The sequence below is a fragment of the Mesoplodon densirostris genome, chromosome 5 (genome assembly GCF_025265405.1).
Source record: "Mesoplodon densirostris isolate mMesDen1 chromosome 5, mMesDen1 primary haplotype, whole genome shotgun sequence".
In the NCBI taxonomy this organism is placed as follows: domain Eukaryota; kingdom Metazoa; phylum Chordata; class Mammalia; order Artiodactyla; family Ziphiidae; genus Mesoplodon; species Mesoplodon densirostris.
Window position 1 is genome coordinate 29,660,721 of NC_082665.1, and position 144,179 is coordinate 29,804,899.

Consider the following 144,179-nt stretch of genomic DNA (forward strand, 5'->3'; position numbering starts at 1 on the left):
CAGTTGGGGCGACATGTGACCTCATAGATCTCATCCTGATTGGGCAGAAAAACATCATCACTAACCACTTCAGCAAATATTGCTTAGTGCAGACTGGAGAGGCTGTGCTCACTGATCTTTTGTGGGCCTGAGGTATAGATGTAGATATCATCTTTGTTAAAAAGAGGTTTTTCTGAGCTTTCTGAAGTTAAATGTTATTTCTATAGAGATTTATATATTAGTGCTCATTTTTCACCAACATCACACCTATGCTATCAATTTACTTTTCTTGACGGTAAGTAAATTAATGAGAGACAAACTCAATTCTGATTTAACTAGCTTTGCTGGGATGTACAGAAATAGAAAACAGTGGTAGGATATGGACACTCTAAAGCTCCTGAGCTTTCAACACAGACCAGAGTGGCTGCAGTTGGTGTGCCATCGGTTCTTTAGGATGGTATTATAGGAGCCATCTCTACTCCTCCAGGCTTCCTCCCCTTCCTAGAGAGGGAAGACTGGGAACCAAACAGCCAAGTCATCCTCCGGGAATAGCTACTGAAATCACATCTGCCACAGGCCACATCCACCCTAAGGGAGAATACACCCAGCTCTTAAATATATTTAAATTGAGATGAAGCTGAACAACCAGTGTCACATCTATCTTTTCATTTTGTTCACCATCCTGATAAATGGGCCTATTTTCATTTCTCTAAGTGCCTGACATCAAGAGTGCTTCCTTACCATTGAAGCATGCAAGTGGGCTAAGAAGGACTGAACAGCTCTCTGTTAAGTCATTGAAACGAGGTCAAAAATTGTCGAAACCCTCCAGCAACTGGTCCATAGTAGAATATTGGCCCAAGTTGGTCAAAGAAGAAAATATCTGGCGAGAAAAAAATTAGGGTAAAATTGAAAGTGTTGAATTGCAGTGCTAATGAGACACCCAGGTGGGTATGCTCTGTAGACACAGGAGAAAAAGGTCTGGGGATGCCACTTTGGAAGTTCTGGCAAGAGGGAGAGGTCTTACTCTCTAATCACCCATCAGTTATTATTTTAGCCATACAAAGGAAAGGGTTGACTACACGTCAGTGTACAATGCCCCAGCACCTGGACGGTGCTAAAGGAACGGTAATAATTCTTAACGCTGTTTCTTTCATTAAACTGTTACCAAAAACATTATTACATCAGAATTTTATAATAATCATGTTATAATAAATTAGTTATTATCTTATTATAGCTGCATTTAATGCTAATATTTCAAAGGTGATATACTTGTTTTAACAGCAATACATATGAAACCATACCTCAGGACGTGTCATTTCAGCAAAGATTTCAAGGGTGTGTTCTGCATTCATCTTTTTGACCAACTTTAAATGTAATTTCCGTCTTGTTCTTCAACTGCCTTGTTTTTCAGTATTACAGAAACTCAATTACAAAATAAAGTAGTGAATGTGAGAATAAAAAGATGATTGTTCACAAATTCCAAGCTTCTAGCATTTGAAGTAGAATGTGTACATATATACTTAAATAGATTTTGAGAGTGGAGAATTAAAATTGGAAAGATAATTTAAATACTGAAGGAAAATAATTTAAATAATTTTTAACTCAAAGATATAACATTGGGAAAATTGGTAATTTAAAATCATACAGGATTGTAGATGATATTAACCTTTTTAAGGAAAGTTTTATATTTTCTAATAACAAAATACACCAGTGTAGATAGGTGAATTTGCCTTCTGCTTGGTTCAAATTGGTTGACTTGGTAGAGTTGATATCCAGATAATTCCTGCCTGTGATGGAAGGAGGTGCAAGAATTACTTGCAACTAAGATTTTAGTTCATGTAACAATATTTCAAGATAATTTAAAAAAATATGCCACCCTTACTTGCTAAGATATTTCTTATATATATATTCCCTATAATGTCAATCACAATGAAATAATTTGGGGCTTAGGGAAACTGTAAGGTTTAAGAGTTGAAGAAAAGGCTGAGGTGAAGTTTATGTGTTTAAATATATATTATTTCCTATTTACATAGAAAGATATTTTTCCTTTGGTATGATTCCAAATTGCAACAGTGTGAATTTAAAAAGAAAAAAAAGGTCATCTTTTTTAGTTTGAATATTCAATAACATGAAGTTATATAGGTCAAGCTACATCAAAAGGAATTTAGTTTTTCATGTTGATCAAATGGAAATAGACTAATATTTACATTTAAAACGCTATTGGGGCTTCCCTGGTGGCACAGTGGTTGAGAGTCCACCTGCCGATGCAGGGGACACGGGTTCGTGCCCCAGTCCAGGAAGATCCCACATGCCATGGAGCAGCTGGGCCCGTTAGCCATGGCCACTGAGCCTGCACGTCCAGAGCCTGTGCTCGACAACGGGAGAGGCCACAACAGTGAGAGGCCCATGTACGGCAAAAAAAAAAAACAAACAAAAAACAAAAAAACAAAAACAAAAAAACGCTACTGCATTGTATATTTACAAACAAAAGTTAAATTCAGTTACTCATTTTGTTTAAAATATTTTTATTATTTTAAATAATAAATACCTATAAAGTGCTATGCAACATGCAAAAGAAATATCAAAGAATGTCTTTTCCTATTGAATTGGGTGGTTAACCCCCAATGAAGTTGTGAGATCCTTTCAATTAGCTTTAATAAATAAATATTTTCATCACTCTAGTTTATGATGAGCTACAAAGTTAACAAACTCGTCCAAATAAATCATTAATTTTACATGTAGTCTAATTACCTTCTGCAAATAAATGATTCAGAAATAGGAAACTTGATTTGATGATAAACATTAAATATCATACATTAATGAAATATCATTCCATTTATTGTTCATTACCAAGATTTAAATGTGTTGAATACACCCTCTCAAACCCAGTTGGCAAAAGAGGTGGATAATAAATAATGACATAGCCAACTAAAGGCAGGTATTCCTATTTATACACAACATATGAAAAGGATCAAAAACTAGCCATGTGATAATCATCTTTCCTTTGGTATCACTGTGATATATCCTCATTTTATTAAATAAACGTGTATGAGAATAAGGCTCAGAGACAACATATTTAGACATAAAAAATTAAATATTAGTAATAGAGGAAACTAAACTCTGCTTATTCTGTCTTCTTAGGAGAAACATGCAACTCAAATATTTGCACTAGTTTCATTCAGAAAATTGACCACTCCACTTCTCATCTCAGCCTATTTACAGCTGAGGGTTACAGGCGACAGTCAAGCAGAGCATGGTGCCTTATCCATAAGTGTTCAGTAAGTGACTTTTGATTAATATTTTGGCGCAAGTTCATTATAATATTAAAATATTACAACTCAAAGTTCATTTCTTGTTAACAACACCACTACAAATACAAAAAGCACACTATGTTATTTTTAAGTTTTTGTCATTCAAGACAAAAATTGAATAGCAAATCAGAGGTCATATTATTATGTATTTCAAAGAAGACAAGAAAGCCATGGAATTGGTCATTTAGTGGAATACAGAGTTTTCTTCTCTTTTAAGAGAATGAAGACCAGTGTAGATACATTTCATTAGAATGTAAATACTAGTATCTTTTTTTCTTACACTTTCGGAAATTTTGGCTATATTCATTTCCTCTATTGTTTTCTGTGCTACTATCACTATCACTGGTTTGTTTTTGCCTCTTGCGTTTATTCATCTGATAAAGGTCAGAGTCACTTGGCTGTTGGTGAGCCCATTCATAAGAGCTGGGTCCAGCCTCTAGATCTGGAACACAATTCAGTGAGGAAGACACAGAAGTGCTATTAGGAAGTGGTGCTGTCATCTCATAGTAAGGAAGCTGCAGTGCTGGATTATATGCATGCCACTGCTGTGGAAAAAACCCACATACATTCATCTACCAAAACAAGCCCACAAAGTTAAAAAAAAAAAAGAGTTAACAGTTTACATTCATTACACAAATAACTACAAGCAAACCAAACCATGTGTTGGTATAAGAAGGACAGTGACTTTTCATACTAGGGATATGGTAGTTTCCTTAAATGGTTAACATAAAGATTCAAGGTAGTGTATAGCTTACTACAATACAGATTAGTGCTGTCCTATCAAAATATAATGTAAGCCATGTATGTAGTTTTAAATCTTCTAGTAGCCACAATATGAAAATAAAAATGAAACAGGTGCAATTAAATAAGGTAATTTATTTATCCCAAAATATCCAAAATATTATCATTTCAACAAGTAACCAATATAAAAATTGTTAATGAGATATTTTACTTTTTTTATACAAAGTCTTTGAAATTTGGTGTGCCTTTTATAGCATATTTAATTTGGATGGTAAATTTTCATTGAAAATACTTCATCTGAATTTAGATTACATGAAATGTAGGTGAAAAAGTAGATATACTACCCAAGTTCTTTCAAACATACTTAAAAGTTTTGCAATAACTGAATCAAGTCTGTTTTTAAATTTAAATTTTAATTAATTAAAATTAAAAAAAATTTAAAACTCAGCTCCTTATGGATGGCTGATGGCCACCATATTGTACAGCAGTTCTCAATTGTTAAGATAGATACTTCCTTGTTTTTAAACTAGTTTTTAACTCAAAGTAGATTAAATATTAATAGAGATAACATGATCTTGTGTGTGTGTGTGTGTGTGTATTTCTCATCTCATCAAAGATAAAAAAAAAAAGCCAGAAAGAAGATATTGACAATTTTAGATAAGAACTGGCAGTTTATTAATATCTCACTATAACTAAGAAAAGTTTTTTTCTAAAAGTTAAATTATCAAATTTCCTTATGTTTGCAAAGTGAAAATGTCTATTTGAAAAATCTGAAGCTCACAGGTATGTTGGATTTTCGCAAGTAATCACATTCTGTGAATCAGAATACCTGTGTTATAGTCCCACATCTTTTATTAACAAGTTGTATAATCTTGGGCTTGTTGATTAATACCTCTGAACCTCAATTTTATTATGTATAAAATGAGGAGTTAGAAGAAAAAAATTTCATAAGTTCCCCTTTAACAATATAGACCATCATTATGATTTCTACGCCAGAACCGTATTTTTGAGAGTCTTTGGAAATAATGTAGTTTACTCTATCAGTTGAGAATCTTTGCCTTTAGTTAAAAGAAGAAATTTATTTTAAAAATTATCCATGTCCAAAGGCAATATATTTGTGATTGATGATTACATTTTACCAAAATATTTCACTAAATGAAATTATTCGATTCTAAAAACATATCTTCTAAAATAGTCATTTTTTCCACTTTTTTAAATTGGAGTATAATTGCTTTACAGTGCTGTGTTAGTTTCTGCTGTACAGTGAAGTGAATCAGCTATATGTATACATGCACCCCCTCCCTCTTGGACCTTCCTTCCCCTCCATCCCACCCATCTAGGTCATCACAGAGCACCAAGCTGAGCTACCTGTGCTATACAGCAGGTTCCCACTAGCTATCTATTTTACACATGTATTTATGTCAAACCTAATCTCCCAATTGATCCCGCCCTCTCCTTCCCCCTCTGTGTCCATGTGTCCATTCTCTACGTTTGCATTTCTATTCCTGCCCTGCAAATAGATTATCTGTACCATTTTTCTAGATTCCACATATATGCGTTAATATACATTTGTTTTTCTCTTTCTGACTTACTTCACTCTGTATGACAGATTCTAGGTCCATCCACACATCTACAAATGACCCAATTTCATTTCCTTTTGTGGCTGAGTAATATTCCATTCTATATATGTGCCACATCTTCTTTATCCATACATCTGTCGATGGACATTTAGGTTGTTTCTATGTTCTGGCTATTGTAAATAGTGCTGCAATGAACCCTGGGGTACATGGGTTATGGGTATAAGCCCAGTAGTGGGATTTCTGGGTCATATGGTAGTTCTATTTTTTAGTATTTTAAGGAGTCTCCATACTGTTTTATACAGTGGCTGTATCAATTTAAATGAGAACTCTATAGTCAAATTTTACTTGTACCACAGTGTATCATCACTAGCACCTGCCCCTTTTCTGTTGACACACTGGCTGTTTGCTTATGTACTATGTGTAGGATTTCAGACGATTGTGTTAGAGCAGACTGCCATTGGGGCATAGAACTCAGGGCAGCTGCTGCCTTCATTCTAGGTTTAGATTTGAGCAGCTTAAGTTCCAAGTAGTTTTCATGTTCTTTATAGTTTGTATCATACTACATATTGAACCAAAGGCATATCAAACTTACCATCTTCGGAAAGAAAAGATATTCCTGAGGTAAAGCTGCATTATTAATTGGAGAGAACTGCATGGGAAAGGAAGTTCTGCCCATGACTTCTTCATTTCTTGGGGGACATAAAAGAAGTAACACAAAGTTAAAATTCCTATGCATACATGTCCTTTATTCTTATAATAAGACAGGTCTTCATAATTTTAAAAAAAGAGCTTCTCTAAAAGAACTGTATTAAGATAACTTTAAACACACGATCATTATAACACTGATAATGTAGTGACACAGCAGTACTGCAAGTCTTACTAATTACTACATATTGAAATCTCAATATTTAGAGTCACATTTGGCTTTCTGATAGGAAAATGTTAATCAATGTTATAGTTGTATAAAGACAAAGAACACTTAGATATGAAGAAAGCAAAGCAAGTCCTTAATAATCACCAAGGGCACATTCAATCTTCTACCAAAAAAAAAGTGAAAGGTAGAAATTTTCTCAACTTATTTTTGAAGGAATCTTCACTGTTTAACTACAAAAATTATGTTCTTTCCTAAATGGTCTGCTGATGTTAACATGAACACATAATATTTGCTTATTTCTTCCACACACTATTTAAAACAATACCAATCACTAATTTAAAGGCAGTAGTGTCCTAAAGTTTTATTTATACATGTAATATTTGCTTCTATCAAGATGTCTAATAAATTCCAATGGTACGCATACTGACTAGACTCTACAGCTAGTCATTAGTCTACTTGCTCCATAGTATTCCACAATTTTAATGCTAATACTACTAATCTTAGGACAGGGAGTTTACTGTAGGGAAGGGTGAAATTAATACAGGCAGGTGGAGGCAAAGGCAAAGGCAGGAGAACAACAGGAAGCAGTCAGATTGATAGGCATTGGTAAGTGGTGAGAGTAGTATCACAGAAGCCAGTGGAAGACACATTTCATTAAGGAAATAATTAGTGTCGGGTGTTACAGAACAGTAAACTGGGTAAGCACCAAAACTACTCAATTGTTGATCAGAAGGTTCCTGATAACCTTTAAAAGAACAACTTCCACATAACAATGGGGTTAAGGAGTGAATAGGAGGTAAGGATGCGAAAGATAATTTTTCAGTGAGAGGAAGGGGAAAATATAACAGCATGATTTGGAGGTAGAGTTCAAGGAGATTGGAACATGTGTGTGGGGTAAGTGATGGAAAAAAAAAAAGAGATAAAAAGTGCAATGAAGTTATAGAGTGGGGAAGATACAACCCAGTAACACAGGTGGTGAGATTAGCACCATTATGAAAACAGCTGTAGACTTTCTAAAACCATTATCTTTCCTATGTGAATCTCAGGGCATGCACAGTTGTCTCCACAGAGGAATCACATGTAAATTGGGAAAAGCTGTGAGTTGAACCATGTCAACTCAAAATTTATATGTTGAAGTCCTAACCCCCAATACTTCAGAATGTGACCTTATCTGGAAATAGCATTGTTGCAGATGTAATTAGCTAAGAGGAGGTCATACTGGAGTAGGATGGGCTAAACAGGTACGCTTACTTATTATAATCAAAAGGGGAAATTTGGAGACGGATGCACACAGGGAGAACACCATATGAAGATGAAGGCAGAGAGCCGGGTGATGCTTGTACAAGCCAAGGAATATCAAAGATTGCCAACAAACCGGGAGAAGCTATGAGAGAGGAACAGAACAGACTTTCTCACAGCCCTCATAAAGAAATCTAGGGGGCATCCGGAAGATGGCGGAAGAGTAAGACGCGGAGATCACCTTCCTCCCCACAGATGCATCAGAAATTCATCTACACGTGGAACAACTCCTACAGAACACATACTGAACGCTGACAGAAGACCTCAGACCCCCCAAAAGGCAAGAAACTCCCCACATACCTGGGTAGGGCAAAAGAAAAAAAGAATAAACAGAGACAAAAGGATAGGGACGGGACCTGCACCAGTGGGAGGGAGCCGTGAAGGAGGAATGGTTTCCACACACTAGGAAGCCCCTTCGTGGGTGGAGACTGCGGGTGGCGGAGGGGGAAAGCTTCAAAATAGCGGAGGAGCGCGGAGCAACAGGGGTGCAGAGGGCAAAGCGGAGAGATTCCCGCACAGAGGATCGGTGCCCTCAGGCACTCACCAGCCCGAGAGGCTTGTCTGCTCGGCCGCCGGGACGGGCGGGGCTGGGAGCTGAGGCTCGGGTATCGGGTTTCAGTCGGAGCGCAGGGAGAGGACTGGGGCTTGCGGTGGGAAGAGAGCCTGAAGGGGTTAGTGCACCACGGCTAGCCTGGAGGGAGTCCGGGAAAAGTCTGGAGCTGCCGAAGAGGCAAGAGACTTTTTCTTCCCTCTTTCTTTCCTGGTGCACGAGGAGAGGGGATTAAGAGCGCTCCTTAAAGGAGCTCCAGAGACGGGCGCGAACCGAGGCTAAAGGCGCGGACCCCGGAGACGGGCGTGGGACGCTGGGGCTGCTGCTGCCGCCGCCAAGAGGCCTGTGTGCGAGCGCAGGTCACTGTCCACGGCCCCTTTCCGGGGAGCCTGTGAAGCCCGCCACTGCCGGGGTCCCGGGATCCAGGGACGGCTTCCCTGGGAGAACGCACGGCACGCCTCGGGCTGGTGCAACGTCACGCCGGCCTCTGCCGCTGCAGGCTCGCCCCGCACTCCGTGCCCCTCCCTCCCGCCAGGCCTGAGTGAGCCAGAGTCCCCGAAGAGGCTGCTCCTTTAACCCTGTCCTGTCTGAGTGAAGAACAGACGCCCTCCGGCGACCTACACGCAGAGGCGGGGCCAAATCCAAAGCTGAGACCCAGGAGCTGTGAGAACAAAGAAGAGAAAGGGAAACCTCTCCCAGCAGCCTCAGAAGCAGCGGATTAAAGCTCCACAATCAACTTGATGTACCCTGCACCTGTGGAATACATGAATAGACAACGAATCATCCCAAATTGAGGAGGTGGACTTTGAGAACAAGATTTAAGATTTTTTCCCCTTTTCCTCTTTTTACAACGAATTATCCCAAATTGAGGAGGTGGACTTTGAGAGCAAGATTTAAGACTTTTTCCCCTTTTCCTCTTTTTACAACGAATTATCCCAAATTGAGGAGGTGGACTTTGAGAGCAAGATTTACGATTTTTTTCCCCTTGTTCTCTTTTTGTGAATGTGTATGTGTATGCTTCTGTGTGAGATTTTCTCTGTATAGCTTTGCTTCCACCATTTGTCCCAGGGTTCTATCTGTACGTTTTTTTAAAATTTCTTTTAATAATTACTTTTTTATTTTACTAACGCTACTATATTTTATCATACTTTATTCTATTTTAAATTATCTTCTCTTTTTCTCTTTTTCCTACCTCCCCTTCCTCCCTCCCCCTTTCTTTCTTTCTTTCCTTCCTCCCTCCTTCCTGTCTTTCTCTCTTTCTTTCTTTCTTTCCTTCCTCCCTCCCTCTGTTTCTCCCTTTCTTTCTTTCTTTCCTTCCTCCCTCCCTCCTTTCTTTCTTTCTTCCTTCCTTCCTTCCTTTCTTTCCATCTTTCTTTCTCTCTTTCTTTCTTCTACTAATTTTTTCTTTCTACTTTTTCTCCCTTTTGTTCTGAGCCGGGTAGATGAAAGGCTCTTGGTGCTGCAGCCAGGAGTCAGTGCTGTGCCTCTGAAGTGGGAGAGCCAACTTCACGACATGGGTCCACAAGAGACCTCCCAGCTCCACATAATATCAAGCAGCGAAAATCTCCCAGAGATCTCCATCTCAACACCAGCACCCAGCTTCACTCAACGACCAGCAAGCTACAGTGCTGGTCGTCCTATGCCAAGCAACTAGCAAGACAGGAACACAAACCCACCCGTTAGCAGAGAGGCTGCCTAAAAACATAATAAGGCCACAGGCACCCCAAAACACACTACTAGACGTGGACCTGCCCACCAGAAAGACAAGATCGAGCCTCATCCACCAGAACACAGGCACAAGTCCCCCCCACCAGGAAGCCTACACAACCCACTGAAACAACCTTAGCCATGGGAGACAGACACCAAAAACAATGGGAACTACAAATCTAAAGCCTGCAAAAAGGAGACCCCAAACACAGTAAGATAAGCAAAATGAGAAGACAGAAAAACACACAGCAGGTGAAGGAGCAAGATAAAAACCCACCAGACCTAACAAATGAAGAGGTAATAGGCATTCTACCTGAAAAACAATTCAGAATAATGATAGTAAAGATGATCCAAAATCTTGGAAATAGAATAGACAAAATGCAAGAAACAGTTAACAAGGACCTAGAAGAACTAAAGATGAATCAGGCATCGATTATAAACACAATAGATGAAATGAAAAATACTCTAGATGGGATCAATAGCGGAATAACTGAGGCAGAAGAACAGATAAGTGACATGGAAGATAAAATAGTGGAAATAACTGCTGCAGAGCAGAATAAACAAAAAAGAATGAAAAGAACAGAGGACAGTCTCAGAGACCTCTGGGACAACATTAAACGCACCAACATTCGAATTATAGGGGTTCCAGAAGAAGAAGAGAAAAAGAAAGGGACTGAGAAAATATTTGAAGAGATTATAGTTGAAAACTTCCCTAATATGGGAAAGGAAATAGTTAATCAAGTCCAGGAGGCACAGAGAGTCCCATACAGAAGAAATCCAAGGAGAAATATTCCAAGAAACATATTAATCAAACTGTCAAAAATTAAACACAAATAAATCATATTAAAAGCAGCAAGGCAAAAACAACAACTAACACACAGGGAATCTCCATCAGGTTAACAGCTGATCTCTCAGCAGAAACTCTACAAGCCAGAAGGGAGTAACAAGACATATTTAAAGTGATGAAAGAGAAAAACCTGCAACCAAGATTACTCTACCCAGCAAGGATCTCATTCAGATTTGATGGAGAAATTAAAACGTTTACAGACAAGCAAAAGCTGAGAGAGTTCAGCACCACCAAACCAGCTTTACAACAAATGCTAAAGGAACTTCTCTAGGCAAGAAACACTACAGAAGGAAAATACCTACAATAATGAACCCAAAACAATTAAGGAAATGGGAATAGGAACATACATATCAATAATTACCTTAAATGTAAATGGAATAAATGCTCCCACCAAAAGACACAGATTGGCTGAATGGATACAAAAACAAGACCCATATATATGCTGTCTACAAGAGACCCACTTCAGACCTAGAGACACATACAGATTGAAAGTAAGGGGATGGAAAAAGATATTCCATGCAAATGGAAATCAAAAGAAAGCTGGAGTAGCAATTCTTATATCAGACAAAATAGACTTTAAAATAAAGACTATTACAAGAGACAAAGAAGGACACTACATAATGATCAAGGGATCAATCCAAGAAGAAGATATAACAATTGTAAATATTTATGCACCCAACATAGGAGCACCTCAATACATAAGGCAAATACTAACAGCCATAAAAGGGGAAATCGACAGTAACACACTCATAGTAGGGGACTTTAACACCCCACTTTCACCAATGGACAGATCATCCAAAATGAAAATAAATAAGGAAACACAAGCTTTAAATGATACATTAAACAAGATGGACTTAATTGATATTTACAGGACATTCCATCCAAAAACAACAGAATACACATTTTTCTCAAGTGCTCATGGAACATTCTCCAGGATAGATCATATCTTGGGTCACAAATCAAGCCTTGGTAAATTTAAGAAAATTGAAATCATATAAAGTATCTTTTCCGACCACAATGCTATGAGACTAGATATCAATTACAGGAAAAGAGCTGTAAAACATACAAACACATGGAGGCTAAACAATACATTACTCAATAACGAAGTGATCACTGAAGAAATCAAAGAAGAAATTAAAAAATACCTAGAAACAAATGACAATGGAGACACAACGACCCAAAACCTATGGGACACAGCAAAAGCAGTTCTAAGGGGGAAGTTTATAGCAATACAATCCCACCTTAAGAAACAGGAAACAGCTCGAGTAAACAACCTGACCCTGTACCTAAAGCAATTAGAGAAAGAGGAACAAAAAACCCCCAAAGTTAGCAGAAGGAAAGAAATCATAAAGATCAGATCAGAAATAAATGAAAAAGAAATGAAGGAGATGATAGCAAAGATCAATAAAACTAAAAGCTGGTTCTTTGTGACGATAAACAAAATTGATTAACCATTAGCCAGACTCATCAAGAAAAGAAGGGAGAAGACTCAAATCAATAGAATTAGAAATGAAAAAGGAGAAGTAACAACTGACACTGCAGAAATACAAAAGATCATGAGAGATTACTACAAGCAACTCTATGCCAATAAAATGGACAACCTGGAAGAAATGGACAAATTCTTAGAAAAGCAGAACTTTCTGAGACTGAATCAGGAAGAAAATATAAACAGACGAATCACAAGCACTGAAATTGAAACTGTGATAAAAAATCTTCCAACAAACAAAAGCCCAGGACCAGATGGCTTCACAGGGAAATTCTATCAAACATTTAGAGAAGAGCTAACACCTATCCTTCTCAAACTCTTCCAAAATATAGCAGAGGGAGGAGCACTCCCAAACTCATTCTACGAGGCCACCATCACCTTGATACCAAAACCAGACAAGGATGTCACAAAGAAAGAAAACTACAGGCCAATATCACTGATGAACATAGATGCAAAAATCCTCAACAAAATACTAGCAAACAGAATCCAACAGCACATTAAAAGGATCATAAACCATGATCGGGTGGGGTTTATTCCAGGAATGCAAGGATTCTTCAATATATGCAAATCAATCAATGTGATGCACCATATTAACAAATTGAAGGAGAAAAACCATATGATCATCTCAACAGATGCAGAGAAAGCTTTCAACAAAATTCAACACCCATTTATGATAAAAACCCTGCAGAAAGTAGGCATAGAGGGAACTTTCCTCAACATAATAAAGGCCATACATGATAAACCCACAGCCAACATCGTCCTCAATGGTGAAAAACTGAAACCATTTCCACTAAGATCAGGAACAAGAAAAGGCTGCCCACTCTCACCACTCTTACTCAACATAGTTTTGGAAGTTTTAGCCACAGCAATCAGAGAAGAAAAGGAAATAAAAGGAATCCAAATTGGAAAAGAAGAAGTAAAGCTGTCACTGTTTGCAGATGACATGATACTATACATAGAGAATCCTAAAGATGCTACCAGAAAACTACTAGAGCTAATTAATGAATTCGGTAAAGTAGCAGGATACAAAGTTAATGCACAGAAATCTCTGGCATTCCTGTACACTAATGATGAAAAATCTGAAAATGAAAGCAAGAAAACACTCCCATTTACCATTGCAACAAAAAGAATAAAATATCTAGGAATAAACCTACCTAGGGAGACAAAAGACCTGTATGCAGAAAATTATAAGACACTGATGAAAGAAATTAAAGATGATACCAACAGATAGAGAGGTACCCATGTTCTTGGATTGGAAGAATCAATACTGTGAAAATGACTCTACTACCCAAAGCAATCTACAGATTCAATGCAATCCCTATCAAACTACCACTGGCATTTTTCACAGAACGAGAACAAAAAATTTCACAATTTCTTTGGAAAAACAAAAGACCCCGAATAGCCAAAGCAATCTTGAGAACGAAAAACGGAGCTGGGGGAATCAGGGTCCCTGACTTCAGGCTCTACTACAAAGCTACAGTAATCAAGACAAGTGTGGTACTGGCACAAAAACAGAAAGATAGATGAATGGAACAGGATAGAAAGCCCAGAGATAAACCCACGCCCATATGGTCACCTTATCTTTGATAAAGGATGCAGGAATGTACAGTGGAGAAAGGACAGCCTCTTCAATAAGTGGTGCTGGGAAGACTGGACAGGGACATGTAAAAGTATGAGATTAGATCATTCCCTAACACCACACACAAAAATAAGCTCAAAATGGATTAAAGACCTAAATGTAAGGCCAGACACTATCAAACTCTTAGAGGAAAACATAGGCAGAACACTCTATGACATAAATCACAGCAAGATCCTTTTGGACCCACCTCCTAGAGAAATGGAAATAAAAAGAAAGATAAACAAATGGGACCTAATGAAACTTCAAAGCTTTTGCACAGCAAAGGAAACCATAAACAAGACCAAAAGACAACCCTCAGAATGGAAGAAAATATTTGCAAATGAAGCAACTGACAAAGGATTAATCTCCAAAATTTACAAACAGCTCATGCAGCTCAATATCAAAAAAACAAACAACCCCATCCAAAAATGGGCAGAAGACCTAAAGAGACATTTCTTCAAAGAAGATATACAGACTGCCAACAAACACATGAAAGAATGCTCAACATCATTAATCATTAGAGAAATGCAAATCAAAAGTACAATGAGATATCATCTCACACCAGTCAGAATGGCCATCATCAAAAAATCTAGAAACAATAAATGCTGGAGAGGGTGTGGAGAAAAGGGAACACTCTTGCACTGCTGGTGGGAATGTGAATTGGTACAGCCACTGTGGAGAACAGTATGGAGGTTCCTTAAAAAACTACAAATAGAACTACCATATGACCCAGCAATCCCACTACTAGGCACATACCCTGAGAAAACCATAATTCAAAAAGAGACATGTACCAAAATGTTCATTGCAGCTCTATTCACAATAGCCCGGAGATGGAAACAATCTAAGTGTCCATCATTGGATGAATGGATAAAAAAGATGTGGCATATATATACAATGGAATATTACTCAGCCATAAAAAGAAACGAAATTGAGCTATTTGTAATGAGGTGGATAGACCTAGAGTCTGTCATACAGAATGAAATAAGTCAGAAAGAGAAAGACAAATACCATATGCTAACACATATATATGGAATTTAATAAAAAAAATGTCATGAAGAACCTAGGGGTAAAACAGGAATAAAGACACAGACATACTTGAGAATGGACTTGAGGATATGGCGAGGGTGAAGGGTAAGCTGTGACATGGACATGGACATATATACAGTACCAAACGTAAGGTAGATAGATAGTGGGAAGCAGCCGCATAGCACAGGGAGATCAGCTCGGTGCTTTGTGACCGCCTGGAAGGGTGGGATAGGGAGGGTGGGAGGGAGAGAGACGCAAGAGGGAAGGGATGTGGGAACAGATGTATATGTATGACTGATTCACTTTGTTATAAAGCAGAAACTAAAAAAAAAAAAAGAAATCTAGCAGACACCTTGATCTTGGACTTTGAGGCTTCAGAACTGTGAAAGAATTCATTTCTGTGTTTAAGCACTCTGTTTGCAGTACTTTTTATGGTAGCCTTAGCATGCTAATACAGGAACTATTTATTAAAAACAGAACTATTTATTGTCTAAGAGGCAATAACAAGCACAAAAACCCATTTCCAAGAAAGACTATAGGGTATAACAAGTGAACCATTTTTCTCTGCACAACACTTCTAGAACATGATAACCTTTTCCCATTCTTCCTTTATAATGCAGCACATACTAGAAGAATAAGGTACAACCAGTGAAGTGGAGTATTATGGAATATACACATATTTCTGATCTTCTACCCTAGAATTTGTGATGATTAAAAGTACATCAAACGTAAGTAGAGAATGCGAGTTACTCCCATCTTCTAGCTGTTTATCTAGTCTTTCTTCTTCTGTCCCAAACCTAGCAATAGCTTTTTTCCAAACTCCTGAGAAAAAAGAGGTATCTTTTCCCACTAGAAGAAGAGGGGAAGCTTTTATATTACATAAATGGCTCAATTCATGAGTCCATAGTTCCTCTCATATGAAGGAAGTGAATCACTACCTCTTTTTGCTAACATTCGCTGAAAGTATTTACTGGATACTTGCCATGTGCTCAGTATTTTAAATACCTTGAATTTATTATAAAATTTGATTCTCACAATAACCTTCTGAGGTACTATCCTCATTTTAGAGATGGGGTACAGTGTGATAATCTGTCCAAGGTTAATAAAGTGACAGAGGCAGGATTCAAATTCAGGCAGTCTGGTTTCAGTACCTATTTTGTCTTTATTTCACTGATAAAGAAATGTTGGGGAGAATGAAGACATGGAGCACACCGCGTTACACTTGGAGTGCAGTACTTCTCCTAAAGATAAGACTGGGAAATCGTCAGTTCTAAGAGGCCACTCTTCCATGCCTAGGAGGGCTGATATAGTTAGCAGGCATGGGAGGTTCAGCTGTTGTTAGCCTACTGGAGAATACTCAGTTCTGCTACAGAAAACAAGAAAAAAACAGGGATGGATGAAACTCACAAGAAATGCTTAGGGTAGCCTTTAAGTAAGCTACACTGATGCAGCTGATGCAGCAGAGAAACAGGGTCTATGAATATTAGTGTAGCCAGAACTCAGCTAAAACGAGTTTATGAGATAGCAATGAAACTGTGTTAGAAACAGAATAAGCAAGTGGCTTGGGAGACACAGGCAGAATTCATAATACATATTAAATATGCATAATAAATAACTTAGTATGTTTTAAGAGATGCCACAGATAGATCTGATAGAAAATATGATGGAATAAGATTGTTACTCATAGAAAGAAAGGGAAGGAAATACCTAGTCCTTATCATGGCACCTATGGGCTAACAGTTTTGCTGCTTTTCTTGTTTTTGTTCTGCCTAAGAAACTCAGATAGAACCTGTGAGCATCTAGCTCCTTCTGTAGCCAGGTGTATTTGCCCCTATGTCTTTTTTTTTTTTTTGCGGTACGCAGCCCTCTCACTGTTGTGGCCTCTCCCGTTGCGGAGCACAGGCTCTGGACGTGCAGGTTCAGCCGTCATGGCTCACGGGCCTAGCCGCTCAGCGCCATGTGGGATCTTCCTGGACCGGAGCACAAACTCGTGTCCCCTGCATTGGCAGGTGGACTCTCAACCACTGCGCCACCAGGGAAGCCCACCCCTATGTCTTTTTGAGAGAGCAAGTGAGTGAAACTAGCTCCGGGAACTTTCTATCTGAATGGAATTCGTTACTCAAACCTCAACTCTAGGGTTCATGACCACACTATCAGTGGGAAAGGTTGATGCAGCACAGAGAGAAACAGGGCATATGAATACTAGTGTAATCAGAACTCAGCTAGTATGCTCCTTTCACCCATTTATGCTAACTATCCAGTATCTTTCCTTTTGCTTTTCACTATCCAGTATCTTTCCTTTTGCTTTTGACTGCATCTTTTAAATTGTTTTACTAAATGGTGTTATTTGAGCATCTTATTTGGTTTGGGAGACTTTCTGTTCCATGACCTTTGGGATAGCTGAACTGAGAGTGTCCTTGCAGGCTACCATTGCATTGAGAAATCAGCCTACACAAAACTTGAGAATATTTTGAAAATTACCATAGAGAAGTTTTAAAAAATAGTAACATAAACAGCAGAGTGGCTTAATGTCAGAAGGCTTAATTTTAAGCCTAGCAACTATCACTTTTTCATCTTTGTGCCCTTGGCAATTAGTTAACTTTTGCATATCTATGTTTATTCAAGTATAAAATATGGATAATAGTGACTCTGTGATCCATCGCAATGAGACTCTGGATGCTTAAGTGATTTAACAGTTATGAAAAGTACACAGTAACCTATAAAGAATGCCACAAATATATATCTCTCCCACCTACTGCAGAAAATATTGACTAAACTTTAAATGAAAATATTTTCTGTCACTTTTCATGTTTTCAGGAAAAATGAATTCCTTAATATTATCCTATGCCTAAAGAGTAAGGTTTTACAGTAGTCCAGAATATATAAGAACCCTTCCTGGTGTGAGACCATATTTATTTGCTTTACCTTTGTGAAAAAAATATTTTTAATTACCTGTAGCTGTGTGAATTTATCTTGACACAGCTCTCAAAACTTTGGTTAGCTGGATCACAAGAGCGAGAGCTCCCTTTAAAAGAAACAGAATAACAGATTACTTCATGTTACAAGTTTTTGGAGTTCTCACATTAAACCATTTTAAAAAATTCCATATAAGATACATGAGTATATCTTTGATCTCCCAAGTAATATTTATAGGTTGTTTACATCACTATAAATGGCTAAATTATAACCAAGCTTTGTCCAAAGCAATGGGGGTAGAAAATAATTATGTTGACATGGGGCCATATAAGACAGGTGATGCTATTTGGTTCTACACACCTGGAAACTAAAAATGTCAAATACACACCTGGAAACTAAAAATGGCAAATAATCAGTGTTATTTGCCTCCTGCGTAGAAGGCATGAGTTTTCTAAACTGTACTGACAAAAGTGAATGCAACCTGACAGAGGATAATGAGCAGCTGGCTGGGGATGTGTCAGAACATGATATGGCCTGGCCCGTTTTACCAGTGAGTATGAGTTAACGGGACAGTACATGAGAGCATGATGCAACCAATTAATTATCTTTGCAAAAACAAAACAAAATGAAATGCAAAGTTATGCTTTTCCTTTGCAACGAGGCATTGTTTCCTTATTCTTATTTATTTTTTTTTAGTATAGCAAGAAGAATAAAAACCAAACAAACAAGAGATACATCAATAAACCTGAATCATTAGGGGAAGTAGGCAACATAAGCATTGCAAACATTGCAGCAAAAGCATAAGCATTGCCTCTATCAGTCCCTCAAACTATGAAAGGGCTAGAGCAATAGTACAGAGAACATTTTCTCTAGGCATCTAATCAAAGATGATCAGTTCTTGACATGTAGCAGGAGAAGGCGTTTGAGGCCGTTCATGTCAGGAAGCTTTCTTCCATTAAGGGTCAGCCTTTGGCCAGCTGCTTTTACAGGGACTCAGATCCAGGGTGATATGTATAGCACGGTAACACCAGGAGAAGGACTAGGCACTCACCCTATCCTCCAAATAGTAGATATTTGATACCATTGACAAGAAGATCAGCAAATAGCCTTGCTATATAGAAGCTAGAGTTGTGTGTCCCCAGTTCATTTAGATTTGTTTAATTCTTTTTTTTTTTTTTTTTTTTTTTTTTTTGCGGTATGCGGGCCTCTCACTGTTGTGGCCTCCCCCGTTGCGGAGCACAGGCTCCGGACGCGCAGGCTCCGGACGCGCAGGCTCAGTGGCCATGGCTCACGGGCCCAGCCGCTCCGCGGCATATGGGATCCTCCCAGACCGGGGCACGAACCCGTATCCCCTGCATCGGCAGGCGGACTCTCAACCACTTGCGCCACCAGGGAGGCCCTAGATTTGTTTAATTCTTAACAGCCAATAGCAACTATCATAGCTATTTGCTGGCTGACATTAAAATAGAACATTTAAAATTTTAATACAGAAAAGATGCTATAGAGTTGGCAACCTAATTGGTAATATTAACTAATTGCATAACATTATGAATGTGTTCTGAGAAATTTTAAGAGACTACAGGGGCACTCTTTTGGTCTTAGGCTATAATATAGAAAATAAAAATGTTTACACCTCTGGGAACAGCACCACCAACAAAACACACTTGGAAGATTCATCAGTGACAAAACCTACCAAATCGATACTGCACATTAATTGGTCTTCCATATAAACGAATTCCATTCAGCAAAGCTATGGCATAAGACACCGATTCTGGGTGTTTAAAGCAGACAAAACCAAAAGACTTCGGCTTTCCTTCTCTGTCTTTGCAGATAGTCACTTTGGTTAATGGCCCAGCCTGTAAGAAACTTAAAAATTATTTTCTCATAAATCTAAAGATTTTTTTTACTCTGAGAAAATCAAGTATACTCAACTTTAGACTAAAAAAAAATCTGTTAGCAATAACAGCTTTATGTAGCTCTGTTAATAATGTATTTCCCTAACAATAAATATCATACTTACACTTTCTTGGCATTTTTCTGGCTCATTAAAAAACATTTATGGTGTTAAGATCAGGAAATTTTAGGTAATAGTTCCAAATCTTAAAAGGAAAGACATGTTACCTTTATGTTAGGCCTAACAAAACAATTTAGAGTGCATTTAAATCTAAGGTTAAAATACTACTTTGTCTCCACACATATTAGCAGTGTATAACTCAAAAATAAGTGAAATGACAAACCCAATGTTCTTTGACTTATCATAAAGAAACCGGTAACATTACATCAAAGCCTAATTTCTTCTGACAAGATTAAACATTTTCACAGGAGAAACTAAATTTTTGATCTATATAGAAACTATATTTTGATCTGGTAATCCCATTTGGTAATTATTCCCAAAGGGAAAAATGTTTTAATATGTTTAACACTTTTAGGTAGGTGCATTATTTATAAGAATGAAAAATGAGGAAGGCTCTAAATCCAACAACAGGAGAATATTACTCCATGGTGTATTATTAAAATAGAATAAAATAAATTGAAAATATTCAGATTTTATTGATAATAAAACCTATAATTAGCAATACAGAGTAAAAAAGCAGAGCCAACTATTGTAAAATGTGTTAATTACAACCAAAAGAATATTACCTCTCCACCATGATAGTGATTTGAGTTAGTGCTCACCAAGACTCACAATAGCTAAGAGTTAATGGTGAACAGCTCATAGTTTTCCATTGCACTTTAATGATTGATTACTGATCTCTGTTGAGTTCGATAAGTATATTAAGAAATTGTTTTTAGTCTAAAGAAAAATGTTAATTATCGTCTTCAAAATGATGCTGTATTTTAAGATTCAATCTTTTTTTATTCTCTACTTTCCCAGAGAGTAGCTCATCCTCCCTTCTGTCTTCAAGAGCCACTGCATCAACAAACCTATTTTTCCCACTCATGCCTCATTCATGGAGACAGTCTCCTAGAGACCTCCATGTGATTGTGTTTCAAACTCAACATATTTGAAACTGAATTCATTATCTTTCCCCTTGGAATCTCCACTTCAGTATTTCTTGGTTAAAAGTACAAAGATATTGAAACTGATTTCCACTCTTCCAAGGATAAGCAGAAATTTGAAAGAAACCAGTAAAAAGGATAACTATATATAGTAATAAAATAAATCAAGTTTAATCAGTACTTTTCCACTGCTGATATTAAATATATGAAATCGCAAACGGACAGAATGTGCTTACATGCTTTGAGTTTCACAAATTCAAAACTATGCCCGTGCATTTTTAAAGATAAAGTCCAACAAGAAGGCTTGCTGGTAGCAATAATCACATCAAAACTTTTTAGTCTCTTTAAAACAGAATGAAACACATAAACAGTGTGGCCAGTTGTCAAGATCTGCTAACTTCTGTTGGGTTGAAGCCTTCCTAAAAGATATCTCACTTTAGCAAATTCTTCTAGAATACAGAAGGGCTTAGGCAAAAATACAAACGTATGCTTGGTTGTCTGAACTGTTAAAAGAGATGAATATTTTGTTTAGGGAGAAATTATAAACAATGAGATCTACCTATCTATCTTGTAGATCCACATACAACTGATATAGATCCAGTCCCTACTGACTAGAAATAATATATGTGCATGGGGGCCTTCATGCCTATCCCATTCCCCTCATCAGTCCCCTCTGTTCCTTTTTTGTTGGCTCAACATGAAAGAAGCCTCCTGGAGAAAAAGAACTGTAATTTTTCTTTCTTTCTCTCTCTCTTCCCCTCCTTCCCTCCCTTCCTCCCTCTCTCCCTACCTTCCTTCCCCCCTCCCTTTTTTTAAGTTAAAATGATAAGTTTCAAGTAATACTGGGAGAAAAAATAACCATAGGACAAGACAAGTATTAGAGTAGATTAAAAAGGATGAGTTTAAAAACGATGGCAAGTTAGAAGAATAAGAATAAAAGCCTTAAAATCAACAATATTTTTCAAATAATAAAAATGTTTTATGTCCAGGAAAGGAAACTGAGTTCCTGGAGGAAATTCTATCAAATTGGGTGTATCTGTAATTAACAGAGGGGTGCTTTAGTTCAGAGATGAAGGTAGAGCCTTTCAGAAACTACATAAAGAACGCCTTTCACCTCCAGTATTCATACTTAGCCTTTGATATTTAGTTTTGCTATTGCTCCCTTTGAACTTGCCCTTATTCTGATAGGAGGAAGTCACTCTTGATTTCTCTTGATGTTAGTACCAGTAGTATTATTGATAGTAATAGTAGTGACATTAGTAGTGGCAGCAGCAGCAAACACTTAGTAAGGGCCAGGTTCAGTTTTGTTTTATCTGGATTCGTTTATTCAATCTTCACACCACATCATATTGTGGATACTATTACTCCCATTGACATTTGAGGAAACTGGGCACTGAGCTATTCATTTACTTGGCCAAAGTCACATTGCTGACAGCAGAATTCACACTCTAAACAACTTTTCTATACTATGTATCCCTCTTTTTTGCAGATTAACTTAAATCATGGTAATTAATTTGAAATTTCTCCTTTTAGGAAGACCAAGGGCTGTCTCTTAAATTTGTATGTCCAGCACCTTCCTTACTGTTTGTCACATAATTGTGGATCATTAAATGGTTAAATGCATGGCTGAATGAAGACATCTCTTTAGCAAGTGAGACCTATGTGTATACAGTAGGTGAGTGTTTACAGGAGACAGGAGTTTTAATCCTGGAGGTACCAGGTCTGGAAAAGTTTTCATAAGATCCTCTTGGTATGAAATAAAGGGAACTGGCCAGGAAATCAATTGGTCACAGTCGTGATTTGGCTGCCCAAATCATTTCAAATCTCGTTTATCATTCTGGAGTAAAAATACTTGCCGTGTAAAAGGGCTTGGGGGGAATAAGTAATGTATATGGAAACATGTTAAAATATATTCCTCTCATTTCGCGGGATGTAAGGCGTGAGGTGCTTATTACCTGAAGCAAGACAGTGACAGGGCTGTTTTGTGTTTTGCCTGAACACACCCAAGGCCCAGGCAGCCTCTGAAAAGCCCTTACTCAGGGCTGGGGGTTGAAGGGAGCCCAGTCACTGCTCACCCCAGGACTCTGCAGTGGGGATGGGATGCGGAACGGATGGGGAAGGGGCGCACTCTGTCACTTCACTACCCAGTTGCTCACCTGGTGACAGGTGCGCCAAAGCGGAACTAAATTAAAACCAAGGCACAGGATGGGGCGGGAAGAGGGCCGGGCTCCGGATGGTTCAGGTGCGGCCCGCCCCTCTGGCTGCGCTTCCGGCTCGACGCGCCCCGCCCCTCAGCCACCCCTTCTCAGCCGACAGTACCTGAAGGAACAGCTCGTAAAGAATCTCTTCCCGCACTTGGGCCTCTAAATTTCCCACAAACACCGTCCTGTCGGCTTCCTCCTGAGCAGGGAACATGCCTTCGCCTCGGCCCAAGAACTGAGGAGGCCTCGAGACAACACCCCCTCTCCTCACCAGCGGAGCCGGCTACGGGAGTAAGCGCGCAAGGGGCGGAGCGAGGCTGCGGCGACACGCCCCCAGCACCCCGTGGTTACCGCCCAGCGCGCCTTCGCCACGCCCCGGATCCGGCTGGGACCTTGGGAGAGTGAGTGAGAATAAGTAAGATTAGTGTGCAAGGGGCGTTGACCTCTTGCTTATGGAGGTTCCTTCATTTTCCAGGGCACGACATTATGAATTGATTTTGGATTTATTCAACAAACATTTTAAATAAAATGACTACAGAGGTGATTTAAAACATACTAACTTCATTACAGAAGCTCCCAGGCTAAGGGGGAAGACTAATTTCTTTGCTTCCAAAGAGTAAATGAATAAATCATTGGGATTTGAAATTTGTATTCTTCATAAAATACTTTTTGAAAGTGAGTGCATGCATGCATGCATGCATGGATGTGGATACAGTAGAGTACTAGAATTAGTTTATTTACCTAGGAAGCGCTCCCTAGTGAAGTCTTTGAAAATGGACACAGGTTTTAAGTGGACTGCAGAAGGCATTTGAACTTGAGAAAACAGACTATACCAAGGAATACTGGAAAGAATATAGCAAGTTTTGTTACTGAAGCCAGAATTCTTGAGGATGGCTGCTGGGTGATTGTAGTAGGATCCAATGTTTGTATTTTGTATCAGGGCTGTACTTTGTAAGCTGTGGGACCAGGGTGAAGAATTAATTCTTACTTGAGCATTGAAAAAAAAATCCTAAAAACAATAAAGATAATTAAAAGAAAGGAGGAAGAAAACTTACTCAGAATCTCAGTGCTTTGATAAATTAACTGTCAACTGTTAACTTGGCTTCCTTTCTGAAATGATATGTCTACATAGGACCCTGAAATCATCCTGTAAATATGCAAGTAATCACTATTTGGCCTTTACTTAGGTGTGGTGATAATTCATTTTTAATTGAAAAGGTATTCTTTTACATGGTTACTGGATCAAAGAAATCATCTTTTCTAATGAAAAGGGACACATGTTTGGAATCCTGATTTCTAACTGAACTCTGACAATACTTCATTTTATGACTTTAAGCAAGTAATTTCACTTTTTGGAATTCAAGTTCTGTTTCTTAAGGAACAGATTGGACTAATATAATTACCTCATTTAATAGATATTTTCTGAGTGCTCATTACATGCCAGGCACTGTTTTTAATCCTTGGGAAACAAAGGTGAGTATAAAGATCTGCCCTCCTAAACCGTACAGTGTAATGGGAGAAACAGACTTCTTGAACATATAAATATAAAATCATGTGTCAGTAACTTTCACTAGTTACCTTTGGTTGATATATTATGAATCTGTAAGTCCTGTCTTCATTTATTCTTTCTTTCTTCTATCATCAATATTGTTGTAGTAGGGTAGGAGGAGGTTGAGAAAACTTGCACGTTGTAGGCATGTAACAAATATATGTTGATCAAATGAGTGGATACTTGCAGGTCTCTATTATGTGTAGACCTATCTATTTTTAAAATTCATTTACCCCATAAATTTTATCCAAACCAAGATATTTTCTCTTTAACTTCCCCTCAGACACTGCTTATCTGGGAGCTGTAACTTCAGGTTTCATTGTAAAATATGTAGTGCATATAAGTCATGATCATATTTTCTTGCTGGATTGAAATTTGCATCATTCTTTGTCTACAGTGTGCATGATTTTGGTGTTCTTATCACATCCTCTTTTCTTTTGGCAGTACATAAGTTTATGGCCCATGTACTTCTAGAGTAATTATTTAATGTTTTAAGCTCTGAAGGTCAGCTCAATGCAGTTAGCTGTTTGCTCAGAATTTGACCTCTCTCTCTCTCTCTCTCTATATATATATATATATATTTTCTAATGTAAGCTTACTGTATTTCCTAATTGAAATTGAGTGAATGCTAGTGGTAGGTAAAAAAGAATCCACTTTATTCTCAGAATTTCCTGGGCCATTAGTCACGTATAAGGTTTAATAGGTTAAATGAATGAATAAAGAATTAGCCTTTCTTCACTCATATCAGGATGTCTTATACCCCTAACTGCATGAAGACATCAAAAATGAAAATGTATGTTTGTGTGTATACATAGATAGATATAGATATAGATATATCTAGAACTCTAGAGTTCCTTTCTCCCCTTTTTTGCCCAGGTGACTTATTCTCTTTTGTAGTTCAGCTCTTTTGTCTCTTTTGTAGACAGCATTTCCTGCAAGGCTTCCCATTCTGCACTGTAGATTAGCTGGCTGTTCTACCTGTGTGGTTCCATAGTTTCCTAGATATACCTTTTTCCAGCCCTCCTCACTGTGAAGTACTATAGGATAAATATATTTTGGTACCTAGAACAATCCCTGACACCTCTGTAGATGTATCATAAATAGTTGTTGAAATAATACAGTTTGACTAAATGAATGTCTCTACTTTGTATGTCCAGCAACTAAGTTAAGCCTGGAAATTAATAGATACTTAATAAAAGTTGCATAAATGAGTGAACACATGAATGAATGAATGGAGAAACTTGGGAAATTAATGTTAAGGGAGTGTAGTGGATGCCTTTTAAAAATTGACCTCAATTTTGTCTTCATTTTTTTCTTCTTACTGTCTTTTTGTCTTTATTCTGATTTTCTTAACCATATTTGTCCCAAGTAAATATAACTTTGTGTTGCTTTACTTACATAAGATGTTTATTATAAAGACGTGTTCATAATATTTAAAGAGATAACTAAGAGAGTGAAAATCATCGAGTCTACCATGCAGATATAAACATTTTGGAGGAAAATCTTCCTAACTTTGATCTATACATATATACATGAAGCATATTTTAGGAATATAAACCTTACTATACATACTGTTTTTTAGCTTGCCTTTTATAACCCCAAAACCATGTAATGAAGGCTTTCTATACCAATAAATACTGATTTCTCTACATCATTAATTTTAATTCACAGTATGTATATAATTAGACTAATCCCCCACTGTTAGATGTTTATATTGTTTCCATTTTTTGGCTATTATAAAAATGTTGATGAACTTCCTTGCTCATATATCTTTGTGCACATATGTTAGTATTTCTGTGGGAAAGTATCTTGGATATTTAATTACGGAACCAAATGGTAAGATCATTAAGCATTTTGACACATGTTGCTAAATTATTCAACTTTTTGTGCCACAGTATATTCTGACAAAAAATGACTTCCTCATCTCAATAAATACGACTCAACTACCTACTGTAATTAGCTATAGAGTGCCTAGAAGCTTGCCTGATGCATAGGGCTCCATCAATTTTATATCTTCATCATCATCATTCTCATTTTCAGTCTTATAGTATGATTTATATTGTATGCATGTCTGCAAGATTCTTAAAATATTTTTTTATATCCAAGGAGACTAAATAGTACATATATATTGTCTTACTAAACTATAGGCCTTTTATATAATATTTCATCATTCCTCGATATTTTGCTATTTAATGCAATGGCCATGAACAATCCCAACGTTCTCAGTATTGACAGTACGTGAAAAATATGAAAATGAAATATAATTTTATATTTTGAAACTCTGCCATGTATTGTCTTAAATGCCAACTTGATATTTACAATGAGCACTTTAGAATGGCTAAGATGAAAATAATTTGCAAGATTCATATTACAGTGTCACATCAAAAGCACAGAGCAAAAGAAAAATATGTTAAATAGGAAAGACTTTTCAGTTAATTTGATTATAAACTTATTAAGAATTTCTCTTAAGATGAATGACATATTATCTTTCTTCCCACATTCTGAAAAGATGTAGTTTACTTATATCTTTGTTAGAAAAGCATACTTGTTACAGCTAAATGGTGTGGAAGGACCTAGGTTATTTGTTGGTCTCCAGTCAAATTATCGTGGTGGCACCCTTTTAAAACTGAAGTCTCACATAAAATTCCAAGAGATCAAACAGGCCAAAATAATGATGACATCTCATCAGCGGTTACATTTTTCATGATTTTTAAATGAATACCTCATTTTGTTTGTGGTTCCTCTGAAACACCTCCCCAGACCTCAGCATAGTTTCTACTGATTGATGTAAATTAAACAGGCCTGTTCTTAAAGTATCTTTGGAAATTTACAGTGATTTGAGTTTCCAAAATGCAAATTTAATTTTTGAACTTATAAGGCATGTACATAGAGAATAGCAATTCTCTATTTTCCTTGCCTAGTAAAATCCATTTCTAAGAAGGAAAATAAGGGAAAAATTAAGTAAACATGTGAAAAGAAATCCGGTAATAATTTTTAAATGTTTGTTATATTGAAAACAGAATTGTTTTTAAATTTTCAAATAGTAGATCTCAAGAGACAAGCTAGCATTTTGAATTTTAAAATAGCTGCTGAGTTTGGGTTGCAAAATGACATAAATATAAAAGGACCATATTTTATACTTGGCAGCTTGGTGGATATGGATTTTATTATTGGTTTTATGGTGTATAAAGACAACTTAGTTTGTAATCAAAATGAACATAAACCACAACTTTTTCTGACTCTTTTCATTTCTAGCATTTTCTGACATTACATTTGCTTTAGGCTTTCAAGGAACATATTCTTCCCAACCACTTCTGAAATCCTGAGGTTAAGAGGAATAAAGAAAGATATTTTTAGCTTTTTCTTTCCCTTAAATTCAACTTGGGTAGCTGAATGTTTGTGACTTATTACAGTCTTTAACTTAAAAAACCTTCTCACAAGTACAAGCTAAACTGGAGAAAACAAACTGCCTCACCTTTTCAACAAACAGGGAGGAGCAAAAGCCAGGGGTATTTTACATTAAAACCTACCAGACTGTGACAGTCCTACCAGAGAAACCTTAATGAATTTCAGAATTTCTTTTTTGGTGAACCTGAGTGCTTCTTTTACTTTTATCAGATTCCAAATGAGAGTATACGTTTTTCTCTGTTTAATGTGCTGGGCAAGATCTGGTAAGAACTAATGCTTTGATTTATCTTTAAAAATTATGTATGAAATAATCAGTATGGTCTGTATTCTGGAATAAAGAATGATATGACATTATGGTATAAAAATATACTATGATTATAGGTACTAATTATATCAAACAGATTATTATGAAGAAAGTTCATGTGTGTGTGTGCATGTATGTGTGCTTGGTAAATTGTATGTTCTGTATTTTATTTTACTTTCTAGATAATTAGTAACTAGAAAATCTTTTACAAGGAGCTATAAATAGAGAACAAATACAAATATTCAAGAGAAATTTAGAATAATTTAGTAATAGAGAAATTAATTCAGTATTTGGAAATCATGACTTAATAAACATCTTGTTTCAATTTCATTTGTTCAAATAACCCTATATTTGAGGAAAATTTTTACATGGATAAATTGTCAATTATAAAAGAAACAGTATAAACATACTCTACAACTATTTTTTTGTCCTATTACACTAAACCAAAACAAGTTTACAGTAATAAAGTAGAACTTTATTGTCCTGGTTTACTGGCTTATGGTAATAAAGTTTACTAATTTTAGTAATATCATTTACTACTTTATGGTAATAAAGAGAACTACTTGTTCTACTTTATGACAATAAGAAAAGTAGCAAATTTACAATTCACAATGAATAGTTTTTTATAGAGATTTTGCAAAAGCAGGCCATTTCCTTCATTTTAAATTTCTTTAAAAAAAATTCTTGAATGCATACTTGAATAACCTTAAAATGTCAGCTAGAAATTCAAATTATTCCTTATTTCTTTCCAATTGTATATGTGAACTAAAAGTACACTCTGGAAATGTTTCAGTTTTACATTCAAATACAGAATCTAAATGGTAATAATATACAGTTTATTATTTATATTTTACTCACTTGGAATTCTCTTGATAGGCATTTTATGTTTTTGTAATGTATGGTAGTGGTGGCTAGTTCTGGTGGCTTGTTCTCCTAGGCCAAATCACTTAACCTCCTTGAACAGCAGTTCACTCATTTTTAAATGGAAGTAAAATTTATAAGACTATCTCAGTGCGTTGTAAAGCTTGAAAGAGATAACATAAATGAGGGATTTGGTCAGTTATAAAGCAATATAAATTAGGTTAGAATAATCCACTGTGTTTTCTTCCACATGCATTTTCTCTGTAATTCTCTCAGAGTAATTTCCAGGTGTAGGACTTCACACTGTATCTACCTGTGTACAGTTATGTGAGACCTGTATGGACTATGTATATCAGAATTCCCTGAGTTACGCATTTAAAAGTGTAGGTGTACCTACCAAATCAGATTCTCTGGGGATGGCCCAGAAAACTAACAATACATTTGAATAAACTTTCCCGGTCATTTTTTACACCCATTTTTAAACCCATGCTTGGGAATTCCTGGTCTAAAGACTTATCAGTCACCTACTTTATTTTGCTTGTGTAGTCAGCTTCATTTTCAACAGCTTTCCAAACATTTGCATAGTTGAAAAAGTTACTGATTGAATATCTTGATTTTTTGTGACATGTTAAATAAATGTATGTTTTCAAAATGTGCTTTGATTGCTTCAGAATCAGAAAATTAAACGTACTGTATCACTTTCTGTCACAAGCGTTCAGGGATTTTAAACTTCTACCTACAGTTTTGTGTCTCAACTGGCTCTATGGTCATGCAAACCTTTGTCTTCAATTCAGTTAATTGTCTTATAGTCAAATCGGTCAGCCGTTTGTTATATCTGGAATCCTGCTGGCCCCAGAAAGTCTTCATTCTTCTTCTTACACATGAATAAATAATCGACTTAGTGAACTTCTGATAGAGTTTTATTTATGTTGCTCAACTGTTTGCATAATAACTTGTGCCATAAATAAGCTCATGCTTTTCAGATCTCACCCACAAATGTTCTGTTGCTTCTGTGTGACCTTCCACAGGTCATTTAATTTTATCTATTTATTTATTTATTTATTTTATTTATTTTTGGCTGCATTGGGTCTTCGTTACTGCGCGTGGGCTTTCTCTAGTTGTGGTGAGTGGGGGCTACTCTTCATTGTGGTGCATGGGCTTCTCATTGTGGTGGCTTCTCATTGCGGAGCACGGGCTCTAGGCACGCGGGCTTCAGTAGTTGTGGCTTGTGGGCTCTAGAGCACAGGCTCAGCAGTTGTGGCACACGGGCTTAGTTGCTCCACGGCATGTGGGATCTTCCCAGAGCCAGGGCTTGAACCCGTGTCCCAAGCATTATCAGGCGGATTCTTAACCACTGCGCCACCAGGGAAGCCCCATTTAATCTTTTTAAATTTCACTTTCTTCATACATAAAATGAGGGAAACGATAGCAAATATAAAACAGTACACTTCCTACGTGGAGTGATTCCAAAATAAACATAAGCAATTATTAACATTATTGATGTTATTGTTATTGCTGTTAACAAATACATTTCGTTTTCAGAAATGGAGAAAGAGAAGGAGGGAGGTTTTCATGCAGGCTTTTGGGGATAAATATGGGTTTCAGAGGATTTTCAGAGGAAGGAGGAGGGGTTAAATCTTTCCAGGATGTGTTAGGATTGGTAACTTTTTATGACTGGGTTTTGAGGTCCCTCTTTTATTCATTTGGTCAATGCTGAAAGTTGCAAGACAGACTAACTTGTCTCAGCAGCTAACCGAGTGTACAAATGGGTTGGAAATCAAAGAATATTAGAATAACACAAGTCATAGGGGACCATTTGTTTCAACTCCTTCCATTTAAAGAAACTGAGGCTCAGAAGTGAGAGGAGAAAAAAATTTGCTCAGAGTCACAAGGGAGGTTTGAGAGAAGCTAGAGTCACCTGGGTCTCAGCTGTCCACGTCCAAGGAGCTGTCCACGTCTCTGGACTCTGTCCATTTGATCGCCTTGTCCTCCTCTTCACAGCCATTGCAACTATAATGGAAATATATTTCAGAGATAGAGCTGAACAACCTAGAATCATTATTCCTAACTTCATATGTCTTTGATATTTTAAAAAATTTTACTGCTTCTATAATTTGAAACCTAAGAAGATTTTCAGAATTCTTTCTGTGTACTGCTCTGTTGAGATTACTGCTAGAGTCATCATCTTTCTACATATTTGGCAATGAAATCCAACACTGTGCCCCTGCTACTAAATTTCTAATCACAGTAGCATTACTTAATCTAGGCCCCAGAACCTCAATTTGTTCAATTTTCAAACAAAATCAGTGCTTATTTTTCTATTCTAAATATCTATATCTTTTTGCTGGTACATTACTTGTTATCAGTTTTTAATTAACTGAAGTCTATTTAAACCATATTTCCTTATAACACTAACAAAGAGTAAGTTAGATCTAGAATACTCAGAAAAGATTAAAATACAAGAGAGAGAAAACACACAGAAAAATATAGAAAAACAGATAAAAAATTACCATCATCACAAACTACAATTAAGGTATTGGTTTATTTCCTACCAGTTCTATTACAATAAATATGTTTGTACATGCACAAATGTGCATTTAGAGTGCCCTGTATATACACTAAAATTAGGACTATATGTGTGTATTTATGGACTACATAGATTTCTTAATTCCTGCATTATCATGGATACATAATTTCTTTTTATAGACTTGCATTGCCATATATTTAGTTGTTTTCCTAAATAACTACTTTTTAAAATTCTGTGATATACATTGGTGTTAATGGTCATGGGTATAATGGTAAAAATGATATGTCATTATTTGAATTAATTTTTATTAGATTTTAAGAAGATTGAACACATTTTGATACATTTATGAGCTGCTTGAATATTTAATTTTGTAAAATGTATGTTTATATTCTTCACTTGGTGTTCAATTGGGGTGTTCTTTTTCTTCATTAATAGCTCTTTATATATATAAATTCCTTTTCTACTTTACACTGAAAATATTTCCCTAAGTTTTTTTTTTTTTTTTTTGTCATTTGGCTAGTTTATAGTGTTTATGTTACAGAAGTTTTAAATTCATGTACCGTGAAATCTATTGGTCATACTTTATGGTTTCTTCCTTGGTTTTTATGCTAAAAAGTAATTCCTCAATCTGAGATCATGTACATATTAACTGTATTCTTCTTCTAGTTCACATAATTTTACTTTTACATGGAATGCTTTTTATATAGCTAGAATCAAATAATTATCACAGCCATTATTTATTTTAAAATAGGTATCCTTAGGTATCATGGATAATAGAGTGTATTTCTGGGTGTTCCATTCTTTTCCATTAATTTATCTGTCACTTCTTGATTCAGTTTCATAGGCCTCTTTTTACTTGACTCATAATATAAATATAATTTTAATCATGCCACCTTATTATCTGTAAAGTTCATTCATTTTTCTTGTGCAATTTTCCCCTTCCCCAAGACATCTCATCAATCAAGATACAAAACATTTCTTGCATCCAAAAAGGTAGCTTCTAGCAGTTAATCTGCTCCCTACCTCTGGCTCCCTACAACCCTGATCTGCTTTCTGACACTCTAGATTAGATACCCCTTTTCTAGAATTTCGTATACATGGAATTAAAAAATATGTTCTTTTTCTGTTATTTTATTATTTATTTATTTGTTTTATTTCTTTTTTTATTGGGGTATAGTTGTTTTACAATGTTGTGTTAGTTTCTACTGTACAGCGAAGTGAAGTGGAGTTCCCTGTGCTATACAGCAGGTTCTTATTAGTTATCTATTTTATACATATTAATGTATATATGTCAATCCCAATCTCCCAATTCATCCCACCCCCTGCCGCCCGCTTTCCCCCCTTGGTGTCCATTTGTTTGTTCTCTACATTTGTGTCTCTATTTCTGCCCTGAAAACTGGTTCATTTTTCTAGGTTCCACATATATGCGTTAATATACGATATTTGTTTTTCTCTTTCTGACTTACTTCACTCTGTATGACAGTCTCTAGATAAATCCACATCTCTACAAATGACCCAATTTCTTTCCTTTTTATGGCTCAGTAATATTCCATTGTATATATGTACCACAACTTCTTTATCCATTCGTCTGTCGATTTAGGTTGCTTCCATGTCTTGGCTATGGTAAATAGTGCGGCAATGAACACTGGGGTGCATGTGTCTTTTTGAATTATGGTTTTCTCTGGGAATATGCCCAGTAGTGGGATTGCTGGGTCATATGGTAATTCTATTTTTAGTTTTTTAAGGAACCTCCATGCTGTTCTCCATAGTGGCTGTATCAATTTACATTCCCACCAACAGTGCAAGAGGGAATATGTCCTTTTTTGTTTCTGGAGTCTTTTGCTCAGGGTGATGTTTTTGAGATTCATCAAAGTTGTTGCATGTGTAATCAACTTATTCCTTTTTATTGCTGGGTGGTATTACATCATGTAGATAATCCATAATTTGTTTATCTGGATTCCTCTTGATTGACATGTAGCTTTTTTCCAATTTGGGTTTTTTATGAAAAAGAACTACTATGAACTTGTTATACACGTAGTGGAAAATGTTTTCATTTCTTATGTGTAAATACCTAGAAGTGAATGTTTGGGGTCATGTAAGTGTATATTTAACATTAGAAAAAATCTACCAACTGTTTTCCAAAGTATTGTATCATTTTGTCATTTTCCTCAGCACTGTAGGATGCTTCAAGTTGCTCTATATCCTTCCAAATAGTTGGTTTTGTCAGTCTTTAAATTGTAGCCATTCTAGTGATTGTGTAGCAGTACATTGTTTTGGTATAATTTACATTTTTTTAATAACTGATGTTGACCATCATTTTTGAGCCTAGTGGCCATTAGACCATCTCTTGTGAAGTATCTTCAATTATTTTGTCATTTTTTAAAAATCACGTTTTCCTATTTTACATATATGTGTGTGTATACACACACACATACAACATAACACACATATATTCTGGATACAGGTACTTTTTCAGGTGTATATTTTGCAAGCCTGCATATTCACATTCTTAACAGTGTCCTTTTAGGAGCAGACATCCTTCACTCTGACAATTTCCAATTTATCACTTTTATGTTGTGTGCTTACTCTATTGTATCTGAAAAATCTTTGCTTACCTCAAGATTGTTAATATTTTCTCTCAGTATTTCACACACAAGGCCTGTTGCCTGCCAGAGAATGAAGCCAAATCAAAGCAAGCAGAGATGAGAGAATGAGAAGGAGAAAGAATGGGTCTAAGTTCTCTTTTACTCTAGAACTAGTTTAGCTCCATTGTAACTACGTCTGACCCTTCTGGGTTCCCCACTGAATGTCCCTGATGTTCATTAAGGTTTTTCTACTCTGGCTGGTCAGAACTTCAATGTCTCCTAGCCTGATGTGACCTTTGGAGTTGTTGAGCTTACAGCTCTTCGTGGAGTTTCACCCTCTGCAGGCATAGGTTTGTCTCCAGCAACAGATCCAAGAGGACTCCTCTGCGGGGTTTGGAGCTCTGCCTCTGCATGGCTCCCTCCTTTGTGGCACACTGTGATACAAACCCTAGTTGCTTCAACTTCTTCAAATTCCCGTCTTTCTCCTCAACTTGGCAAAACCGCCATGCTTTGTTGGGTTCAACCTTCCTTCACTGAAGTCTGGAAACTGCCTCCAGGTAGAAAGGTATTAGGTATATGGTTCAAATCATTTGTTCACCTTTTTTTAGATAGTAGAGTCCTGTGCTTCTTGTTGTCCAGTGTCTAAACTTTTTTTTTTCATATGTTTTATCGAGTGTTCTAGTTGTTTACAGAAGTAAAACATGTCTGGAATAGTATCTATAATGACAGGAATTGGATTCTGGAAGATTTTTTGTTTGTTTGTTTTGTTTTAATTGTGGGAAAACATACATTAAAAATGACCATTTTCACCGTTTTTAAGTGTACAGTTCAGTGGCATTAAGTACATTCACACTGTTGTGCAACCATCACCACCCTCCATCTCCAGAACATTTTCAGCTTCCCAAACTGCAAATCTGTACCCCTTGACCTCCCCATTTTCTATTTTTCTCCAGCCCTTGGCAACCACTGTTCTACATTATGTTTCTATAAATTTGACTTCTTTAGGTACCTCATTTAAGTGGAATCATACGGCATTTGTATTTTTGTGACTGGCATATTTCACTTAATGTAACATATTCAAAGTTATTCCACGTTGTAACATGTGTAAGAATTTCCTTCCTTTTAAAGGCTGGATAATATTCCATTGGATGTATATACCAGGTTTTGTTTATCCGTCCATCCTTTGATGGATATTTGGGTTGCTTCTACCTTTTGGCTATTGTGAATAATGTTGCTATGAACATGCGTGTATAAAAATCTCTTTGAGTCTCTGCTTTCAATTCTTTTGGATATATACCCAGAAGTGGAGTTTCTGGATTATGTAGTAATTCTATTTTTAATTGTTTGAGGCACCACCATAACATTTCCTCAGCAGCTGCAACCTTTCAGCAATGAACAAGGGTTCTATTTCTCCACATTCTTTCCAAGAGTTGTTTCCTGGGTTTTTTGTTTGTTTGTTTGTTTGTTTTTAATAGTAGCCATCCTAATAGGTTTGAAGTGAGTGTTATCTCTTTTATTCATTGTTTTTAATTGATTTTTTGTTCTGACACATTTTGATCTCCATCTCATTTCCTTTTGTGTATATTCTATAGATAATTTTGTTTGTGTTTATCATGGGGATTACATATAACATCTAAAGTTGTGACAGTTTATCTTAAATTGATACTAACTTAACTCCAATTAAGACAATAAAGACTTCAGTAAAAACTTAACTTTCACATAAAATAGTTGTTTTGCCGAAAGCCTGCTTTTGGTTTTAAGGTTCGTTGGATTCACTGGCAAAATAACCACTCGTTTCACACAAATAAACAGCTTTAGTCAACGATTTAATGAAAGGTGATTTAACTTAATTTTTTTTTTTTTTTTTTTTTTTGCGGTACACGGGCCTCTCACTGCTGTGGCCTCCCCCGTTGCGGAGCACAGGCTTCGAACGTGCAGGCTCAGCGGCCATGGCACATGGGCCCAGCCGCTCTGCGACATGTGGGATCTTCCCGAACCGGGGCACGAACCCGCGTCCCCTGCATCGGCAGGCGGACTCTCAACCACTGCGCCACCAGGGAAGCCCTCATTATTCCATTTTAAACTTAACCTATTGTTTTTCGCCTCAATATATTTTCTCTTAGTGGCCTCCTGTTTTTGAGATGTGGTTTTTCTTGCATTTTAATGAGGGTGCTAAAGAGTTTTCTGCTATTACTTCTGGATCCTGGTAATAGGCCATAGACTTTTGTGTTGACTGTTTTAAGTGATTTCTTTCCCTTATTTTAACACAGAGATTCCATTGTTTATTCCTCATTACTCATTCCAGGACCAGGTAAAATCTACCTTGGTTTGGAGTGGACCAGCAGTTTGGATGTATCAATTGCATTTAGACTTCTCAGAGTTCCAGCTTGTAGGAAGGTGGATAAACACAATTCCCTACACAATTTGTACTGTGTAGTAAGCACTGATATTGCACTGAGGTTTATTTCTCCTCTCCACTTCCTCATTCCTTTGTATTTAGAACAAATGAAGTATCAAAGTTTTTCACTTGTCCAAGTATCTCTCAGCTGTTAATCTGAGAATTGAATGCAGGTCTTGCTTCTTCTTCACTGCCTTCGTCCTTTATTTTCCTCTAAATAATTGTGACAATGTCACATATATAATTTCCAAACTAGATTGATGGCAACTAGTGCATATTATTATGGATTTACCAAATATATCTACATATAAAATATATATGTGTAGTTTTAAATATATATTTATATATGTTAAAATAAACATTTAAATGTATCAAATACCTATATATGTAGCAGCTTAAACACATCATTATTTCGGGGCATTTAAATCACTTCTATTTCTCCAGTATTAAAATAATGTATATTCATTTTTTACATGTGTTCAGACTATTTTCTTGGGATAAATTCTTAGAAGTGTAATTACTGGCATTAACATTACTAACATTTTTTTTTTTTTTTTTTTTTTTGCGGTATGCGAGCCTCTCACTGCTGCGGCCTCTCCCATTGTGGAGCACAGGCTCCGGATGGGCAGGCTCAGCGGCCATAGCCCACGGGCCCAGCCGCTCCGCGGCATATGGGATCCTCCCGGACCGGGGCACGAACCCGCATCCCCTGCATCGGCAGGCGGACTCCCAACCACTGCGCCACCAGGGAGGCCCAACATTACTAACATTTTTGTGCATTTTTTATATATATTGACAAATTGTTTTCCCAAATCTTACCAAGTTTGATTTCCAGAAGCAGTACGAGCATATGTTCTCATTAAAAATTTTTTTGAGATTATATGCTTATTTTGGAAAAAAAAATACAATTCTTATAAACTATGAAAAGAAAATAAAAAGCAGCCATGTTTCACTGCCTAGTAATGACTATTGCTGTTGGTTTGGCTTAGTTATTTCATTTTCTGCTCTACTTCTTTCTAGGATGGATGGATGGATAGATATGTAGGTATGTAGGTAGATAGACAAATAGGATGCACACATTGATGAAATTCTATATGATGATAATTAAGGTGTTTTAAATTTTTGTGTGATTATGCATAACCCTCTGATTAATGTCTTTATATTTCTTAGAGTTTTTTTTGTATTGGAGGATAGTTGATTTAATGTCTTTATATTTAATACAAATTATTTATTTCATTAATGTAAATCCTAGGAAGAAAATAAGGAAGAGTAAATATTTTTAAGATTAAATATTTTTAAGATTATGTCTGTGTAGTATACACTTAGACACATATAAAATTTCACAAGGATGTGTCAACTTATGCTCTCAGCATCCATGTATATGAATATTTGTTACAAATTTACCCTTGTAAGTATTATGTATTTAAATGATTTTTTCATTTTGTTTAATTTGATAGGAAGAAAATGATATATTTTTTGTTTTGATTTGTGTTTATTTGATTACAAGTCAGGTAAAATATATTTTTCTAATGCTTATTATCCATACGTAAATATTCTTCTGTAAATTTATTTTTTAAATTTTTTAAAATTTTTGGCTGCAATGGGTCTTCATTGCTGTGCATGGGCTTTCTCTAATTGCGGCAAGCAGGGGCTGCTCTACGTTGCGGTGCATGCCTTTCTCACTGCAGTGCCTTCTCTTGCTGTGGAGCATGGGCTCTATGCACGTGAGCTTCAGTAGTTGTGGCTCGAGGGCTCTAGAGCACAGGCTCAGTAGTTGTGGTGCACAGGCTTAGCTACTCCCTGGCATGTGGGATCTTCCCGGACCAGGGCTGGAACCCGTGTCCCCTGCATTGGCGGGTGGATTCTTAACCACTGTGCCACCAGGGAAGTCCCTGTAAAATTTCTGTTAAAGTTCGTAGTCCATTTATGGACTTTTATTGGTGTGTATAACAATTTCCTTGTTAACAATATTAACGATTTTAATCACACGGTTGCTATTTTGTACAGATAAAAATTAATTCTTAATTTTTAACTAACCACATTTATTTCTATATTTCATTGTAAATTTTGAATACATCTAGTTCAAAAAGTCTATTTAAGTAATCAGCGAATTACTTAAAACGTTGTAGTTGCTCAGAAAATTATGTGAAAATGCTAATAAAGTGAAAACCTCCCCACCCTCCAAGTTCAATTTTTTTCTTTGCAACACAAACAGGAATCGAATCAAATACTATCCCAATACTCAGCTTGACTGACTTCTTTTTTTTATTTCAGAGAATAAAGGACCATGCCTTAAATTATCTCAGCTAAATTTAAAGGATTCCTTCAGAGATCTGTTTAATCCCAAAATGGAGATATTTTTGATATTGTATACAAGGAACAACCCGAGCTGTGCTGAGTCACTGTTTGAGCAGGATAACTCACTTAATGTTAATTTCAACAAAAGAAAGAAAACAGTCTGGCTTATTCATGGATACAGACCAATGGGCTCCACTCCACCATGGCTTCAGAACTTTGTGAGAATTTTGTTGGACCAAGACGATATAAATGTAATTGTAGTAGATTGGAACCGAGGTGCTACAACTTTTCTTTACAGTAGAGCAGTTAAAAATACCAGAAAAGTTGCTGTGAGTTTGAGTAGGTACATTCAGAATCTTTTGGTAAGTCTGGAATTTTATGTGTTATATATGTTATACAATATACAGTATGTTATGTAATACTGCAAAGTGGTAATAAAATACCATTTTCCTGTAGCATTTAGAATTACTGCATTGATGTGCTAATGTACGCAGCCATCTTTTCTTTGTGTAAGGATAATTCTATACCTAGATGTGACCTTATTTTTTTAAATTATCTTAAAGACTCAATTACTGTGTTTTATCTTAAAATCTTTTAAGATTTTTGTTTTTTTAACTCTACCTATACTTCAGGATAATGTAGTGATTCTTTGTGCACAGAGGGGATAAACTATTTAATCATTAGATTTTTTAGATATATTTTCTAAGGTATGTCTAAAATGTTTCAAATTAATCAAGTGTGCATTGGTAAAAGTGAGGGGAAAACAGCTTGAAAAGTAGCATACTTTTGCCAACCGTGGAGGCAGGTGTCAGTTCCATTTAGGTTTATCCAGCATTTAGGTCCAGGGTTGGGATGAGTCAAATAAATTCAGGCCAGTTCTAGGTCATCTATAATTTGATTGATCTTTGACTGCTAAGTCAATACATTGAAGATCCACGCCTGTTCTAGAGGGAGGTGGTAGTGATGGCACTCGAGAAAAAGAAGGGTGATATATGATTTGGGGATATTCTTGAGCTTGAAATCGCCTTTGAGTTGTGTTGTGCTGAACTTCCAAGCCTCTGCTGAAATGGAGCAAACGTCATAGATCCAAGAAGCAGTTGCACATAGTGGTTAAGAGTCAGACTGGAGGGGTTCAAAGACCACCAAATCCATATCATCTGTGTGAGTTGGAGCAATTGCTTAACTATTCTGCCTCATTTCCTTGTCTAAACATTTGGGATAACAAAACTTTCTAAGAATATTTTATTTAAGTATTAAATGAAATTAATTCTTAACCAGCACTTGGCATATAATAACCATTGAATAAAATCAGCTATCATTATTATTTTTACATCCTCAAATTTGGACAAAACCAAACCATGCCTCTGGAGACAGAAGAAGTAATTGATTCACCTGTTCTTACTGATAGTCTATAAATTGCATAATTGATTTTTCCTTTTAGTGGTGGTCTTTTCTCTAATTAATAAATATATACCTCAAAGTGTGGAACATGTGAATGTTAAATAGAGAAATTTAGGAAAATTGTAGTATTAGATTTCTAACAGTGCTTTTGCTTGCAAAGTCTCTATATTAAGGAGAAGTAGCACTGAAGTTGAGAGTGATACTCCCTGGAGGTTTCAGGCATTGGTCTGAGAAATTTGAAGAAAATCATCATTCTGTGCCTGGAAAACCTGAATCTAGTTTCTCATTAGAGTAAATGTTCCACATCTTTCTGTAAGCCATTGGATGTGTCACTGTGTAGAATGGACCATGACCTGCTTCCTGAGAGTGTGGTAGAAGAAATTCTTCCTCATTTAAGCTCCTAATGCCCCCCTCCCCCTCCCCTGGGCTGAGACTCTAGAAGGTGTTCAAAACTTGGGCTTGGAAGATCAGACTCCACTACTCTCCAGCTTGTTTGGGGGAAATCACTTAAAATCTCTGAGTCTCATTTTATCATCTCCAAAGTAAGGATGATTTTTCACACAGTTCAGTCTTCCTAAAGTTTTTGACACAATCTACAGGTAAAAAAGGGAGGTAGATTAGTTTATATTTTGGAGTTGAACAGACCTGGATTTCAAGTCTTGTTCCCTTATAGTAATAAGTATATGAGACTTTGGGCAACTCATTATCAAACCATATTTATTCAGCATTTAATAGGTGCTGGTGAAAGTTTTAGGCAATAGGATAAAAATACGTAACTCATAGGACTATTGTGAATATTACATATGAGATTTAAAAAACACATACCAAGGTAGCTAGCACAAAGTAAGTTTTGTTATTATTATTACAAAATGCTTTATTAATTAAATGTATTATTTTGCATATGCTATTCTAGATAAAAATGACAATGTTTTCTAAATTTTTAAATAAAAATTTAATGGTATTAAAACTGTACAGAAAAATCATATATTTTATGGAAAAAGTTGAACAAAGATATAGTTATTTGAAATTATAAAATCCCATTCCCTGTCTCCCAGAAATGGATTAAACCAGAAAAAATAATGAATTTTAGAATATTGATGCAACAGGCATAATTTGTGATTTTCTGAAATGAAAATTGTAACATTGTATTTTGAATTGCAGAAGCATGGAGCATCTATTGATAATTTTCATTTCATAGGTGTGAGCTTAGGGGCTCATATTAGTGGGTTTGTTGGAAAGATATTTCATGGTCAAGTTGGAAGAATAACAGGTATAATATTTTTGACAAAATTAATATTTTAGTATACTTTTAAGCATCAGAAGTTATTACTTTATTTAACGTTTAACAGGGCAATATTTAAGGAAAGGAAATGATGCACAAACTTTTTTTTTCTATATTATATTCAGATGCTGGTCTTTGTTTGGTTATACTCTTGTCTTACTTATTTCTTCACCAAACTTAAATTACCCATATAGAAGTGGGAGGAAAATGATTAATTTCTGCAGTCCCATATGAATTTTAAGGACACATTATTGTAACAATCCTAAAGAAAGTTTGGCCCATTAAATGTAAAACTTTTTTCATGTATTAACTAAGAAGATAACCTATTACCATGTACTTAAATTTTAGAAACTTTAATATATTTTAATTCTTTTAACAATTTTACTTGAACACTAGAAGGGAGAATCAGGAGTTGATATCCATGCCTGAGGGATTCTGGACCCCAGCTCTCCTTGTATTTCCTTAACAAGGTTACTGCATCCACAAAGCTTAGTAACCAAATAATGCTGACATGGACGTTCAGGCTTCCCTTTAGGAATGGTGGTGATTTAAAAACTATCCTTCCCCAGTTAATTTAGCTTTTTAGAATTATTGAGATCTATTCCCATAGATGATTTATAATAATTTCAAATGTTAATACTAGAGTCTTAAGTTAACAAAGGGGGAGGGTAGAGGTGAATAACTTGTTTAGATATTTAGGATCTTTACAAACCTTAAGTATACCTTACTTACTTTGATCACTTTTAACTTGATTCTCATTATATGGATGTGAAAGTTGAGGTTAACTGAATGAATGCAGGAGCGTCAAAAAGTTAGTAACAGCTAAGCCAGGATTTATACAAAGGTCTCTAGCATCCAAAGTCCATTCTCTTTCAACCACCATACTAGCTCAATTTGATCTGCTGGTAATCCTACTTTATTTTAAGGTGTGTTAATTCACATATTAGTCTAGTTTGCATGGTTCCACATGCCAAGCAATCATCAGGGTTTAAAAAGCCAGCAAATGCAGTGGTTCTACATCAGAACAATTTATAGGAAGAGAGAAGTTTCTGCCTCATTCAGTCATGTGGGCCAAATAAACTAGGGATAACAGCAGGTACTGAGATAAAGCAATATTATATTTTACTTTTTAAGATGATTGTTGCCCTATTGCATAGATGTTCTCAAGGCGTTGCATTTCATGTCCTCCCCACCTTTTTTGACACACTGCAGTAGGTCATGAGCTTCAAATTTTTATTTAGAATTTCAAGTATACCAGAAATAATATCTATATTTTATGAAACTTTTAATATATTTTTCTTATGTGTATGCGGGAAACTTTTGTGAGAAATGAATGATAAGCTAATAATAAATATGTTTTATTCCAAGCTCAAATTGCACTTAACATTTTAGACCTATAGAGAGATCCAGGATGAGCTGCTGCAGAATGAGGCTCAAGACAGGACCAGGATAGTATTTATTATTTCCCCTCCTCAGCGGTAGTAGTAGTTACTTTCTATTAAATAGAGATTTACTATCAGTGTATTCCTAATTACTTCTTAAGTAAAAATGCTAAAAAAACTCACAGTATTTTGTCTAGGCATCTGTAGTGTGGCTTAACACTACATCATTGATGAACTCTGAAGACTGGAAAAATGATTATTCAAATAAAGAAGATACTTGCTATTCATCTAATTTCATTTATTGTTAGATTTGTTTTTGGACAGGTTTAAGCTAAAACTGTATAGGCTCATTATGTTTATAATGTAATAATAATGCAAGCATATGATCTACTGAACTCTGTAGTATGATTGATTAATAGATTAATAGCTTCTTTCTTGAATTTCAGGTCTTGACCCTGCTGGACCACAATTCTCTGGAAAACCATCAAATGGCAAATTAGATTACACTGATGCAAATATTGTGGATGTCATACACACTGATACCAATGGTAACAATGTAGGATTTATTGCTTAATTATTTGAAAATAGAAAAGGAGATGTAGACACTGGGGAAGAGGAAAACTTAATAAGAGAGAGTAGTGGATGAAGTGGTGAGACTGTAATTATATAGTGATTATATTTCCCACAAGCAACATTTCTTGGAGTTAGTGATAACCTGTGGTGTCCAATGGAACTCTTTGCCTTCAGTTTTCCTCCTTCAGGTTTCAAGAACTGTCATGTCATCCTAAAAAAACTGAAATTTGATAAAAAAAAATACTTCATCCTTTTCATGCTATTAACAATTTTATTGATTTGATTACAAATTCCCTCATGCTTAATGTTCCTGATGCATTTAGATTACCATTCTTTCTTCTCATTTTATCACTTTGTTGTATGTCAATTCAAACTGAGCACAGATCTTCAGGCACAGAGAGAGTACTTTTCCCTAAATATTTTTAATTATTTTCCTCAAAATGTCTAACCGACTATTAATCGTTTTGGCCAGAGTGCATTGGACAGACACTTTCAGGTAATATTTTAGATGGCCCAGATCCACTTCCTGAATTGAAACTGATGGTACTAATATTTATTGAGTACTTCCTATATACGAGGCACTTCACGTTCTTTATGTGAATTAATTATGGAATTCTCCTAAGTCCCCATGAGTAAGTAAACGTTATCATCCTTTTACAAATGGAGAAGAGGCTCAGGTCAAGGTGACAAGGCCAGTAAGAGGCAGAGTCAGAATTTGAAATAGAATCTTCTGATTCCAAAATCTGCACTTCACCAGTATGCTGCTCAAATTAACTGGTAATTTACATGTGTTTGGTTGGGGTGCATGGGGAGGATATAGTGCTAAGGCAGAGACAGAAGGAAGTGACCCAAAGACTGCTCCCAATTCCCTATTTCCTCAGGTTTATTTTCTCTTTGGTCCAGGTAATTTATTTTCTCCCATATTATTCTGAATTTACCCTGTGTTGATCCATACCAATGATTTTGTGAGATATATAAATACCCTTAATGCCATAGATGACAATTTTTCAAATTCTATGTCTATATGCCAATGGGCTGAGCCTATAGTCAGAACAGTTATGCTCTTTATTTGGAATATAAGTTCATCTACATCATACAGAGAGTCAGTGCCTAAAGTCTCATAGTTCTGATACCCTCAACCTTTCACGTTTTCTTTCTCTAGCCCTGTATATCAGCTTATCATTCCCACACACAGCACACCTAGGGCCAATTACTCTGCAATTTTGAACTCTTCTTTTTGAAATTCCAACTTCAATTCTGCTTATGGCCTTTTGAATTAGCTCTTCATACTTTTTATTGTTTTTGTTTGCATTTTTGACTTTTCCTAATAAACTGTTTGGATTGTCTTATATTCTTAATATCTTTTGATGACTCAGCTTATCAAATCTAACTTGCCACTAGATGCCACATAGTTGGCACCTTTAACTGATCTTCTTATGACTATCACAAAAGAGGAACACAGATTTTTGATACTGCATATTCACCTGTCTCAAGGATTCTCTGAATGAGATACTGCCCTTTCCTTAAATACTAACCTATGAGTGCATTTTCTGCTTGCCAGTAATTCTTGTCGTTTTTCAGTTGTATATGTTAAGGAAGCTATGTTGCCTTTCATAATTGTTGATTAGGTAATTTGAACAAACATTCCTGCTGGGATATCAGGAAAAAAATACCAGTCTAATATCCAGAAGACAGCAAAATTCCAGGGAGGTGAACTGGTAATTTGGAGTCACTTTTCTCTGGTGCAGAGAATATGGGAAGTGTCTTTGAAATCTTCATATGAGGCTTGTAAAACATCTTATACTACTTTTTGGGACCCCAAGGTGTAGCACTATAGGAATAAAGGTAAACTTGAAATAAACCAGCCTTTTTATAATCTCTAGCAAAGCTTTTAATAATCTGAAGTTGCCAGAAAAATCTCATTTATTGTGTTTTGTTTAAGGAGCTCTTGGATTGTTGGACCTGCTAGGTACCTGATAGAAACCAATAATAGTCCCTTTTTGTAGGAAGATCACATCATCTTTGGTCTCAAATTATTTTTATAAATATATTTTTAAATGTCCAGCATCTAAATAAAGATAGCCAGGTACACTTGAAGCAAGAAACATGCATGAGAACCGACAGAAACAATAATCAACAGAAACAGACCCATAGGCCTCCAACTATTGGAATTATTATACACTGGCTAAAACGTACTCAATATTTTCAAAGAGATAAGATTGCAATTATCAGCAGAGAATGACATTTAAATATAAATATGACCTATTATATTTGATAAAAATAATAAAAGTTTTTAACTTAAAAATAAAATAATTGACAATTATTGAATGGGTTTAACAGAAATTTTGAATCAGGTAAAAAGAGAAAGCGAGTGACTTGGAAAATAGGTGAGAAGTCTGTTTCTAGAATAAAGTAAAAGGGTACAATACGGAGCAAAAATCAAAGAGAGCAGACAATACAGAGAGGTAAGAGGTACATAGGATAAATAGTGAGGTCAATCATGTTTCATTCAAATTCAAAATAAAAGGAGAGAAAAATGGAACAGAAATGATATCTAAAGAAAATATCTCAGAATTTCTAAAAACTGAGGAATTATAATCAATAAAAAAATTGGAATGCACAGTTAATTCCAATGTGAATAAATAGACATCCTCATTGAGACACATGATAGTAAAGTTACAGAAAAGACCACATCAAAGCATACAGCATAAAATTAAATGAATAAAAAATGACCCAAATTACAACTAGTTTCTCAACAGAAACAGTGGAAGCTAGGAAAGAATAGAGTTATATTTCCAATATGGTGAAAGAAAATAGCTGCCTAGTATCCCAATCCATTTCAGGAAAAAAAATGGAAACTATATAGTTTCAAACAAGTATACACTGAGAGAAATTGTCATCAAAAGAAGGAAAATTATCCTTTGATGGCTATTCAGGAAGGAAGAGTATTGAAAATGGTAAAATACAGTTCAATCTAAATGGATGTTGATGGCAAAAAACACTGTTATTGTTCTATAGCATTTGGAATATATAGAGAGAATTAAAATACATTACAAAAATAGCATATTTTGGGGGCTGTTAACTGAAGTTCAAGCATTTTTTGTTCCTTTAATTGTATGGAAGAAAGATTAAAAGTAATTGCCAACAGTTGGTATTTATAAATCAAGGCTTTCTGTTAAATCTCTAGGTATCCAAAAAGAAAAGAGTAAAAGAGTATATAACTTCCAAACCAATGGAGGACAAAAGGGAATAATTTTTTTTAAGTCCAGAAGAAGGCAAGAAAGGCGAGAAAGAATCATAAAGATCAGACAAAGTAAATAATATGATGGTACAATTAAACCCAGCTATACCATTAAATGTAAATAGCCTATATTAAATTTAGGCTATTAGATTCAATTAAAATATGGTGTCACACTTAGTTAAAAAGACAAAAATTCAATTATGTGTTATTTATTAAAGACATATATAACAGTAAGGAAGCAGAATATGTGAAAGTAGAACATTGATATGGAAATATTATCCACCAAAAGGTGGTGAATCTACATACATTAACTTAGACAAAAATAATTTTATCTCAAAATTAGTAGAAACATAGAAAGGGTTAAAATTATAAAACTTTCAACTCACCAGGAAGATAGTTTGTATATACCTAATAACATGGCTTAAAATTACATAAAGCAAACTTTACACTATCCCATTGCAGAAAGAAAAGCAACTGCACAATCATAGTGGGAGATTTTAATTAGAAAAATTGATCTAATGGACATTTATAAAACATTATACCCAACAACTGGAGAATATACATTCTTCTAAAGCACCATGGATATTTTAGAGAAACATTATACACTGGGCCTTAAAAATATTCTAAAAAAATTTCATAGAGGGGGAAGCATAAAAGGTAATATTCTCTATATTCAAAGCAATTAAACTATAAATAAAGAAAAATATAAGTAGAAAATCCATATATTTTTAGAAGAAACATTTTTAGATAACTAATGAGGGAAGAATAAATGATAATGGAAATATAAAATATTTTGATTCAATAGTATTAAAGTTACTACATATTAAAATTTGTTGGAGTCAGCAAAAGCCATGACTAGAAATACATGTCCAGTTACAGATATTTTAAAAGGCTGAAAATCAATAATCTAAGCATCTATCTTGGGAAATTAAGAATTAAGCATAATACATACCCATAGATATTATGAAGCTGATGATAAACATACAAAAATGGAATAAAAATATCAATTAGAAGTGATTTAAAAAGCCCAAAATTTGCACTTTAAAAAGACAACATTAATTATTTAAAACTATGTCATTTTTACCTTCTTTCAACAAAATGAAAGGAACATAGAATGCTTGAACTTTATATATCACCCTCCAGATTAATGAGTCCTTGGAGAGAAAAAAACAGAAAGGACAAGGAGAGAAAACACAACTAATATCAATAATAATAAAGGAGATAGTGTTACAGATAGTATAGGTATTAAAATCATCACAAAGCAATGTAATGAACAATATTTTGCAAATAAATATGAAAATATATGACCATATGGTATAATATATGAAATATAAAAATTCTTATGAAAAGCAAAAGTATTTACCAAACTGACAAATGAAAAGTGAAAATTTGAAGAGTTTTTTAACTATTGATAAAATAGAAACTGTAATTTAAAGCCTTTCATCAGAGTAAATTCCCAGGCAAGTTTTTGTTCTCTACCAAACAATTAAGTGATAAATAAGACCACTGTTTCACAAACACCTTCAGATAATAACAAATAAATAGGAAATGGTTTGCAACCTTTTTAGAAAGCCATCACAAACTTAATGTCAAAAGTTGAGAAAGACATTGCAGAAAAGACAGTTTGCTGAACATTCTCTGTAATAATCACAGATGCAAAAATTCTGCATAAAATATAACATTAGTTATATTATACATTAGTTATTATAACAGCAACATATAAAATTGGTATTGAATCACATCCATTTGGATTTATTATCAAAAAGCAAATTTAGTTTAACATTCAAAAATCAATTTCTTAATTCATCTCAGCAAAAGAATAAGGGAGAAAATTCATTTAATAATCTCAATCAAATGCAGAAAAAGCTTTAGGGAGAATTTATATATGGCAAAAACTGGAAAATTGGGAAAAGAAGTAAAATTCCACAATCTGTTAAAATATATCTATTCAAAAATCTGTAGAAAATGTCATGTTGATGACGGAATTTGGAAGACTTTCTTTTTGAGACTGGGAACTGGAAAAGGATGCCTAGTCTAGTCATTCTGAAGCAACATTTTACTGGATGTCTTAAGTGCAGTAAGGGGAGAAAAGTATTAAAAGATATAAAAATATAAAATCATTTTCAGATGATATGTTTGCATACATAGATAACCCCAAAGAATCTCCAGATAATTAACTAGAATTCACAGGAAAATTTAGCAAGGTTGTTGAATATAAGCTATACATACAAAATTCAATTCTTTCCAGAAACCAGCAATAAGAGTTAGCAAATAAAATTTTAGAATTATACCATTTTAATAAGATAAAATATAACATACCTAGAAATAACTCTTAAGAAAATTGTGCAAGTGCTCTATGCAGAAAACCACAAAGACTGCAGACCAAAATAAAAAGGAAATAAACCACACATATGAATGTGAGTATCATATACATGTCAATTTTTTGCAAGTTAACCTACAGATTCAATGCAATCTTTGTCAAAAGCCAATATTTTAAAAATAACCTCACAAGCTAATTATAAAATTAATATGGAAATGCAAAGGGTCAAATATTAAAGTATTCTTTTTTTTTAAATTAATTTATTTGTTCATTTTTGGCTGCGTTGGATCTTTGTTGCTGCGCACGGACTTCCTCTACTTGTGGTGAGTGGGGGCTTCTCTTGTTGCAGAGCATGGGCTCTAGGCACCCAGGATTCAGTCGTTGTGGCTAGCGGCTCTAGAGCACAGGCTCAGTAGTTCTGGTGCATGGGCTTAGCTGCTCTGCGGCATGTGGGATCTTCCTGGACCAGGACTCGAACCCATATCCCCTGCATTGGCAGGTGGATTTTTTTTTTTTTTTTTTTTTTTTTTTTTTGCCGTACGCAGGCCTCTCACTGTTGTGGCCTCTCCCATTGCGGAGCACAGGCTCCGGACGCGCAGGCTCAGTGGCCATGGCTCACGGGCCCAGCCGCTCCGCGGCATGTGGGATCTTCCCAGACCGGGGCACGAACCCGTGTCCCCTGCATCAGCAGGCGTACTCTCAACCACTGCGCTACAAGGGAAGCCCGGCAGGTGGATTCTTAACCACTGCGCCACCAGGGAAGCCCCTGTTAAAGTATTCTTGAAGAAGAAAAAAGTGCAAAGACATGTGCTTCCGGATATCAAGTCTTATGAAATGGTAGTAGTGAAGACAGTGTCATTAGTGTAAGGGTGACAAAAAAGTCAGTAAAAAAAAAAAAAACAGAGTTATGGAACTTATTACATTTATTATGAGTTTGGTACTGCTGGACGGTGTGAAAATTATTTTTTTTTTCTGGGTTTCATTTTTCTAATTGAAGAATAGTTGATTTACAATATTGTGTTAGTTTCAGGTATACAGGATAGTGTTTCATTTTTTTTTACAGATTATATTCCACTATAAGTTATTACAAGATATTGGGTATAATTCCCTGTGCTATACAGTAAACCCCTGTTGCTTGTCTGTTTGATGTATTAATCCCATACTCCTAATTTGTCCCTCCCCCTGCTCTCTCCCCTTTGGTAACCATAAATTTGTTTTCTATGTCTGTGTGTCTGTTTCTGTTTTGCATACACATTTATTTGTATTATATTTTAGATTCCACATATAAGTAATATTGTATAGTGTTTGTTTTTCTTTGTCTGACTTATTTCACTATGCATAATATTCTCTAGATCCATTCATGTTGCTGCAAATGGCAATATTTCATTTTTTATGGCTAAATAATATTCCATTCACATCTTCTTAATCCAGTTGTCTGTTGATGGGCACTTGGGTTGCTTCCATGTCATGGCTGTTGTACATAGTACTGCTATGAACACTGGGGAGCATGTAACTTTTCAAATTGGTGTTTTCATTTATTCTAGATATACACCCAGGAGTGGAATTGCTGGATCCTATGGTAGTTCTATTTTTAGTTTTTTAAGGAACCTCCATACTGTTTTCCATAGTGTCTGCACAAATTTACATTCCCACCAACAATGTACGAGGGTTCCCTTTTCTTAACATTTGTTATTTGTAGACTTTCTGATAAGTGGTTCTGTGTCAGTCAACTGAAAACTCAAAATGAAATAAAAAGGTCTCTAACTCCCATAAAACACAAAAATTCTTTTCCTATGGTGTGTATAAATGTGAAAGGAAAAGCAATAAACATATTACAAGATATTATTTAAAAAATCTTCAGAACATAACATTTTTCTTCAGTGTGCATGAAAAACCATAACCCAAATTCAAACATTAAGATGTCTGATTATATTAAAATTGAGAACTTCATTACAGAACACTTTATGAAAGCTCACAGCAAGGCAAAACAGGAAAAGAGATAAGTAAGCACTATACATCAGTAATAAAGAAAATTACAACTTAATTAAAAAAAATCAAGACTTGAACAGACATTTTACAAAAGAGAAATTCCTACTAGGCAATGGAAAGTTCTTAAAATCTTCAGTGAGCAGAAACATGTAAATTAAAACCCCAATGAAACAGCACATGCCTACCAGAACGACTAAAATTAGAAAACCTTACAAGACCATTTATTGGAGAGGATGTAGAATAACAGAAATATTCACATGTTGTTGGTAGGGGGTAAATTGGTACAACCTCTTTGGCAAATTATTTAGGATTAGTTATTAAAATTGAAGATATTCATATTCTGTAACACAGCAATTCTACTCCTAGGTATAAAATCAACAGATATTCCTTCACATATGCATTGATGTGTGTGTTCAAGAATGTTCATAGTATTAACACATATTAACCCCAAATTTGAAACAACATATGTCCACCAACAGGAGAATGGATAAATATGTGGTAGTATGTTCATTCAATAAAATACTATATAGCAATGAATGATTACAAATGAATGACTACATTTACACCTGACAATGTGGTTTAATATCACAAATATACTGATAATTGAAAGAAGCCAGATACAAATATGAGTCAATTTATATATATTTCCAAAATGAGCTAATCTAAAATATATTGTTTTAGAGGCATCTGTAGAAGGTAAAGAATAGCAATAGAAAAAAATAAAATAAAAGTAAACGTGGTTCTTAGTTTTATAGAAAAGTAAGAAGTAGTTACTGGGTTAAGGGCACACTGGGAGTTTCTAAGTTCTATTTCCTGACATGGGTGTGGTAGCTAAGTGACTATTTGCTTTATATTCATTAATCTTTAGTTTTATGTTTTATGTTCTTTTCTGCATGTAGGTTTTATATTTTACAATAAAAAGAAAATTAGAAAGCCATATCTGCTCTCCCCACCCTTCTTGAAATCAAAAGAATGAATGGCCTAAGCAGACCAAGCTGTCCTGCCCCTTCCATCTGATAAAAGGGAAATGACATGCCTGAATCAAGGGCTGCTTGTAATAATAAATATCTTTTGCTTCCTCCTGATTCCTGAGCAGGTTTGATTTTACTTCAGAAGCAGATTAGAGAAAATGATGGTTCTAAACCTGAAACACTCTAGTCTTGGAACTCTATGTTGAGTTCAGATAGGAGGAAATTGTAAAGATCTCCAAAATGATTGGACTTTTTTGGGGTTATATTTAGAAGACTGTCCTTCCTTACTAAAATTCCACAGGCTAAGTGGATAATGGAATGTAGAGGAATTGGTTAGCGTACCCTCACCACTGTCACAATCAAATCATACATATCCTTCCCTGGATTCCAGGGAGTTCTAAGGAAGTCATCTAAGTTGTCCTTTGTCTTTCCTTATATGCTGTATCCCCTCCCTTGTAATGTACCTGCCCAGTGTCCTCATGCCCTGCTAACACCTCACTAGCTGTTATCGTGTTCTGATACATACTAGAACTAAATCAAGTAGCTGCAACTTGATCCCTACCGTCAGACCCAAGTATTTATCTTCATTGTACTGAATCTATTGCTGATCTCTCTCAAGAGTTCATTATGTTGTAGGAAATTGCTTGTACCCCAAGCCAAAGCATTGCAATCTTACTTGGCAGCAAGATTTTATATCTAACCGCAGTCCTGAATATTCTGAGCTTTCTAATCTCTTTCCTTCCTATGGCTCCCCTGGGTTATAGACCCCATAGTGGTAATGCACCCAGAACTTGCACCTTCCCTGGTGCCCCAAGGCTCTACAGATACAGTTGGCCGTCCGTATCTGCAGATGTGGAGCTCTTGAGCACAGAGGGACGACTGTGCTGCGCCATTTTATATATGGGACTTGAGCATCCTCAGATTTTGGTGTCCGTGTGGGAGGGCGGGAGATTGGAGGGGCAGTCCTGGAACCAATACCCCATGGATACCAATGGACAAATGTATACAGAAACTCTTAAATCATAGCTACATGTTTCATGTCACTCTGGCCCAACTTGTTCCAGCAGAAGCAGCGTTCGATTTTTCCAGTTAGTGAGTATAGCACCAAATACCACACATTATTATCCAGAATGAGAGCGAATGATCAGACTCACCTAAAAGGTCCTAAATGACGTGGCTTCATTTCCTCCAGTGCCCTTTCTCACACATTACACCAGCTAACCTGGATTCTTTGAATACTCCATGTGCACACAGATACCTTCTTGACTCACTGCCTTGCTCACATCCTTCACATCTTTGCTCAATTCTCACCCCTCAGTGGGAAATTCCCCAACCAAACTACTTAAAAGTGCAACCTACCACATTCACTAGGCATTCACTGTTCCTTATTCTACTTAATTTTTCTCTACAGCACTTATTATTATCTGACATACTGTACTTTTACTTATTATGTCTTTCTCCCACTAGGATGTAATTTCCACTATGATAAGGATTTTTGCTCTATTTTCCTTTTTCACTTATATATTCATAGCACAAAGAACTGTGATGGACCCATAATAAACTGATCACATGTAAATGTGTTAAATTAATGAAACATAATTTGCATGAGGAATTAATTGAGGAATTAGTACCAGAAAAACTCTTCTTTTAAAAAATAGCATTTATCTTATTTTCAATTCAAATTTTGAGTCACTTTCAAAGGATTTTATAGGAGATTTTGTTTTACATAAGTGTTGCTGACCTAATTATATTTACTTTGTGATTCTGGGTGCTTTTCTTCTCAGGTTTAGGCATTAAAGAATCCTTGGGACATATAGATTTCTATCCAAATGGAGGGAAAAAGCAACCTGGCTGTCCTAAATCAATTTTTTCAGGTATACCAATAGTATTTTAGAATAACTTGTGCATGAGTCAAAATAATGAAAGAAAATCAGTTTACTTTTTTCCCTTATTAATCTGGGGGCAAGATTTTTTTTTTTATCACCATTGCTCATGATTCAGGAGTTATTGGTGGAAAATGGTTTAATGTGATCCTTCTCAGTTCATAAATGTTACCAGTAGACATCCCATTTGGTTATGGGTGAAACCTATTACATTATAGTCTCAACAGTTTTAGTTTATCATTTTAAACATTAAGAGAAGTTACAAGTCAATGAAGAAGCATGTATAGCAAAATTATATAACACAAGTTTGGCTTCAGGATTTAATTTTTACCATTATCATAGTATTGTACAAACACAGATTTATGAACTTCTGCACTTGGTTATTCTGTACATAAATAGCTGAGTAACATCTCCAGGTGTGGAATTTGGCTCACTTCAGAGCTATGGCAAAAAAATGTTCTGAGGTCTACAGTGGCAACCAGTCAAGTACCACATCATTAAAGCCCACTGCAACTAGAGGAGTTTGGTTAAAGGGATAGGGATGTGAGAAGTTAGGAAAGGAAAGAGACATGATAAAGTTTTAATGTCACCTTGTTTCACAGTCATCTCCGACACTGAATAGAAATGATAGGCGTGAGAGTTTAGAAGGGAGATATGTGTACACTAGTTATTAAATATGGTAGCACTGTGTGTAGAGTTTGTTGAATAATTGAAATTAAACATTTTTGCTGTGTTATTACTTTAGAAAAATTTCTAATAAATCTCATGTAAAATGCATATTACATTTAAGTTTTAAATGGTAACATTTGTTTAGTTGCCTGAGATAAAACTGCATTGTAGTCAGCACTTTGATATGCATACAGTGCACAGCATTAGGTAGAACTTAATATTTAATTTTTTTCAAACTTACTTGAACTTGGCTTAATACATCTAACTGCTTGACTTTGAACACTTAAGGACTTGAATTTATTAAATGCGACCACCAGAGAGCAGTTTACTTATTCATGGCAGCTTTGGAAACAGGCTGCAATCTTATTTCATTTCCTTGTCATTCATACAAAGATTACACGACTGGTTCATGTGTGGATTGTGCCGACTTTAAGGAAAACTCATGTCCTAAACTAGGTAAGAGAGATTGTCATACTTACTATACTTCTTTGTGGAAAATGAACAATGTAATTGTGTTAGTGTTTTCTGCTGGAAGCTTTCATACTTACTTGTGAATATGCTATTAACAATTTATGGAAAAATTTTCTGTGGAACAGAGAAAATAGTTATTTCCTACTAAATATTTTTCAGATTCTTAGTGAGAGGAACTTGGTCAACCTCCTTTCTGTGCTCCATGTAGTGGGCGCATTTGGTGGTCTCATGATGATCCTTGTTCTTGATTCACAAAAGGATCTCACTATTTAGCCTCCATCTATATTTCCACTAAAGAAAGAAACTTGTGCATTCTTAGTGGTACTGAGGGTTTTGTTTGTTTGTTAGTTTGTATTTTTAAGGGAAGTCTTAACAAGTGAAGAGATGTGAACCATGGTTAGCTTTTCATTTGCTATTAACAAGTAGATATGAATCATGCATGGTTCACACCATCTAAATCAATAAACTTAAGAGCAGTTAAGTTTTGCAACTTTTGATAACTAAAGCCTGCCTGTGGGAAATTATAGAGAAAAAAAGAATCCATATAAAAAATAAAATGTTACCTGTTTGTTCAAGGTTTGCCAAAGACAATACCAGACCCCAAGCCTGTCATGGGCATGTAGACATCTGATCAGTATCATGATAGGCTCTACCAGAAATGTTTCCAAAGCCAAGTAACCTCAATGAAATGGGTAGCAATTACAAAGGCTGAATTAAACAGCCTCCTGCGGTTTTCTTTCACAGGAGGTTTATACTAATATACTAGAGAATTGCTAGAAGAGGCAGGCAATATGCAGGCTTTGCATGACTTATTTCCTCATAGACCCCTTCTGTCCACAAAATATCTTGTGGGATTAGTTTTCTTCAGGCCTCATGTTGGGGATTGCTTTTCTGGTCCCGTTGCTCTTCCATATAAATGAGGAAATTATGACCCCATGTGAACATATGGATTGCTGAAGGGCACAAGTGAAAACGGGAGTTAAATCTCTGAATTTTCAATTCAGTATTCTTTCTACTGCATTCAAATTTCAAATTCGGAGGTAGCAGTGTGGAAATAGACACATACATGAAGTAGGAAGCATATTAAATATGTTTGTGTGTGTATATATTATATATTCTGTATGTTCAAATATTGTATCTGAAATATATATTATACATACAATATATAGTGTACATAGATGCTATCTATAGTATATACATTGTATATATAATGTATACATATGTGTACTGTATCTGTATGAATGTGTATATAGGATAATTGAAGGCTGTGCTCATGGAGCTAAATTCTGTGTTCAAGTTTTATCTAATCAATTTATTCTGCTGAATTCACTGAAAAGAGTTTCAAGTAAAATTCTGCATTTGTAATAGTAAAATCTTATACAAATGGACTTTAATTATATGACATATACAAAGCTCTGATAAGGTTTCCAGGGAGTAGATTTATTTGTGAATCTTGAATTTAAGAGTTGTTATTGTAGTTGAAATAAATAGAATGTGAAATTATTTGAAAAATGATTTTTTAATTATAAAAATTCATAAATTATTATTATTATTATAATACATTGATCCTTTAGTTCTTTTAGTGATTTGATATTTTTGTATGCTATTTTATAAAAGTCCAATTACTAATATTCTATTTCTCAAATCTCAGGTTATCAAACTGAGCTATGGAAAGATGTTTTAAAAGAGAGAATAGAGAACAGAACTCTCAGGACCACTGTGTTTTTGGATACTGTTGGCACAAATCCATTCTGTAGTAAGTTAACATTTTTAACAAATGAACCAATGATTAGTTTTATATACTAATTCATATTTTTATTCAAAATTCAAATCTCATAATGTACTTTCAAGGAAATTTAAATTTTGTTAGAGCCAGTTATACAAATTCAAAGAAGGACTTAATTTTTGAATAAAATGAGCATATGCTTTGGGTAATATTCTTCCAAAAAAATCAAGGTCTTTTTTTGTTTTACCCCCAATTTCCATGATTATCCTTCCCATGTTTATAGTTATGTCAGCATATAAGAGCTTACAGAGTTTAAGACATCTATCTACACTATTACCACCCTTTCAGAAACTGAAACTAAATTATATAAATACAAAAATATGCAAGTAAATAATAATCTTCCCAATATATTTAGAGTTAGACAAGAGGAAAAAATTTGAAGAACAGAAGAGAATCTCAGAAATGTATTAACTAATTAGATTTATGAGGAGCTATTTAAAAAAGTAAAATTATTCTGTTTGGAGAGCAAGATCTTAAAGTGCTTTATAAATAAAAGCAAATCCTATTATATGAAGAATCTTATGAAATAAGTTTCCAGTCACTGCCATTGATCTTGGTTACTGGGGAATAAATATTTAAAATAGACTCTTATTATTTAAAATATTTTAGGTCAGTTATTGCAGATGTTTTGCAGTCAAAGTTATTATCAATTTTTAAGATACTCTTTAAACATTTGTGATGTGCCCTGTCATTCAGAATTGGGCTCATCCATATTTTAATTCAAAATTTTTATTGAATTAAATTTAGATTCACATGCAGATATAAGAAATAATGCAGAGGGATCCTGTGTACAATTTATTCAGTTTTCTTCAGTGGTAAAATTTTGTAACACTATAGAATAAATGCAATATCATTACCACATGATATTGATATTGCTAGAATCCATCCATTTTATTTATATTTCCTCACTGGTGTGTGTGTGTGTGTGTGTGTGTGTGTGTTTAGCTCTGTACAACTTAATCATCATATAGGGCTTTGTATCTATCACCACAGTGAAGATATTGGACAGTTCCATCACTACCAGACCCCTTGGGTGGCACTTTTATAGCCATATATACCAGCTTCTTGTCCTGTTGTTTCTAATCCCTGACATCCATTAATATACTCCTAAAATTTTGTCATTTTGAAAATGTTATATAAAGGGAATCGTTCACTATGTGACCTTTTAATTGGCCTTTTTAAAGTCAGCATGATTCTCTGAAGGTTCATCCAGCATGTATCAATAACTCATTCCGTTTTATTGCTGAGTAGTATTCCACAGTACGTATGTACTGAAGTTTGTTTAATCATTCATCTCTTGTAGGACATTAGGCACGTGTTTAGATTTGGCTATTATGATTAAAGTTGCTATGGATATTTGTATAAAAGTTTTTGTGTGAATTTAGGTTATCATTTCTCTGTTAGAAAGGCCCAGGAATACAAATGCTGGGTCAGAAGTTAATTGTACATTTAACCTTATAAGAAATTGAGAAAGTGTTTTTCAGTGTGGCTGACCATTTTACATTACCTGCAGCAAAGTATGAGTGATCTAATGAGTGATTTCTTACTAGCATTTGGTGTTGTCATTATTTTAAAAAATTATCCTTCCTGATAGGTATATAGTGATGCCTTGTTGAGGTATTAATCTTTGTTGCCTTAATGGCTTATAAGATTGTGTATCTTCTCTGTATATCCTCTTTGGTGAAATGTGTGTTTGTGTCTTTTGCTCATTTTCCAATTGGATTTTTTTTAACTATTGAGTTTTGAGGATTCTTTATATATTTTTGATAATAGTCCTTGTTTCCTTGTTTAAGATTTGGTCTGCAATTATTTTTTCCCAGTCTGAAACTTGACTGTCTTTTCATCTTCTTCACAAGGGCTTTCACAAGGGCAAAAGTGTTTACTTTTGATGAGGTCTAATTTATCATGTTTTCCTTTCATGGACTATGCTTTTGGTATCTAAGAACTCTTTGCTGAGCCTTAGGTCCTGAAGGTTTTTCACCCCAAATTTTTTTCTAACAGTTTTATAGTTCTATGTGTTCCTTTAAACATAGACAACCTTGTTTTAAATTTATATTGAAAAGTACATACCCTAGAATATCTAAAATAATCATTGCCAAGAAGAATAAAGAAGAAATAATCAATTTGACCTTTCTTCTGTATCACATCTCTTTTTCTGATTCTCTTCTTCTATCTTCCTCTTCTACCTTTAAGGGTTTGTGATTACAGTCTTTGGGACTGCATTGGGCCTACTTGGATAATTCAAGATAATCTCTCTATTTTAAGGGCAGCTGATTAGCAACCTTAATTCCATTTGAGATCTTAATTATCCTTTGCCATTTCAGGTAACATATTCACAGTTCCAGAGATTAGGGCACGGACATATTTGGGGGCGTCTACCACAATTATGATATGCATATGTGAGTTTTCACAGTTTACTGGTATCAACATTTACCACGTCAAGTGAAATGTGGGAACTTCACTTCCATTTAGGTTATTTTACATTCTCCACTTTTATATATCATTGTCTCGAGTATTGGATCATGTGATAATTTTTATTTCAAGTATCAAATATGATGTATAAATTCACAAGGATAAGGGTAATTTATTGTACATACCCATATTTCTTATCTTCCCATTATCATCTTTTTGTTTCTGATACTCCAAGATTATTTATTTCATCAATTCCTCTGTGTTCCTTCTTACAATATTTAAGAATGGGTCTGTTAAAGAGAGATACTTTAAGTTTTTCTTTGGCTGAGAATGTCTTTATTTCTCCTTTATTCTCAAAGGATAGTTTTTCTGGGTATAAGATTTAGAGTTGAGTTCCTTCTTTTAGCACTTGAAAAATGCTGTGTCACTTCCTTTTGGCTTCTGTGGTTTCACATGAGAAATCCATTGTAACTCAATTTCGTGTTCTCCTGTAGATAACACATCATTTCTCTTTGGCTGCTTTCAAGAGATTTTTCTTTGTTTCTAGTTTTCTGAAGTTGAATTATAATTCTTTTGTTATACTCCCACAGGTCCCTGAGGTTCTGTCCATTTTTTTTCTCAGTCTGTTTTCTCTCTGTTTTCAGGTTGAGTTTCAGGCAGATCGATCTGTTCTCCAGTTCACTGATTTCTATCCTCTTTCATTTCCACTCTGCTATTGAGACTATCCAGTGAGTTCTGTATCCATTATGGTATTTGTCATTTATGTAATGTCTACTTTATTTTCTTTTATAGCTTCTATTTCTTGGCTGAGATTTTTCTATTCCTTCATTTTTTTTTCAAGAGACTCTGACTTTGAAGCATTTTTATGACAGTTCCTTTAAAATCCTTGTCAGATAATCCCAGCCTCTGATTCATTTCAGTGCTGGCATTAGTCGATTGTCTTTTCTCACCAGAGTTGTGATTTTCTTTGTTCTTGGTATAATGGGTAATTTTCAATCATATCTTGGACATTTTCTCTATGTGACGATTTGAGTCCTGTTTAAATCTTCTATTTTAACAGGAGTTACATTGTTTAGGTTTTGGCTTTATGTATTCTGAGGCTGTGAGTTTTAGCTACATAAAGCTTCAGGATTATCATATTTTCCTGGTGATTTGCTTTACTTTGCTCTTTTTTTTTTTGCTTCATAAATAAAAATGCATTATTTTTTGCCTAACAGACTATTTTATCAGATTTTATCACAACAACAGTTTGTCTCATAGAGCCTTCGAACCTTGTGTCTTCTTTTCTATCCTCAATATTATATTCAGTAGTATTTTATTTCACTTATTTAACAATAAACAATTATTATGAATATTATCATTAATCGAATGCTCACTTATATTTACCAGTTTCAGTTTTCTACATTTTATCTTGTCCTTTCCTCCCTTCCCAACTCCTTCCTTTGGGATTTAATTTCTATCTTGCTAAAATAGATCCTTAATGACTTTTCACTAAGTAATGTCTCTCAGTTTGTTTGTTTGTTTCCTTGAAAATGTCCTTATCTTTTTCTTACTCTGGAATGTAAATTTAGTCCAGAATAGAATTCTATATTGAGAGTTTTTTTCACTGAGTACTTTGAAGATATTAATTCTCTCATTTTAAGGTAATTTTTTTCATTTATTAACAGTCTAATTGTTCCCTGCAGATAATCTATATTTTTCTTCTGGTTAAACTTATGTATGTATATATGTATTTATTTATCCATCTATTAAGTTATGCATGATTTGTTGTTATTTTCTAGTCTCGGTGGTCAGTTCAAGTCTCTATTAAAGGAAAAAAATATTTGTGTTATTTCAAAATAAAGATTCATGTCACATTTTAACAGAAAACTCTCATCAGTCTGCTCTTCTTCAAAATTCTCCCTTCAGAACATGTTGGATTTTTTTTTTTCCAGAATTTAGGTACCATAATACTGGAGGATTTTTCATGTAAATTTTTGGAGGTCCTTAACCAATGGGGACTTGTAAATTTAAATTCTGTGTTACCTGGAGTTTTATTTAGTCTTAAGGAATTTATTTTTCCACTTAAGACCCATACACAACCAGTAGAAAGAATTTTTCAAGTTTCTCTTACAATGACAAATCAGAGAGCTAAGGTCCCTGACTGTGCAATGTTTCTCACTATAGCTCCATCACTTAGTGTTGTCTCCTGCTGTAGCATGGAAATTGACACTTCATCCTTTGTCTCCATGCTACACCCAGTTCTCAAGTCCCGTGCAGATCCAGGGCTTCAGTTCTTCTTAAGCCTTGCCTTTAATTTCTCTTCATTGCTGTCTCCTGATATTTCTCCCTTCAGCTGAGCTTGGCCATGTTTTCGATTTACACCCAGAATTTCTATACACTTGTAGCAGGAGGCAGGCTTATTATGTAACATCTCAATATATCATACTGCCAGGAATCATCTGAGCAAGTATGAGCACCCACTTTTTTGGGTGAGGGGACCAAAGTATTTTATCTAAAGCTGGGCAGTCACTTCAAAGTAAGAAGTGTTCCTTTATGTCTTTTGTGTTAGTAATTGATGAGGGTCAATTATAAATCCATTACCTTATTTGAGGTAGTACTAAGCATCTGGCATAGGCAAGAAGTTACTCTGGGCTGTTTAGTAGCAACATTTAATGGCTAGCATGCACAATTTTTGTACATATGTATTTCACAAGAAAAGTTCATCTATCCCATGTTCTGTTTATATACATTGTCTTCCAAGAGTTTTGCACAATACTAGGAAAATTCACGGAGAGTAAGAACTTTCTGTGTAGACCAGACAATATCGGGTACAGGGATGAGTTCAGCATCTTTGCCTCTGAAAGATATATCAATTTTTTTGTACAGGCATTTTGAAAAAGAACTACTATGAGCTCACTCTATATAGAACTGTCTAATTTTACAGTCATTCCAAAACAGCCAGTGAAATTGGGAATTATATTTGTCAAGCAAATTTAGCTAGGACTATTAATCAGATAATTAAGGAACCTTATCATATTTACCTTAGATGTGCTATTGATAGAGAAAAATTGTTTAATTGACCTAAATTCTGATATTTTTCGATTTGCAGACAAGTTAGTATTTACTAATTATTTGAGCAACTTTTCACCATACCCGTAACTGGCAAGCTTTTATTCCTCATTTTCAAGACCAGTTAAAAATTAACAAGAGGGAATTCCCCTGGTAGTCCAGTGGCTAAGACTACATGCTCCCAATGCAGGGGGCCTGGTTTGATCCCTGGTCAAGGAACTAAGAGTTCGCAACTAAGAGTTTGCATACCGCAACTAAAGATCCTGCAGGCCACATGCCACAATCAAGACCCGGCACAGCTGAATAAATAAATATTAAAAAAAGATTAACAAGAGGTAAAATATATTACTTATGTACCAGATGAGTGCCTCTCTATATTATTTGCAGATATTATATATGTCTAGATTACATAAATATATATTTACATGCATATCTGCACCAAAACAAAGTTAAAAAATAACATGAATTGCATTCCATATTTTTGTTTTGTAGCCTATTATTTTGTTCTCAGTATAATTGTTCTGGATAAAACAATGAAGGATGGCTGTATTACATTTAAATTATTAAACCAACTTGGGATGGTTGAAGAGCCAAGGCTCTATGAGTAAGTATAATTTAGTATATTTTTGTTTTGTAAAATATGTTTTCTCGAGCTTTTGGAAGATAATCTAAATAGTATACATTTTCTATTCAGTGAGTCTTAAACTTAAATATTAAATGGATCTCTGGTGTCATATTCTAATTCATTCATTCTATGGAGGGAGACGCCAAATTTGAAAGAAACTAAATAACTTGTTCATGTGATAGATATAGCTACTACAAGAGTTAGAAGAAGAGAAGAAACTTTCCACCTAATTTTGAACACTGATAGAATGCATTGTAATAACTAATAATATCACCCCATAATATTTTATTACTTTAAATTGCTTAGAATTGTGTATATATGTATATACCCATGCACACATATATGTATGATTCATCACGTATTCTTATCAGACACATGCTTCGTTAGCTTTTGAATTCACTTATTCAATGAGTGTTATTCAGAACCAACCAAACGTATTCAGGCATTTCACCAAATGATGGGGATCCAAACTGAAATAGCAATGTTACCGTGCTCAAGGAGGTCACAGAATCCTGGAGGAGACTAATGCATAATTACAGCTCTGAGTAATAACTTTTATAGTAGCAGAACACTTATGTGCTATGGGAGTACAGAGGAAGAAACAAGGAAGCATTTGAAAGGGTGGTATTGCAGTCAGGGAATGGGAGATGGTGCTTTCAAAGGCATGGATAGGAAAGTACGTGAGTTCATTAACAGCACAGATTGCAGTCCTAGAGCAGTTGTTTCAAACTTGTTCAGAAGGCAAACAAACTGTAAGTCTTGCTTTCCTTTACAAGAATCATGTTCTATGCAGAACACCATGAAATACTGATGCATTTTTATTCAAGCACTTGATTAGTGCATTTTTCATGAACAATGTAAAATATAAAACCCATACGCATGGTAAATCTACCCATTTAAGCCTAGCCAATGGCTTTCTTGTTTTTCTATTAATAATTCTTTGCTAATAAATTTAAACATGCTTTAGGATTTTAACCCTTTTAGATGCCAGGGAAGTCAGAGATTTTTAAATGATCTTTTATTTCCCTTTTCAAAATTAGAAAAGGAATTTTTTTGCTGTAGAAAATGTGTTATACAGTAGAAAGTGAGAATAATCTATAATTACATTGTCCAGGGATATTCACATTTACTATTTGGTTTATAAACATTCCTCTTTTTCTTCCTCCCCCTCCTCTTCCTTCTCCTTCTCTTCCACCTTCATCTCTTCCTTTTCCTCCTCTTTCTTCTTCTTCTACATGCCCCTGCACATGCATGCATTATTTTTTTACTTAGCAAAATTAGGATCATTTTGCAAATGTTTTCTGCATTCTGATTTTTATACTGAATGCTATAGTGTGCTCACTTTTTCTGTGTCACTAAAAATCACTTACACATCATAATAAGATGCCAAATATATTAATATGCCAATATAGGATTTTAAACAGAGAGTGTCAATATTGTGTATTCAGGGTAGAATGACTCCCCAGATGGATGAGTAATGGGGAGATTAGTGTGGAACAAGTCCAGAGTGGTTGCTATTTTAATAATTTATATGAAAGATAATGGAGGATTGGATCGAGTCACTGGAAGTGGGTTTTTAGGATTTAGAGTAGATTTGTTTTTGTGATTAATTAAACATGTGAAAGTGAAGGGAAAAACCCCAATCTGGAGTGACTTTGAGTTTTAAGCTTGGTGACTATTTGAATTATGGTGCCATTTACTGAGCTAGGAGATACATGGAGAGGAGCCAATTTAATCATTAAATAAAATTTCTTGAACTGTACTAGAAATTAAGGACAAAATTTAGGGAAAATTAGATTTCTGTCCTTGCATAATTTTTGTCCAGTGAGCAGTTTGCAAATACATAATACAAATAAAATGATGTTCATCATTCCTGTTTTCAAACAATTTTTAATGAATATCTATATTGAGCGAGGCACTGTACTACGTGCTGAATATACTATGATGAGGAAAACAGACATGATCCTACCCTCATTAAATTTACAGTCTAATGAGGGATATAAAATAAATAATTATAAAAAATGTAAATAAAAATCTGTGAAAAATGTCTTGAGGCAAATTATAGTATGTATGGGAACATAAAATAGGGAATGTGAAATAGTTAGTGGGGTCACTAAAACTTTCTCTAAGGCCTTTTTATATTAGTTGAGACCAAAATGAGGAGCAGGAGTTAGTCACTCTGCTGCATTCTGGGCAGAGGGGCCAACAAAGGCAAAACTCCTGAAGCAGGAGAAAGTATAGTCCATTTTTGGAGCTGAAGGAAATTTATTATGTCTGAGAATAGAGGCAGGGAAAGGAAGAGAATGATGAGAGAGGTAGAAAACACTTAGATTTTGTAGGAATTAGAACCTGGAGGACATGTTCAAGGATTTCTATTTTATTCACTGGGCAAGTGAAAACCAATGAAGTGTTTGAGCTGGGGCAGTCTGGTTGGAGCCAGGACTGGATTATTATTTTGGAAAAGCAATTTAACCACAGTTGATTGGAGAGGGAAAAGACAGGCTGCTGTTGCAAGAATAAAGACCAGGAACAATGGTGCCCTGAGATAAAGTGTTTACAGTGGAAATGGAAAAATGAGGATGAGGATGGATTCAAAGCAGATTCAGGTTATTTCATAGACAGTCAGCAGGCACATGGGATAGATTAGATGTAGGAGTTAAAGAGAGGATGGGGGGACCTTCAAGATGGCAGAGGAGTTAGACGTGGAGATCACCTTCCTCCCCACAAATACATCACAAATACATCTACATGTGGAGCAACTCCTACAGAACACCTACTGAACACTGGCAGAAGACCTCAGACTTCCCAAAAGGCAAGAAAATCCCCACGTGCCTGGCCATGTGGCTGACAGGGTCTTGGTGCTCCAGCCTGGTGTCAGACCTGAGCCTCTGAGGTGGGAGAGCCGAGTTCAGGACACTGGACCACCAGACACCTCCCAGCCCCATGTAATATCAATTGGTTAGACCTCTCCTAGAGATCTCCGACTCAATGCTAAGATCCAGCTCCACCCAATGGCAAGCAAGCTGCAGTGCTGGAGGCTCCATGCCAAACAACTAGCAAGGCAAGAACACAACCCCACCCATTAGCAGAGAGCCTGCCTAAAATCATACTAAGTTCACAGACACCCCAAAACACACCACCAGACATGGCCCTGCTCACTAGAAAGACAAGATACAGCATCACCCACCAGAACACAAGCAGTCCCCTCTACCAGGAAGCCTACACAAGCCACTGAACCAACCTCACCCACTGGGGGCAGACACCAAAAACAACGAGAACTACAAACATGCAGCCTGCAAAAAGGAGACTCCAAACACAGTAAGTTAAACAAAATGAGAAGACAGAGAAATATGCATAGGATGAAGGAGCAAGATAAAAACCCAACAGACCAAACAAATGAAGAGGAAAGATGCAGTCTACCTGAAAAAGAATTCAGAGTAATGATAGGAAAGATGATGCAAAATCGTGGAAATAGAATGGAGAAAATACAAAAAACGTTTAACAAGGACCTAGAAGAACGAAAGAGCAAACAAATGATGAACAGCACAATAAGTGAAATTAAAAATTCTCTAGAAGGAATCAATAGCAGAATAACGGAGGCAGAAGAATGGATAAGTGACCTGGAAGATAAAATAGTGGAAATAACTAATGCAGAGCAGAATAAAGAAAAAAGAATGAAAAGAATTGAGGACAGTCTCAGAGACCTCTGGGACAACATTAAATGCACCAATATTCTAATTACAGGGGTCCCAGAAAAGAATAGAAAAAGGGTCTGAGAAAATATTTGAAGGGATTATAGTTAAAAATTTCCCTAACATGGGAAAGGAAATAGTCAATCAAGTCCAGGAAGTGCAGAGGGTCCCATACAGGATAAATCCAAGGAGAAACACACCAAGGCACATATTAATCAAACTATCAAAAATTAAATACAAAGAAAAAATATTAAAAGCAGCAAGGGGAAAGCAACAAATAACATACAAGGGAATCCCCATAAGGTTAACAGCTGAACTTTCAGCAGACAGAAGGGAGTGGCAGGGCATATGTAAAGTGATGAAAGGGAAAAACCTACAATCAAGATTACTCTACCCAACAAGGATCTCATTCAGATTCAATGGAGAAATTAAAACCTTTACAGACAAGCAAAAGCTAAGAGAATTCAGTACCACCAAACCAGCTTTACAACAAATGCTAAGGGAACTTCTCTAGTCAGGAAACACAAGAGAAGGAAAAGACCTACAATAACAAACCCAAAACAATTAAGAAAATGGTAATAGGAACATACATATTGATAATTACCTTAAATGGAAATAGATTAAATGCTCCAACCAAAAGACATAGACTGGCTGAATAGATTCAAAAACAAGACCCATATATATGCTGCCTACAAGAGACCCACTTCAGACCTAGGGACACATACAGACAGAAAGTGAGGGGATGGAGAAAGATATCCCATGCAAATGGAAATCAGAAGAAAGCTGGAGTAGCAATTCTCATACCAGACAAAACAGGCTTTAAAATAAACACTATTACAAGAGACAAAGAAGGACACTACATAATGATCAAGGGATCAATCCAAAGAGAAGATATAACAATTGTAAATATTTATGCACCCAACATAGGAGGACCTTAATATATAAGGCAAATGCTAACAGCCATAAAAGGGGAACTTTATGGTAACACAATAATATTATGGGACCTTAACACCCCACTTTCACCAATGGACAGATCATGCAAGATGAAAATAAATAAGGAAACACAAGCTTTAAATGATACATTAGACAAGATGCACTTAATTGATATTTATAGGACATTCCATCCAAAAACAACAGAATACACATTCTTCTCAAGTGCTCCTGGAATGTTCTCCAGAATAGATCATATCTTGTATCACAAATCAAGCCTTGGTAAATTTAAGAAAATTGAAATTGTATCAAGTATCTTTTCCAACCACAATGCTATGAGACTAGATATCAATTACAGGGAAAAAATGTAAAAAATACAAACACATGGAGGTTAAACAATACACTATACTAAACAACCAAGAGATCACTGAAGAAATCAAAGAGGAAATCAAAAAATACCTAGAAACAAATGACAAAACACGACAACCCAAAACCTCTGGGATGCAGCAAAAGCAGTTGTAAGAGGGAAGTTTATAGCAATGCAATCCTCCTCAAGAAACAAGAAACATGGCAAATAAACAACCTAAACTTACACCTAAAGCAATTAGAGAAACAAGAACCAAAAAACCCCAAAGTTAGCAGAAGGAAAGAAATCATAAAGATCAGATCAGAAATAAATTAAAAAGAAATGAAAGAAAGAATACCAAAGATCAATACAATTAAAAGCTGGTTCTTTGAGAAGATAAAATTGATCAACCATTAGCCAGACTCATCAAGAAAACAAGGGAGAAGACTCAAATCTACAGAATTAGAAATGAAAAAGGAGAAGTAACAAATGACACTGCAAAAATACAAAGGATCATAAGAGATTACTACAAGCAACTATATGCCAATAAAATGGACAACCTGGAAGAAATGGACAAATTCTTAGAAAAGCACAACCTTCCGAGACTGAACCAGGAAGAAATAGAAAATATAAACCGACCAATCACAAGCACTGAAATTGAAACTGTGATTAAAAATCTGCCAACAAACAAAAGCCCAGGACAAGATGGCTTCACAGGCAAATTCTATCAAACATTTAGATACAAGCTAACACCTATCCTTCTCAAACTCTTCCAAAATATAGCAAAGGGAGGAAATCTCCCAAACTCGTTCTACAAGGTCACCATCACCCTGATACCAAAACCAGACAAAGATGTCATAAAAAAAGAAAAGTACAGAGGAATATCACTGATGAACACAGATGCAAAAATTCTCAACAAAATACTAGCAAACAGAATCCAACAGCACATTAAAAGGATCATACAACATGATCAAGTAGGATTTACCCCAGGAATGCAAGGATTCTTCAATATATGCAAATCAATCATTGTGATATACTATATTAATGAATTGAAGGATAAAAACCATATGATCATGTCAATAGACACAGAAAAAGCTGACAAAATTCAACACCCATTTATGATAAAAACTCTCCAGAGTGTAGGCATAGAGGGAACCGACCTCAACATAAGAAAGGCCATATATGACAAACCCACAGCCAACATTGTTCTCAATGGTGAAAAACTGAAACCATTTCCACTAAGATCAGGAACAAGACAAGTTGCCCACTCTCACCACTATTAGTCAACATAGGTTTGGAAGTTTTAGCCACAGCAATCAGAGAAGAAAAAGAAATAAAAGGAATCCAAATCAGAAAAGAAGAAGTAAAACTGTCACTGTTTGCAAATTACATGATACTATACATAGAGAATTGTAAAGATGCTACCAGAAAACTACTAGAGCTAATCAATGAATTTGGTAAAGTAGCATGATACAAAATCAATGCACAGAAATCTCTTGCATTCCTTACACTAATGACAAAAAATATGAAAGAGAAGTTAAGGAAACACTCCCATTTACCAATGCAACAAAAAAGAATAAAATACCTAGATATAAACCTATCTAAGGAGACAAAAGACCTGTATGCAGAAAACTATAAGACACTGATGAAAGAAATTAAAGATGATACAAATAGTTGGAGAGATATACTGTGTTCTTGGATTGGAAGAATCAACATTGTGAAAATTACTATACTACCCAAAGCAATCTACAGATTCAATGCAATCCCTATCAAACTACCACTGGCATTTTTCGAAGAACTAGAACAAAAAATCTTAAAATTTGTATGGAGACACAAAAGACCCCAAATAGCCAAAGCAATCTTGAGAAAGAAAAATGGAGCTGGAGCAAGCAGGCTCCCTGACTTCAGACTAAACTACAAAGCTACAGTAAACAAGTCAGTATGGTACTGGCACAAAAACAGAAATATTGATCAATTGAACAGGACAGAAAGCTCAGAGATAAGCCCACACACATATGGTCACCTTATCTTTGATGAAGGAGGAAAGAATTTACAATGGAGAAAAGACAGCCTCTTCAATGGGTGGTGCTGGGAAAACTGGACAGCTTAAAAGAGTGAAATTAGAACACTCCCTAACACCATACACAAAAATAAACTCCAAATGGATTAAAGACCTAAATGTAAGTCCAGACACTATAAAACTCTTAGAGGAAATCATAGGCAGAACACTCTATGACATAAATCACAGCAAGATCCTTTTTGACCCACCTCCTAGAGAAATGGAAATAAAACCAAAAATAAACAAATGGGACCTAATGAAACTTCAAAGCTTTTGCACAGCAAAGGAAACCATAAACAGGACGAAAAGACTACCCTCAGAATGGGAGAAGATATTTGCAAATGAAGCAACTGACAAAGGATTCATCTCCAAAATATACAAGCAGCTCATTTAGCTCAATATCAAAAAAAACAAATAACCCAATCCAAAAATGGGCAGGAGACCTAAATGGGCATTTTTCCTAAGAAGATATACAGATTTCCAACAAACACATGAAAGGATGCTCAACATCACTAATCATTAGAGAAATGCAAATCAAAACTACAATGAGGTATCACCTCACACCAGCCAGAATAGCCATTATAAAAAACTCTACAAATAATAAATGCTGGAGATGGTGTGGAGAAAAGGGAACCCTCTTGCATTGTTGGTGGGAATGTAAACTGATACAGCCACTGTGGAGAACAGTATGGAGGTTCCTTAAAAAACTAAAACTAGAACTACCATATGAACCAGCAATCCCACTACTGGGCATATACCCTGAGAAAACCATAAGTCAAAAAGAGTCATGTACTACAATATTCATTGCAGCACTATTTACAACAGCCAGGACATGGAAGCAACCCAAGTGTCCATCGACAGATGAATGGGTAAAGAATATGTGGCACATATATACAGTGGAATATTACTCAGCCATAAAAAGAAACGAAATTGAGTTATTTGTAGTGAGGTGGGTGGACCTAGAGTCTGTCATACAGAGTGAAGTAAGTCAGAAAGAGAAAAACAAATACCGTATGCTAACACATATACAAGGAATCTAAAAAAAAAGATGGTTCTGATGAACCTAGGGGCAGGACAGGAATAAATACACAGACGTAGAGAAGGGACTTGAGGACACAGGAAGGGGGAAGGATAAGCTGGGACGAAGTGAGAGAGTAGCATTGACATATATACACTACCAAATGTAAAACAGATAGGTAGTGGGAAGCACCTGCATAGCACAGGGAGATCAGCTCGGTGCTTTGTGACCACCTAGAGGGGTGGTATAAGGAGGGTGGGAGGGAGACACAAGATGGAGGGGATATGGGGATATATGTTTGCAAATGGCTGACTCACTTAGTTACACAGCAGAAACTAACACAACATTGTAAAGCAACTATACTACAATAAAGATGCTAAATTTTTTTTTTTAATTAAAAAATAAAGAGAGGATGATCTCAAGGGCAAAGCCTAGTTGTCTGGCTTGGGCAATAGATGGTGGTGCCATTTAAAATTATAAGAAAATTTCTAAGTTTTAGGGCAGCAGTGTCCAACCTTTTTGGCACCAGGGACCGGTTTTGTGGAAAACACTTTTTCCAAGTACTGCTTGGGCATGGGGGGAGTTCAGCCGGTAATGCTAGCGATGGTTCAGGTGGTAATGTGAGCGATGGGGAGCAGCAGATGAAGCTTCACTCGCTCGGCTGCCATTCACCTCCTGCTGTGTGGCCTGGTTCCTAACAGGTCATGGACTGGTACTGGTTTACAGCCCGGGGGTTGTGGACCCTATTTTAGGGTTTTTGTTTTTCTTTTTTGGTGAGAGGTGAGTGTTGGGAAAGATGTCATTAAATTTGAACTTAGTGACCTTTAGGCATCCTTGAGATATCCAAGTAGACATGGTGAATAACAACAGGTATATGTGTCTGGGTCTCATCAGACAGGGCTCAGCCGGGGGCAGAGGCTTGGTGGAGCACACAGTTGGTATTTGGAACCAGTGGAGCAGATGTGAGTTTTGGGGGGAAGACAACATGTTGCCATCTGGATATGTTGACTCTGAAGTATCTCTGAGAAATCTAGATAAGATCTTGGACAGAAATTAGAGATATGACCAATGACATTATATTCTGTGAAAGAGGAGGTAGTCACTCTGCCACAAGGGAGCAGGGATGGGTTTTACGGGGATTGATAACAAACTTTTTTGGATCTAGATGCTGTGGGAGAATCAAAAGGAGAAGAAAGCAGGGACAAATACAAGATGGCAGAAGGGCTGGGTGTCCCGCTGGTTGCTTTTCAGCTATTCTATGTGTGATAGTTGCCTTTGCTCAAGTCAGTCATTGTTGCCTCAAAGGAAGAAATTAGTTCAACAGATTTTTTTGTTTCCTTTCCTCTTGTTTTTTCTTTCCCTTTCCTTCTCTTCTCTCCTTCCTTCATCCCCTTCCATCCTTTCCTTTGTATCTTCCACCCACCTCCATCCCTTCCCCCTTCCCTTTCTTTCCTCCTCCTCCTCTGTCTTACCTTTCTCCTCCTCCTCATACTCCTTTGCTGTTTCCTTTGGAGTCAGGCAGACCCATGAAGTGATAAAGTGGCACAGAACAACAAAGGATCACTATCTGAGGGCTCAGTCTATCCAAAGAACGGCAATAGTTGTTCAGGGGCCTATAAGAAGAAGCAAAATGTGACTTCTCTAATCTTAGTAATATGTACAATCTAGATACCAAGTTGGAAAGACAAGATGTCCCATTTTTTCTCAGAAAAGTTTTCTCAAAATATTTGAATGTGGGATATATATATATTATTATTTTATTTTGTTTTTAATTACTGTTTAAATTATTTTAATAAATACTTTACCACGTATTTTATTGTTTGGCCTTTTCCCTATAATATTGGTATTTCTATCTAATGTTTATAAGATTGTATTGATTTTGAAGTTGTCTTACATTTTGGAGTACTAATATGATGAGATATGAAATTTTCTCTTTAGGAAGAACAGATTATTTTATAAACTTCAAGAATTCAAGATTCTTGCTCAGTTTTTAAATGATGTTGTAAATATTTCAAGCATTAGTTTGGCATATTTTCAGAGCTCAAATCAGCAATGTTCCACATGCAAATACACTATTCAGCATCTCAAGTTAAAATCACTTACATATCCAGAAAGGTAAGAAAACTAAATTTTGATTTCAATGTTATCTTTTAAACTTGAAAATATTGCTTTGCTAGGGAGTGGTTTAAAAATTCATGTATTTGAATATCTGTTTATTGTATTAAAATATATAAAATTAAAATATCGTATTTTATATAAATGTTGGAATATCTAAAAGATACAAAAATTTTTTTTGGCTTAGATGAGATTTATTTTGGAATTACATTACCCAAGCAAACAAAAAACACATACAGTCATTTCATGAGACACAATAAACATGAAAAAAGTGAGACAAATGTCTGCCTTAGAACTTTATCATCATTTCAATGGGTTTCTGATTGCTAGAAATCTCTCTTCTTTGGTTGACTGCAACACTTTCTCTTTATCTCTGTTTATGTTCCTGTATTTATATACTTGATTTCCCAATTACCTTTTTGTGAATGTCAAACACAGTAAATAAGAATTTCTGGAGAATAAAAATAATAAGTGGTAAGCATATGCATTTAGATGATGTCTACTTCAACAAAGGAGAACTGGGAAAATTCTTTGAAGTATGTTATTTTGTAAACTTTTGGTATGAGAATATTTAGTCATTCAAAAGTCAGTGAGTGGGGACTTCCCTGGTGGCACAGTAGTTGAGTCTGCCTGCCAATGCAGAGGACACAGGGTTCAAACCCTGTCCGGGAGGATCCCACATGCCACAGAGCAACTAAGCCCATGCGCCACAGCTACTGAGCCCGAGCACCACAACTACTGAAGCCCGTGGGCCTAGAGCCCATGCTCTGCAACAAGAGAAGCCACCACAATGAGAAGCCCGCACACCACAATGAAGAATAGACCCAGCTCACCACAACTAGAGAAAGCCCGCACACAGCAATGAAGATCCAGCACAGCCAAAAAATAAAAAAAATAAAAAAAATTATTAAAATAATGTCATTGTAATGGAGAGACAACAAGGGGTAATTATAATTTTGCCTTTGACTGAAATACTTACAAAAATACCAAAATATATGGACATTTTCAGTTAGGAACATTAGCAAAACCATTCCCTACCAAAGTATATCAGAGAGAGAAACAGAAAGATTTTTTGGGGGGGGGGTCATGTTTAAAGGACTAGAGCTGCAAGATTTTTAATCTTCAACTGATCTCTATCTATTATTTTAACAATGAAAACCTATGCTAAATATAAGAATAGAAACTGTAGTCCTACAAATAGAACTTTGTAGTCCTCAAAAAATAGATTTTAAAGAGGTCATGGTTGTTGCACTATCTCCTCCATTAATACCTCTCTGAGCCTCAGGATGCTGAGGATGAATAAAGAAGTGTAGTTGTTATAGTTTTACATGCTCTGTTTCTGGCACTTAAATGTAAAGGATTTATATTGTTCTAGAATATAGTCTTCTCCCTGTATATCATAACTGGAAAGAGAAACAAAAGAGTTTCTTCCTCAGTCTAGAAGAAGCATATGCTGTAAGTCGTGGCCAGGCATTAGCTAGGATCTTTGTATATAAAACAGCACATGAGCTCACTATGAGAAAGAGAAATTTAGTTCCATACATCTGTACAGTAAAAGGAACCAAGGATAATGTATAGATGGGCAAGTGCCAGAGCTAGATACTCATCTCTCATTGTTCAAGCAGAGGTGAACAGGAAAAAAACACAACAACAAAATGGTGCCTAATTCAGCATCAGCAACATAAGAAAGATCCAACAATCAAGATTGAGAAATAAGGTTGACTTTTTAAAAGATTTATTACAGGAAATTTCACAAAGAATTGCTTGGTGTTCTCAGTAATATTTAAGGAAACAGTAATCCATGAAGGAACAAGTGAAGAGCAAGATGATCAAGCAACTGACTGTGATTAAATGGAACTGACAGAGTTAAGAAACTAAGGTCAACATCAAATTTAGTGTCAACATTAAAAACAAGAAAGAGTAGAATTATAATGTAGAAAACTCATTTTTTTTTTTTTTTTTTTTTTTTTTTTTTTACGGTATGCAGGCCTCTCACTGTTGTGGCCTCTCCCGTTGCGGAGCACAGGCTCTGGACACGCAGGCTTAGTGGCCATGGCTCATGGGCCTAGCCACTCCATGGCATGTGGGATCCTCCTGGACCGGGGCACGAACCTGTGTCCCCTGCATCGGCAGGTGGACTCCCAACCACTGCGCCACCAGGGAAGCCCTAGAAAACTTGTTTTTAATAACCTACAGAATAAGGTAATATAATAGAGAAGATTGAGGAATAATTTTGGGGGAAAATAATTAAAATGCAAAAATATAGATACCTAGTATTGCTGAAGAGGAGACAACAGAAGAAGTAACTACAGATATGATGAAAGGAATCTCTCAACTGAAGATCATACAGATCTCAAATGGATAGAATGAACTAAGAACCAGGAAACTAAAAGAGAGCAACATTCAGAGCCACTCATATATTTTATTTTTAAGATTGAGTGATAAGTATAGAATTCTTCAAGTATTCAAAGCCTTCTTCATGGAATGGAAGATTTAATGCTGTAGCAATGGCAATTCTTATAAACCCGCCTGTAAGTTTAACATGACTCCCATCAAAATCTCCAGAAGAGATGGCTTAGCTCTTCCTAATTAACTTGGAATAACAAATTATTGAGATGAGCCAAGAAAATTTGAATAATGAGAGTCGTGTTTATAACTTTAACTATGAAACAGAAAAGCAAATTCCAAAACAGCAATAATTTTAAAAATTTGATACTGGCAGCAGAATATATACGCATTTAAGGGAGTAAAAGGAAAACTCCAAAATGTAATTTTGTAGATGATGTGAATAACCTTTCAAGTAATGACACAAGAATAAATGACAACTGAAAAAGATTTTAATGTCTTAATTATAACATATTCAAAATTAGTTATAGATATAGTAACATTAAATATAAAACAGTAAGGAGAAAACATAGGCAAATGTTTATGTATGCAGAATAATGAAAGCCAAGACAGAGAAACTAAATGGAAAATATTAATCAATTTGCCTCCCTACAAATTAAAAAATAAAATCTGTACGTCACAAACATTATTAACAAAAACAAAATAAGAAAACTTTTATAATGTGTGGGATATAGAATGGCTTTACGTTATTTATATATTAATACATTTTACAAAAATACAGAAAGACACATCTCAGTTAAAACACAGAGAAACATCTTTTTAGTTGCCTTAGTCAAAAAACCTGGGTTCAGCATAGACGTCTTTTTCTGTCACAGTCCACAGCCAATCATAAAAACTTTTGCCCCTACCTTCTAAACATATCCAGTATTCAACCACAGTCTCAATAAAAGCCAAAGCCCTCACAATGGTTTACAAATCCAACCTGACTCGGGGGCTACACCTCCACTTTCCCATACCTCTTTGACCTCAGCTCTTCCTTCACTGAACTGGCTCTTTAGATCCAGCATTGCAGGCCTCCTTGCTGTTCCTTGAACATACCAGGCAGGGTCTTTCTTAGAACCTTTGCACTGGCTGTTTCCTCTGCCTGAAAATTTCCTTCCCTAGAAGGCTAATTGTCTCTTCATGATTTTGCTCAGATGTCATTTTTTCAATATAGCAATCCTACCACTCCTGATCTCCCTGACCTTGCTCGTTTTGTTTGTTTTGTTTTTCCTCATAGGACTTATAGGTAGTATACTACATACTTATTTATTATGTATGTTGTTTATTATTATTTATTATTCTCCAGAATAGATCATATCTTGGATCACAAATCAAGCCTTGGTAAATTTAAGAAAATTGAAATCATGTCAAGTATCTTTTCTGACCACGACACTATGAGACTAGATATCAATTACAGGAAAAATATGTAAAACATACAAACTCATGGAGACTAAACAATACACTACTTAGTAACCAAGAGATCACCAAAGAAATCAAAGAGGAAATCAAAAAATACCTAGAGACAAATGACAATGAAAACACGACAACCCAAAACCTATGGGATGCAGCAAAAGCAGTTCTAACAGGGAAGTTTATAGCAATACAATCCTACCTTAAAAAACAAGAAACATCTCAAATAAACAACCTAACCTTATACCTGAAGCAATTAGAGAAAGAAGAACCAAAAAAACCCAAAGTTAGCAGAAGGAAAGAAATCATAAAGTTTTAAAAAGGAGAAGACTCAAATCAATAGAATTAGAAATGAAAAAGAAGAAGTAACAACTGATGCTGCAGAAGTACAAAGGACCATGAGAGATTACTACAAGCAACTCTATGCCAAAAAAATGGACAACCTGGAAGAAATGGACAAATTCTTAGAAAAGCTCAACTTTCCGAGACTGAACCAGGAAGAAAATATAAACAGACGAATCAAAAGCACTTAAATTGAAACTGTGATTAAAAATCTTCCAACAAACAAAAACCCAAGACCAGATGGCTTCCCAGGTGAATTCTATGAAACATTTAGAGAAGAGCTAACACCTATCCTTCTCAAACTCTTCCAAAATATAGCAGAGGGAGGAACACTCCCAAACGCATTCTACGAGGCCACTATCACCCTGATACCAAAAGCAGACAAAGATGTCACAAAGAAAGAAAACTACAGGCCAATATCACTGATGAACATAGATGCAAAAATCCTCAACAAAATACTAGCAAACAGAACCCAACAGCATATTAAAAGGATCATACACCATGATCAAGTGGGGTTTATCCCAGGAATGCAAGGATTCTTCAGTATATGCAAATCACTCAATGTGATGCACTACATTAACAAATTGAAGGAGAAAAACCATATGATCATCTCAATAGACGCAGAAAAAGCTTTTGACAAAATTCCACACCCATTTATGATAAAAACCCTCCAGAAAGTAGGCATAGAGGGAACTTTCCTCAACATAATAAAGGCCATATATGACAAACCCACAGCCAACATAGTCCTCAATGGTGAAAAACTGAAACCACTTCCACTGTGATCAGGAAAAAGATAAGGGTGCCAATTCTCACCACTATTATTCAGCATCATTTTGGAGGTTTTAGCCGCAGCAATCATAGAAGAAAAAGAAAAGGAATTCAAATCGGAAAAGAAGAGGTAAAGCCGTCATTCTTTGCAGTTGACATGATACTATACGTAGAGAATCGTAAAGATGCTACCAGAAAACTACTAGAGCTAATCAATGAATTTGGTAAAGTAGCAGGATACAAAATTAATGCACAGAAATCTCTTGCATTCCTATACACTAATGATGAAAAATCTGGAAGTGAAATTAAGGAAATACTCCCATTTACCACTGCAACAAAAAGAATAAAATACCTAGGAATAAACCTACCTAAGGAGACAAAAGACCTGTATGCAGAAACTATAAGACACTGATGAAAGGAATTAAGGATGATAATAGAGAGATATACCATGTTCTTGGATTGGAAGAATCAACATTGTGAAAATAACTATACTACCCAAAGCAATCTACAGATTCAATGCAATCCCTATCAAATTACCAATGGCATTTTTCACAGAACTAGTACAAAAAATTTCACAATTTGTATGGAAAGAGAAAAGACCCCAAATAGCCAAAGCAATCTTGAGAAAGAGAAACGGAGCTGGAGGAATCAGGCTCCCTCACTTCAGACTATACTACAGAGTAATAGTAATCAAGACAGTATGGTACTGGCACAGAAACAGAAATATAGATCAATGGAACAGGATAGAAAGCCCAGAGATAAACCCATGCACATATAGGCACCTTATTTTTGATAAAGAAGGCAAGAATATACAATGGAGAAAACACAGCATCTTCAATAAGGTGTGCTGCGACAACTGGACAGCTACATGTAAAAGAATGAAATTAGAACACTCCCTAACACCACATACAAAAATAAACTCAAAATGGATTAAGACCTAAATGTAAGGCCAGACACAATAAAACTCTTAGAGGAAAACATAGGCAGAACACTCTATGACATAAATGACAGCAAGATCCTTTTTGACCCACCTCCTAGAGAAATGAAATAAAAACAAAAACAAATGGGACCTAATGAAACTTAAAAGCTTTTGCACAGCAAAGGAATCCATAAACAAGACGAAAAGACAACCCTCAGAATGGGAGAAAATATTTGCAAATGAAACAACTGACAAAGGATTCATGTCCAAAATTTACAAGCAGCTCATGCAGCTCAATATGAAAAAAACAACCCAATCCCCAAATGGGCAGAAGACCTAAATTTCTCCAAAGACATTTCTCCAAAGAAGATATACAGATGCCAACAAACACATGAAAGAATGCTCAACATCATTAATCATTAGAGAAATGCAAATCAAAACTACAATGAGATATCATCTCACACCAGTCAGAATGGCCATCATCAGAAAATCTAGAAACAATAAATGCTGGAGAGGGTGTGGAGAAAAGGGAACCTCTTGCACTGTTGGTGGGAATGTAAATTGATACAGCCACTATGGAGAACAGTATGGACGTTCCTTAAAAAACTAAAAGTAGAACTACCATACGACCCAGCAATCCCCCTACTGGGCATATACCTTGAGAAAACCATAATTCAAAAGAGTCATGCACCACATTGTTCATTGCAGCTCTATTTACATTAGCCAGGACATGGAAACAACCTAAGTGTCCATCAGCACAGATGAATGGATAAAGAAGATGTGGCACATATATGCAATGGAATACTCAGCCATAAAAAGAAACAAAATTGAGTTATTTGTAGTGAGGTGGATGGACCTAGGGTCTGTCATACAGTGTGAAGTATGTTAGAAAGAGAAAAACAAATACCGTATGCTAACACATATATATGGAATCTAAAAGAAAATATAAATGGTCATAAAGAACCTAGGGGTAGGACGGGAATAAAGATGCAGACCTAATAGAGAATGGACTTGAGGACACAGGGAGGGGGAAGGGTAAGCTAGGATGAAGTGAGAGAGTGGCATGGATATATATACACTACCAAAGGCAAAATAGATAGCTAGGGGGAAGCAGCCGCATAGCACAGGGAGATCAGCTCTGTACTTTGTGACCACCTAGAGGGGTGAGATAGGGAGTGTGGGAGGGAGGGAGATGTAAGAGGGAAGAGATATGGGAACATATGTATATGTTTAACTGATTCACTTTGTTATAGAGCAGAAACTAACAACACCATTGTAAAACAATCATACTCCAATAAAGATGTTAAAAAAAAAAAGATGTGGAAGGGGTGTGTGTGTGTGTGTGTGTGTGTGTGTGATGGAATATTATTCAGCCACAGGGAAGAAGACCTCCAGCAGTTTGTGACAACATGGATGAGTCTTGGGCACCCTATGCTAAGTAATTTGTCAGAGAGAGAAAGAGAAATACTGTATGATATCACATGTGGAAGCTAAAAAAGCTGAACTTATAGACACAGAGACTAGAATGGTCGTTAACTAGAGCGTGGGAAGTGGAGGAAAAGAGATGTTGGTCAAAAAGTACAAGCTCCCAGTTATAAGATGAATAAGTTCTGGGAAACTAATGTACAGCTGAGTGATTATAGTTAACAGGTATTGTATTATATACTTGAAAGTTGCTAATACAGTAGATCTTAAATGTTCTCACCACACACTAAATGGTAATTATGTGATGTGATGCATGTGTTAGCTAACACTATGATGGCAATAGGTACTATGATAGGGAACTATTATACCTACCTGATTCCAAGTTCACACCCCTCAGGGGGAAGAAAAAGTTTTAAGGTCCCACTGCATCTCACCGATTTTGATTGGGCAAGTCCATATCTTTGAACCTCACACTGTGCTTGGGGAATTATATTCTTCTGATTGGCCAGGGAAATAAGTTCTTTCAGTGTTTTATGCTTAACTCTGAGACAAGATGGGATCAAGTTCATCCAAAGTTTATAGATTTAGAGTGGGGTAAAGAATGATGAGAGTAATATTGCCTGAAAGGGATAGATGCTTGGTGGCAAAAATAACAGACCACTACAGAGAGACTGAAAATATTTTGATAAGTCAGCAAAACATTAATTAAACATTGATTGTCTGGCTTGTAATCTATCTTACTAAAGTTAAATATTGATTTAACTAAAAAATATAATTCTGACTGGCTGACACAATTAACTTGTGAATGAAAGCAATAAATGAATAGCTAAGCTAGAGCACTCAAATTCAAATCTTTCAGAGTCTGGATACTTCAAACAATTTGGGGGTAAGTTAGGTTTTTTAAATAGGTATGTTTATAGTTCTGCATGACTATAATGTAATTTTGACCGACAAGACAACGTGAGATTAAACATTGAAGTAACTCCTCAAATAATTTACTCCAGTATCATGAGGGTTTATGTATAAATTTAGACGTTTGTCTTTTTTCAAATTAATTAAACATCTCAATCTATAATTTTGTAGCTTTGGCCTGTATGCTTTACTTACTTCATGGTAACTTCTCTTGTTAATTTAGTATTTCATTTCATTAAATAGTTTCAAGATTCTTTTGAAAATATTATACATGAAGCTTAGATTTAATGAGTGTAAGTATTTGGTTAAGAACAGCCAAAGAACTGTCTTTAGAGAGTAACCTCAGAAAACCAATTTACAGTTATACTATTTGTGCTGAAGTCATTAACACTTCATTTTTTGTCTTTTAAACTGCCCGGTTAAAAGGCCAAGGGTACTTTGGGAGAATGTGGGGATTGGAACGCTAGAATTGTGAAAGGCATTTAAAGGTAACAATTTTGGCAAAACTGTTTTACATTTTTACAGAGTTTGCTCACTCATTCTGAAGCCTGTCCCCCATTTTCACTATCCACAGCCCATTTTCTCGGGGGTCCTCAAATGGTGCTGTAGGTCTGTGTAATCTTGAGAGGTGACATAGATAAAGAACTCCAAACAATGTCAACAGTGTGAATAGCCAATGTGTGTTTCTATATGTAATGTAAACTATGCCTCATATAAGAATAAGGTTTTAGGACGACTGGAAATGAGCTTCTTTTGTATACCATTAAAGTATTGAACAAAAAGGTTACTATACCTAAATATTTTTAGAAATTCAATATTTTATTTACCATATTTAGGGACAAGATACTTTATTCATATTCTACTTCCAAAATTAATTATCTTAGATTAAAATTTTGTTGCAGTTATATACATTTTAAAAAAAATATTTGATAATTAAGATAAGTGATTATCTTTTTAATTTGCCTAAAGTTATGACATAATTTTAAATGGTAATTGTATAGTTGGACAATATAAGCAAGAAATTTCAGGTTATAATCCTAAAAACTACAGCACATATATTTTCACTAACTATGCTGTAAGATACAACTATAGTTATTATATAAATACCCAATAATTGATACAAATCTTAACAAAATTTGATTAAAAGTACATTACATAAATAAATATATAAATATACATGCATTTTACAATCAACCCGTGTTCACAAATTAGTTGCTTTTCTTTCTATATTTGCCTTGCAATATGTTCCATATGTTTTCAGTGACATATATGTGAAGTATACATTCGGCTCATAACAGATGCTCAGTTAGTAGCAATCCTTTCATTGCATTTTTATTCCCTTCTCTTGTTGGTCCCCAATTTAACTCTTCTTATACCTCCTTTTATCTATAAATACACAGCTCAAGCAATAGACTGGCCAAGCCCATAATTATATGAAAAATATAGGCCTGTTTTGCTGAAGTAATTCATCAATAAAATGCTTTATTCCCAATAATTCTGTGAAACTATGTCACATTCTCCAGCCATAAAAACACTCCTACCTTTTTGTACAAGTTCCATTCATTAACACTTTGTAAACTTCTTATCCAAACTCCCTATTCACTTCTACCACACTTCCCACTCTTATAATGTAGTGATCAGAATCCTCACCCATCAGAGTTTTGGGGGATATAAGAAGACTCTCAGCAGAGTTACGAACTTCAGAAAAAGAAATCTGCATTGATTGCAAATTTATCTCATAAAGTGGAATTTATCTTGTGAGTTATTTGCCTTAAACTCAATTTAACCTTCTCCTTTAGGGTACTAGTATATAAGAAGGAGGATTTTTAGTTTTTTTCCAAGATGCATGTTTTAAGGAAACATTATTGTGTACAAAGGATTGATGACTTCTTTGAAGATTTAGGCATTAAAAGGATATCCCAGAGAAGTTTGTTTTAATATTAGTGAACTTCTTTCAAGATGAATTATAGTGGTTAAATTTATTTAGCATCTACTACATCCCAAATGCTACTTTTACAATTTTTGCAACAACTCCATGAGTTAAGTGTTTTCTTTGTTTTACTAGTAAGGGAACAGAAACTCGGAGGTTTTATAACATGTCTAAGGTTTCTCAGCTGAGAAGTGCCTTCGCAATGACTCGAAGCCAAACTTTTCTTGGCTTTTTTCATTTGTTGTTTTCTTTGCTTTTACTTGCTGCTCTTTTTATAGGAATAAACAGTTTTTCACTAATTAATATAGTCAACTATTCCCATTGTGGAGCATTTGGAAAATTTAATTCATATATAATCCTACAACTAAGAGATAACACTTAATATTTTATCATACTTACTTGTAATCGCACATGCTACAGTTGAATCATGAATTTAATTATTTACATTTAATTATAAGCAGGCTTTTTGTGTAGAATCATGCAGCTTATTCACTACAATAACAGCTTCAAGGGTCACTGTTCACATAGATAATAATGTGACCACATTGGACTTGGAGCTGTGCAACATCATGTACCTGGTTATAAGCAATTTTTCTCTTTTTAACTGTAAGTTAATGACTCAATATATTTCATCTTTTGTAGAATATTCAACTTAGATTTTCCTTTATGTTGAATACTTTCCCCCCAATTTTTGTTTTTCATAAACACTATCCATGTATAAACAACTATCTGCACTTTAAACAAGTGCCTTTTTTATATTCATAGAAAGAACATTTTCAAATCTTTTACCTCACCACATGATGTTCACACCTTGACACAGAATGTCGGTGACCCTACAGACAGTCATAGGTTGCTCCATTTATTTCTCTTTTTCAAGTCACTTATAAGAGGAAAAGAAAGTGTAAAGGCAGACAGGTATGTCCACTATTATATTGGATTCACTGTCTCCTTAATCGTGTTTTACACAGACAAATGTTATATACAACTCCTTCATTGGTTAAGTAAGAAATGTGGTAGTCATTGGGATAGGCTGCAGAGAAAAAAATAAGCATGTGTGTCATTTTAATTTTTATATAAAATCTAAACAGTGGATAGACTATGACAATTTACTAAATTTACAAAATTTTGATGCAATTACTTCTACTCAGGGAAAAAAAAACCTAAAATACATTTTGTGGGTGGTTAACAAAACTCTTAACTTTCCCTGTTGGCTGTGGATGCTAACAGATGCTTGGATGAAATATGTGCTTTAAGTTTAATTACCTAGATAATTGCAGTAACCATTTAGTTGCTTTTCCCATTTAGATCTATCCATACAGATAATGTGCAATTAATGAGAATTAGCACTGCCAAAGCATTGGGAATGTGAGTTATAAAAATATGATGCCTTATGGTCCAGACTAAACTGTGTATCTACTCAATCAGTAATTAGCTATCTGTAACAAACTATGATAGAGACTACACAAACAACATAGTTCTTCTGAGCTTTTCCAGTGGACTAGGCTTTCAAACTTAGGGACTGAGAGGAATATTCAAGTGGAGGTACCTGGATGACTTCCTGAGAAAAGTTGAACTAAACCTACTTTTAAAAACTTTACTTAATAAGTAAAATGTACTCTTTTTGGTTTACAGTTCTATGAGGGTTTTTTGTGTGTGTGTGTGTGGTACGCGGGCCTCTCACTGTTGTGGCCTCTCCCGCTGCGGAGCACAGGCTCCGGACGCGCAGGCTCAGTGGCCATGGCTCACGGGCCCAGCCGCTCCACGGCATGTGGGATCCTCCCGAACCGGGGCACGAACCCGTGTCCCCTGCATCAGCAGGCGGACTCTCAACCACTGTGCCACCAGGGAAACCCCAGTTCTATGAGTTTTAATACGTGCATAGAGTCATATAACCACCACAACAATTAAGATACAGAACATTTCCATCAATCATAAAAACTGCCTTGTGCTGCCCCTTTATTTTCAACTCCCCATGCCCACTCTCTGACAACCCCTGCATCTAGATTTGCCCTTTCCAGAACATTATATAAATAGAATCATATAGTATGTTGCCTTATAAATATGGCTTTTTTCACTTAGCTTTAGACATTTAAAATTCATCCATGTTGTTGCCTATATCAGTGGAATGTTATTGATGAATAGTATTTTATTGTATGGATATATCACAGTTCCTTTATCCATTCACTAGTTGGAGGAAATATAATTTATTCATAATTTTTCATATCTGTCCATGACCAGAGCCAACATAAATATTTGCCTGCAGGTTTTTATGTGAACATATGTTTTCATTTATCTTAGATAAACACCTAGAAGAGAGATTGTGGGGTCATATTGTGAGTATATGTCTAACTTTATAAGAAACTGCCAGACTGTTTTCCAAGGTGACTGTACATTTTGTATTCCCACTGGCACTTATCAGAGTTCTACTGCTCTCTTACACCAAAAACTGCACCTTCAACCATTTCTTTGTTGTTTGTTTTTTATTTTTGCTATTCTAATACTTGTGTAGAGGTAGCTCACTGTGTTTTTAATTTGCATTTCTCAAATGACAAATGATGTTGATGACCTCTGCCATTTAATTGAGGGTATCTGGATCTTTAAATTTAATGTAATTGTAGATATATTTGGGTTTAAATCTATCATCTTGCTATTTTGTTTTATGGTTGTCCCATCTGTTCTTTGTTCCCAATTTCTCATTGTCTGCCTTCTTTTGATAAATTGAGGAGTCCTATGATTACATTTGATCTTCTTTGTGGGTTTATTATCTATAACTACTGTTTGATTATTTTAGTGGTTTCTTTGGGGTTTATATTATAATCTTTATTTTATCACAGTGTACCTTCAAGTGAATTTTACTACTTTACATATAACATGGGAGCCTTACAGTAGTATACTTCCATTTCTCTCTTGTGCTGTTGTTGGCATACATTTTAATTATACATGTGCTAAGATCTCTATAATACACTACATCACTTTTCTTCAAAGAAGTATGTCCATTAAAGATACATAAATCATTAGGAAAAGTCTTATATATTTTTTCCATATCGTTACCATTTCTGGTGCACTTCTAACCCTTATGTAGATGCATATTTCCATCTGGTATAATTTATCTTATAACAAAAGGAGTTCCTGTAAGATTTTTTTGTAGGATCTGATAGTTGTGAATTCTTTCAACTTTTGTGTGTCTGAAAAAGTCTTTATGACGTCTTTATTATGAAAGATAATTTCTCTGGGTATAGAATTCTAGTTTGACAGTTGTTATTATTGTTTTACTTTCAGTACATTAAGAATGTTGCTGTACAGTCTTAGACCATGCATTGATCTTAATGAGAAATATATTAATATCCTTCCTTTGTTCCCATGAGGAAAATAAGCCTCTTTTCTCTGGCTTGTTTTAAGATTTTCTCCTTATCACTGATTTTAAGCAGTTTGATTCGATGTGGCTTTTTGGAATTTTTTTTTTCATATCTGTTGTGTTTAGTGTTTGTTGACCTTATTGGGTCCATGGGTTTACGGATTTCATCAGATTTTATCTAAATTTTTAACTTCTTTTGAAATATCTTTTTCTATGTCCCTACTCTCTCCTCTCCCTTTGGGGACTCTAATTTCAAGTTTATTAGGCTGCTTGAAGTTGTCCCACAGTTTACTGATACTCTGTGAAGTTTTAAATTTCATTTACTCCCTACATTTCATTTTGAATAGTTTCCATTCCTGTGTCTTCAAGTTCACTATTCTTTTCTTCTTCAATGTCTAAGTTGATATTTATCCTATCCAGGGTATTTTTCAACTCAGATGTTATAGCTTTCACCTATGGAAGTTTGATTTGACTCTCTTAATATCTCTTATGTCTCTACCTAGCTATTTGAACATATGAAATACAGTTACAATAACTCTTTGAATATCTTTGTCTGCTGATTCTCACATCTATGCTAGTTCTCAGGTGGTTTCAATTGGTTGACCCTCATATGGTTCCATTTTCCTGCTTCTTTGCATGCTTGGTAATTCTTGATTAGACACCAAACATTGTGTATTTTTTCATGTTAGGTGCTCCATATTTTTGTATTCTTATAAATATTCTTTAGGTTTTTTCTCAAGATGCTCTTTTGTGTGTGTGTGTGTGTGTGTGTGTGTGTGTGTGTGTGTTACGTGGGCCTCTCACTGTTGTGGCCTCTCCTGTTGTGGAGCACAGGCTCCGGATGCGCAGGCTCAGCAGCCATGGCTCACGGGCCCAGCCGCTCCGCGGCATGTGGGATCTTCCCGGACTGGGGCATGAACCCGTGTCACCTGCATCAGCAGGCGGACTCTCAACCACTGTGCCACCAGGGAAGCCCTTAAGTTACTTTTAAACAGGTTGATTCTTTCAGGTCCTGCCTTCAAGGTGTTTTAGGCAGGACTGGAGTAGGGCTACGTTTAGGGTTAATTACCCCCACTACTGAGGCAAGACCATTCTATTCTTTTTAACTGATCATCTGGCAGGTAGGAACAGACACCTTTGTTAGTGCTGGGAACCTTATCCTAAGTAAGTTTTAAAAATACTAGATGCATAGATGTGGTGATATGTTGTACAAAAACCCTAGGGAGATTTTTCAAATAAAGAAGCATGTCTATTCCCTGTAATTTGGTAGAATATATATGGATTAAAATTAAAAGCTAATTATATTTAAATTTTAGAGAGATTTTTTAACCCTTGGATTTCTTGTATTTTTTTTATTAAAGTTTATACTTTATCAATGTACTGTGCTCATTTCTGCTAATTTGTGGTAAACAAAGCATTAGAAATGCAATATTCAGTGCTCTTTTATTAAATTAAAAAATCCACTAAATAGTCTTCTTCCTATGATAGTTCAACATATATCACATATTTTTTTCTAAATTATAGAGTTTAAAAATTTTGATTTGGGGAGAAGGAACTATTAATAACATAGGATAAATGATCTCAAAATTAGAGTCCTGGTAGTAGAACTAGATAGGCTTTTCACTATGTAAAAACAAAGAAAATTAATTTTTCTCATATGTTTTGGTAAAATTTAACTTTGGTAGGTGCAATGAACCTGACTAAACTGCTTTGTAATGCTTGCAGAGGCTTTGTAAAATGTGGAATATTTAATAAAAATATACATTTACTATACTGAACATATTTCAATGGTAACAGAGTTATGAGCTTTTATTTTTTTGTAGAAAATAAGTAACAGCACACTTGCCCTAATATTGTATTATGAATATGTGAATAGAACAATTACTTAACAATTGAGGTAATTTATTAAAAAGTCTAATAACACCCTTGTCCTACAATGACAACTTAAAAATTAAGCAGATCAGGGATGTCCAGAACACTGAAGGCTCACTCATTGAATAAAGACTGTAGCAGGCTAGATTAAAAATTGACATAAGTATATATGTATTTGTTGAGGAAGTGGTAAAGTCATTCTTCCACTTATTTCTTAATAATGGAGAAAGGATTATATCTGATTTTTTGATTATGTTCTGAACTCTGACAATTTAACAAAAAGCTACTTTTGCTAATATCTAAGAATCAGAATCTTATCAACTTGAGGTACTGTCATTTCATATTTACTTCTATACTATTAAAATTAAAATTCCTAGATGCATTTATTATTTCAAGGGGAAAATATTATAGTATTCTATATCAGCTTTTAGAATTAAAGATGAATATGTTCATATTTTATTACTTTTCAAATATTAGCAGATATAGGAAATTGATTAAAAATGGAAGAATTTAACCTAACAATACTGTTGATATTTTTAAAACATGTCCAATGATGTCTTAATCAAGCTAGAAGGAGACAGACAGCAATATATCTCTTGAACTAGAGCAGTGCATATGTCAAATAAAGGTGAACTACCAGCACCTGTGCAGTTGAATTGCTCCCTTTTCCCTAAGTTAGTATGGTTGATACAGGAGATTTCCATTTATTACACCATTTTTTCCTTTAGCTCCTTTCCTGAATTTTGACCAGTCTTTGCTTATTCTAGTTGAGTGCTTTTTTGAAGTTTTCAAGACATTAACAGGAAGATAAATTACGAGACAAGATGCATGATTCACCACAGTGACGTGACTTCTCAGAAACCTTCAAATACTAAATACACAATTTCTCCAAGATATAGAATACTTTAAATGTTATTATTTCCATTTTAGCAGGTGGCAGAGGATTGATTAAAACATTTGGCAAAATTGTCTGTGCAATTCAGCCCAACTCTTCCATGGTGGCTATCACGGTAGAAGAAGTGGCCCAGCCACTAAGAATTAAGTTCAGTTTTCAGCTATTTCAGTATTCAAAAATATTTCCCATTCAATGTATGTATTCCAGTGAAGCAGCAAGGAGAGAAGATGTTGAAGCACAGAGAATTTTTTCTTTCTCACAAATACTGTGTCTGTTCATCCCTATGTAGACAAATGAGATGGAATAGAAATGATCCTAGAGGTTTATCTCAACTCCCTGCATTTAGAGAACTAGTTAGTTACAGGCATAGGGTATTCCAATATTTATGAGAAGAAAATAAATTTGCTGTTTTACTAATAGTTATTTTTTCTCTCTCTCTTTCTCTTTCACAGACCACCACTACGCACTTATAATTTTGTACTTAAAGAAAATGAGGAAATATTTCTCAGTCCAAATACATGCGTACCAAGTGAAATATAAAATGCCTTCTTCTATCAAATGTAACAACTTATTTGTGAATTAAAGAACTTATAAATGGAAACAACACAATTAGTATTTCTTTCAGAATGCATTGTTCAATCTGAAATTCAGATATTTCTACTTGAATAAATTTTTAAGAATCAAAAATATAGAATATTTTAAAATGCATATGCTAAAGCATTCTGAATATATTTTAAAAGCTATTTATTTCTGTTTACCTTAATCAAATGTTTCTCATTGAATGTTTCCCTTAATTACTTAGTATTAAAAGATAATATGTCTTTAGAAAAAGAGAGAAGCTTATTGCTTCAACACACTGTCTAAATAGTATCATTTTCCGCTCAGAATGCAGTAATAAATGAATTTTTAAAAAATTTGTAAATTTATCATTTTGAGAAGTCACTTGGATTAATGTAAATCTTGTAAACATAAATACGCCTTCTGTTTAGTGAGCTATTTGGCATTTTGCAATGCTTTGTAAATAAAGGCTTTGTTTCTGTGGAGCACAACAATCTATGGGCCTGAAATCCTTAGTGTCAGATCTGGGCTCTACCATTTACTAATGGTGTGATCTTGAGTAACAAAATTTACCTCACCATGTTGCAGTTACCTAAGAATTTTTGTGAAGATTGATTCAACACTTTGACTAGTGTCTGCCCATAGTGATAATAACAATAAAAATAATAACAGCTAATGCTTACATACATCGCTGTATTCTTGGCATAGTTTGATACTTTATATACATCAATTCATTTAATCCCTACAAAAGCCCTATGAGATTGGCCTTGTTGTCTCCACTGATGAAGAAATAGAGGCATAAAAATGTTAACTAATTTACCCAGGATTGGGTAGTTGTGTCCTTATACAATTATGGCCCACTCTAACGGACTCATTTTAATTTAATCACCTCTTTAAAGACCCTGTCTCTAAATATACTCACATTCTGGGGTACTGGGAGTTAGAGATTTAGCATATGAACTTTGGGGGGAAAAAGTTCATCTCATAATACCTTCTATCACTCATTAGCTCCACAGTGATGACCTTTGTATAATGACCTTTGAAGGTGAATTGGGACCATTATTGGTGCCTACCTGGAAAACACTGATGTGTAAGACCCTTGATGTATTATATGTGTGTTCCAGGCAGAAACAAGTAGAAGGCTCTTCACATTTTGCTTAGGGATTTAAGCAGTGCTGCCTGCACCTCTACTGTCTGTCAGTCCTTCTTGAAAATAGCTCCTTGAATTTCTGCCTAAACCCTTCACTCTACAGGCCTCTGACCAAGCAATAGATACCTTCTCTCTCCTCTCTGTCACTTAGGCATTTGCTCACAAACTTCCCACATTCTTAAAACCACGAATGCTTATGTAATTTCACTTTTCCAATCCCCCTCAAATAGTTTGTCAGATATCCTCAGAAAATTTGAATCTCAGTTTGTGACATTTAAAATTAAATAAAATGCATTAGAGATATGTTCCTAGGGGCAGAAATCCTGCTGTAGTATTTGTGACTGCTTAGGGCCTCTGGGTAGCAGAGAAACAGTACCCGACTTGTCCCACAGCATATTAAATTAGGGCCCTGTAACCATCATAAGAAAACTTCCTTGTCATAAGTGATGGAATCTTTCACGGATAAGTTGAAGATATAAACTTAGGAAATGTTTATAGGTTTTCCTATTGCATTACCTTCACCAGTGTCCTAATACCCTCTACTTTTTTAAAGATGAACAATGAAAGGAAACCTTTGGAGCCTGTCTTGAGGGTGAGGGAAGTAAACTCCTCTGATCCACAAGTCTTCAAGCAATATTTTTTTTTTTTTTTTTTTTTTTTTGTGGTACGTGGGCCTCTCACTGGTGTGGCCTCTCCCGTTGCAGAGCACAGACTCCGGACCCACAGGCTCAGCGGCCATGGCTCACGGGCCCAGCCACTCCGCGGCATGTGGGATCCTCCTGGACCGGGGCACGAACCCGTGTTCCCTGCATCGGCAGGCAGACTCTCAACCACTCTGCCACCAGGGAAGCCCAAGATTTTGTTTGTTTTAACAAACTACAATTTTAAAAAATTGCATCATTCAGATAAGTTGCAATACCAATCTAATTTACTGGATAATTGTTTGTGTGTGTGTGCCCATTATTGACAAGGCACAATTATGTAAGCTTACAATCAGCCGTAGTCATAAAAGTGTTGTCACGAGTCATAACATATATGGTCTATGCATTAATCCTGTTTTTTCTAATAATAATAATAGCAAGTACATAATGAGTAATTACTATATTCCAGTCTGTGTTTTAAGTCTTTCATTTGCAATATTTCATTTAATCCTTACAAATGTCCTATCAGGTATGTTATTTTATCACCTTCAGTGACTAAGGGGAGAAATAGAAAAAAAAAATCCTTCAGACTATTACTTTCAATACTTGAAAGATATATTTGTTGTGTTTTGATAGTTATCTATTGGGTATTTATTAGGCATCCTGTAAATGTTTGTGAATGGGTGAACAGGAAGCCAAATCCTCTGGATAAAAAGCAGGACAAAGGGGGAAGCCTGGCCCTGAGAAACTGTGAAGTGGCCAGTGAGTGCCTGCCAACAGCCATGAAGCTTGCTGCATGGGAACATCCCAGCAAGTCATCAGACACATGTGCTGGTTTTCTGGTCTGTGCTTTCAGGATCTTAGGATGAAGACGCTGCTAAATACCTGAATCCTTCCCAAGATAATATAACCTGCCTCTCCAAGTGGCATAAACAGAATTGTCAGAGGACATTAGGGGATGACATTGGAGTTATGAAATGTAGGACTTCAGTGCACAGATAGCATTTTCATTCATAATTTCTTTTTTCCTATGAACATGTGGTACATGAAAAAAGGATATATGGGAGGTGAACAGCTGGTTATGCAGATGGTGTTGATGAGTTGAATTTGGATTTCTGTACTATGGCTTGAGTTTCTGGAATGTGAGGCTCTTGGCTGGGGGTAGGATTATATATCTCACAGGGACATGGAAGAACGTGTTTGCATGGAGGCTAGCAGTCATGATTAAAGTGCTTTATTTATTTATTTGTTTGTTTGTTTGTTTGCTGTAAGTGGGCCTCTCACTGTTGTGGCCTCTCCCGTTGAGGAGCATAGGCCCCGGATGCGCTGGCTCAGTGGCCACGGCTCACGGGCCCAGCCGCTCCGCGGCATGTGGGATCTTCCCGGACCGGGGCACGAACCCGTGTCCCCTGCATCGGCAGGCGGACTCTCAACCACTGCGCCACCAGGGAAGCCCTAAAGTGCTTTAAATGGAACATAATATTGCAGAAAGTGTTTGAAGATTCAAAGCAACAGATCATTCACCCAGATTCACTAGGACCCTTTGAAAACTCTTCCAGATTTCCTATTGATCCCCATCAGCACCTTCCAGCTCTTAACTCAGGTTTACCCTCGCACCTTCCTTCACACTTGGGCACTTTCTTGGCCTTTTCCATGGTTAACCTGTTATCTCTCCCAAACTCACTCCTTCCTTTGCTTTTGCCTCCTGCTCTGTTTCCCAAAGATGCTATTTCATGTCTCTGTTACGGCATAGGGTATTATAACTCTTTGCTTACTTGTTCATATCCATCACTAGAATGATCTTCCTGAGAGTAAGGAATTTTGTGTTATATATACATTTTTGTATTTTCAGGGTCTAGATGAATGCCTGGTTTGTTTCAGGGGCTCCATAAACATCTGTTGAATGATAAATTCAAAATTAAATATATGAAGCAGTAAGTTTCTTTTTGGCTTAGCTAGGTAGGAGTGGGCAGACACCAATGATTGCTGGCTACTTAGAAGAACAAAATGTTTCAAGTGGTTCTGGTTAGAGATCAGAGAGCCCTCACGAAGATAATTTAAGATTATCTTTGTCTTACATTCTTTTCTAAGAATGTAGTAAAACCAGATTTGATTTTAATATTAGACAATGTTAGTCAAGACAATTATAGTATTTAAGAATAATTTTCATTTAGAATTAAATTTAAAAGTTCTTTTACATATATTGTTAAAGTATTAAAATATTAACATTCTAAACATAGATGAATTATAAATTTTAGGTTTTTCCTTAATAACTCTCTGGGAAAAGAAACACTTTGAAGGTTAAAAAAAAAGTCTACTGCAGGCATAGATCCTGAAATCATTGGAACTTTGTCAGTGGAAACTGTCTTAAGTTTTCAAAGGAGCTTTTACTCTCTAATATTTATTAGTGTTGTGTTTCTCTTTAACACTTGGTAGGAGAGATGTTTAATTAGGAAAATGTCTATGGAAAAAGCTTTTACAAGATAAGAGTTGTCAAAATGAATGAAGAGTGAAGAACTAGAAAGTGGATTTACTCTTAGCAGAATACTCTTTAAGTGGGGGATATGGGATGAGAAAGAGAGAGAGTGACAAAGAGAATCAGAATTTATTAAGAGTACATATTATTCTAATGATTAAAGTAAATGTACTCTCAGAACCATGTGACCTGGGTCACTTCCCACAAGAAACTTTCCTTCTAAATGCCAAGGTACGGTTTCTGTTAAATAATGAGTTACTGAACACAGGGACTATCTTATTTCAACCTTATTTTCCCACAGCCTGCACTTGATCAATATTTATAGATTTGAATATAGGCACAGTCTTTCACATATGGTAAATAAAAATTATGTGAAAGACATCCCAGTGTTAGGGTGCTGGCAACCAACAGTGCTGGATTCACCCTTATCTCCCTTCCCATTGAACGAGTCAAGGAAATACACAGAATCTAGGTTTGAAAATCTCTGCAATCTAGGAAAACTGTTCACAATCTTCCAAACTTCAGTAGGAAATTATAATAATCAAAGCCAAATAGGACATTGAGGCAGACAGTTGAGCTGAGAGTAGGAGGAAGAGGTTGACCCACTGCTCTGTGATTCCATTTCACTTGATTCCATTTCACTTTCCAACTAGAGGTATATGGTCATTTATCTACTGGGAAGTAATTACTTTCTGAGAGCAAGAAAAATTTCACACTCTTCTCCATTATTTCGCTTTCCAGTCATCAGGAGCCCACAAGTCCAGGAAACTTATGCTGTTGGAAACAAATATAGACAGGCAATGATGGCTTGCCACCTGTGGTAAATTTTTTTTTCAGTAATGGCCCGCAATTTGTTCAAATCTCCCTGTAACCATTCCTGTAGATAAGCCCCTGAAACACTTACTGTAGGCTTGAACATATGTCTTAATTTGGACACTGGTACAATAACGAAATGTGACGCAAGCTGAGTCCTGAAAAGTACCTGATACCATTGGATCCCAGAGACCTCAGTGGAAATGCCCAAGCTCGTCTCCTGGAAGGATGAGACACCAAATGGAGGAGAACTGAAACACCCCAGCCAACAACTGCCATCGAAAGGACTGACCATAGACACGGAGACTGGCAGAGCTGGCCCAGACCTGAAGAAACACACAACCAACCCACGAAGTCATGAACTCTAAATAAAGCGGTGGTTGTTTTAAGACACTGTTTTGGGACGGTTTGTTATACACCAAAAGTTAAGCAATATACTTTCCGAAACTTGAAATAGGTAGAGCATGGATGACAGCAAGAAAAACTGTGTATTATATATATATAATTGTTAGACAACAAACAAAATATAATATGTATCTTATAGAAGAACGTTATATAGTATACTTCAGTATAACATATTACAATAAAATATATTACCACCATCTGCAAACAATGTTGTGAGTTCTCCTTTCCAAAGTTATTAGATGATAATGCTGTCTACAAACAAAACACAATAGAGTAAACTACCCTCATAACAAATAAGAATGTAGTAGAGTGGTAGGATATAAAAGAATACACAGAAATTAATAACTTCCCTATATTATTAGCTAGAAAACATTGAAAATACAATCATAAAAGAGATCTACTTCACATCTGCAATAAAGTATAGTATACCTAGTTTGTTAGCTTTTATAAAACATTGATTTTTATGTTTATAAACCTATCAATTATAGAAAAATGGAAAAATAAGTAAAATTTAAAATCATAAAATCTTATCCCTGTGAACATTTTTCTTAATTTCTCTTTCTCTCTCCCCACTTCACTGATTCACTCCAAACATGTATCTCTGTATAAAAAGGTACACAGAAAGATTTTTTAGATCATATTTGCCAGTAACTTAGAAATTCCTGAGACATTTCCTTACTTGCAAGCTAACAAATTTTTCTGCTATAGTTTTATGGATGCTGGCTGAAGATACATGATTTCTGACTCAGAGAAAAAAATAACCTCGCAATAGCATAGGCAGAGTATCCAACTCTGACAGCTCCAGCTCTCACAGGGCAACACAAAGTGGGCCAAGTGATGCATGAACACTGCAGTGCAGGAGAGCAACCCAAGCTTAGGGACGCTGATGCAGTTCACTTACAGAACTTTTCCCCAGAGGGAGACCTTATCTGTATTGTACTGTATAGTAAACAAATATTTCCTTTGCTCCAGAAGGAGACATGGTTTATATTCTAAGGCTGTTTTCTTTATAGACATCCTCAAAGACAGTCAAGAACTAGGAGGTCAGTGCCTGCAACCTGTGCAGAAATGAAAGAGACCCCAAAATTGTATCTACATTCCTCCCACTACCGCCTACAAAATCCTGTTTTTTAAAAAAAGAAAAGCAAGTTTTTAAAATACATAACACTATGCCTTTAATGTGCTATCATATTCTGAAATGGTATTAAAAATTAATTTCTGAGTCTAGAAGATTAATATGAATTTGATTTTATTTAGTACCACTCTAAATAGTAATAATTGTAATAACTATGAGATATGAACTTTATAGTATTAAGAAAAAATAACAGGGCCTCCCTGGTGGCGCAGTGGTTGAGAGTCCGCCTGCCGATGCAGGGGACACGGGTTCGTGCCCCGATCCCGGAGGATCCCACATGCCGCGGAGCGGCTGGGCCCGCGAGCCATGGCCGCGGGGCCTGTGTGTCCGGAGCCTGTGCTCCGCAACGGGAGAGGCCACAGCAGTGAGAGGCCCGCGTACAGCAAAAAAAAAAAAAAAAAGAAAGAAAAAATAACAATATATTGTGAGGTGACGTACAAATAATGCCAGTCATCATTTCTAGTTGTAATAGTGCAGTGATTATTTTCTGCTGTAAAATTGATAGACGAAAAAGAAAAAGAGATTAGAATAAATGAATTCAATGGTAAATTTTCAAATGTAGGTGGGGCAAGAGGAATTGGTTTCTGATTAAAAAAAAAAGAGAATCTCAACAGAAATGCCCACGAAGCACCATCCCTTCATGGTGAGAACTGCCAGAATATCAGAACACCTAAATCAGTGAGAACTCTGTAGAGTCCTGTATGTACCAACTGTTATGGTTTAGGAGCACAGTTAAACTCAACATGGAACGCCCACATTCAAGGCTACCAAGCTAAAGCTAAGGAATCCAGTCCATGGGTGGCTCTGCATCTGATCCAAAAGAGCCTGGGAATGGGGTTATTTTTGAAACATTTTATCAAGATTGTAAATATACTCTGCCCACTTTCTCTGGGTTTTACCAGATTGAGTGCATCTATTTTTAAGTGTGGAATGAACATGCAAACTACGTGTTTAGGCATAAAACACTGTGATGAATACATGTATAGGGGAAAACAATACAATGTCTCTATCACTGTCACTATATTTTCTCCCTGAAATCTCATCTTGCAAAATAAGCTACTGAAGGAAATTGGTCATCCCTCAGGACTTCATGTCTTAAGCATTTCTGAATGCATTTCACAGAATCAGAGTGTCTGGGGTTCTGACTCTGCTGGAGGATGGGGTGCTGGAGAGTGGTTTCGAATCCAAGCCTGGGTGATAGTCTTCCCGAGTTCAAACCTTGGATCTGCCACTTCCCATCTGGGTGCTTTTCACCTGACTACTTAAGCACCCTGTGTCTCCATTTCCTTAGCTGAGAAGTGGTGGTATTAATTATAATTTCTTCACAGGGTTGGTGTGTGGATTAAATAATTATAATGTCTAGAACATAATGACAGAATTCACAGAAATATAGTAATTATTATAACTGTTATCTTTATGTATGGTAGAGACCAGAAGCAGGACACTGGTCATTGGTGTCAGCTACTTCAGGAGTTACAGAGCAGCCATGCTGCATGGGCAATATATGTCAGGGTAAGATTGTGCTCTGACATCATTGGAAGCTGCTCATTTGGCTTGCTTGTGAGCCAGAGAGTCTCAATTTGAATATTGCTTGAAATGTTATTTTATTAAGACTTTTTAAAAGAGCAGTTGAAGCTTCACAGCAAAGTTGAGAGGAAGACACAGAGATTCCCCATATGCCCCCTGCTCACATACTAACAGAGCCGCCCACATTATCAACATTCCCCACAGAGTGGAAAATGTGCTGAATCTACATTGTAGTTGATGAATCTACATTGACACATCATAATCACCCAAAGCCTGGAGCTTACATTACGGTTCATTCTTAGCGTTGTATATTCTATGGGGTTGGATAAATTCCATAGTTGTACTTTTACAGAATGCCATATAGTTGGAATCATACAGTATGTAGCCTTTTCAGATTGGCTTTTTCACTTAGTAATATGCATTTAAGTTTGCTCCATGTGTTTTCATAGCTTGGTAACTCATTTCTTTTTAGTGCTGAAAAAATATTCCATTGTCTGGATAGATCACAGTTTATTTATCCATTCACCTACTGAAGGACATCTTGGTTGCTTCCAAGTTTTGGCGATTATGAATAAAACTGTTATAAACATCCTCGTGTAGGTTTTTGTGTAGACATAAGTTTTCAGTTCCTTTGAGTAAATATCAAGGAGCACAATTGTCAAATCATATGGTAAGAGTGTGTTTAGCTTTATAAGAAACCATCAAACTGTCTTCCAAAGTGCTGTACCAATTTGCACTGCTACCAGCAATGAATGAGGGTTCCTGTTGCTACACATCCTCACCAACATTTGGTGCTATCAGTGTCCTGGATGTGGGCCATTCTAATAGATGTATAGTAGAATCTAACTTTTGTTTTCATTTACATTTCCCTGATGACATATGACGTTGAGCATTTTTTAACATGCTTATTCATCATCCTTATATCTTCTTTGGTGAAGTGTCTGTTAAGGTTTGGTTTTTTTTCCCCCATTTTTCAATAGGGTTGTTTATTTTTTAATTTTTTATGTTATTTTTTAACATTTTTATTGGAGTAAAATTGCTTTACAATGGTGTGTTAGTTTCTGCTTTATAACAAAGTGAATCAGTTATACATATACATATGTTCCCATATCTCTTTCCTCTGTCATCTCCCTCCCTCCCACCCTCCCTATCCCACCCCTCTAGGTGGTCAAAAAGCACCGAGCTGATCTCCCTGTGCTATGCGGCTGCTTCCCACTAGCTATCTATTTTACGTTTGGTAGTGTATATATGTCCATGCCTCTCTCACTTTGTCACAGCTTACCCTTCCCCCTCTCCATATCCTCAAGTCCATTCTCTAGTAGGTCTGTGTCTTTATTCCCGTCTTACCCCTAGGTTCTTCATGACCTTTTTTTTTTTTTTCTTAGATTCCATATATATGTGCTACCATATGACCCAGCAATCCCACTACTGGGCATATACCCTGAGAAAACCATAATTCAAAAAGAGTCATGTACCAAAATGTTCATTGCAGCTCTATTTACAATAGCCAGGAGATGGAAGCAACATAAGTGCCAATCTTCAGATGAATGGATAAAGAAGATGTGGCACATATATACAATGGAATATTACTCAGCCATAAAAAGAAACGAAATTGAGTTATTTGTAGTGAGGTGGATGGACCTAGAGCCTGTCATACAGAGTGAAGTAAGTCAGGAAGAGAAAAACAAATACCGTATTTTCTTATTGTTGAGTTTTAAGAGTTCTTTGTATATTTCGTATAAGTCCTTTATCAGATGTATTTCTCCCAGTCTGTGGTTTATTTTCTCATTCTCTTGGCATTGTCTGTTGAAGAGCAGAGTTTTTAACTCTAATGAAGTCCAGCTTATCAATTACTGTTTTCATGGATCATTCCTTTGGAGTTGTCTTATCTAAAAAGCAATGGCCATGATAAAGGTCATCTAGGTTTTCTTCTATGTTATCTTCTAGGAGTTTAATAGCTTTGCATTTTGCATTTAGGTCCATGATCCATTTTGAGTTAATTTTTGTGAAGGGTAGGGTCTTTCTCTAAATTCATTCATTTGTATATTGATGTCCAATTGTTCCAGCTCTATTGTTGAAAAAGTGACCTTTGCTCCCTGTACTGCCTTTGCTCCTTTGTCCTACATTTATGTGGGTCTGTTTCTGGGCTGTCTGCTCTGTTCCATCAATCTAGTTGGCTATCCTTTTGCTGCACCATCTTCATTACTGTAGCTTTATAATAAGTCTTACAGTTGGATAATGTCAGTCCTCCAACTTTGTTCATCTCCTTCAATTTTGTGCTAGCTATCTCCTGAAACATTTTTTAGAGAGTGTATCTCTGAAGACTTACTTTTGCAGCTTTAAAATACTTGTAAACATTCAAGAGCTCCTCATGCATCTCCTTGAAAGGAGTGAGGTTACCCTGTACTTAACAATGAGCCTTCCTAAAGTATGCTAGGTATTTGGAATATAAAAAGGGAGAAATTTGAATTCCTAGACTCAAGGAAGTTATATTCTATTAGAAAAGAGACCTGGTTAAACCTATGTTGTCATACCCTGTGATTACTGCAGAAATAATGATTACTCCGAGGGCTGGTGTGGAGCAGAGGCTGTGTATCAGCTGCAGTGGAGGTTAGGGAAGGCTTGACTGATCACAGAGATGATTAAGTTGGTTCCTGATGGATGTTCAGGGATTAGCTCATGCAAAGAGAGACCTATAGAGGAGAATGTAGCTTGGTACAGTTGTAGAGTATGAGGCAAGAACGGAGAACAGATGTTATACAGCTGGGTCTGATTATATGAAGTTTTGTATGTCACAGAAAAGGAGTTATTCTAGTCAGGAGTTATTTAAGATTATCAGGTAACAATAGGGCATGAGCATACTTGTGTTGTTAAAAAGACATATCTCTCATATGCCTTATTGGAGAGGACGTTACCAAACCTTCTGCTGGAGCCCTGAACATACTGAGGTAGGATAATAAAAGGAGATGTTAGGTAAGCCAGGGAAATAAAAGATGGACGGATTCAGCACAGTGATACATTGGAGTTTTGTCACAACAGCCTGGAAAGAGCAAAGGAAAAGTTCACGTGCCTTCTCTAATACATGCTGCGACCCCTTTTGAGTTCCAAAGGGAAAACTCAGTGGGAGTTCTGTTAAATGTCCTCAGATGAAGTAAAAACATAAGAGAAACAATTAAGGATTGCTATATACCATCCACCTGAAAACTGTATGGGTTTTATTTTGAAAGACCATACTATAGTCTCTTTCTGGCAATAGCCGGGACTTGAAGAACATGGCAGATTTAGTTGATCTACATAATAGAGATAAAATCTGAATGGGACCTGCTATTTGAAGTACTATTAGTAGTGACGATTTGAAAATCCATGCCTGCCAAACATAGAGGTCCCAAATGAGTCACATCGATACTCTCTAGGCCCAAATTTCATCACATCTCGGCAATTCCTTCTCCAGAATAAGGGTATTTTTTGTTTGCTCAGTTTTTTTTTTTTAAGAGATCATGATAAGCATCTTAAATGTTATTTTTATTTTCTCTTTCTTCCTAGGAAAAAAAATCACTGACTAATAACTATATGTATCTACTTATGTCCCTGGGTGGGGAAAGGGAGGGTATTAGAGATCTCCCAAATTTTCCCATTGAGAAGATCCAGGTTTTCATGTGAGCAAACTTGAATGTATAAATTGAATATAGAAATTATGCTGTGGATAAAAGTCAAACACCTACTTATAAAATTTATTAATTATACATATTATGTAAGATGATATGCTGATATAGAAATTCTCACTTTTCATGAAACAATTTACCCAAACTCTTCTCATGCATTTTTTACACAAATATCTTTTTTTAATCAATTAAGCCCTCTTTAAAGTTATCTTACAGGGTTTTGTAGGCCATAGTTTTCTTGTCTAAGTTGTCTGAGTTACAGAACTTTTGGAATCTGTATGTAGTGTTACAGGGAATTTCCTATTGCTTGTTTAAGGGTTTCTCTCTCAATATGATACAGAATAAAAATGCACTAAAAGGACATAGATCCAGAGTTCCCTGCTCTAGAGACAAAACTATTACCAATTTCTTGTATATCCCAGATATCTCGTACCTGGAGTTAAACTATTCATTTTAAGTAATCATGAAGTGCCATGTTTAATTGTAATTTTGATGTTACACTATTAGGATTGATTATTAAGTCTTTGATAAAATTATTTTACTCCTCTTTTGACTCTGAGGGGGTCTAAAAATTCTTCTAAATCAGGGTAAAGAAGCCACGCCTTTTATATCCACAGAACAAGTCCCTGGATAGGGACTGTCCCTGAAAAGGGGCTGTGAACTTGGATGAGATCATTTTATTCATCTGCATATTCATCTGCATTATTGCAAGGAGTCAGCTGTCAACACTCCCAGGAGCTAGAAGAATGACGCCGTAGTCCTGAAGATGGCATCGGGGTGGCAGAGCATAGCCTTGGTAAGCAGAGCCAGAGCATGGGGGATGGAGGTGGTTAGGCATTTAGTGTTTGGCCATCTGTCCACACAGTCTGCTGCTGGCCCCTCCTTCGTCCATTCCTGCATGACACATTTAGGACAACAAGCTCACTTCTGCTGCTTTATTGTACTCGGAGTGCGAAAATCCTCCATGAGGGCTTCTCTGGTGGCACAGTGGTTGAGAGTCTGCCTGCCGATGCAGGGGACACGGGTTCGTGCCCCGGTCCGGGAGGATCCCACGTGCCGCGGAGTGGCTGGGCCCGTGAGCCATGGCCGCTGGGCCTGCGCGTCCGGATCCTGTGCTCCGCAACGGGAAAGGCCACAACAGTGAGAGGCCCGTGTACCACACAAAAGAAAAAAAAAATCCTCCATGAGTCTCCCCTCGGCCCCTTCCACCTAGACACCCTTGTTGCTGTTTTTTTTCTAGGACCTTTACATCTCCTGGGATATTTCTAGAGAACTGCTCCTAGATCTCTACTGTTCATCAAGGGACCCCTCCTTCCCCCTCATCTCAACCATGGGGAGAGAGTGTAGAGGTATGGACAGTGGATTTTTTCCTAATCTGGGGACAAGCTTTCTCCTTTCACATGTATACACGTCTTTCTCACTCAGCAAAATACTTCTCTCCACCAGTTCCATGATGCTTCTAAATTGTCCCTAAGGCTCAGGCTTCTAGAAGTCAAAAGACAGAAAGAATTGCAGGTTTTTATGCCTTTGCATGAAATTCTTCCTTCTTCTTTGCTATTTCTCTAAATCAGTGAGACCAGAATAGCTTTGCTCCTGGAACTGGGGAAGAAGACCTCAGAAAATACTGGAAATAAAAAAGAATCCCCGGGCTTCCCTGGTGGCGCAGTGGTTGAGAGTCCGCCTGCCGACGCAGGGGACACGGGTTCGTGCCCCGGTCCGGGAAGATCCCACATTCCGCGGAGCGGCTGGGCCCGTGAGCCACGGCCGCTGAGCCTGCACGTCTGGAGCCTGTGCTCCGCAACAGGAGAGGCCACAGCAGTGAGAGGCCCGCGTACCACCAGAAAAAAAAAAAAAAAAGAACCCCCAAAATTGATATCACAAAACACTACAGTCTTTCTTTGCAATTGTTTATTTATATCATCTCTCTCCTACATTGGACCAAGAGCATTTGAAAGCCAGAAGATATGTACTAGTCATCATTCCATTACTGACATTTACTGATTAACTGATTCTTCAATCTGGAGGTGATATTCATAGTTACAGTAACATAGATGACAACTTAAGCTGTTAAGGTCTATGATATGTGCCACTGACACCTTGATCTATAGTGAAATTTAACTAATTTTTTTTAAAAGAAACAGAAAAGTGGTTTATAAATGTTAGAAATATATTCATTACGTAAATTAAATAATGAGAGAAGTTTAAACCTTCATCTCCCTGGAACATCTATCTAATCAGAACTATCCATTATCCAAAATTTCCATATATGCAAAATATTATTAAAATATCTCAAAATACACTCAGGTTTTATTTCTTTTTAATACTATTATGAGTTGGATTCTAAAGGGTATAAGGTTGTTTTACCAGTAAAACACACAACACATTGTCACAAGAGGGCAGCCTTTTAACATGAATTGTTCCTCAATCTAGAGTCAATCCTTGAAATTTTAAGGTTACTTTAATACACATAACTAAATAATAATAAAACAATACAAAGCATTCAAGCAGCTTTTTGCATTATGCATGTTGTTTTGCATTACTACTATGAAAAATATTTAAAATCCACAAGGAAAACAAGAGATGAATTGTCTCATGTAGAAAGATGGGTTTATATAGGTTGTATCCTTTAAATGTCAACAGTAGGTCAGTGGCTGAGTTGAATGCATTAAAATTTCATGTGATCAAATGTGAAATTCTCCTCTGAGCTACCCAAAATTCTAACCAAGCAAGGGCAAGCTGGAAGCATCCAGACTGATATATTACCCAAGGGCAAATGAATGTCATTGGATGTCTGTTTCTAATTTTTAACCTCTTAAAGTGTCTAAAGACACAATGCCATTTGGATATATTGATAAAGAGTAAACTGTAAGAGGTCTTGGTGTATGGCTCAGATCATCAGTGTCAGCATCTCTCCCTGTGTGTCTGCCCCTGTTCTAAGCTGAAGAGTTACCTCTCTCAAAGTCAATGTTCTTTCCAGGAGCAGCCCACAGTGTCATAAATGTCCACCTTACCCCATCTTGCTCCAATTTGGGTTTCTTACGGAATTGGAAACTCCCCCAGCCAACTGTGGTTTCACAAGCCCTCCAGGTGATTATGATTGAGAACTACAGGCAGCTGCTGGCAGGGAACAACGAAGGCCAAATCCCCCTGTGTAGTTTAAAGACTGCATCCAGTTTTCAGCCTTAACATTGGGTTGGCAAAAAAGTTCATTCGGTGTGAAGTAAAAATAAAAGACCCATTTTTCATTTTCACCAAGAACTTTATTGAACAACATATTCGTTAACCAAACGAACTTTTTGGTCAACCCAATACCTCTCTCCTATCCACAGTCTCATCCCCGGCCACTAACACACACTTATCTGTAGGCTATATCCCTCTCTCTGTCTCTAGAACCAATCCTGGGGATTAAAAGAGCTCACATTTAAAGTTTTATTTCTGCATCACCTCTGACAGTTATGGAGTTTTCCAATTAAGATCTTAGGTTACCCCATTTATTTCCAGACTCATGTTCTTTCTCTCTACCACTGTCTACCTCATAATTACTTCAATAATCTGGCAAGTAAGATTCTGTTCCCTAAGAATCCATATTCCTGAGCTCCTGTTTTGGTAATTGGCTAAGTAGTCCAGTCATTCTCACTGTCTGAAAGCCCCAGGCAGACAGCCTTCTGCTTTGGCTTCTTCTAAATTTTTCAATTATAAACCTTCCGAGGGCCTAATTTTATTCTAAAACTGGATCTCTGCTTTTCTTGCAAGTTTCACTCAACCTAAAGGCCTAATCTCTTTTTGAATTTCAAGTACTGACTATTCTAAATGTGCTTTTTGTGGGTAATATACTCTTTCATCTTAGACACCATTGCCAATCCATTTACCTTGAATGTAATTGAAATAGTTTCATCTGTATTATCTCCCAGTAGTGAGGACCTTCTTTACCAAATCCTGAAGGGGGCTGGGGGTGTATGTCTAATAGCATGTGACCCACTCCTTGTGTGGACTTTATGTCAGAGCTAGGCCTTTCCCTCTTTACCCAGCTTGGTCCCCAGTAATTAGATTTACCTCAAAAATTTCCAAGATAACACTCATGAGTCAGCACAGTTCCTGGGGTTAATACAAACTGTGAAATAAGCCTGGCTTACATATGGAATTAAAGTGTAAAGGGGCAGGAAATAATTGTTTTTTCTTTCCTGATAGATCTTTAATTGTTCAACTATACTCACTGGTTTGTGAGTTTTGAAAGTTTCTTTTGTTTTTCTAATTAGTTTTTATTGGAGTATAGTTGTTTTACACTGTTGTGTTAGTTTGTACTGTACAGCAAAGTGAATCAGCTTTATGTATACATATATGAAAATTTCTTTTTGAATTAGTGAAGAACTATTCTTCCCCTTAATTTGCCTTTTTTTGGGGTTGCAAGTGGACACCATAGATGGTCTTTAGAATTTAATACCAGGGGCTTTCCTGGTGGCACAGTGGTTAGGAATCTGCCTGCCAATGCAGGGGACACGGATTCGAGCCCTGGTCCGGGAAGATCCCACATGCTGTGGAGCAACTAAGCCCATGTGCCACAACTACTGAGCCCGCGTGCTGCAATACTGAAGCCCATGCTCTCTAGGGCCTGCGCGCCACAACTACTGAAGCCTGTGTGCCTAGATACTGTGCTCCACAACAAGAGAAGTCACCACAATGATAAGCCTGCACACCGCAATGAAGAGTAGCCCCCGCTCGCTGCAACTAGAGAAACCCAGCGCGTAGCAATAAAGACCCAACACAAGCCAAAAACAAAATAGGTTAAAAAATTAATTAACTAATTAATTAAAAAGAATTTGATACCAACTAAGCACTCTTGAAAGAGTCTGGGTATTGCTCTAGGACTCCAGATAAAACATCCATTCGTTGAGAGGAAACTAAATTATGTCACTATTTATACCCTTTTAAAATTTGTTTAACTATGTATTTTAAAAAAATCATAAAATAAGAGACAGAATAAACTACAAAGACCAGCTATTGGGTGATGTGGTTAATTATAAATTTATATGCTTTTTATTTGAATATGGATGACACTGCATAGGGCAAAAAAACAAACCAGTCAACTTTTTGTCAGGCTCTTGGGTTTTAAAGCCTAGGTCAGGACCCAAACATTTTGGGACCACAGATGTAGAGAAGTTGTCTTCCCTTTGATTCCCTAGGTTAGGCTGTGGGTGGGGAAGAGAAAAGACAGAGGAGAAGCAGCGTAGATAGCAATTTCTAAGATAGCTTAGAAATTGATGGTGAGAACCTCTCCTCACTTCAGATTGAAATTGGCATTGGGGAGTGACTGTTGGAAATGGATTTGCAGAATCCAAGAAGAGTGGTTGTTAAAAACAAGATCCTAAAGTTCCCCTGTACCAGCTCCTGTAGGAGCAGGAGAAATGTCTGCAATGTGGTGGAATCAGATCGGCCTGAGAAGCCTCTCTGTGACCCTATCCTGGACATTGCTCTCAAGAAAAAAGTGAGGTGCTTAGTCAAATTAGTGCACTTTGTGCAGTAGGTGGAATGACAAGGGAGCTTCATCATGAGCCTGTTGACCTGATATCAGAAATATGTGTTCTACAGACCTGGCAGATCTGAAGAGGTCTTATGGTTGTCCTTGGAACAAAGTGGACACAGCAGTGATCTTCATGGACTAATGACTAAAGACCCAATAAGAGTAGGTCTATCTTGATGGTTAACTTTGGTGCTACTTCCCACCCACTGCAAAATCTCAACAATATAGAAAACCCCACCGTGGTCTTTGGAATCTAGATGCAATTCTGGGGAAAAGATGAAGGGGAATGTGAACTGACAATTAAATTTTGCCATCTAGTGGCTGTGCACATGACATGTACACGCATCAGCCACTGTCATCCATTTAGTGGCAATTTACAGCAATTCTCAGCCTTGTCACCAGCAGAAAATAACTTTCTAGTATAAAGTGACACCTTCATAAATTTAAAAAATGATGGGAAACATTACACACCTGTCAAGCCAGATGTAAACATAGAGCAACTATGTTCTTTACCCCTAAATACTGATACCATATACACAGCTAATCTTTATGTGAGATAGAGTGGAATTTATTTAAACTAGTAAGATTTAAAAATCTACCTTTTACCTCCTGATGATAAAAATCATAGTAACTCACCAATTTTCAATCTAAAATATAAATATTTCAATGCATTTTGAGCTTCATTAAACTTACTTTATATCAGGGAAGAAACTCATTAAATTCTTTGGAAAAACTAAAAGCGAAACCTTAAAATATAAATTATGTGGGAACTTGGATAGTATATCAGCAAAATATCATGTAAAATTGCTTTGAAAAATTTTCATCTGTACATAATAAAGCATTTAATCTAATCACTACAGTCCACTTTAGTCTCAAACCATTAGAACAAATCTGATTAAAGATGAAGAGAATTATTAATGACAATAATTTAAAATATATATATTATGTATGTTATGAACTTGGCTAGCTTTTTAAAATTTATCTCTATTTTATAATTCAAAGCCTTGTTCCCCATTAATCAGCATTTTATGAATTGAATGTAATTAGATAAACTTATTTATCAATTTATGACTGAAGGATTTTTAGACAAGCAAACTCCAAGAGAAGTACTTATAAATTAAATATTTTAAAAAGGCATTGATAGTACAGTTTTAACACTTGAAGATTATTAACCTAAAAATTAAACCATTTCTATATGACATGGTATAGTAATTTCCTGTGCATTAGCAGAATTTCAGCCTAAATTATAAAAGCAGTTGGGAATTTCATAGAATAATGTAGTTCTGTTGTTGGAACTTTACATTCATTTTTGATTCTAGACTGAGTGTACTTCTCTTTCTGTCTTCAAACAAACAGCAAAATTACCTGGGTAATTTTCAGCTACATTCCTGAGTCTAGCATGCAACTGAAAATATAGTCAGTTGTCAATAAATATTGGTTAAATAAATGGATATACTGTAGTTGCAAAGTAACTAAGTGGTCATGTTTATAGTCAAAACTGTCTTTCACATATAAAAGAAAATTGAGTTTGGAGAAAATTAATGAAGTACATGTAGTTGAATAAGGCAGAGCCAGATTGCACAGTGGAATCACTGGGGAGTTGACAACAAAAAAAATTAGAAGCCTGGGTGTTACTCCTTAAGACACTAATTCAGCTCTTAAAGATATTTTAAAAATTTTAAGCAAATCTACTGTGGTTTGAAAATCACTGGATTAAAGTGATGAAAAAGGCATATGATGTGACAATGAACATTCCAGTCAATTTAGAGAAATTACATTCCATTGCAGAATTTAATTGGTATTTTTTCCTTTGTATTCTTCATACTGGAAAATTTATCTTGACCTGTCTTCAAGTTTACTGATATTTTCTTCTGCCATCTCTGGTAAGCCTATCAAGTAAAATTTTCATATCAGACACTGTATTTCTCAGTTTTAGAATTTCTATTTCCTCATTTCTCCATTTTTATTTCTCACCTGAAATTCCCCATATATTCTTATGTATGACCACCCATTCCTTTAGTCTTGAACATACTTATAATAGCTAATTTAAAGTCCTTGTCTTCAAATTCCAACATGTACTCCATCTCAATGTCTCTTTCCATTGTCTGCTTTTTTTAATGTGACATATTTTCCTGTTTCCTTTTATGTCTAGCTATTTTTAATTATATACTAGATTTTGTGGTTGATACATTGTAGAGACTCTGGGTTCTGTTATTTTCCTTTGAAGAGTGATCTTCTTCTAGTATTATGCATCTATCTGTACTCAAACATCAAATTTTCATTCCTTTGTGGTGGGTAGTAATTGAAATCTCTGCTCTAATTCCCCAGCTATTGCTTTCTGCTGGAGTCTAATGGAGTTTCCCCTATGGGTGTGTAATTTAGGGTGTTTATATGCATAGTTCAGATCTTCACTATCTGTGACATAATCTGAATAGTGTTTATATGCATAGTTCAGATCTTCACTATCTGTGACACTCTCCTCTGTGACTTTCAATTGTATGGGATTCTCTCCCACCCCACTCAATTTCCCAGCCCTTCTCTTCTTTTAGCCTGGAACTCAGTACTTATTACTTATTCCTCAAGTTAGAAAAACTTTACTGCTTCATATAGTCATCCAGTTCTTCAGAGACTGCAGACTGTCATTAGATATAAAACTGAATTAATGCAAACTTAACTAATGCTGTCATCTTCTTTCACACTCTGATATCTCTACCTATTTACTTTTTCATTCTATGATATCAAATGTCTTTCAAATGTTTTGATCTGAGGTTTTTTTTTTTCTCTGCATTTGAATTTTTCAGATATGAGCTACTACCACATTGTTGTAATTTAAACTTTTGTACATCATATTTTGAAAAGATCTCTCTATATTTAAAGAAATTTCCAAGTTGTAAATCCCTCTGTAAACAGAATCAAGGCTTGAAGTTCCAATATCCCATGTAGGCAGATGTGCATATAAAATTCAGGCTCAGCTAATCAGATATACCCATACATTTGAAAGGAAGAACAGTGATAAAAGGTATTATTTGCAGGTATCATTTTAGTTGATGCAGGCAAGGACAAAAATCAACTTTCACCAAAAAAATATGCCTTCAGTGATTGTTTTTCGGTGGATAAGTGGTTAACTTCATGGTATAGAAGTGGAACTGGTGTTGTGGTAATGATTGATTCTGATAATATTCTGGTTTTGTCTTTGTTTCTGGCCCTGCTACTTATTATACAATCATCCCTCATATACGATTTGATTTTAGCCTTCTGTTTCCCAGTTTAAACTGGATTTTTATGGATAAAATTCTCATCTTTGAATGAAAGGAATAGTTTTGGTCAACATTAGAAATGACAAAGGAAAATAAGGAAATATCACATCTTATAATATTATGTTAATGAAACGTTGAAACTTCAACAATCCTTTTTTCTAAAAAATAGGAAGTTTCTACTGTTTCTCAACATCTTCAAATCCATATCATTAAATGAAATTTCTACTTCATGAAGAATTTCCAGAAATGTGTGATACTTAATAGCATCCAGATCATTGCGGGGTGGGGGGGGCGGGCGGAATGAATAGAAGTTTGAAAGAGGTAGCACTGTGCAGTAATCTAGCTGGGACACAGGTGTGTGCATGGAGCTCTAATATTTTCTATTATGGCACTTATAAAATAAAAGTTAGGTTCCTGTGAACTTGCTAATTAGTAGACATTTCATTAACCTAAACAGTTTAGGTTTCCTATAGATAGATTGCATGTATTCTCATCTTTAACCTTTCCTTAATGTTCCCTAATTATAGATTTCACTGATCCTTAATAGCAAAGGAACAGTAGTGGTGAAGTGATTTTTGTCTTTCATTCCCCCTCTAGAGCTAATTATGCATTTTAGGTTAACGAAAATTCCTGATCACACTATCACTGATTTAAACTTTACAATGAACTCATTATTTCTGTGTATTACTAGCCTGTATTATGGTGATATGTGGCTAATGAGTTCTCAAAATGTTGTCCGAAAGGTTAAAGAGTACCTCAAATAAATGCCAACATTAGTTTACTTGTGTGAATTTTCAAAGAAAGATTTCTTTTTAAACCCAAAGGACACTAATGAAGTTAGGATATAAGCACTCTCTGGTTAATACAATTTAAAAAGTTAAAGTGGATTATTTCATTTTTTTCCCTCATACTCTGAGGGTTATATAATTTTCTAAAACAGTGAAAATGTTTTATTTGTAAAGGCTGTCTAGTGTCTGTTTAATTCAAAGGGTTAACCTACTCAGTTTGGCTGGTTGTTGAAATTTGAGCAATATTTCTTTCTTTGGTTTAATATAATTATTGACCAGTCCAGGTCTCCGGAGTTGCTGGTATATACAAAATCATATAAACAGTCATTAGACACATATATAAGGCAGACAGCTTTCTGTAGCAACCTTTGTTCTTGTATTATAAATCTATGCACCTGGACGTTGATTCCTTCAATTTCTAAATTTTGAAATACATGTAGAAGCATTGTATAGTTACAGTAGCATATAATTTAAATTATGTAAAACTTTTGATTTTGAAGAAAATTCTTCTAAACTACATATAAATAGCATATGGAACCTATAAATAGTTATCTATAGCTGAGTAGGTAAAGACATCCATGAATAAAACAAAGTTTGGTAAAGTGCTTTTTTTCTATATCTAATAACTTTAAATGTTGAAGCATTTCCAGAAATATTTAATGCTACAGGGCACTGATCATGAGGTACAGGCAGGAGACAAAAGATGGGGTGGAGGTGAAAATGAGAAAAAATAGAAACAGGCCTTTAAGTGGACAAATTTTTATAAGAAAAATATCAGATGGAAGGTAAGTTCAAACCTTGACTTTACCAGGTAGAACTTTCTGAATGTACCACAGAATATGCATCATCTGTTTATGTATATCATGACAGTGCAATGAGCAATAAAGACTACTTACTGGACTCTTGAAAGTGGTTGACAGTGGATAAATTATTGATATTTATGTTAAAAGCAATAACCTTGATGTTTAGGGGGTGTGATGACTTCCTGAAAATTCCCCCCCGATTTTCTAGGGGTGTCTAGTTGGCAAAAGCTCAACTCCAAACAGCTACCTCCGTCAAAGTGTATAGGACATTTATAGTTGGATTTTTAGCAAGTTTCAAGTTCTACTATTCTTACATGTTTATAAGAGGAATGCCTGCCAGGTTAAAGTATTAAATGGTAAAATTAATTGGATTTAACAAGTGAAAAGCTAGGCTACCACAGTTCTTCCTTTGTAATGACTGATTTTCATTAAGTCTCTTCATTCATGCCCTTGTAGGTGAAATAACACTCTTGGGACCTTCTTGTGAGACCCATGGCCACCAATATAATTGTGATGAATAACTAATTAGCCCACCTGCAGGGGGCTGGTTAAATTAAATTGAAAGTAATCTCCTAATTGGCATATCCTAATATGCCATAAAAATCTAATAACAGCATTTGTAAGAGTATAAGCTTAAAAATATTTTTATCAAATTTTACAGAACACAAAATATACAATTTGGTCTCTTGTTTTGGAGTTTGATAGTGTGAATGTGCCGACGTACAACAGTTGCTTAATAAGCAAATTTATGCAAAAGCTCTGGGACAGGTCCAGCTCTATATAAAGTTGATGCTTGTGTTCAGTTTTTCTCCCTTAGAGGCAACCCACATATCAAAAGATATATGGGCTGTGGGTAAAGCTTCCCAAAACTGCTGGTGGGAAATATGCCTTGCATAAGTAAACCTCAGTAGCCTGCATTTCCCATTGGTTTCACAGGCAACAAATGCAGCATTGCAGGTCATCTATCTCCATACACTTTTGTACATAACATGACCAAGGAACATGCCTGGTTAAGATGCGTCCAGGTTACAGGACGTATTTATTTGTTATTCTCACTGTTGAATTCAGTAAATCAAGTGTTGATATAATAAGAATCAAGAAATAAGCAGAATCTTAACAACTTTACCTTATCAAGGCAAGTAAAGTTTAGGGTCTAAACACAGGTTAGATTACTGAAACACACAACTATTGATAAGGGCACTCAAAGGCACAAAACAAGGTTATCAACATTCAGTAGTATTTTCTGTACATTTAGTAATTTTAGCAGTGGAAGGTGTAGCCCAGAAAAATCAATAGATTTGGAACTGTTGAAGAGGCATGAATAGCATGAGCATTTTGAATCAACTCAGATTTGGATTAAGCAGGAGTCTAGGTAGCCTTTCTATCCTACACTAACCCTTTATTATTGCCTTTTGATCTATGGACTCTCCCATTTCAGTGTTCTCTAGATGGTTGCAGGTATGGCTGCCCTTGGTGTTGGTAGAAAATGGTGCCATATATAAGCAAGACTGCACAGGCCAGAGTCTACATCACCTCATTGAGTGAGCCCTATATTTTGTTGCTCAAGATGGCAAGGCAACATTATATGAAACAGTAGTTGGGAAGTTAATGTAAGATGCTTCTGTAACAACTGATAGAATGATGGAATCAAATGTGAACAAGTGAAGATACAGGAAAGCTGATCAGACAATTCATGATCTGTAGAGGTAATAAGTAAATTATCTACGAGTTGTGATCTTGCAACTGTGATTTTATGAGGATTCTTACCATAAAAAAGACCTTGTTTCTATTTCTGATGGAGCTATAGTGCCTATTTCCCATGAAGTTCCCATAGTATTATCTAATAATGAAACAATTAATGATAGCATTGAAGTGCCCATTGTGACTTCGACAAAGGAAGGATATTTGCTAAATTCTGATTACCTGAAATGAGGGTTAACATTCTTCCTTCCCTTATGGCTTCCTCTTGAAATGTCAGCTTCCTGAGAAACTGGAATCTCATAAATTCTAGAATTCTCTATTGCTGCAAAATGAAGATCAGCTGTTATCAAGTGAGATAAAATTTTACATTATAACAACATGTAATTACTTGTTAATCTCTCAACACAGGAGGCATTGGTCTACCTTGAATGTTTCTGCAGTTATTATGGACTAAGCTTGGGTCATGATTTTCTGGCTATTTTTCAGGAAAGACAATATTTAGTTTGGGAAATATTATTTTAATATGTGATGTGAATAATAAGAACCATTTATGAGTCATTTTAATTATCAAATCTGGTGTAACCATGAGGCATTGTTAGAAGCCTTTACTGACAACACTGTAACATAGAGATATCCATCTATGATTGGGCAGGATTTTAGCCTTTCTCCTACATTTCTGGGTTGGGGAGCTGAGGATATGTATTACTTTTGCATGTCCTTCTAAATAACCCTAATGTATCCTTTCCATGGGCTTGCATTTGGAAACAGTTGATGAAGGAAATCATTAGAATTTCTACACTCGGGAAGATTTCTCCACTTTTTCATATATGCAATGGTCATTTTCCCAGACCAATGCCTTATTTTTGAAATTATAAATTTTGGATATTGACTAAAAAGTGTAATTCCCTAAAGCAATAATGTTTGACTCAGGTGAACTGTGTTTTATGCTAAAGTTGTACAGACTCTGGATCACTATTCACTCCTCTGATGGTCCTTTGTTTTCTAAGTTTCAGGGCAATATTAAAGTCTCTCCCCTATAGGCAATCATGAATCAGATAGTTTAATTATTCCATTTATTAGAAACACATACTGCAAACTCAGCATCTAAGATGTGACAGCCATTGAAAAAGCATCAATTTAATCTTCACAGTATTTATAACTAAATTTATACTCATGTTATTGATGCTCATAATATTTAAATAATCTTGTATGTACAATGATAAAATATGGTATATATGGTAGAGAACAGGTTAGGTACCCTTGGTAAACCTATACCTCAGCTGGTGTTAGCAAAAATACCTGGGTATAATAGCAAACGTGCCAGCCAAAAGTGCTGAGCAGTTTTTCAGACTGAAATGTATGTTAATTCAGGAGCAATATAAGTAGAGATCAGTTAAAAGATCAAGTATTTGATTATAAGTTTTACTTAGGTTTCTACTAAGAAGGAAATATAACACTCCAATAATTTTCTCCTTACTTCTCTGGTTATCCTTCTCAATCTTTTGTGAAAGCTACCACCAGCCACTGGGTCATCCACCTCTAGCCATGGGTCATACTCAGCATCTTTTCCTCCACTCCAATGCACACTTGTCCTCCATAGCCAATCTCTTCCAACTCTTTAACATCTATAACCCTTTCCTTATATCTCCACTGATGGTACCTGATTTCACAATCTCATGTCGTTGGAAGTTTTGTCTCCTCTCTAAGTCTTCCACACTGTGCGAGTGCTCTAAGACACACATCTAAGCATGCCATTCTTTTACATCAAGTTCTTCTAGGTCTTCCTGTAGGCATAAGGAAGAAGTCCAAATAGCTTAGCATTTTATATAGACCCTATTGTGATAAAATATAATTCTCTTTATAGTTTTGTCTCCTGCTTTTCCTTTCATACCATTTTCTCCAACCATATTGAGCTAATGAACTTTCCTATATGTTCTCATGCCTTCTCTCATCTCCAAGCTTCCTTGGCCTACAGGGATGTCCTTTCTCTACACTCATATCCATATAATCCTCTATTTCTATTTAGTTCTAAATTTTTTGTTTGTTCTTCTGGTCACAGCACGTTATCAGCACTTTCAAGAAGTTTTCCTTGATATTCCCAATCTGAATTGGGTATGTGCTCATCAGCTTCTGGAGACTTACCATTCTGCATTTTACTTTCTTGTCAGTATTTTAGGCTGGAAACTAGCTTCTTATAGGCAGGGGCCAGGATTTATTCTTATTTTTATAGTGCCTAACATAGGGTCTTCTGTCATAAATACACCGTGGGGCCATACTTCCTGAGGAAATATACAGATTGCGGGGACACATAAAGGCTTGGAGTAAGCAAAAAATGTGATAAATTGGGGGATCAATGAATTTGGCATCTGTGTAGATGAAAAGAGTAGAAGAGGTCATAGGGGATACTTGGAGCACTGGGAAAGTATAGCTGGAAAGGAAGAAATTGATCCTAGGTGCTTATAGGTGAAGTTCAGAGAGAAATACTTGAAGATGTAGCTTGGGGAATGGAGTAGGTAACAGAGCCAAGTAACCACAGTCAGTGCTAAGAATACAGTCAAGAACCTGCATTGGGGGAGAGGGCATGTGACAAAGGATAAACAGAATTCAGGATTAAATGGAAGACTAAGCAAGAGGCTGATGGTCTATGGATGACAGACATAAAAGGTGTAGAGATGCCACAATCTTCAAAGAAGATGTTTTCAGGAGGAAGAAGGAATGTCTGGAATGTGATAAAAGAGAGTTACATTGTAATGTGATCTGAGAACCCACTAGAGGTAAAGGTGTTGACGGTAATCTCCACTTTACTCACTGACAATAGATTTTTAAATCTTAAAAGTTGCATTTAAAGACAATCAATTTCACCCAAGCTGTAAGGGTCTGCTCAGCTGTGGACAGACATTACTGATACCTGATAACATTATTACTTATTAAATAACATTACATTGTTTCCCTTTACTTCATTTGTCTTCCTTGTTATTGAATTGTCATATCTGCTGGCTTCAGAAATGTCTTTTCCCGACACTATTCAATCATCTTTTCTACTTTGTCGAAACTTTTAAGTCTCAGGGTCTCCAAGAGAATGTTCTAGACAAGCCTCATCAGTTTCCAGTCACTGATCCCCCATTATGAGCTCATCCTTAGAGGCTTTCCCTTCCCCTTCTCAATTTAACATAGATTTCAAATATGCTTTCCAGTAAAATGGAGTTGTCTATATGGTTTTATATTTCTTCCTGTTGCCTTTATAAGCATTTATCCATATTGACATTGATGTCTATGAGGCCATGAACTATTCAAGGTAAAAAAAATGGTACAAGATGGCTAATCTTTATCAAGAGCCAGGCACTAAGCGTTCTATAAGCCATCAATTAGTATAAAACTCACCAGCTCACAAAAGAGGCACAAATTGATGCATAGGTAAAACTAATAAGACATAGAGAGGTAAGGGAAATTTCTCCCAAATCACACAGCTGCTAAGGGGGATGAGCTGGAATTTGAATCCAGAGCCCATGCTTTTAACCATCATTTGTGCTTCTTTCATAAATTAAACTCTACTAGTTGATGACTTCAGGTCTCAACTATGCCACTGATTATATGGATGCCATTACAACTTACTCTGTACAATTCAATTCCCTTCTCTGTAATATGATAAAGTCAGTGTATACCTCATAGATTTATTGTAATTACTGCATGAAATAACACATAAAGGCTTTAGTAGGAACTGGAAGATGGTAAGCTTTTATTTTCTCAATAGTATATCAATGCTGTGTGTGGTTGATGTTCAGTATGTTTTGGCTCAAAGAATGAAATAATAATGCTTAATAATGTTCAACATATTATTAATATAAAGGTAATAAATGTAATTTGTTGTTGACTAATATTCATTTTGCTTTTTATTTATTTATTTATTGGCCAGTGTATGCACTTCTTAATTTGGTAGACAAATTCTTTTCTTTTTTCACATCTTTATTGGAGTATAATTGCTTTACAATGGTGTGTTAGTTTCTGCTCTATAACAAAATGAATCAGTTAAACATATACATATGTTCCCATATCTCTTCCCTCTTACATCTCGCTCCCTCCCACACTCCCTATCTCACCCCTCTAGGTGGTCACAAAGTACAGAGCTGATCTCCCTGTGCTATGTGGCTGCTTCCCACTAGCTATCTATTATACGTTTGGTAGTGTATATATGTCCATGCCATTCTCTCACTTCATCCCAGCTTACCCTTCCCCCTCCCCGTGTCCTCAAGTCCATTCTCTACGTCTGCATCTTTATTCCTGTCCTGTCCCTAGGTTCTTCAGAACCATTTTTTTTAATAGATTCCATATATATGTGTTAGCATACAGTATTTCTTTTTCTCTTTCTGACTTACTTCATTCTGTATGACAGACTCTAGGTGCATCCACCTCACTACAAATAACTCAATTTCATTTCTTTTTATGGCTGAGTAATATTCCATTGTATATACATGCCATATCTTCTTTATCCATTCATCTGTCGATGGACACTTAGGTTGCTTTCATGTCCTGGCTATTGTCAATAGAGCTGCAGTGAACATTATGGTACATGACTCTCTTTTGAATTATGATTTTCTCAGGGTATATGCCCAGTAGTGGGATTGCTGGGTCATATGGTAGTTCTAGTTTTAGTTTTTTAAGGAACCTCCATACTGTTCTCTGTAGTGGCTGTATCAATTTACATTCCTACCAACAGTGCAAGAGGGTTCCCTTTTCTCCACACTGTCTCTGGTGGACGAATTCTTAAAGGCATCTTATTTTATACTTTCCTTAGTAAATACTAAATTCCATCATGCAAGAGAAAGTTTTGTTATTGTTGGTACAATTGTTTAATATTCACTTTTATTCCCTGTGTGGTGGTTCTGACTTAACTGGTGTTTAAAATAAAGCTTGCTACTTATTATATGCTTTCATAATTGCAAATTTGTGTTTTAATACCATCTATACATATATTGTTCTTTATTTCCTTAAATCTTTTACTGCTTGATAATCTTAGCATTTGAAATCTCATAACATGTAATTTGGAGGCTTGCTGGAAATGTCATCTACATAGTAATGGTTCAAGTTTGTAGCATCTTTAAAGCATAATAGAAGACGGAATTCATAGCAGAGTAATAGACATCTCTCTTTAAGGTATGTATTTGTGGTTGGTATGACTTTGCTCCCAGAGGGCAGTCAGCAAAACAGCATTATGACTGTGTGCAGAAGGATAAAACAAATAAGAAAAAAATCCTTTGCAGTGCACAGAGTTATTAATTTTTGTCAGAATCTGAAGTCTGTGAATGCTACACTTGTGACCTCTTAGTTTAGCTTTATAAATGGCATAAACAGATAGGATTTTCAGGGCATACTTGGGTGAATAATATGAATCCAGAAGAACATTGTTTAGACACACCTTTAGAAGCTGCTCTAGCTTGGCTGTATCAAGCAAAGAATCCCTGTTGGGTGTAGTTCTCTCCATCCTTTCCTACAGAAGTAGCTCTTGTACAGCTAGAAAGTTTATTACATATGACCTGCAAAGGGAGAGAGTTTAAAAAGAAAGTGCTAAATTTAATCCAGAGGACTGCCAAATCATAAAACAATTAGTTTTCCATATGTTCTTTTCACCACGGGTGCTACTCTGGAGATGGCTTTTCTATGAATAGCAATAAAAGTTTTCATTAGTGACATCCAAGCAAGCTAAACTTCTTGCTCTGTGAGCCCAAACACATGGATACATAGTTTCCTTTGAATATCATGAAGTTTACATAGTAATAGTTGATTTTCCCCTTCATGTTTACATGCCCATGTTATAATTTAGAAACTAGAACTACCCACAGCAAACTTGTGTTAAGTTTCTTAGAATCTCAAAGCCTGAATGCTTGAGTTTGTCTATATTTTGGCATGAAAAATCAGGATCTTTGCCTAGTTAGGAGAAAAACAAAAACCTTCCTATTCCCATCAGAAAATTGAGCAGGTTTTAGTCTTCAATATATTATGTAATTCTCTTAATAGCAGAATACAAGAAAAGAATGTTGGTTAAACTCATAGAGAAGTTAGAAATTATTTCCAAGACTAAAATTTATAAAAGAAGAGATCTCTGGTATTAAGGATAAGGTCCTCGATGATGATACAAGACGTGTAATTGTGAGTTTAGGTTCAGGAAAGATAATGTTATAGTCTCCTTGCTATGAAATAATTTAAGTGTCAGAAAAATACACTATCAAGAAGTCTTCTAGGAATCCTAGTGGAAAAAAATGTTGGTGATTTTGAGAAACTCGAGGAGAGGGTTTGGGATATTAGAACCCTGAAGATAGGTAAGTATTCCAGGTTTAATAAAGAAGCAAATGGTGAATTCCAAAAATACTATATCAATGAGCTTCATATTGATTGTGAGCACAATTTCAGGAAGGTCCATTAAATAGGTGTTTTGAGAGCACTTAGGATAAAAAGCTGGCAGCAGAGATTCACTAAGAGTGAGTCATGCCATGCTTACCTCAATTACATCGTTAACTGATAGAAAAAAGTAGGCTTTAGACACTGACAGCCTGGATATTTCCAGAGTAAAGTTATTGTGGGGCTACAATTGCCCTTTGCCTTTGCCCACAGCTTCTCCTAGGGCTGATTCCTGAGGAAAGGATGGCTGATATTTGATCTAGAAATTTGTTGGTTGGCAAATAAATAAAATAATAAACTATCCTTTAGGGTGCTCTGTGCTCAGTTATTAAATCATATGAATGTGCCCTTAACAGGGAGCAAAAAAAAGCTCACACTGCAGACACACATAGAAGATGTTCTTACGTTCTCTTCCATTTAATGTTCTTCAAAAGACCTGATATTTTGCTTCAGCAATCAGACTGCCAACTACTTGAAAACAGCGACCACATTTTTGTTTCAAAGTACTTATCAAATGTCTTTCACATTATGAGGCTTTAACTTTTAATTATTTGATTATTAGACAGTGCATAGGTTATAAGCCATAGACGATATACTTTTTACTTTCATAAGAAACATTATTTATTCCTCTGGTTAATAGAACTCCTATTTTATGTAGGAATTGGACACCATGAGCTTCAGTGGGCCCTCCTTGGCCCCAGAATGAATAGTGATAAATCTAAGTCAATGGTTCTCAGCTCTATGTGATCCAATATCTCCACTTCATAACAAGTTCTTAAATGGACTCTTCACTACTCTAAAATGTTAGTGAAGACATAACATATGTATTCAAGTCATTAAAAAATGTGATGTCCCGGGCTTCCCTGGTGGCGCAGTGGTTGAGAGTCCGCCTGCCGATGCAGGGGACATGGGTTCGTGCCCCGGTCCGGGAAGATCCCACATGCCGCAGAGCGGCTGGGCCCGTGAGCCATGGCTGCTGAGCCTGCGCATCTGGAGCCTGTGCTCTGCAACGGGAGAGGCCACAACAGTGAGAGGCCTGCATACAGCAAAAAAAAAAAAAAAAAAGTGATGTCCCAATTAATATAAAGAAATAATTTGAAATCAGTTTATAATAAAACATTTTATATGATAAATTGTGCATAGTTGTGCCAAAGCCTTTGCATATTTAAGCACAATGAAGGTAATAAAAGTTTCATGTCTGTACCCATATCTGGAATCACTGTAAATGCAAAACAATACAGCGATGCATGTGAGTTTCACTGGAGAACTCAAATACTGAAAATCCCCATCATTGACATGATTGATCTAGACTGGCACATGTGAAATATTCTGTTTGTTCCTTATTCCGAGTGTTACTCCACACTTTACCCCACTTCTATCCAAGTAGAATGACCTGTATTGAATATACCAGTGGGCTCCCTTACTCTTTGGTTTCTGTCTGTGTTCAAGAGATTAGTGAGAAGGAAGAGAGGGGTCAGGGGTTATTCCACAAGGTCCCTCCCTACTAGATCTCCTTGGCCAACAGAAGGTCATGTTCCTTTCTTGTCTCAAGGTGGCTTCTTCCCCAGGATTCTCTGCCACTACTAAGCCAGAGTTTCTGTACTACTTACTGTGGTGCCTCTACTCCTATCTCCCCACACCTTTGTAAGTAGCCTCTTTTTAAATAAAGATTTAAGTTATCTTAATTTGAGAATGCTCTTTTTTTTGTACTCATGGGATACAGATATTTCTTTGAGATAACTATTTTGTTAAGAATCATGTAATTCAGACTTACCTGGGGGTCCAGTGGTTAAGACTGCATTTCCACCGCAGGGGGCGAGGGTTCAATCCCTGATTGGGGATCCCACATACCGCATGGTCTGGCCAAAAAAAAAAAAAAAAAAAAAGAATCATGTAATTTGAACAGAGACATTTTGCCATAACCCACAATGCCATTTACCTCCAAAATTACCATGATAATCGCTTTAACGATCAATTTGCATGTTTAAAAAGCATTTTGAACAATGTTACATTACATATCCAATATTAGACTATATTATTTTAACCATGTGTATATTGTTTAAATCTATAATGTTCTTAAATATTGATTGTGAAGCAAAGCACATTTATCTGTAATAGGCTCCTACTGATTTTTAATTTTACAAAGATTATATATATATTCACCTCCTCTGAATTTTCAGCTTTTGATACTAAGATTATGGACTCTCAAGAGGAAAATGAATCAGTGTCTGATTCTATTCTGGGAATCACAATTTGCTCAGCCACCCAACAATGTGTGTGAACTCTATTCCACACTGCACACATATATAACACCATGCTGACTATGCTGGAAAAGGGACACCTGCTGTAACATCTTCATGAAACTGTCAATCTCAATACACCTTGGTATTTTCTTTTTAAACCCTTCTTTCTTATCTGCTATGAATATTGTCTTCTAAGAGAGGAACAAACAGTAAAAACTAGAACAGAACCTTAATCTAAGTAACTAGCTCCCTTATCTCAAGAACTTTTGTTTCAAATCACTAATTTTCCTTCCTTTTCAAGCTTTGTTCTTCTTTATCCTTTCCAACACCAAACTTTCCCGTTTGTTTTGTATACCTTTTGAAAAAGACACCTAAAGAAAAAAATAAATTGACATTTCTAATGCAGCTGCAAATTTTACATTGCTATGGAAAAGTATTATCTGCTTATAAAGAAAAAAAAAAAAACAATAAAAACTTGAACCAAGAAAGCACAGAAGGTAGTATCACATTTACTTGTTTACTATGGAATCATCTTTATAATCCATCTGTTTTGATTCTACAGAGCAAAGTGTGAGTAATTAGGAAGTTTCTCCTAATTTTATAGATTTGGGCTCAGAAGCCAGTAAGGCCAGGAAAACACAAATTTTATTTACCTTTTTTGGTATTTGAATTTCGACTTGTGTAAACGGCCACCAGGTGGATAGTGGGGACTTATGGAATATATACACAGCCTTCCTACAGCTTTGACAATATAAACATTATAGTATATTTTCCCCTCCCTTTTTATTTAAAAAGGGATACTTCATTTAAAAAGATAGCATCATATTAGCAACTCACAAAATTTAAGAAACAAGTGTTACCTGAACCAGGTTACTTCTGCCTGACTCACAGAAGACAACATGTTGAGCCGCCGAAATTTGCAGCAAAACAGCCAAGCGAGGAACCAGGAAAACAAATTTCAAATCTGCCTCCCTGAAGGCAAGCGGTTCTGAGTATTCAGTGGATAACGCTAATGAAGCAGGGCACCCCGACCCTTCGGAAGCGCGGAAAACGTGATTGGAAAAAGGTGCGGTAACTGCTCTCTGCGCATGCGTAACCAGGCTACAGGCCTCCGCACGTTCTAAGCATCAAGTTTTCGGCCCTCTGACGTCAAAAGGCCAATGAACGGAGACCTGCGCATGCTCAGTAGAAGGGTTGGTGGTCCTATCTGGTTTTAACCAGCTCCGCTAAAACTAGACGCAGCTGACTCCAAATTCCAGAAAAGTAACTCGGGCCAACATCTTATTGTTTAAGCTATCTGCATGCAGCTCGGAGTTCGTGCAAGTCTTAAAATGACCTTGATTAGTGAAGTCAGGTGAAATGGATTTAACCCACGGTTTCACAAGGAGAGCAACGTGTTAAAAAGAAAGTTCCTGTGTAAAATAAGTTACCATGGTTGTCGTCAAAAAATTTTAACCTCTTTAAATGTAAGCCTGGTTTTATCCCAGGTGTGTGGACCTGATGATATTATACATTTGAAACTTTAAAAAAAATGGTCTCCATTGGGCATTGCCTACATAGCAGCTTTTCTCGATGCCAAATTCTTATTTTTAGCCCTCCTGATGGCAGCAAATCAGGTAGTCAGGAACTCCAGCTTCTGGTACCGTCTTGATTGGTCATAATTAAAGTTGGCTGTGATGGGAGTTCAGACAAGATAAATGAGTGTTCATCTGGGCTTTAAACTGACTGGCTGAGGGGTTGCCTGGAGGCGTAACTGCACAAGGTGAGAAGGTTAGGTAAAATTACCAACGCTTTTGAGCTCTGAGTTGTTATCAGTCAGGTTTCCGACACCAGGAGGCACCGCCATGCGATGGAGGAAAAAGGACCGTGAGTTGAGCATTTACTTTTTTCATCTTGGTGGTTAGGTTAGGGAAATTTGGGTAAATAATTTCTCAGTCTTTATTCCTCTATGTAACTCGGGGCCAATTTGGGATTGGGCTCAATGGAAAACAGCATTGAGATCCAGTAGAAATATTTGTTGGAGCTTAGGAGACAGTCATGGTGGCCCAAATGATGCTTCTCTTCCCTTTGACGTCTAGAGGTTGATTTCTTCTTGCTCCCCGCACCCCCCTCCCCGAGTGAATGTTGGGTAGAAGAGAAGGTGGCTACATTGGAGAATGGAAGGAGGTTCTAGCAGTAAGTGCAAATAAACTGAGAGCCACAAAACTGTCCCTTCGCAGACCAGGGGAGAGGGCTGTGGAAGGCAGAGGAAGAGGGCCAAGAGACCCTCACTGCTTTATCATGTGAGAGTGAAATGGTCAGCAATATATATCAATAATTAATTAGAGGCTTTTTAGAAAGTAAGACTTCTAATCCTTTCATAGCTGAAGTCTCTCCTCAGAACTACACATGACCTGTGGACAGATTTTACTCATCATTAATTATTCATTTATTCAACAAATAGATATTAAGTTCAGAGTCCTAAACCATGCAGGGAATTAATTTTTTTTTTTTTTTTTTTTTTGCGGTACGCGGGCCTCTCACTGTTGTGGCCTCTCCCGTTGCGGAGCACAGGCCCCGGACGCGCAGGCTCAGCGGCCGTGGCTCACAGGCCCAGCCGCTCCGTGGCATGTGGGATCTTCCCGGACCGGGGCATGAACCCGTGTCGCCTGCATTGGCAGGTGGACTCAACCACTGCGCCACCAGGGAAGCCCAGGGAATTAAATTTTTAAACAATGAAGGGCACACTCTCTGCCTCATAGGGTAATAAAATCCTAGCTGCTGAGAGAAATAGGGATCCCATGTCATATACCTGGGCTCTAGTTATAACTGGGTCTCTGCTGCCCGTCTGTCCCCTTGTTCTTGTAACCTACTATTATTTGGCTCACTCCCTACCCCTGGCATGGCCAGCCCACTTGTAGATGGACCTCCCTCACCATTACTATCTACCTAAATATTTGTTCATTTTTAAATGTCTGGTTAACTTAAAGCTGCAATGGTACGTAGTTTGGAACGTGAGACTTGAGGATAAGTAGTGGCTAAAGTTGTCTTGATTCAAAGACCTTTGGGAGAAGGAAGTTAGTAGCCAAACTCCTTTGAAAATTGTCTGTTTTTCACACATCTGGAGCTGCAAAATTATTTAATTTCTACATCAGTGATATTTTAATAGGCGTTCATGTAAGTCAGTTCTGGTGGGAGTTTATTATCCTCCTCCAATAATGAGTTGTACATTTCTTACTTAAATTCAGTGTAAGGATAAATTCCAGATGGTATATAAAGCTATCTTTTTAAATTACAGCTATAGAATATACCAGGTTGTGTAGGTATTAGGATATACCAGGTGATTTTCATGCATTTTAACATTTTCAGGAAAATGTTCCTTTCATTTCAGTTTATATGACTTTAAAACTTGTAAGTTACCATCTACCAGTTGGATTACTAACTTAATTCAGCATGCCTAAATGTATTTTCATATTTGTCAAATTATCTAGATGCTTTCTCAGAGTCCTCTTATGGCTTTTTGAAAATAAAAGAGAAGTAATAATTTAAAAAGTGTGTTGAAACCAGAATCATATAGTGAGAGGTTGTATATTTTTCTCAGGTGTTCATAATGGATACATTACTTTTTCAGTGTAATAGTTTGTCATTAAAAAGGTCACTCAGGGGCTTCCCTGGTGGCGCAGTGGTTGAGAGTCTGCCTGCCGATGCAGGGTACATGGGTTCGTGCCCCGGTCCGGGAAGATCCCACATGCTGCAGAGCGGCTGGGCCCGTGAGCCATGGCCGCTGAGCCTGCGCGTCCGGAGCCTGTGCTCCGCAAGGGGAGAGGCCACAACAGTGAGAGACCTGTGTACCGCAAAAAAAAAAATTGAAAAAAAAAGTCACTCAGCTCTGACTTTTATTTAACAGTGTTTTATAAAGTGAATCTAGGCAGTGAGAGGGCATATGCCATCATCTGTAGTTTACTAGAAAGTGCCAGTCATCAACCTTGAATGCATATCCCTAACCACAGAAGGTTTCGTCAGCTGCCAGGAGTTATCCCAGATTTTGAGGTTGGAACAAGAGCTAATTTGGTATGTGTGCATCTATAATGATAAACTACTTGGCATTTGAATGTATTAATATAAAACCTAGAATAGTTCAAGGATAGTTGGATAATTTCTGCTCTCTCAAGAATGTGTATCATTTCCAAGAGATTTAAGAGTGAACTACCTTAAAACCCCAAATAGTAAATTGAGTCTCCAGGGTGGCCTTAGAACTGCCTGTCTCAATGGAAGCTTCTCCAGAAGAAGGACAAATCTTTCAATCTCTAGATGGTGCCTTCTTAGTTGGCTTTAAGGGCTAAGTGGTAAATCTCTGGTTTAAATACACATGGCATCCCACATCAGTCTCTATCTCTACTACCTGCCTGTGTGAATAAAACATGATGGCAGCAATGATGGCCATCATGGGGCAAGTGGCTAATTAGACTTTTTAGTATCAAAGATCCTTTTGTTATTAGATGATCAGGGTAATCTTATAATAGTACCCATAACGTGCTGCATACTTGTCTATTTTGATTCCTTTTTTTTAAAGTGAATTTTAAATGTACAGGTTTCACACTCTTGATTCACACATATGCGTCATTTATTAAAATAGTCATGCCTTTGAATATCTTTTCCTTTGATAACATAACTAGCTATCAAGCTATTCATGTTTTTTTCAATTTTCAGAAAAATGATACACAAATATATCACTAGATCAAGAAATGCTTGATATACATTTTATTCTTGTGACCCTTGAAAGTTTTTTCAATCTACATTGTTTATTTTTGAATAATTGTACATAATTGTAACGGCTGTTCCTACTAGTCAGACACGTGTGTGGTTAACATTTAAAAGTGCATTGTAAATGAAAATATGCTTTAGTAGAAATAGTATTCTGCAAGTATTGCTCTAATTATTTAGGACTGCTGATTTTCCACACATTGAAGAGCCTAGATCTGTCTTTATCTTTCAACTTTGGATCATAGGAACCTCTCATTATAATGAGCCAAGTGCCTATTTGATAATTAATGATAATGTTAATGCTTCTGAATAACCGCTTAGGACACAGCTAATTTGGAATGGGATTTTGAAAAGAAAATTACATATTTCCCTTTAATTAGATGGACACTGTTCATTTACACCCCATATACACAACCAACTTCAATTTGTCCCTGGAAGAAAGCTTTAATTTTGCATGTCCAATCCACAAAACAAGGTGTTAATAAGCTACATCTTTATTCTCACTTTTAAGTGACTTCTTTTTAATTATAGTACAACACAACTACAGTTTGTATGGAAATAAATACATATTTCACAGTCAGTTTCCTTAAGGGGATCATTTACTTCAGTCATATTCAGGATATATATATACTTTTACAGTAGCAACAGGAATTCATAACTATTTGTTACATTATGCAGTCCTCCTTGGAGATGTCTCTAAATTACATTTCCCTTGTTATATAGCTAGTTTTCATGTATTCACGAATGAGGTACATTATAATTATTAATGTAAAAACATAGCATAAAGTTTAGAATATAAATAGCTTCACTTGGACAAAGAACATAATGAATTATCAAAGCAATTTTATTGGTTCTCAAATTTACCATAGAAGAAATAAAACACCCTTATGAAAATTTCCCAGCACTTAAGTCCATTTAAGGTCTATTTCATATGCCCTTAAGTTCTTCAGCTGTTATTACCAGTAAAAGGAGAGCACCTGATAGTAAAACCATTCTTCTCTCATAATCTTCTCCTTATGAGTACACAGAAGAATACTGTCTCCATTCTGCTGGGAATACTGCCTCTCTGTCTCCTTAGAGTTTGTGTGGCTGTGAGGAGAAAATGTTTGTTAATTGTGCTTCCTATAAAGTGAGGTCTCAATGGTTGAAGGTCAGTCAACAAACTTTTATCTTCATAGTGTCTTGCAGTTGCCAGCTGGCTTCTATTTAGATGTTGTGATATTGTGATTTATGAATATATTTTGGTCTTTGTCCATGGTTCCTGGCTTACAGCTCCCCAAACCCTAGGAATTTCCTGACCAATAAGAGCATCTTTTATATTTCATCTCTTGTCCTCAGTTCCTGAAATTGCTTCAGAGCAATAAAGGTGAAATGGGTGTCATGTTATTCACAACAAGAACCTTTCAAGCACACCTGAGTTTAGGTTAATGGAGTGACTTCTGGGAATCCCCTTGAAGATGACTGTGGTTGCTGGGGGAACTTCCCAGGAACAGAGGGTTGGAACTTTCAGTCCCATATCCCGATTTCTGGGAGGTTGATTCAGTCACTAATGGCCATTAGAATGAGTATGTAATGAAGCCTCATAAAAAATCAGTAAAGGATGGGGTTCAGAGAGCTTCTGGGTTGGTGAACACGTGGAAATTTGGGGAGAGTAATGCACTTGGAGAGCGTGAAAGCTTTTTTCCATACCTTACTCTCTGCATCTCTTCATCTGGCTGTTGATTCCTTTCCTTTGATATTCTTTGTAATAAACCCATGGCCTAGTGAGTAAATTGGTTTCCTGAGTTATGTGAGCTTTTCTGGCAAATTAGTCGAAACCAAGGGAAGGGGTCATGAGAACCTTTGATTTATAGCCAGTTGGTCAGAAAAATGGGTGACAATGTGGACTTGCATTTGGCATCTGAAGTTAGGGGGAAGTTTTGTGAGACTGAGCCCTTAGCCAGTAGGATCTGATGCTATCTCTGGGTAAGTAGTATCAGATTTAAGTTGAATTGTAGGATGCCTAGCTAGTTTCAGAATTGCTTGGTGTGGGGAAAAACTCACACTTTGGGATTGGGTGCAGAATCCTTAGATGTTGAAACATAAATGTTAGCTTTCTTCCTTTGTAAGGACTGACATATGTTCCAAAAATTGTACTGATACTATTTCTTTTAATTATCATACTCATTTTTCGAATTAGTGTTATTGTTTCCATGCTTTGAAAGGTTCACTAACTGGCTGTAGATTTCATAGCTCACAAGAGGAAGAGACCACAGTGGAAGTCAGGTTTGTGGAAGTCAGCTTTGTCAGGCTCAACAAATCACATGCTTTCATATCTTTGTACTGAACAGAGAACCAAAATTTTGTGCAAGCAGAGAACCAAAATTTTCAATCAGAAAAATGAATTATCTTTAAACTTTGAAGATAAAGTAGCAAAGTCTCAACTCATGACTAAATTTAGAAGTAGTAACATGAGTATCTAGGACATATGTCTAGTGACACAGCAGTATAAGGTTGCTGTGAATACCTGGCCAGAAATCTCCCTCATGGTTCCCAAATCGTATGTACAGCTGCATTTAATGAGAGTTACATGAATCATTAATTATCAGGCTCTGAAAACTGAATTATCAAAGGAAGGTTAAGATTGTCAACAACAAAGATCTTGTCTAAATAATAAGAAAAATATATGAAACAGAGAACTCTATTCTCCAGGCAGCCTGGTTAACAATTCATCTTGCTCAATGTTATAAAATATGACAACTGAAAAAATAACAAAATGTCTTTTAACTGTGTGCGCAATGTAGTTGGCCATACTTCCTCTTGGGAATTAAAATGGCAGATTTTCTGTCAAAGCTTTATGCCATTCTCTTCCAGTTTCCACTTCCAGAGAGATCTAGAATGAGGATGATTTAGATAAAGTTGCAATTTTTCAATTTAAAATTTAAAATCAAAATGGAAGTAATTCTTAAGAAACCAAAAAAAAAATCCAAATCCTAAAATCACTAAATCCTAATTGGTAAATCCAATCATCTGTCCCTCATATATTAACAATTTTTAATCCTGGCTCAATGTAACTGTCCCACACACTCCTGTCTTAATTCTAGTTTATGTCAATATGGTATTGTCATGGATGACCCTTTGCAGGTACTGAATCTCTGTCTTAGTTCCTTGAATTCCTCTACTCCAATGACAATGTTTCTACTACTCACAACACTTCTGATACCAGCTGTATGTTTTTTTTTTCCCTCACAACAGCCATTTCTCCACTCTCCAGAGATCAACTGGGTGTCCTACAATTCAATTCAACTTTGAAGCTATTTACTTGCAGTTAGTGTCAGCCCCACAAGTTAAGGACAGTCCCACAAGACTGCCCTCCATTTCAGACACCAATGGTGAGTTTAGAGCTTCTGTACTTCTGACACACCAGCTATAAATCAGGGGTTCCTACAACTCCCTCCACAGGTTTGATAATGCCTAGTCTTGGTGTATTACCCTACCAGCACCTTGAGGTGTTCACTAACCCAGAAGCTCTCCAAACCCCGTTGTTCAGGGGTTTTTATGGTTTTCATTACATAGGTGTGATTGATTAAATCATTGTCGAAGGTAATGATGACCTCCCCAGAGTTCAGGGGGCAGGGATGAAAATTCCAACACTCTCTAATTGTGCCTTGATCTTTCTGGTGACCAGCACTCATCCTGAAGCTGTCTAGAGGCCTCCCATCTATACTAGTCATCTCATTAGATGTAAACTTAGAATAATCTCACCTACAGTGGAAATACTCTTCTTACCCCTATCACTCAGAAAACTACAAGGTTTTAGGATCTCTGTTCTAGGATCTAGGGAAAGAAACCAACTGTATATTTCTTACTGTATCACAATATCAGACCACCCTATCTTGTTCACTCTCTCGTACAGGACCTACCCTAGATCTGTGGTTCTAATTACTGTGTGTGTGTGTCCCTGAAATTGTGTTAAAATAGAGACTCCTGGACCCTGTCCTTGGAGTTTCTGGGTCAGTAGATCTCGGGGAGAGCCTGAGAATATGTAGTTCTAACAAGTCCCCAGGTGATGCTGATGCTGCATGTCCAGAGGCCACACTTTTCAGAATGACTGGCTAAGACATTGCCTCAACAGTAGGTCCCCATGCTCACAATTACGTGTAACCCAGTCTCAGAGCTCTTCCTTTAATCATTTCTTTTAGTACTTACTTTACAATCTTTCAATCTCTCTGGGACCTCCAAATTACTCTCTTAACACATCAACATGACCCTTACTCCTCTGATGTCCTCTCTTCTTTTCCTGCCTGAATTCCATGGTCAACCATTCCCTTGCATATACCCTCAACTTCCATGTTTCTCTTTCACTTTTTTGAACCAGGTTGGAAAATAATCAGTCCTAGTTAGATCCAAATTTCCATCTAACCTTCTCTTATTCCTGAGAAAATGGATGTATGGAGTAAAGCATGCTGTCATCTTGCATGTAAATTTATAACTGAGAACCTCAGAGCTGCCTATCAGTCAATCATCTAGATATGCCCCAATCCATTCCCTGTCTAATTCACCTAGGTAATAGTTTTGCATCTTTTCCTGTCTCTTACATTTTCAACACCTCCCCAGAAACCATTCTTTTTGGTTCCTACTCCCCTGAGAGCATTGAATCAAGCAGAAGAGAACTTTCATAGACTCCTAAAACCACTTATACCAACTTTACTATATCTGTACCCATATAGATTGCCTTCTCTCCATTGTTACACATGAACTACCTGGCCCCTATCTGTACATTATCTCATGATCCTTATTTTACAGATGAAGGTAATGAGAATGGAGTTAAAGTTATTTTCTCATAACATAGCTTAGATTCAAACCCATGGAGTCTGTTTCTGGGGCTCAAAATCAGTGCATTTGGAAGGGGAGGACATGTTAGAAAACTAGTGCTGGAAAAATGCTGGATGAATCTGCTGACTGAGAAAACACTTATTTCTATGAGCCCCTTGGAATAGACCTTTGGCATTCTCATCTGGACCAAATTCAGTCACTCCAGAGAGCTGACGAGGGTTTGAAATTTCTAAGCTCAATGAACAAATGCCCTCACTCAGAAAGTAGAGATAAAAGGCTTAACAGGCACATTATCTTAAGGACATTTAAATCCCTTTGGCTACAGTTTATATGGAGTTATATCTGTACATTCTGGTAATCTAAAATCCTTAAAAAATATTCTAATAGCCTTGAGTGACCAACATTTTTTTAAAGCACAGATGTAATTGTCTATGTTATGATGGAAACATAACACATATTTTTATATAAAAAGAGACTGAGTTAACATTACAGGAAAAAAAATAAAACATACTTCTTTGGTCAAATGCAGTTTTAATAACTGTCTGCTACCGGATCATTTCCAATCTATAACAGTGGGAAGGGTGGGGAGGGAACACAGAACTTTCCCAGATGCCTGAAGTTAGGGAAAATTTTATATCCATGGAAGAAAAGGGCTCAGAAAGGGAAGCTTGAGGACATAGAAAATAAACCTGAAAAGTTTTATCTTTTTGAGAAAATGTTGATTCCAAGCAAGAACAACTGACTGTGTGAAGATAACTTTGTCATTCATATCTGTCAATGTGTGCAGCAATATGCTCTTTTTAAACAGTAGCTTAAAGTTTTGTTTCTGAGAAATTTATCTATCAAAATCTTTAAAACACATCCTTAAAATGCAAAAACTGTCAAATATTGTCAGATAACTCTACATATAAATAACTTTATGCAAATGTACATGCTCCATGACAACAATGCCACTGGTGGCTGGCGGTTTTGGTTTTATTTCATTTTGTCATATAATGACAAATCTAGTTAAAATGCAACTTCTGAACTGAATTTCAGAATAAGTATTTCAGAGATCAATGTATACATAGTCTAATCTTTAAAAATAAATCTTCTCTAGTTTCTTAAAATATTACATAGGCTCTGACTTTGGTTATACCCTGAAAAACTATCTAGATTTATGTACAATAATGCAAATTGGACACTCTGAATGTCTGCTCTGTTTTGGTGGCTCTTTTATTACTATAAAATACTTACAAAAATAAATTGACAAATGGAAAATTTTAACATTATGCACTAACTTTTTACTTTGTGTTTTCAACCCTTAAAATAGATGCATATACTTGAAATGACATTCATTTTACAATATCATAATACATTTCAGGCTTTTCATCTTCAGCTGCAGAATTCCCCCATTCTTTTAATTATGTTAACAGCCTTGAGTCACCCAGCATTGCCCATCCACCTCCACTAATTCACAACTCTTATATTTCTCCAGAGGATGCATTTCCATAGTTCTGCCTTGTTATAAGGTTTATTTTTTTCCTTCCATTTTTTTGACTGTCATCCAAATTTTTTTGGCTTTATCAGGGATTTTCACTTTATTGTTTGTCACTTCCTTTTTTCCCCTAGCTTTTCATAATTTACTGCGGTTGGATCTGCCAGGGCTTTTAGTTCCCTTACAGATTTGTTTTTAAGACTTCAAACTTTTTCATTTTATTTTTAGCTCATGATACTTGCAAAAGTCTGTACCCTTTTGATTTTCACTTGCTTCATTGACACATTCTTGTGTTTTGTTTTCATTTTAAAATACCAGAATGTAAAATGTCTCAGCAGCTTGGTGAGTGGAATAGTTTATTTATAATTTCAAAAAACCTTTACTTTTTGTGAGATATTTGCTTATAGGTTAAAACCTTGTGTACAAATTCCTAAAAAAAAAAAAAGTTCTCTGGGGAGTTGTCTGACATTCTTTTATTGTTCAGTGCAGCCATTGGTGCAATATTTTTATTCTCCCACTCGGGAAATAACTAACAAAGATGTGTTGTTATTAGTTGCATCTAAATGTGAATGTATTCAGTTAGATATTATTAAATGCCATTAAACTTAAGTGGATGTGGAAAAGAATGAAACAAAGTATATATTTTAACTTTATTCATATTAGACTTTTTTTCTCTTCTGAAAATGAAGAGCAATCAGTGGTTTGCTGGCAAACTGGCTAGGAGAGGAGGGAAGCCCTCATTCACAGAGCTAGCCCATTTCTATGCTGTGGATACTATCACCACGCCTAATTTCAAGCTACTGGTAGTTTAACAACCAGCTCACAAAATTGCTGAAAATTTAATTATCAGCTGACACAAGTGGGTACAGGCTAGCACAAGCCAACTCCAGCACAAAGCAGAAAACAGTTATTAACTTTTACTAGGGCACGGATATCTTTGAACATATATTGGGTCTGGGATCCTCAAACAATAAAAAATGCTTGTAAACAGATTTTGACAAGCCTTTGCCATTCTACTGATGAATCCCTGTATAAGAGTCCCCTTTCTGTGTGTCCTTGTAATTTAAAGGTTTTAAGCATTGTGATTTACAAATGATAATTTACTACTTAATCTCAGCAGTTTGGCTTTCATATTTTGGGAGCCAGATATTTAGCTGCAACATTAACAACTACTTTCTCAGAGGAACTAAGGAACTGTCAAAAGAAAGGTGCCTTCATCTCCAAATAGTATATTCCTCTTCTTCCTGAAGCTCACCATGTAAAATATTAGTTTTCTTTCACAGATTATGTATGATTTTTGTACTTCCAATTTTGGGACTCTTTTTGACTCTTATTTCTATCAGATAATGTGAATAAAAGAGCAACTTTTGCTTGCTGGTGTATTGAAAAAGCAAATTTTTCTTTTCATATTTTGATAATTTTGTCAAAGTACAAAATTATAAGTTAAATTAATTGAAGATTTGAAATTTTCTGCTCTACTGTTATAAAAATAAATTCTAGATGTCTTCCATGTAAAGAATAGCCAAAAACGAATAAGGTAATTCTCAAATGCTGCTTCAGTGATTCTTTGCTTATAGTGTATCTAATTAAAAGGCAAGACTCTCCATTTCAAGTTTTATATGCATCAGTTAATTGATTAGAAAGTAAATTCTCATTAACCATATAATCTGGAGTTAAGAAACTTATTTAAAAAATCACTTTAATTTCATTGCTGATAAGTTTGAGAATTTAGATCTCAACTTACTGTGATGAATTTATTTACTTTTTGCTGACAGGACAGTATCTTGAAATTATTTCCAAGTCATTTCTAAATCCGTAGTGTGTCAAAGTCTCCTCATTATGCTTTGGATGCTATGGTAGATAAATGGTATCTTCACAAAGATACATTCATTCTCGTATTGAAAATACCTACTTAAAATTCTGCATGGATAGTTTTATTGAAAAAATATGTAGGCAAGCCTTTAATTATACACAAAGACTTGGAACAAATTCTTATAAGAAGCATAGCATGCCTTCCATTAAACATACACATTTTATACAAAGTTACTGAAAGTCTTCCTGAGTTTAAACGGTAAATCTTAGAAATTTAACCACTCTCTTCCCCCAAAGGTAATTTTTTTTTTCTCTATGACACACACAGGGCATACACTCAGATCTTAGCCTACTGTAAATAACTAGACAGCATTTTCAGTGCATTTTTGCTTCTTAAAAATCTAGTTGCTGAGAGTAAGTTGCTCAATTATTGTCCTCAATTTCTTTTTGTTTTATTTTGTAATTATTCTATTTTGGTTCTCCTTTAGAATTGTGAAATATCTCGAGTCAGAAAATGCAGAGTATATATAAATGAGTGAGAATGCATCCTGCCATAAAACTGAGTCTGGAAAAAGTATTTTGTTACAGACTATACCTTGAATTTTAAGCAGCATTTTATTCAAGGCACATGAAGCATTTTCCAGCTCATTTATTTCACAATCATAAAGACTTTATTGCTCTGTTTTTGGAGAAGAGATTCAGCAGATAAATTATCACTTTATTTCTTATATTTACTTTGAGTTATAAACTCTAAACTATTCTAAACTCATCAATTTATATGGATTAATATTCTAAATATTAATCCATATTTTGATTTTGATATTCTAAACTCATCAATTTATATGGATTAATGAGTCTTTACATGTATAATTCACAATTCTTTTTTTCCAGTTTAAAAATACAAATTGTAAGTATACATGGACCAATAAGTTTAAAAAACTAAAAAAAAATGGTCAGTTGGTCAAAAAGAAACCCATAAACATGCCTTAAAATTCTTAATATCTTGAGGACCAGAATGGATTGAAACAAACATTTCGGGGGCGGGGGGCTGCTAAAAAGCTGAAATATGTGACAAATACATTTATCATTGTTACCAAATAGAAGACTTAGCATGGCATTTTAATGAATGCTAAATTTCTCAGAAAGCACACTGGATGGTAGGATTTCAATTTCAAGAGAGCTCCTTCTACAAGTGTCATTCCTATGACTGGTATGAAAGAATTGTCCTCCTCATTTACTATAGTAGGCTCAAGAAATCAGACTTAAATTCTTACCAAGAAGTCTTAGAGCAGTTTCTTCTGTATAAAAATATGAGCCATATTGCTTATTCAAATTCTAACTAGAAAATTCTCTTCATTCCCTCTGCCACGTGAAACATGCACACGCACTTTACTTTCTAGGTAAGTCAGTCTTCTTACTTACTATAACTTCAGATTCCTAAGATCAGAAATATATGATTCCCTAGCTGAAATTTCCAAAAATGTTTCTCAGGATGGAAGAATGAGAAATAACTGCTCACAGGGCTAACACTTCGGATCTATTCCTTTGGCCATTTCACTCTGCCACTAAAACATAGAGGTTATAGAGATGTATTAATCACTCACCATATGTCAGGTGTTTTGGTATATATTGAGGGGATAGGAAGGAAAACAGAGTAATTAAAAAATCATTGACCTTAGTTTGCTTGAAGTTGATTTTCTGTGCCCTGTAGCTGAATTCCTGGTAAATCAGAAGACAGTTTCAACTGATATGAACATTGTCCCTCCCAAGGCTGGCCTAATGCCAGCCTTGAAATGTTAGCCAAACCTGATCCCTGGCTTCATTTGTTTACAAACTCAAATTTCTGTTTTGTAAGTAAATAGATGGATGTTGGCCACTCATTTAAATTCGCTTTTAAGCTTCTGTGATGCCACTTTGGCTTGGCTTCTGTATGCCTCTAAAGCCACACATCATTCTTCTTTCTAGTCTTTTCTTCCCTCATCTGCTCTTAAATTGTGATGCCCTGAACCTCCCTCCCCCCACTCTCCTCCCCATACACCACCCAGAGTTGGCCCTCCATTCTCTACTTTTATCCTATGTACTTCCTTTGAGATTTTATTTACAATCATGATTCAGAAACACCTGCAATTTTAAGACTCTAGAACCTGTACCTGTGTTTTCAACATCTCTTCTCAGGTAGATACCCAAGTGTGACTTGCTTCTGGATCTCTCCAGTGGGAAGTCCCAGGCTGCTCTCAAACTCAACATGCCAATACTGAACTCCTCATCTCTACCTCTGCCCCACTGCCACACCTCTGGTCCAGCCCACTTCCCTTCCTCCTTTCCATGTGCTGGTTATTGAGACCGCACACCTGGTCATCAACACGAGACACTCCAGCTTCAAGGTCACCTCCTTTCGTTCATCTTAGGCCCTGCCTCATTTGCATTCAGTGAGCCACCAAATACTCTTGATTTTACCTCTGAGATCTTTCACCCCGTCTGTCCTCTTTTCCCCTGCTATTGGCGTATCCCTCTTTGCCTCTCGCCTGGATCGTATCATATATTCTTTTAACTGATCTGGTTCCTTTTTCCGTTTTTACTCCTCTACAATCTACCTTTTTCTACAACGACCCTCAAATCTTGGTAATAAAACCAAGGCTCTTATTCTGAAATGCAGGCTTTTTAGGCTTTGGAGCTGTCAGCTTAGCAGCCTTGGCTTTGCATCCAAAACACCTGAGAAATTTTTTAGTCACACAGGCTCCCAGGACACTCTTCCGGAGATTCTGGTTTAATTGGTTTGGGGTAGGGTCGATGCACCAGTATTTCTGAAACACCTGAGAGATCCAGATAGGCAGAAAGAGTGGAGCACCTCTGATTCGGTCCTTTTTCACCTTTCTCACTGCCCTCCCCCCCTCCCCCCCCCCCGGTACATAGGGGCCTGAATGCTCCTCCTCCACTTACTCAGGCCCCTGTGACTTTTCACTCTTGACTCTTGGCCAACACACCCTTTCTTCTCAGTTATTCTCCTAGTTCTTGTCCCTCTTCTTCAGTAATCTGCTTTTCAGTTGTATTTAAACAGGTGAAAAGTCAGTGTCATTCACACACCTCCACATGAAGCTATAGAATGCCCTTGACTTCTCTTTTTAAATATTGAAGCATGTACACTTTACTGTATTTGTTACATTTTATCTCTCTCTTCTGCTGGGCTGTGAGCTCCTTTTTAAGAAAGGAACAATGTTTCTGTTTTATTCTGCTCTGAGGTCCTCGTTGTATCCTGTTGCCTGGAACAGAGTAGATACTCATTAAAAGATTTTTAAGCCGATTTTAAGGTATTATACAAAATAGAATTCTGTATCTGATCTTACTTAGGGTGAGATGATGTCAAAGTAAAGTCCAGCCCACCTCTTAATCACCTCCCCTGCTCGCTGTAGCCTGCCATGGATTCCTAACTGGTCTATCTGCTTTCAGAACCTTGTCCTCCTGCAGTTCTTTCTTGACATCATGGCGAAGTTATCTTTTAAAATGAAACATTCCAGTGATTTCCCATCAAGATGGTAAGACTCTACTTTGGCTCCTTCCCGAGAGGATGCCCCTTGCTCCCTGAGCTGCAGCCACAGTAGCCTCTGATTCTTCTTCACACTCCTGTGCTGAATGTGCTCCCCCACTTCTCTTCCCAGTACATTACATTTTTCTCCCTTCCCTGCTCTGTAGGCTACCCTTTGTGATTTAGTCACCTGGGCTCCTTTGCCTTCTGACTTTCTCTTAAGTTCAGCAAATAGGAGGCCAGAGCAGGAGAACAGAGGGCTGGACAGGAGGGAGCCTGGGATATTTATCCCCCTACTCTTCCTCCCTAACCTCATGCTGGCATAGCTGTGTTTCTTTATAGTTATAGCTCTTGGAACTTTTCTCCCAAGCCACTGACTGTTGCCGCTTCCACTGACACTTTCTCCTTTTTGACCCAGTAGATTTAGGAGTGTTAAGTGTTTCCCATGGTTGCTAGTCCCTGGGTGTCCCTCACCAGGGCTCATTAGTTTGACACAGCTCTTTCATTAAACTCCTCTAAGTTAACCCTTTCATGTGTGCCACCTGCTTCCTGTCAGCACATTGATCATATACATACGGAACATGCTTCCATCTCAAGGCCTTTGCACTTGCTGTTCACAGTATCTGATAGGTGCTATTCCTAAATGCCCTAATGGCTCATTCATTCACATCATTTACACCTTTGTTCCAAGGAAATCTTCTCAGAGAGGCCTGCCCTGGTCACCTTATTGAAAATAGCCCCTTCTACCTGATCTCCCTCCCTGCTCTATTTTCCCCATGGAATATCATAAAATATTGTCCTATTTATATTTACTTTCTTGCTTATTCATTCATTCACTCACTTCTACTCTGGAATGTAATGTCCTTGAGAATGATGCTGACCCCAAAATAGGTGCTCAAAAATGAAAAATAAATGAATAAAAGTTACTTTTATTATTGAAATCTCAGGAGTACAGTTCTGACTCACACTTCTAATCATACTCATTGGTTAGATTAACAAATCTTTGCTCATTTTTATTTGCACTGTGTTCATCAGAAATTATTTTACTCATTGGCAAGGTTTAAACATTAATACTTTGAAGTAAACCACATTCATGTAAATATCAATTGCCTATAGCTCTATTTTTTTGTTCAGTGTGTTTCATTATACTTCACAAAGATTTAAATGCCTTTAACTTCCACAGCATGTTCTTGGGAGGAGGTCAGCATTGCTTCTTTGATAGATTAGAAGAAAAATTAGGCAGGCAGAAGCAAAATGATTTATGTCATATGCTTGGTATGCCTAACCATTCCCTTCTTTCAGGAATCCTTAATGGTTGCGTTCTCGGTACTGCATTTTTCTTGTTCTACCACTGGTCTCATTCATGCTCTTTTATTTTTTTATTTTTATTTTTTTGACTGAATCCTGAGCCATCATGTTTTGTTACCACTGAGGATGCTATTGCATTTACTGTTGTCATTTTACAAAATTCTGGTCTCAGCTTCCTTATAAATTTAGTGTCACTCACTCCTTGGCATTTTCAACAGTACCTAGTGAGAGACTGATTTTTTCAAGTTCACCTTTAGACTATCCCTCTTGCCAGTTTTCAGAATCTATTTACTTAAACCTATGAGTTTAACACTGAATATCAAACAAGGAAGTTATGTCCCTCTTACCACTTGTTAGCGGCAATTCTGATTTGATGTTTGTTTGTTGGTTTTTTTCTGCTTGATTACTTGGGTTTTGTGTGCTTGTTTTATTGTTTCTAACTTTTTTCTCTCCTAAGCCTCAACTTTTAATCAATCGCTTTTCTTGTTTTTCTTTACAAATAGTGTCTATTCAAATCTTTTTTCTTTGTTTTTTCCATTATCGCTATTCGCATATTGATATAAGGCTTGATCAACTATTTCCTTAAACACTACAGTAATGGTAAGGAAAGCTAATACTCTATTAAGTACTTACTGTGTATCATGCAGTATCCTAAGCATTTCGCATATCATTTCAGACTCAAAGTTATAAAACTTTCCTGACTCTCTTAACCCATTGAGGTTTATCAGTTCTTATTTGGTCTTTAGTTGATACTGACTAAAATTAATCAATTCTAATGTGAAGTTATAGAAAGATGATACCTGATGATTGAAATCATTACAATTACTTTTGTAATGTCATTTGGGATTTAATCTCATATTGTATCTGAGCTAGTTTGCACCTCCTTCCCCACATGGGTACTACACCTCGATGTAAACTATACTACAGTGTTATTCCAGTGCTGTGTTCAAATGTTCAGTCAAGAAATAGTGGCTACTGCTTAATTTTCTTCCTTGTGGTTAGTCCTGCCCATCCGCAGTTAGTAGAATAGTTTTACCATTTACCACATTTCCATTTAAAAAATATTCCATTCCCCTATTTATTAACTTGTCCACATCTCTGTGTCAGGTCCCATATCTCTGACCTCACATCATTATTTGTCGGTTCATGACACTTCTTATCCATAACTTTCCCTTATATTAAAAACTCCTCTCAAAAGCTGTTTAACCATATGTTCTCTTACTTACTGTACTCACACCAACAATCCATTGTCTTCATCTCACAACATTTAAGTACCAGTGTTAACCATAGGTTGCAGAATGAACTCATTAGGATTCTGTATAGTTTTTCAGATCATGAAATCACACAACTTTGAATATGGAATTGGGAGGCATTTAGAGGTCATTTAGTAGAAAACAGATCTCATCTGTGACATTAGTGAAAGGTGGTCTGCTTAAATCCTATTAAAAACTGCACAACCTTGAAATCACAGATATAATTGCTACTAATATTCTTTATGAAGTGACTTTCATATTTTGAGATTAATTGGCTTTTTGAGATTTATTTCATTTTTCTTCCTCTTAAATTTCAACTTTCAATCAATCATTTTTAAATTAAGAGATCCACAAAATTCTAAACCTCTCTGGTTTAAATATGCCAGGACAAATTGCCTTTACATATGCATGGACCAATTTCTTATTCTTTTCTTTGAATTAAACATGGAATATCCTAAAGTTGTGTACATCTTTTATGAATTTCAAAGCATTCATTGTATTTTGAAGCATATTCACTCTCTGCATTGTGTTAGCATATCCCTTGAGAGAGGGCCAAAAACTGATCATAATATTTGGCTTGTGGTCTGACAGTGTATTAACTTTTTAATCACTCTTTTGTGATGAAATACTTTTATTAAGCTTATTGCAGTTTTATCCTTTAATACTAAGTTTAGCAGTATTAGCAGAAATTTAGCTTACAGTGAACTAATTCATTCTGACCTTTGCAAAATAAAATACTTTTAAGTTTTCCATCCTGTATTCATCTATTAATGCATTAACCCATCCAACATTTATGGTTGAACAATTATTCTAGGTAATAATTACTGTTAGAGCTGCTAAGGATACTGAAAAAAATATAAAAATCTTATACTTACTATATAGAGGGAAAGCAAGACAAATGAACCAAAACTTAGACAACACGGTGACACGTGTTTCAAGTTTGGGTATCTTAAATACTTGCATTTCTTAAACCTAAATATAGAACTTGATACTTATTGCAACTAAATTTGGTTTTATATACTTAGGCATATTATTTTTGAATCTTGAATTAAATAATCTAACATGTTTGCAGTTCATATCTTTATTCCATTGATAAAAGTAATGAATAGGAAAAGTCTAAAGGACGGTGACATCTGATGTTATTAGAATCCTCTCTCCAAGATGAAAAAGGAATAAGAACAAGGATTTAAGATGCATATCCCCAATAAGGCAGGTGTATTAGTCCAGGTTCTCCAGAGAAACAGAACCAAAAAAAAAAAAATAGAATATATTGAGTTTATTATGAGGAATTGGCTCACAAGATTATGAAGGCTAAAAAGTTCCACCATCTGTTCTCTGCAAGCTGAAGACCCAGGGGAAAAAAATATGTGGTGTAGTTACAGCCTGAGTCGGAAGACCATAGAGCCAGGGAAGCTAATGTTGTAAATCTCCATCCAAGGGCAGAAGAATGAGAAAAATGATGTCCTAGCTCAGTCAGACAGACAGGAAGGGAATGAATCCTTCCTTCCTCTGCCTTTCATTTCATTTAGGACTTCAGTGGATTAGATGATGCTCACCCACAATGGGGAGGGCAGTGTCCTTAGTCCACAGATTCAAATGTTGCTCTCATGCAGCACCTTCACAGACACACACAGAATAATGTTTAATCTGGGTACCCCATGGACCTATCAAGTTCACACACAAAATTAATGATCACAGCAGGTAAAATCAATACGTGCTTGAAATCCTTTCTCTCTTTACAGTCTACTTATATCGTTCTGCCTTACAAACAAAATTAAAATATTCCTTTTGAAACAATATTTACCAAATTTTCTTTTATTATGCCTATTGTGATAACATTATGCTATCTCTCTCATATCCTGACCAATATTCAAGGCAATTTGGTATAGTGATCAAGAGTGTAGGTCATATTTCTGGGCTACACCAACCTGACGGTTGCCAAGCATAAAATGAGACAAACAGGAAGGCAATGGATGTCCTCGAGAGAGAAAGCCTTCACAGTCAATAGGTACCTGAGAGCAAATTCACAAGTCACAATCCAAAAATCTAATCCTTAAAAATGTTAGCGTAAGTGATACCATTTTTGGCCTATTGTCTTTTATTTTTTAAACAGTTGTTATTTCCTTAACCTCTTCAGTGAAAACAAAGAATAGAAGTTGAACCAAGAAAGGCTAGAATGGTGGTTGGGTCCTGTGAGGTAAAGAGAAGAGTCATGGTATTTCCTTTGGCAAATGAAATCCTAAAGTAGAATCTGGGTCCTCAAAATCTGCTTTCAGAGCAGAGAGAGAATGAAAGTGGCATAAAACTATCCAGGAACTCGAGTGAATTTTCTTCTAAGCCTATAACTTAAAAATAAGCAAAGGAATTAACTTTTCTTTGTACAGGCGTCTATCTTTGTTAAGCCATTCTGCATGCAAATTCCTTTGAGTTTTGAGGTGATAGTGACGCTATTTACTTGGTGTTTCCTCCAGGTTGACACAAGGTCATTCAATTCCTCAGATTAAAATCAGTGTATGGAAATACGAAGAAATTTTTTTTTTGTGGTTAACCAAAAACAAATTTTCAGCATTATGTAATTGCATATATAGACCTCCATATGTTTGCTCTTTGAATAACGTATCTCAAAGTTTGCTTTTGTCTTTTTTTTTTTTTTTTTTTTTACTTTTCAATCTAGACTAAAA

General features: G+C 36.1%; 2 protein-coding genes across 3 annotated transcripts; one reads left to right on the top strand and one right to left on the bottom strand.

The window, feature by feature from the left end:
• Positions 1-3,550: 3,550 nt before the first annotated feature.
• RBM11 (RNA binding motif protein 11) lies at positions 3,551-23,349 on the bottom strand. Of its 2 annotated transcripts, none has more exons than XM_060099923.1 (5): positions 23,264-23,349; positions 19,628-19,800; positions 17,971-18,043; positions 6,204-6,300; positions 3,551-3,835 (listed from the first exon to the last, which is right to left on the bottom strand). In XM_060099923.1, the coding sequence occupies exons 1-5, from the start codon at positions 23,347-23,349 to the stop codon at positions 3,551-3,553; spliced, it is 714 nt and encodes a 237-aa protein (XP_059955906.1). The 2 variants fall into 2 exon arrangements, with proteins under 2 accessions (XP_059955906.1, XP_059955905.1); XM_060099922.1 differs by having other exon boundaries at positions 3,551-3,862.
• A 6,834-nt stretch (positions 23,350-30,183) lies between these two features.
• LIPI (lipase I) lies at positions 30,184-90,037 on the top strand. Its single transcript, XM_060099796.1, is given in 11 exon segments — positions 30,184-30,269; positions 34,985-35,009; positions 39,044-39,427; positions 41,628-41,736; positions 43,577-43,678; positions 54,009-54,098; positions 55,065-55,232; positions 56,899-57,003; positions 62,989-63,100; positions 73,105-73,281; positions 89,950-90,037. Coding segments are annotated over 11 exon segments (1,446 nt in total).
• The last annotated feature ends 54,142 nt before the right edge of the window (positions 90,038-144,179 follow it).

What these genes read in the sequence shown, in the direction of transcription:
- RBM11 (XM_060099922.1), bottom strand. Translation starts at nt 23,349, where the DNA reads ATGTTCCCTGCTCAGGAGGAAGCCGACAGGACGGTGTTTGTGGGAAAT. An exon ending in TAATGTGCAGTATCGATTTG is followed by an intron (nt 18,044 to 19,627) that starts GTAGGTTTTGTC and finishes TTTCTTTTAAAG; the next exon opens with GGAGCTCTCGCTCTTGTGAT. An exon ending in ATAAATTCACACAGCTACAG is followed by an intron (nt 6,301 to 17,970) that starts GTAATTAAAAAT and finishes ATGTCCCCCAAG; the next exon opens with AAATGAAGAAGTCATGGGCA.